Source organism: Chenopodium quinoa, unplaced genomic scaffold, assembly GCF_001683475.1.
Source record: "Chenopodium quinoa cultivar QQ74 unplaced genomic scaffold, ASM168347v1, whole genome shotgun sequence".
NCBI lineage: Eukaryota > Viridiplantae > Streptophyta > Magnoliopsida > Caryophyllales > Amaranthaceae > Chenopodium > Chenopodium quinoa.
Window position 1 is genome coordinate 5,570,263 of NW_018742418.1, and position 139,536 is coordinate 5,709,798.

The 139,536-nt window shown below is 38.8% G+C and overlaps 9 protein-coding genes across 14 annotated transcripts; 4 read left to right on the forward strand and 5 right to left on the reverse strand.

Moving 5' to 3' along the window:
• The first annotated feature begins 25,308 nt into the window (after positions 1-25,308).
• LOC110711019 (ranBP2-type zinc finger protein At1g67325-like) lies at positions 25,309-34,040 on the forward strand. Of its 3 annotated transcripts, none has more exons than XM_021889386.1 (10): positions 25,309-25,448; positions 25,728-25,773; positions 28,203-28,318; positions 29,803-30,082; positions 30,721-30,797; positions 31,067-31,112; positions 31,220-31,329; positions 31,515-31,539; positions 31,635-31,786; positions 33,732-34,040. In XM_021889386.1, exons 1-10 carry the CDS (start codon positions 25,440-25,442, stop codon positions 33,759-33,761), a joined length of 891 nt encoding a protein of 296 aa, XP_021745078.1. In that variant the 5' UTR covers positions 25,309-25,439; the 3' UTR covers positions 33,762-34,040. The 3 variants fall into 3 exon arrangements, with proteins under 3 accessions (XP_021745078.1, XP_021745087.1, XP_021745095.1); XM_021889395.1 differs by lacking the exon at positions 33,732-34,040 and adding an exon at positions 31,980-32,560; XM_021889403.1 differs by lacking the exon at positions 33,732-34,040 and adding an exon at positions 32,018-32,560.
• Positions 34,041-37,199: 3,159 nt separating this feature from the next.
• On the reverse strand, positions 37,200-42,582 carry LOC110711039 (squamosa promoter-binding-like protein 2). Of its 2 annotated transcripts, none has more exons than XM_021889412.1 (6): positions 42,163-42,582; positions 40,532-40,659; positions 39,536-40,330; positions 39,238-39,374; positions 38,324-38,575; positions 37,200-37,842 (listed from the first exon to the last, which is right to left on the reverse strand). In XM_021889412.1, the coding sequence occupies exons 3-6, from the start codon at positions 40,225-40,227 to the stop codon at positions 37,535-37,537; spliced, it is 1,389 nt and encodes a 462-aa protein (XP_021745104.1). In that variant the 5' UTR covers positions 40,228-40,330; positions 40,532-40,659; positions 42,163-42,582; the 3' UTR covers positions 37,200-37,534. The 2 variants fall into 2 exon arrangements, with proteins under 2 accessions (XP_021745104.1, XP_021745113.1); XM_021889421.1 differs by lacking the exon at positions 42,163-42,582 and adding an exon at positions 40,765-41,902.
• A 3,146-nt stretch (positions 42,583-45,728) lies between these two features.
• Positions 45,729-46,717, reverse strand: LOC110711052. Its single transcript, XM_021889428.1, has 3 exons — positions 46,494-46,717; positions 45,998-46,414; positions 45,729-45,913 (listed from the first exon to the last, which is right to left on the reverse strand). The coding sequence occupies exons 1-3, from the start codon at positions 46,506-46,508 to the stop codon at positions 45,773-45,775; spliced, it is 573 nt and encodes a 190-aa protein (XP_021745120.1). The 5' UTR covers positions 46,509-46,717; the 3' UTR covers positions 45,729-45,772.
• A 28,704-nt stretch (positions 46,718-75,421) lies between these two features.
• Positions 75,422-78,711, reverse strand: LOC110711057 (4-coumarate--CoA ligase-like 1). Its single transcript, XM_021889435.1, has 6 exons — positions 78,042-78,711; positions 76,693-77,283; positions 76,306-76,507; positions 76,065-76,210; positions 75,839-75,906; positions 75,422-75,749 (listed from the first exon to the last, which is right to left on the reverse strand). The coding sequence occupies exons 1-6, from the start codon at positions 78,465-78,467 to the stop codon at positions 75,518-75,520; spliced, it is 1,665 nt and encodes a 554-aa protein (XP_021745127.1). The 5' UTR covers positions 78,468-78,711; the 3' UTR covers positions 75,422-75,517.
• A 5,939-nt stretch (positions 78,712-84,650) lies between these two features.
• LOC110711068 (F-box only protein 6-like) lies at positions 84,651-90,283 on the forward strand. 3 transcript variants are annotated; one of them, XM_021889441.1, is made up of 2 exons: positions 84,651-85,275; positions 88,744-90,283. In XM_021889441.1, the coding sequence occupies exons 1-2, from the start codon at positions 85,136-85,138 to the stop codon at positions 90,005-90,007; spliced, it is 1,404 nt and encodes a 467-aa protein (XP_021745133.1). In that variant the 5' UTR covers positions 84,651-85,135; the 3' UTR covers positions 90,008-90,283. The 3 variants fall into 3 exon arrangements, with proteins under 3 accessions (XP_021745133.1, XP_021745138.1, XP_021745136.1); XM_021889446.1 differs by having other exon boundaries at positions 84,652-85,275; positions 88,762-90,283; XM_021889444.1 differs by having other exon boundaries at positions 84,656-85,275; positions 88,759-90,283.
• Positions 90,284-92,077: 1,794 nt separating this feature from the next.
• Positions 92,078-94,985, reverse strand: LOC110711084 (stress-associated endoplasmic reticulum protein 2-like). The gene is made up of 3 exons (XM_021889456.1): positions 94,790-94,985; positions 93,626-93,782; positions 92,078-92,259 (listed from the first exon to the last, which is right to left on the reverse strand). Exons 1-3 carry the CDS (start codon positions 94,790-94,792, stop codon positions 92,213-92,215), a joined length of 207 nt encoding a protein of 68 aa, XP_021745148.1. The 5' UTR covers positions 94,793-94,985; the 3' UTR covers positions 92,078-92,212.
• A 2,275-nt stretch (positions 94,986-97,260) lies between these two features.
• LOC110711095 lies at positions 97,261-100,954 on the reverse strand. Its single transcript, XM_021889463.1, has 2 exons — positions 100,369-100,954; positions 97,261-99,812 (listed from the first exon to the last, which is right to left on the reverse strand). The coding sequence occupies exon 2, from the start codon at positions 99,694-99,696 to the stop codon at positions 97,450-97,452; it is 2,247 nt and encodes a 748-aa protein (XP_021745155.1). The 5' UTR covers positions 99,697-99,812; positions 100,369-100,954; the 3' UTR covers positions 97,261-97,449.
• A 14,217-nt stretch (positions 100,955-115,171) lies between these two features.
• Positions 115,172-116,268, forward strand: LOC110713864. The gene is made up of 2 exons (XM_021892306.1): positions 115,172-115,939; positions 115,990-116,268. The coding sequence occupies exons 1-2, from the start codon at positions 115,172-115,174 to the stop codon at positions 116,266-116,268; spliced, it is 1,047 nt and encodes a 348-aa protein (XP_021747998.1).
• A 5,021-nt stretch (positions 116,269-121,289) lies between these two features.
• Positions 121,290-123,769, forward strand: LOC110713876 (protein gamma response 1-like). Its single transcript, XM_021892314.1, has 3 exons — positions 121,290-121,391; positions 121,525-122,656; positions 123,010-123,769. Exons 1-3 carry the CDS (start codon positions 121,290-121,292, stop codon positions 123,720-123,722), a joined length of 1,947 nt encoding a protein of 648 aa, XP_021748006.1. The 3' UTR covers positions 123,723-123,769.
• Positions 123,770-139,536: the final 15,767 nt, after the last annotated feature.

Consider the following 139,536-nt stretch of genomic DNA (forward strand, 5'->3'; position numbering starts at 1 on the left):
CATCCGGCCATGATCAAGTATTTACAGGCGGTCCGACAAGCAGTCGGCTCCCTTGAGGATTTCCATCTAATCCAAGTGCCGAGATCAGAAAACAACCAGGCAGATGCACTGTCAAAATTAGCATCATCCGCCTCCTCCGATACTCCTCGAACGGTTTTTTGGGAAGTAATGGAGAAGAGAAGCATCGAGGAAAACCCTATTGGAATCCTAGACAGAAGCTCAACCTGGATGGATTCAATCAGGGCATATCTGACAAACGGTACACTGCCGGATGATCCTCAACAGGCGGTAGCACTGAAAAAACGAGCCTCCTGTTTTGAAATGATACAGGGAGAACTTCACAAGAGGGGGTACCTTCAACCCTTCTTAAAGTGTGTTACTCCTGAAAAGGGACGAGAGATACTAGATGATCTTCACTCTGGTTTCTGTGCTTCCCATATAGGTGGTAGGATGCTTGCTCAAAGGGCAAGGCGGCAGGGCTACTTTTGGCCTACTTTGGAAGCAGATGCAATGGAGATGGTGAAAAAATGTGACAAGTGCCAAAGGTTTGGCAAATTAATTCACCGTCCGGCTACTGACCTCACTACCATTCACAGCCCACTACCGTTTGCTAAGTGGGGCATGGACATTCTGGGTCCATATACGTCTGCTACAGGCGGCAGAAGGTATATACTTGTTGCCGTTGACTACTTCACTAAATGGGTAGAGGCGGAGGCTGTAAAGGGAATCAAGACGAAAGATGTAATTTCATTCATTTGGAAAAACGTCATCACTCGGTTCGGGGTTCCCATGTCTATGGTTTTTGATAATGGTCCCCAATTTGAGACGCCTGTTCTCAAAAGCTGGTTGGGAGACCAAGGAATTGCCCACTACTTTGCATCTGTCGGCCGTCCACAAGCAAACGGCCAGGTAGAAGCCTTTAATAAAATCATCTCAGACGGTCTCAAGAAAAGATTGAACGAGCAGGCGGCCTATGGGCGGATGAACTACCACATGTTCTCTGGGCCATTAGGACGACTGAAAAAGGGGCGACTGGAGAAACTCCATTCCTCCTAACTTATGGTGCGGAAGCTGTTCTTCCAATAGAACACTACGAGCCGACTCTTCGAGTAATGCTATATGACGAAGAGGCAAACTGGGAAGCTATGCGCCTGGCATTAGACTCACTTCCTGAAAAGAGGGGCAATGCTGTTTTGCGCCATGAGATCTATCGCCTGAGAATGACTAGATCATACAACAAAAAAGTACACAGGCGTCCACTCAAAGTAGGGGACTTTGTACTTAGAAAAATGGAAGCAGTTGGTAGGGCTAATGAGTCTGGCAAACTAACTCCCAACTGGGAAGGACCCTACCGAATCTATGAGGAAGTCAGGGACGGTACCTACCGTCTGGAAACACCAGACGGACAACCGTTGCCTCGAACCTGGAATGTAGATAACCTTAAAAAGTATTTCTTCTGAATGATGTAAAGTAAAGAGCTACTTAATAAAGTTTGCACTTACTATTCAATTTTGTATTACGAGGGGCATGCCGTCTGTACCTTTACAGTCGGCTACTCTCCATTGAGTTTTTCACTCTATCTTCAGAGGGGCATGCCGTCTGTACCTTTACAGTCGGCTACTCTCCATTGAGTTTTTCACTCTATCTTCTGAGGGGCATGCCGTCTGTTCCTTTACAGTCGGCTACTCTCCATCGAGTATTTTACTCACAATACTTAGCTAAAAAGATTAGGGCCTAGCCGATCCTGTGCCTAACAGGCGGCCACCCTTCTTTTACTTAGCACCTACGTTCACCAAGAACTTACCAAGGCCACCGGCCGAATGATCAGACCAGGCGCCAAGCCAACTGATCAAATCTACAAAACTAATTCGACCTGTCCCAACATCATAGCAGGCGTCCGACGGCATCCCTCCGGATGAAATTCGTCGCAGAGAGCAGCTCCCTTTTGGGTGGAACATTGTTCTATAAACTAATTACACGGCACCTATACGACTGTCCCCAAGGGCAACCACGTAGCCGTTTTTGAGACAAGGATAACTCTATCACTAACCAAATCAGTGGTAGCAGTTGACATCTGAGTCAGATGACCGCCTGTATTACTTGGGATAGATGCAGGGGGTACCTATTGAGGTAATAGCCAACAAACATTGGCGAATCAAGGGGTCTAGCCGGCCTACGCCGCCTGGTACCTCTTCTTCTCAAACAAAAGTGACAGCGACTGAGTAACTCCAACGTTAACTCATAGTCACTCCTTCAAATTTGGTATGGAATCTAAAAGTTTGAGTCGTCCGCCTGTTTTAAACAAACAAGGGCACTCGAACCCCTATTCCTACTAAGTAACCTATTGAGTTAATAGCCAACAAACATTGGCGAATCAAGGGGTCTAGCCGGCCTACGCCGTCTGGTACCTCTACTACTCAATCTAGATTGCGACAAAGACTAAGTAACTCCTAAGTTAATAGTCACTCAAACTTAGTATGGAGCCTAAAAGGTATGAGTCGTCCACTTGTTTTTAATAAACAAAGGCTCTCAACCAATACTCTTGCTAGGTTAACAAATTACGAGTTAAAAGCCAACATTGGCAATAAAGGGAAACAACCGGTACCCGCCGCTTGTTCCTTGGCGACTAGGTAATTCTATTTACTTGGTCAGACAAATTGAATAAATAGTTCGAATACCGATTGAATAAATGGCCGACTGATCATCTATCCTGGAAACAGACCACCAGTCGTCCAGGGGCATAGGCGGCATACTTACTATTTGTACCTGTCTTAACGTTCGGCCATACACAACAGTCGGTCTAGTGAACAAATTAAAAATACTTAGACAAATTTGAATCAAAACAAAAATTTGATTAAAAATGAGCCGGCCATTAAAGACCAGCAGAATATTCAAAACCCCGGCCCCCTGGCCGGGTAATTACAAATCAAACGGCACGCAGGCCGTGAAAAAAAAAAATAATAATAATAATAATAATAATACTTAAAGCTTAAGAAGGGGGCAGTTCAGTATCAGCAGCTGCCGCCTGGTCAGCACTCTTCTTGCTGGACTCGGCCTTAGCTGCACCCTCTTTTGATGCCTTACCCCCAAGTGGCACAAGCGCCACAACCGGCTCTTCCTCCTCCAACGCACCGTCCAACGCCTCTTCTTCAGCAGCCGCCAGGATCTGTTGATTATATGTTTCCGAACACTGGCGGTACGTTCTTTCCCATGAGGCAAAGTCGGCACTGGGAACAGTCGTTCCCAGGTCATGCGTTGGATTTGAGCGGAGTCTTCCACCATCTCCCGGACGAGCTCTTGTTTCTCTTGCTCGGCCTTGTCCGAGAGCTCTTGGGTAAGACTCTTCTCTTGGTTCACCAGGCGTTCTTTTACGTTGGCCAAAGATTTCTCCATGGCTTCGTAAGAGTGCATTTTTTGGCGAAGAGGTTTCAGCTCGGCTTTAAGGTTGGTGACGGTCCCCTCCAGCTCGTCAACCTTCTTTTGGGCCGCCTCTAACTGAGCCCGAACAGCGGCGGTAGCCTGCGCCTGATAATAAAGAAGATCAATGGTCAGTACTTCATTTTGGGCAATTTGAAACATTGCCTTATCACAGCTAGAGGCGGCCATAGCCTTTGCGGCCTTTACCTCTTTGTTTTTCCGATCAATCGGCTTGCGAAGGCTGTTGACTCGGAGCAGGGCCTAAGTACAAAGAAAAACAGGCGTCAGTTTCCAAACAGAAAAGTTAACAGGCGTCAGTTTCCAAATAGAAAAGTTAACAGGCGTCCTGGAACTCAAAAGCTCAAAAATATGCTAAGTATACCTCAGCTAGGACCCCTGAAATCCCATCAAGGTCAAGGGTGCCGGCACCCCTGACCGCCTCCCTGTCAGATGGAGGAACTACTTTAACCATAGACTTGGCTACCTCAACCAAGTCAAGTCCCTGGGGGCCGGCTGCATTAAGCGAAAGAAAAAAAAAACAAGTTAGACCTAGTCAAGAAGGAAGCAAGGGTGAGTTTTTACAAGCAAGTGTCCATACATCTAGGCGGCCCCGCCTGGGTTTTTGAAGAAGTGGCCGGCTGCTTCTCAGCCGCCACTGTTTTCCTGGAAGACCCAGGAGAGCTTGCAACAGTCGTCCTCCGGGCCTTGGGGTCCGGCTGTTGCGAGGAAGAAGCCCTTGGAGTGCCAGACTGAAAACAAAAAGAGTTAGTATATGCATAAGACAACTAAAAGAGGAAGAGTTTTCAAATCTTACCAAGGGTGCCTCCTTGTTAGGGGAGTCGGCATACGACTGCTTCATGAGCGAGGCCCGCAACATGGCCGCCGCAGTCTTAGATGCTGATATTTTACTCATGGCGTCAGCTGCAAGAAATAAACAACAAAGTTAGTAAAAATCCCAAGTAAACAAGGCGTGAAAAAACAGAGTATTCGTCAGGCCGGCTACCTCTAGAGCACCAACTGCCGAGGCCACAGGCGGCCAAAAAGTACTCGTCATAGAGCCACTTGAAGCTCGGGACGCAGTTTAGGGGTACTTGCTCTCGTACCCCTGAAGTAGAGTTCACCCTAGTCTCTACTTTGAAGAGTCCTTTGTCTAGGATCTCTTTTTTAGCCTTTGGGGGAACAGGCGGCATGCTGCGGCCGCCTGCGAGAAGAGGCGGATCCCTATTCCACTTGTTAAAGCGTTTGTTCAGCTCCGTGTCTGAACCCTCGATAATAAGGAAGGTGTTCCGCCAATCCTTCCATTTGTTCGCCTTACCTCTCGTCATGAGGTAACCCCTATGGCTTGTTAGTTGGTACCAGCCGGTACCTCCCGACTTAGGGGTCTGGCTGAGATAGTTCATATGGGCGAAAGCCTCAAAGCTTGGCTCCACCCCGTACATTTCGCACCCGGCCACATAGCCGAGTACGTTTACCCAAGAGTTGGGGGCTAACTGCCATAACCCCAGATCATACCCATCTAAAATCCGCTGAACAGCCGGATGTAATGGGAAGCGCAGTCCAGCTTTGATGGCCGCCACATAGCAGCCAAAGCAGCCGTCACCATAGCTGGTACCAGCCGGCCAGACGACAGTGTCTTCTGGATCCGGCACGAACAGTAAAAATTCCGGGCCCATTTTGTGGTTAGAAATAAAGCTCGCCACGTTGTCTTGCATGGTTGCAATCCGGCCCCGGGGTACCCTGCAGTAGTAGGGGGCGTTTTCCTCTCTGTAAGAGGCGGACGGCTCTGCCCAATTATCCCCCTTCTCAACTGCATGAGAAAGTCTCGCCTCTTGTAGGCGGCTATGTTTTTCTTCTGAGCCTGGAGAACTGTGTCCAGAAGAGCTGGACTCAGACTCGTCCTCTGACGAGTCCGAGGAGGACGACTCCTCCCCTTTCCTAGAGGGGCCCGCCTCCTCTCCCTTAGAAGGAGCAGAAGGAAAATTAGACATGTCAACGGTAAGATGGGAAGGGAACACCTTGGCCCCTCTCTCAGAACTGTCGGCTTGACAGTCGCCTCGTTCTACATCTGGCGCCTGGTCAGATGTTTCACTAAGGAGCACCCTTTGGGAGGAGCCGTCTGAGTTTGATATCTTAGCAGTCTGTTTCGTTCTGGCCATCACGTTCTGCATAGACACAGATACAGTCGGACTTTGTATAAAGGGCAAAGATGGGTCCAGAAAAGGGCAGGCGGCACTCCTAGTCCTAGATTCAGCCGTCCCCGGTGACCGGCTGATCACTAACTTAGGTCGTGTCGTGTGCTTCCATGGTGCCATTTCACAAAATAAAAAGAAAATTAAGAGTAAGAGAACTGAGTTACCTGAACGAGTGTCGGTTGATGAAGTCCTGGAAGTTCGGGTCAGTCGGCTTGTCAGAACAGGCGGTAGGCAGAAAAGGTCCGAAATGTCAGAGCAAGTTCAGGGGTCCGAATGTTCTCGCAAAGTTCTCAAATGTGAAAATGACCGAAGTCAGCACTTCCTTATATAGGCGAAGTGAGAAGGCGAAGGGTCGCTTCCAAATTCAAAATTTGGGCGGGAAAATCTCTCGGCCGTTTGCAAGGTGACACCTGTAGCAGGCCGTCGCCTGTCACCGTGCGACACCTGTCACAGGCGACATGTGACCAGTCACGTGCCACCTGTGAGGGGCAAATGATTAGGGGATTTTTATCCACCAATCACCGTCTGACAAGTGGACCAACCAGGTTCCGCCACGTGTCCTTCACGAAGGCCAACAGGAGCCTGCCACGTGTCAATCACAGATACGTCCTCTACGGACCAATTTAGACACGCCACGTGTCCACCCATGCCAAATGGAAAACCGGCCATCAAGGCCCAATTCAGTCTAGAGGCCCGATCAGCCCTAGGTTTACCTTAAACCTAGAGAGTGACACGCTTCTCAAGGCTATAAATACTCAATTAATCCTCATTAGTTGGGTAATCGAATAATCAAGAAATCAAGCAGAGAAGAACAGAGTTATTAACAACCGGCTAATCTCGCTAACAACGCAGATTACCAACCCTAAGCACTCTCACCTAGAGAGATCTCATTACTTTAATTTCTGTATTAATTACTCCTTAATCAGGTACTAACTTGACCGTTGGAGGCGGAGCTCTCAGGAGTCTCCGTTATTTTGCAGGTACAGGCGTCCGGTTCCAGTCTCGGAATTGTAACTCTCCCGCAGGACATCAGAAAACCCCGAAACAGGTATCATTTTAAAATTAACGGTTACCCGATCCGTTTCGATAAGCAATTTTTTTTTTCCTATTTAAATCTATTTATCCAAAATCTAAACTCTTACTTTACTTCGTAATCACCTTCATAATTTAACTGATTTGTAATTATTAGTAATTTGGTCATGATCACGTAATATTATTGTTGATTAGTATTGAATGATATCATAATAACTATATTATAAAGTCTAAATTTTATTATTGGATATCATATTGGGTACCTGATAACCGAACCAAAAAATAGGGTACCCAAACTTATTGGTTCGGGTAATGGATATCAATTTTAGTGTTATTGGTTATTGGGCATCCGAACCGATAGTGTTAATGGTACGAGTACCCGTCCCATGCTCACCCCTAGTAAAAACAGAAGTAATACACTAACACAATTGTAGTAATTAATAAATTATATTGATTACAACACTAAAATTTACAACTATAAGTATATAAAAGATAATCAAGAAAAAAAAATATACAAGGATAACCCCAAAAAATTTGGGTATGAATTCCCAAAACTTTCTTTTCTAAAATTTGGGTTTGAATTCCGAAATAATGCAACTGCAACAGCAAAACATAAGGGGTGGGTACCAATAACCCCAAAAAAGTCATTCACAACAGTAGCAATAAAAACTTTATATGAATCCGGTTGAATCGGATTAATCAATGATGATTATGATGGTAATTTCATTATTTTTCACTCAAAAATTAAATTTGAGAGGAAAAGATGAGGAGAGATGAAGGAGAAAGAAGGAGGCGTGAAAGAGGGAGATGAAGGAGAGAGAATGAGGCGTGAATTCCGTGAAAGAGTGAAATAGGAATGAACATTAGGGTTTTTATATATATATATATGAAAAGGTATGGGCTTATTACTAATGGGCCAACATTTCGGTTTGGGATTTCGGTTTTTGATTTTTGGAAACCCAAAACCGAAACCAAACCGAAATCCAATTTTATTTTATTTTTCAAACCGAATCGAATCGAATAGGAAAAAAACCCAATCCATATTGTTAATTCGGTTTGGTTCAGTTCGGTTTTCGACTTTTATCCATATCACTTTCATCCCTAACTCTCGATATTAATTTTCTAGTCACATTGATATTGTAATTTGAACTATTCAAAATTCCACTACTAGTAATGCCATTTTTTTATTTTTTTTATTTTTTTTTATATTGTGTGTAATGTGTATCAGTATGTTTTTGTTGATTGAGATTTGAGACTTGTTTTAGAACATGTCCTTCATATGGGCCCCTGTCTAATGGTTATCAGTCCAACATAGAAGTAGTGACCAATTAATGAAAATCTTTGGCCCAAAGCCCCCCCCCCCCTTCTCAAGTTTAATTTTTATACAATTAAATACCAATTCTATAATTTTTATGATTGATATTGACAAATGGAATAAATTGTTTTAAAGGTAAAAAGGTTGTCAATTATCATTATCACAAATTCACAATTTATATTTGTCAATAACCTCTATTATGCATTCGGATATATTTAAAGTTAGGTGCAAATAAAAATATAATTTTCGGTTATTTCATGAAATGCCATTGAGCAATTGCAAAATTCACCAAATGCCATGAACCTTTTCAAAATTCACCAAATGCCACCGAGTTTTAAAAAAATTCAGCGAGTGCTATTAATGACTGACAGCCGTTAGTTGACCCTATCACTCTCCACGTGTCATATTCTGATTGGTCCGTTTTATAAAATAAAAAAATAAAAAAAAAGGAACTCAGAGTGGCCAGCCACCACCTCCTCCCTGCCGTCGAGCCCCCTGCCCACCCCAAAACCCTAGCCACCACCACCCCTTGCCGCCGGGGCTAGCACCGGAAGGCGCGCCGGCCGCCGGCGACCCCTCCCCTTCCCTTCCCCTATCCCGTAGCGACCCCCTAACCCACGAAACCCCACCCCCCTTTCTTATATTCAGATCAAATATAAAAAAAAAATTCAATTTGGATTCAAATCGGAATTTCCCCCAAAAAAAATATTTAGGTATTTGTTGTTCTCTTTGATCTGTGGGTGGTTGGTAGAATCAAGAAGAATATGAAATTAATAGCGAGCAACAATCATGCTCAAAAAATGGGTTCGATCTTGTTCGAAATTTGGTGATTTTAAGCGAGATATGGCTAGGTAGTTTCGTGGGTAGGGTGGCTGAGTTTCATGGGTAGGGTGGGTGGTTTTCATGGGTCAGATTCGTGGCTAGGTTAGGGTTTCGGTGGGGGTGGGGTTTCGAGGTGGTGGAGGAAGGGGGGTGGGGGTTTCGCGGGTTATGGGGTTGCGACGGGATAGGGGAGAGGTCGCCAGCGCGCCTTCCGGTGCTAGCGTCGGCGGCAGAGGGTGGTGGCGGCTAGGGTTTTGGGGTGGGCAGGGGGCTCGACGGCAGGGAGGAGGTGGTGGCTGGCCACCTCTGAGGCCCTTTTTTTAAATTTTTTTGTTGTTTTTTTAAATTTTTTTTTTACTTTTTTTTATTTTAAAAAAACGGACTAATCAGAAGATGACATGTGGCGAGTGATGAGGTTAACTAACGGTTGTCAGTCATTAATGGCACTCGGTGATTTTTTTAAAACTCGTTGGCACTTGGTGAATTTTGAAAAGGTTCATGGAATTTGGTGAATTTTACAATTGCTCAGTGGCATTTCATGAAATAACCGTATAATTTTTTCATTTGCACTTTTTTAAATGAGTGAAGAATACCAAATGGGCAAAAACTAGAGGTGATCAATGGACGGGCCGGGCCGGACCAAGGTTAAAAAAATTCCATTCAACGCGCTGGGCCAGGCCAAACTTCGGGCCGGGGAATATGTGCCCAAACCCACCCAAACTAGGCGAGCCATATGGGCTTTTTGGACTGGGCCAGAAAAATCAACTAAAATTGCATAAAATCGATTTTCCAAGCCTGCCCATAATTTTTTTTTAATCGGGTCGAGTCGAGCCTGGCCTGATTTCGGGCCAAAAAAACTGCCCAAAGCTCGCCCAAAATCGCGCGGACCAGCGAGCCAGACTCAACTTGATCAGGTCCAGCAAAAACATACTTTAGATATTTGGGGCACCTAACTTTAGGTGCACTTAAATGCATTTAAAAAATTTCAGTATAGTACTAGTCTTCCATAGTTACATAAAGAATTTTCAAAAGAATTATATTTATTTGTCTTACTTTTTCTTTTTAATGTATCTATAATTTTCTCTCTAGTAGATAATATGGTGAGATCTTAGCTTATTTGGCAACCTTCAATTGAGAATGATTACTTCTCCGTACATAATTTAATAAAAGACCGAATTTTATTAGTTAGTAGGTGACACCATTTTATGAGGATTGATGAAAATAACAGAATTTTGGCAATATCCTTCAAGAAAGAAAATTCGTTGTTTTGTGCTCGGGAATGTCTCAAGTTATTACATCGATCATAGTTATGATCTTATTTGTGGTGTTTATATATAATTTCTTCAATTGATAAGCCTCTTGAGTTAAAAAAACGAGAGCTCAATTTAGAATAACTTGTAATAGGTGAGAATACTATCTAATTTACAATTTCATCTAACAAAGAACTTAGTAAATATGCACAAAAAAAAAAACATTTAGTAAAAAATGCACTATATTTGAATAAAGTGTGGTGATCATTAGTGGTGGAGTCAGGATTTTCGATATAATAAGGCACCGGAAATTTTATCAGAAAAAAACTATTTATAACAACTTTTTTGTTGGAAAAAACCTTATAATTTTTTTTTGGCAACTAAAAACCAGATTGTAATTTTTTTTTTGTTGAGGACAACCTTAGATCTCTAATCACTCAATTAACCTCTAATTTCCCCTTAATTCTTCTAATTACTCATAACTCTCACTAAACTATTTAATAATAAAGTTAATTTATGAATTATAAAAAAAAAAACAAAAAACAAAAACCACCCTCACCACCACCAGACACCAACCAGCCACCCTCTCCTTCTCCTCCTCCCATGGTAGCAGCCCCCTCTCCCATCCCCAGCCGCCGCCTAGAACCCCCCACCCCCGCCGAACCAACCACCTCCCTTTTCCCTTTACCCTAGCCGCGACTACCCTCCTAAACCCTAGCCCAAAAATTCCACCTAACAGAGTGGCCACCGTCACCACCGCAATCAATGGCGACCCATTTCAGGAAACAGGGATTAGTCATCTGGGATTCTGGGCATTCACTAGAATTGCTTAAAGCTCTTCCGAAATTGAGATTCAAAGGGTTCGAAGTTTGAACGATTTGTTTTGATAATTTGCCGACGAAATTTGCGATTTGTTTGTGCGATTTCTTTTGGAAGGTGAAATTTGCCGGCAAACCGGGGTAGAGGCGGCATCGGCGCCGGCGTGGGGTAGGGTAAGGGGGAGGTTGACGGCAAGTGGTAGGGGCGGCCATTGCAGGGGAGAGGGAGAGGATTCTGGCCGCCGCAGCTGCTGCAGGTGAGGGGGTGGCTTGGGTGGGGGTTAGGGTGTTTTATTTATTTTTTAATTAGTATAATTAATTAATTGAGAGTTAAAGGGTAATTAGGGAAAATTAGAGGATGAATAGGGTAATTATAGTTTTTTGGTTTTCTTAAACAAAAAATTTTAGAATCGGGTTTTAATTTACCAAAAAAAATTTAAAAGGTTTTTTTCGACAAAAAAAATGCTTTAAATGGTTTTTTCTAACAAATTTTCCAAAGACACCACACAACAACAAACACCTAAAAATACCAAAGCCTTTATTTATATTTAAAAAAGTTACATTTAAAGTCATTAATAAATTAAATTTTAACCTAATAACTCATGTAAACCTTTTACTATTTATACCATATAATTTTCTTATACCCATACAAATCTAAATAAATATGTCTTCGCCTAGGTTGTTGAAACTGAAGTTAATATGATTTAGGCGCTATTTAGTTCACCTTATTTTTACTTATTTCAGAAAAAATAAGTTCAGATCAAATCAGAAAAAATAAGTTCAGATTAGATCAGATAAGGAAAAATAAGTTCAGATCAAATCAGAAAAAATAAGTTCAGATCAAATTATTATTATTATTATTATTATTATTATTATTATTATTATTATTATTATTATTATTATTATTATTATTATTATTATTATTATTATTATTATTATTATTATTATTATTATTATTATTATTATTATTATTATTATTATTATGTATCGTGATTAGGGGATTTTGCTCCTACCAATCGGAATGCGCCACGTGGGCCAATCAGGACCTGCCAAGTGTCCCCTAGTTGGAACTGTCAGGGCTTGCCACGTGGCACGCGCTTATTCGTCCACCTTGGACCTGTTATGTCACGACATGTGGCATACTCCATGCCTAATGGAGAAACCGGCCACCCAGGCCCAACTTCCGAGGGAAGCCCAATCGGCCCTAGGTTTACCTAAACCTAGGATGGGCACGTTTCCCAAGGTTATAAATACCTCCCTTAATCCTCATTAAGGGGGATAACAGGAACATTACGCGAAAAACATTACGGAACACACTAATAACCGGCTGATCTCGCTAACAAAGCAGATTACCTACATTAAACACTCTCACCTAGAGAGACCTTATTACTTTAATTTCCGCATTAATTACTCCTTAATCAGGTACTAACTTGACCGTTGGAGACGGAGCTCACAGGAGTCTCCGTTATTTTGCAGGTACAGGCGTCCGGTTCCAGTCTCGGAATTGTAACTCTCCCGCAGGACATCAGAAAACCCCGAAACATTTGGCGCCGTCTGTGGGGAGAGTACTTCAGAGATGGCATCCAAGTCTGTACCGACTCCAGAAGAGAGGCGTCCCCTAGACGACCCTCAAGTTCAGTCGGACCATGATACCGAAAGTGAATTTGAAGTTGAAACTCATACAGCTCCAGACGGGACCCTAAGGGCCCGACGTACCCGTCATACCGAAAGGAGGGAACGGGAGCATCTTCAAACAGGAAGCGAGCCAGCAGGCGCACCGCCTGTTCGGCAACAGCCGACTGATGGGTGTGCTCCCATCACAAGGAACGAACTCATGACCTTCATGAGGGACTTCAAGGGAGAGATTCAAGAGTTGATCAACAAGAAGCCGCCTGCTCCAGTCAAAGAGCAGTCGGCCAAGAAACCCTCCACTTCACTGAAGAGGAAGCCAGTTCAAGGGCGAGAGACGACTCCTCATCCTAAATCTAGGAAGCGGGAGCCACCTGCCCTTGATTTCACAAAATTCCGTTATCCTACAGGAAATAGGAAACCGGTTCGTCATATTCAGGCGGACGGGTCGAAGCAAACATTCACAGATGCTCGGCTCCTGCTAGAGCAGAAGAAGAGTGACCGATTGTCAGAGTCGGCTTCTACTTCAAACTTTCAAGACAGTTTGCGAAATGCCTCGATGAGGCATACTCAGTCGTACCATGAGAGTCAGTCAGGCGGCACCTCCCGTCAGTCCGGCTTTCATAGTGCCCAGGCGGTACCAAACTTACCATTTGTGCCGCAACAACAGTATTTTATGCAGACACCTCCATTTGGTGGACCTACAGCAAAAAACGTCCAACCTATGGACTGGCAGCTACGGTTGCTTAGACTTGGTGAACAGCCGTCGGCCTTCTCCAAGGAAATTACTGAAGCCGCTCAGCCGGCCAAAGTGAAAAATGTACTAGTAGGCGCCTATGACGGCACTACTAACCCAGAAGACCATCTGATGGCATTCACCAACCTGATGTACCTCCAAGGGTTGGATGATCCCACTTGGTGCAAGTGTTTCCCAGCGACTCTCAAAGGAATCGCACAGCAATGGTTCGGCAACCTGCCGACTGGTTGTGTAAATAGCTTCAGGACACTTGCTTACTTATTTGCCTCCAACTTCGCTATGAACATCCCTGCGAAGAAAACGACCCTTGATTTGGGAACAATTCAGCAGGGCGAGAAGGAGGGGCTTCGTTCTTACATCAGGCGGTTTAACCTGATGAGAATACAGATTCAAGGGTTACCGGATGAGGTAGCTTATACCGACTTTTTTAGAGGTCTCAAAGACGGGTCTACCTTCAAATTTGATTTGGTTCGAAAAAGGGTGGCGACTCTTCAAGAGGCCTTGATTGAAGCAGAAGCCTATATACAGGCGACTGATCTTTGTACGATAAAACAGTCGGACGGGAAAAGGTTCGACAAAAGAGAAGGACGACAGAAACAGTCGTCAAACAAAGATGAGAAAAGAAAAGAGGTCTGGGCGACTGATTCCTCTAAACAGCCGGCCCAGAAAAAGAAAAAAGAATTCAAACCATACTCCCCAAAGTATGCGTTTAACAAGGATAACCAGTTTATCCTAAAAGAAATCAAGGGACGGATCTCAATTGAGAAGCCGGTCCCCATGAAGGGTTCTGCAAACAACCGGAACCAAGATAAAATCTGTGCTTATCATGATGACGTTGGTCATCACACCAATGACTGCATCAGTCTTATGCGGTACCTAGACCGCCTGGCTGAGCAAGGTGATCTTGACACTTATGTCAAGAAATCTACGGGGAACACTTCCTCAAAAAAGCTGTCGGCCAAAAAGAATCAACAGGCCGACAGCTCCGATACAGATGATGCAGTTGTCTACACCATTGCAGGCGGCTTCTCAGGAGGCGGCCCCACTATTAGGGGCAACAAAGATAATATAAGGCGGTTAGATGTAAATTCCGTTCACCAAGAACGGCCGTCCAAATATACATTTCCTGAGATTGTCATCACTGAAGAGGATCTAGGAGGGGTAAGGGGGCCGCATGACGACCCTCTCGTTATTGAATGTAAAGTGGCCAACCAGAGAGTTGGCCGAATCCTCATAGATACCGGGAGCTCCTCAGATCTCATTAGCAGCAAATGTCTGTCGAAACTGAAATATCAGACTGACTGCATACATCCGGCCTCCCACCCTTTAGTAGGGTTTGGAGGAGGAGGAGTCCACCCACTGGGACGAGTAGATTTACCCATTCGCCTGGGCGAGAAAGGGGAAGGACGACACATGGTAGTCCGGTTCCTAGTAGTAGAGGAACTCTCGGCCTACAACATGATTCTGGGTCGACCAACCCTGAATAATTCCAAGGCTGTTATAATCCCGTCTCTTATGTTGCTCAAGTTTGAGAGGGATAATGGAACAGTCGGCTCCCTAAGGGGAGATCAGAGGATGGCCCGAGAGTGCTATCTCTCGGATGTCAAGCCCACTGTTATGGCCACTGGGTCAAGTGGTGAAAAAACAGACCTTGACAATGTCAAGGAGAGTGCGCCTGTTCAAGAAGCAGGCGGCAAAAAGAGAAAGGCGTCCCAGACAGAGTCCGCAAGAAAAGCAAGAAAATAGCAATCATTGGCAGAGGAGCGGCCGGATGAGTTCCGCCCTCAGCCGGCTGGTGAGCATGCGGACCTGATCTTAGACGACTCACAGTCAAAGTTGGGACGACTGCTCTGAGAAAGCTTGGTGACGACTTTCACAACCTATTGAAAGAATACAAGGACATCTTTGCATTTGAAGTCCATGAAATGCCAGGCATTAGTCCTGATCTGGCGGTACACAAACTTGCCGTGGATCCGAAAAAGAAGCCGGTACGGCAAAAGAAGTGGAACCATGGCGAAGAAAGAAGTCAGGCGGCAGCCGCCGAAGTTAAAAAATTACTTGATGCAGGGTTCATTCAGCAATGTTACTTCCCAGACTGGGTTGCAAATGTGGTGCTTGTTAAAAAGCCGAATGGCACCTGGCGAATGTGTGTAGACTACACAGACTTAAACAAGGCGTGCCCCAAAGACAGTTACCCTCTGCCTAAAATTGATAACCTGGTCGACTCAACAGCCGGCCATGCCTTGATGAGTTTCATGGACGCCTATTCTGGTTTCCATCAAATTCCCTTATGGAAGAAAGATCAGGAGAAGACAGCCTTCGTCACTGATCAGGGGTTATACTGTTACACGGTCATGCTGTTTGGTCTTAAGAATGCCCCGGCTACCTTCCAACGAATGATAAACACTGTGTTCTTTGATCAGATTGGGAGAAACGTCGAGGCATATATTGATGATATGATTGTCAAGACTAAACTTCAGAAAGATCATCTGTCGGACCTCCGAGAAACTTTCGCCACACTCAGGCGGCACCATGTCATGCTCAATCCCAAGAAATGTGTATTTGGAGTTGAGTCTGGGAAATTTCTCGGATTCCTTATCAATCAGAGAGGAATAGAAGCGAACCCTGAGAAGGTGCAGGCGGTCATTGACATGCAGTCGCCTCGTACCATCCGAGAGGTTCAGAAGTTAACAGGTTGTCTGGCGGCCTTGGGAAGATTTCTAAGCCGATCAGGCGACAAATGCCTATACTTTTTCCAGGAAATTAAGAAAAAGGCAAGGTTTGAATGGGGGCCGGATGCTGAGGCCGCCTTCCAGAAATTAAAAGTTCACTTGCATTCCTTGCCGAGGCTGGTCAGCCCTTTGCCCAAAGAGGTTCTCTACATGTACCTGGCCGTCTCTGATCATGCGTTAAGCGCTGTTCTCCTTGCTGAAAGGGACGGCTGTCAGCTCCCGGTCTACTTTGTCAGTCACGTACTGAAAAATGCCGAGTTGAGGTATCCCCTAGTGGAGAAATTTGGTCTTGCACTCTTCATGGCTGTTAAAAAAAATTGAAGCCCTACTTTTTGGCACACACAGTCGTCGTGTATACAGACCAACCTATCAAGCGGCCGCTGACCATCATGGAGTCGTCAGGCCGAATGATCAAATGGGCCATAGAAATACAGAGCCTCGAAGTTACTTTCGAGCCTAGAAAAGCAGTGAAGGGGCAAGCCTTTGCTGACTTTATTGTAGAGATGACTCGTCCTCCTGACTCTCAAGTTCCAGACCAAGTATGGAAGGTATATGTGGACGGAAGCTCTACTTCAAATGGTTGTGGAGCAGGCGTCATATGTCAGTCGCCAGAGGGCGACAGGTTCGAGTATGCTCTACGCTTCAGTTTTCAGGCTTCAAACAATGAGGCAGAATATGAAGCTTTACTAGCCGGGATCCGCATGTGCAAGGCGGCAGGGGCAAGAAAAATAGACGCCTGTTCCGATTCACAATTGATAGTGAGTCATTACAATGGCGAATACGAAGCAACCCATCCGGCCATGATCAAGTATTTACAGGCGGTCCGACAAGCAGTCGGCTCCCTTGAGGATTTCTATCTGATCCAAGTGCCGAGATCAGAAAACAACCAGGCGGATGCGCTGTCAAAATTAGCATCATCCGCCTCCTCTGATACTCCTCGAACTGTTTTTTGGGAAGTAATGGAGAAGAGAAGCATCGAGGAAAACCCTATTGGAATCCTAGACAGAAGCTCAACCTGGATGGATTCAATCAGGGCATATCTGACAAACGGTACACTGCAGGATGATCCTCAACAGGCGGCAGCACTGAAAAAACGAGCCTCCTGTTTTGAAATGATAAAGGGAGAACTTCACAAGAGGGGGTACCTTCAACCCTTCTTAAAGTGTGTTACTCCAGAAAAAGGACGAGAGATACTAGACGATCTTCACTCTGGTTACTGTGCTTCTCATATAGGCGGTAGGACGCTTGCTCAAAGGGCAAGGCGGCAGGGCTACTTTTGGCCTACTTTGGAAGCAGATGCAATGGAGATGGTGAAAAAATGTGACAAGTGCCAAAGGTTTGGCAAACTAATTCACCGTCCGGCTACTGACCTCACTACCATTCACAGCCCACTACCGTTTGCTAAGTGGGGCATGGACATTCTGGGTCCATATACGCCTGCTACAGGCGGCAGAAGGTACATACTTGTTGCCGTTGACTACTTCACTAAATGGGTAGAGGCGGAGGCGGTAAAGGGAATCAATACGAAAGATGTAATTTCATTCATTTGGAAAAATGTCATCACTCGGTTCGGGGTTCCCATGTCTATGGTTTTTGATAATGGTCCCCAATTTGAGACGCCTGTTCTCAAAAGCTGGTTGGGTGACCAAGGAATTGCAAACTACTTTGCATCTGTCGGCCGTCCACAAGCAAACGGCCAGGTAGAAGCCTTTAATAAAATCATCTCAGACGGTCTCAAGAAAAAGATTGAACGAGCAGGCGGCCTATGGGCGGATGAACTACCACATGTTCTCTGGGCCATTAGGACGACTGAAAAAGGGGCGACTGGAGAAACTCCATTCCTCCTAACTTACGGTGCGGAAGCTGTTCTTCCAATAGAACACTACGAGCCGACTCTTCGAGTGATGCTATATGACGAAGAGGCAAACTGGGAAGCCATGCGCCTGGCATTAGACTCACTTCCTGAAAAGAGGGGCAATGCTGTCTTGCGCCATGAGATCTATCGCCTGAGAATGACTAGATCATACAACAAAAAAGTACACAGGCGTCCACTCAAAGTAGGGGACTTTGTACTTAGAAAAATGGAAGCAGTTGGTAGGGCTAATGAGTCTGGAAAACTAACTCCCAACTGGGAAGGACCCTACCGAATCTATGAGGAAGTCAGGGACGGTACCTACCGTCTGGAAACACCAGACGGACAACCGTTGCCTCGAACTTGGAATGTAGATAATCTTAAGAAATATTTCTTTTGAATGATGTAAAGTAAAGAGCTACTTAATAAAAGTTTGCACTTACTATTCAATTTTGTACTACGAGGGGCATGCCGTCTGTACCTTTACAGTCGGCTACTCTCCATTGAGTTTTACACTCTATCTTCAGAGGGGCATGCCGTCTGTACCCTTACAGTCGGCTACTCTCCATTGAGTATTTCACTCACAATAGGGGCATGTCGCCTGGGCATATAGTCGGCTACTCTCCATAAGAAGATGGCCGACTGGTTCCAAACACATAGCCACCCCCCTAATACTTAGCTAAAAAGATTAGGGCCTGGCCGACCCTGTGCCTAACAGGCGGCTACCCTCCTTTTATTTAGCACCTACGTTCACCAAGAACTTACCAAGGCCACAGGCCGAATGATCAGACCAGGCGCCAAGCCAACTGATCAAATCTACAAAACTAATACGACCTGTCCCAACATCATAGCAGGCGTCCGACGGCATCCCTCCGGATGAAATTCGTCGCAGAGAGCAGCTCCCTTTTGGGTGGAACATTGTTCTATAAACTAATTACACGGCACCTATACGACTGTCCCCAAGGGCAACCACGTAGCCGTTTTTGATACAAGGATAACTCTATCACTAACCAAACCAGTGGTAGCAGTTGACATCTGAGTCAGATGACCGCCTGTATTACTGGGGATAAATGCAGGGGGTACCTATTGAGTTAATAGCCAACAAACATTGGCGAATCAAGGGGTTTAGCCGGCCTACGCCGCCTGGTACCTCTACTTCTCAAACAGGAGTGACGGCGACTGAGTAACTCCAAAGTTAACTCATAGTCACTCTCTCAAACTTAGTATGGAGCCTAAAAGGTATGAGTCGTCCGCCTGTAGCAAACAGGGGCTCTCAACTACTACTCCTGCTAGGTTAACAACCTATTGAGTTAATAGCCAACAAACATTGGCGAATCAAGGGGTCTAGCCGGCCTCCGCCGCCTGGTACCTCTACTACTCAATCTAGATTGTGACGAAGACTAAGTAACTCCTATGTTAACTTAATAGTCACTCAAACTTAGTATGGAGCCTAAAAGGTATGAGTCGTCCGCCTGTTTTAACAAGCAGAGGCCCTCAATCACTACTCTTGCTAGGTTAAAAAATTATGAGTTAAAAGCCAACAACATTGGCAATAAAGGGAAACAACCGGTGCCCGCCGCTTGTTTTCTCTACTACTCAATTCCTTGACGACTAGGTAATACGTTATTTACTTGGTCAGACCACTTTTCTACTTGGTTAAAATTACAAAAAGACAGGCCCGCCTGCCTAAAAAGGATCCAGACAAAATAGTTCGAATACCGATTGAATAAATGGCCGACTGATCGTCTATCCTGGAAACAGACAACCAGTCGTCCAGGGGCGTACTAACTATCCGTACCTGTCTGCAACGTTCGGCCATGTACAACAGTCGGTCTAGTAAACAATTGGATATTAGATATGGAATACTTGGACAAATTTGAAGCAAAACAAAAATTCATTAAAAATAAGCCGGTCATTAAAGACCAGCAAAATATTCAAAGCCCCGGCCCCCTGGCCGGGTAAATACAAAGCAAACGGCACGCAGGCCGTGGAAAGAATACATAAAGCTTAAGAAGGGGGCAGTTCAGTATTAGCAGCTGCCGCCTGGTCAGCACTCTTCTTGCTGGACTCGGCTTCAGCTGCATCCTTTTTTGATGCCTTACCCCCAAGTGGCACAAGCGCCACTACCGGCTCCTCCTCCTCCTCCAACGCTTCTCCCAACGCCTCTTCTTCAGCAGCCGCCAGGATCTCTTGATTATATGTTTCCGAACACTGGCGGTACGTTCTTTCCCAAGAGGCAAATTCGGCACTGGGGAAGAGGCGGCCCCAGGTCATGCGCTGGATTTGAGCGGAGTCTTCCATCATCTCCCGGACGAGCTCTTTCTTCTCTTGCTCGGCCTTTTCCGAGAGCTCTTGGGTAAGACTCTTCTCTTGGCTCACCAGGCGTTCTTTTACGCTGGCCAAGGATTTCTCCATGGCTTCGTAAGAGTACATTTTTAGGCGAAGAGGTTTCAGCTCGGCCTGGAGATTTGTGATGGTCGCCTCCAGCTCGTCATTCTTCTTCTGGGCCGCCTCTAACTGAGCCCGAACAGCGGCGGTAGCCTGCGCCTGATAATAAAGAATATCAATGGTCAGTACTTCATTTTGGGCAATTTGAAACATTGCCTTGTCACAGTCAGAGGCGGCCATAGCTTTTGCAGCCTTTACCTCTTTGTTTTTCCGATCAAGCGGCTTGCGAAGGCCGTTAACTCGGAGCAGGGCCTAAGTAAAAAACAAAAAAAAACAGGCGTCAGTTTCCAAACAAAAAAGAAAACAGGCGTCCAGAATATTCAAATACTCAAAAATATGCTAAGTATACCTCAGCAAGGACCCCTGCAATCCCGTCAAGGTCAAGGGTGCCGACACCCCTGACCGCCTCCCTTTCAGCCGGAGGAACTGCCCTGATCATAGACTTGGCCATCTCTACCAAGTCAGGCCCCTGGGGGCCGGCTGCATCAAGCATAAACAAACGGATTAGACTTAGTAAAAAAAAAAAAAAGAGCAAGTCTAAAATTTACAAGGATAACTTCATACCTCTAGGCGGCCCAGTTGGAGCTTTAGAAGAAGTGGCCGGCTGTTTCTCAGCCGCCACCTGTTTCCTGGCGGAACCAGGAGAGCTCCCAACAGTCGTCTTCCGGGCCTTGGGGTCCGGCTGTTGGGAAGATGAAGCTCTTGGAGCACCCGTCTAAAACAGAAGAAAAAAGTCAGTATATGCATAAACACTCCAAAAAGAGGGTGAAAGGTTCGGAGCTCACCAAGGGTGCCCCCTTTTTGGGGGAGTCGGTTGAAGCTTGTTGCATAATAGAGGCCCGCAACATGGCCGCCGCAGTCTTGGAGGCGGTGATTTTGCTCATGGCGTCAGCTGCAAAAACAAACGGCAAAGTTAATAAAAGATAAACAACAAATGTATGAAACAACAGAGTATTCGACAGGCCGACTACCTCTTGAGCACCGACTGCTGAGGCCACAGGCGGCCAAAAAGTACTCGTCATAGAGCCACTTGAAGCTCGGGACGCAGTGCAGGGGTACTTGCTCTCGTACCCCTGAAGTAGAGTCGACCCTCGACTCTACTTTAAAGAGTCCTTTGTCAAGGATCTCTTTCTTAGCCTTGGGGGGAACAGGCGGCATGCTACGGCCGCCTGCAAGAAGGGGCGGATTCCTGTTCCACCTATTGAAGCGCTTGTTCAGCTTAATGTCTGAACTCTCAATGATGAGGAAGGTGCTCCGCCAGTCCTTCCACTTGTTTGCTTTACCTCTCGTCATGAGGTAGCCCCTGTGGCTTGTTAATTGATACCAGCCGGTACCGCCTGTCTTAGGGGTCCGGCTGAGATAGTTCATATGGGCGAAAGCCTCGAAGCTCGGCTCCACCCCGTGCAGTTCGCACCCGGCCACACAGCCGAGTACGTTGACCCAGGAGTTTGGGGCTAACTGCCATAACCCCAACTCATACCCATCCAAAATCCGCTGAACAGCCGGATGTAATGGGAAGCGCAGCCCTGCCTTGATCGCCGCCTCGTAGCAGCCAAAGCAGGCGCTATCATAACTGGAACCGGCCGGCCAGACGACTGTGTCTTCTGGATCCGGCACAAACACTAGAAAGTCGGGGCCCATGGTGTGGTTTGCAATAAAGCTCTCCATTTTCTCTTGCATGGCTGTGATTCGGCCCCGAGGTACCGTGCAGTAGTAGGGGGTATTTAGCTCTCGGTAAGAGGCGGATGGTTCCGCCCAATTGTCCCCCTTCTCAACTGTGTGAGAAAGTCTCGCCTCTTGCAGGCGGCTGTTTTTCTCTTCTGTACCCAAAGAAGCATGGCCAGAAGAGCTTGACGAGGAATCGTCCTCGGACGAGTCTGAAGAGGACGACTCCTCCCCTCTCCCGGAGGGGCCCGCCTCCTCTCTTTGAAAAGGAGCAGATTTGTTAACTGTTAAATTGGAAGGGGTCACTATGACTCCCCCCACAGAATTGCCGGCATCCAGGCCGCCTTGTCTCACTTCAACATCTGGCGCCTGGTCAGATGTTTCACTAATCGGCACCCTGTGGGAGGAGCCGTCTGAATTTGAGATCCTAGCTGTCTTTTTTGTTCTGGCCATCCTGCTCTGCATAGACACAGATACAGTCGGACTTTGTATAAAGGGCAAAGATGGGTCCGGAAAAGGGCAGGCGGCACTCCTAGTCCTAGATTCAGCCGTCCCCGGTGACCGGCTGATCACTAACCTAGGTCGTGTCGTGTGCTTCCGTGGTGCCATTTCAGAAAATAAAAAGAAAATTAAGAGTAAGAGAACTGAGTTACCTGAACGAGTGACGGTTGATGAAGTTCTAGAAATCCGGTGCAGTCGGCTTGTCAGAACAGGCGGTAGGCAGAAAAAGTCCAAAATGTCAGAGCAAGTTCAGGGGTCCGAATGTTCTCAAATAGTTCTCAAAGTGTGAAAATGACTCAAGGCAACTCTCCCTTATATAGGCGAAGTGAGAAGGCGAAGGGTCACTTCCAGAATTCAAAATTTGGGCGGGAAAATCTCTCGTCCATTCGCCGACTGACACCTGTAGCAGGCCGTCGCCCGTTACAGTGCGACACCTGTCACAGGTAACACGTGACCAATCACGTGCCACCTGTGAGGGGCAAATGATTAGGGGATTTTGCTCCTACCAATCGGAATGCGCCACGTGGGCCAATCAGGACCTGCCAAGTGTCCCCTAGTTGGAACTGTCAGGGCTTGCCACGTGGCACGCGCTTATTCGTCCACCTTGGACCTGTTATGTCACGACATGTGGCATACTCCATGCCTAATGGAGAAACCGGCCACCCAGGCTCAACTTCCGAGGGAAGCCCAATCGGCCCTAGGTTTACCTAAACCTAGGATGGGCACGTTTCCCAAGGTTATAAATACCTTCCTTAATCCTCATTAAGGGGGATAACAGGAACATTACGCGAAAAACATTACGGAACACACTAATAACCGGCTGATCTCGCTAACAAAGCAGATTACCTACATTAAACACTCTCACCTAGAGAGACCTTATTACTTTAATTTCCGCATTAATTACTCCTTAATCAGGTACTAACTTGACCGTTGGAGGCGGAGCTCACAGGAGTCTCCGTTATTTTGCAGGTACAGGCGTCCGGTTCCAGTCTCGGAATTGTAACTCTCCCGCAGGACATCAGAAAACCCCGAAACATATCGGATTTGATTTTATCGTTTGTTTGAACTAGCAATATTGTCTATGTTATTAAATAGCACAAACAATAAACGATAATAATTAAAATTTCATTATAAGCTCCAAATCATAAATGTTTACAAATATAATTTTCATTACAAGAAGTTCCAAATTTCCTTCGCTATATTAAGTTGTACTTCTTTCATTACAACTATATTAATTCTCGTTAAACAAATCATAATCTGCTCTTGGTTCGATTTTTATACCACTATCAATGGGTATATCCAACTCATGTAATCGAATAAAATTGTGAAGTGTGAATGTAGTAACCATAATTGCCAATTGTGAAGTGTAAAGTGTGGGTCGGATTAATTCGGGTCGGCTCATTTCGGGTTGACTACATTAATGCACATGCACCTACAAAGTAGTAGTATTCGTAAATAGTAATTACTAAATTTGAATAAAGAATGCACATGCATCCAAAAAGTAGTGGTATTCATAAATTTTCATAGGTTTTTTTGAGACGTAAATTATAATACATTTGATAATAGAGAATTTTTTTGAAAATATTTGAATAAGCTTAAATAGGAAAATAACTCATAGAATTAGGGAAAGAAAAAAAATATGACGTAATCCTAGATTGCTAGTTAATTTCGGGTCAATAACAAGTCGGGTTGATTTCAGGTCGGGTTAATGATAGATCGGGTTGAATTCGGGTCGGGCTAGTAATAGGACGGGTTAAATTCGGGTCGGGTTAGTAATAGGTCAGGTTAAATTCGGGTCGGGTTAGGAATAGGTCGGGTTGAATTCAGGTCGGGTTAAATTCGGGTTTTGACGGGTTAAAACGGGTCAATGTGTCATTCCCACACAACCATACACGCATGAATAAAAAAAGGTTCAATAGAGGAACAAATGAATAAAAAAACACTTAAACGCCCTAAACAAGTTAAATATAAAAGCTTAAATAAAAAAAGGAAAATGAAATCTAATAATCACACCTTTGCTCCATCTTCCAGAAACAATCTCACCTTTTGAAATTCTAGAAATAATTCCATTAACAATAATGATATTATTATTATTTAATAATAATAATAATATAATATAATATAATACTAATAATAATAGTAATAATAATAACATAATATAATATAATATAATAATAATATAATACAATATAATATAATAATAATAATAATAATAATAATAATAATATAATATCATAGTAATATAATATCATATAATAATAATAATAATAATAATATAATATAAATTAAATGATCATAATAATAATAATAATAATAATAATAATAATAATAATAATGATAATAATAATAATGATAATAATAATAACAATAATAATTAAACATTAATATTGATTAACATTAAAAGTAGAATATTGAAATAATTAAAATAAGGTCAAATCAGAAAAAATAAGTTCAGATCAGATCAGATCAGAAAAAATAAGTTCAGATTAGATCAGATCAGAAAAAATAAGTTCAGATCAGATCAGATTAGCTAAAATCAGGTGAACTAAACAGCCTCTTACAAGGTAAAAGAATTGACTTGTTTACCATCTTATAGTCTTTCTCTTATCCATTATGAGTTCGTGACTCATAAGTGCACCATTCATACCACCACTATACACTTCCGATCGTTATACAACCTTCTTTTTTATTATTTGTAACGATTTGACATAAACTATGAGTGTAAAGTATCTAATCGTTGCAAATACTTGAAATATATAGCTCCATAACTTATTGCACGCCTCTCGTCAGCCTGGCCCAATCATCATCAATTATTTGGATTTATTGGTAACTCTTTTATTATTTGCAACGATTAGACGTAATGTACTAATATAATCCTTCCTTTTTTTTACCTCCTCGTTCTCAATCTGTACGACAACAAACCCTAGTTTGTTTAATCGAATTAATTCTCCTCCACTCTCACTCTTCCCCAATCCACCCTTCTCTTCGATCTCTCTCTCCTCGCTCGACATGTCTCAGGTAATCCTCACTCTCAGTTGCTCATCAATGTTGATTTTCGAAGCTTGTTTTTATTTATTTATTTATTTTGCTCGTTTCTTTTGTTAATTCTGAGCTTTTTTTTCGTTTTGATTCCTTTCGATTTTAAAATTTAGGGTTTTAGTTGCTATACAGTTTTAATTTTTGAGGTTGTAATTATTGATTCGCCCTCTGATTGGAGATTTTGTTAATTTAATTTAAGGATATGCTGTCATTGAATTGTTAGGGTTTTATTGAAATTTGGTTAATTGATGTTCTCAGGTGGATAACAGAAATCCTTCAAACGCCAAGCGTGCTCGAACAGATGGTAAGAATTCGAAGTTTTAGGGTTTTATTGATATATATTTTGTTTTTGTTGTTGTGGTGGTGGTCGTCTAAACAATCTAAGTGAGTGAAGTTATTCTAATTAGAATTCATTTGACATGAAAATTGTAGCTATGTACTATTTTTGATTTTTTTCATTCATGAGAAATTTGGAAAACATAATTAATTGGCGGATATGATGAAATTATTATATGATTTCTCCCTAGTTTTATATATCACTCATTAACTTACTAGGTTAGTCTTGTGTGATGCACGGTCTAATAATAAAAAGTAATAAAAATATTTTAAGCAAAACATAATAAATCGTGATCCCTCTCGTAAGATTAATTGTTCTAAAATGAAGAACATGATGTTAAATATTCATATTAATTTCATAGCTATAACAAAATTTTAATAATGTTAGCATTTGTTTTTGATTCATTCTAGAAATTTGAAGAATTAATAAAGAGTGGAAAATCCAAACTCTACAATCACTAATAAAATGTAGGAGATTGTTTTTATTTTTTTTTATTACGTAGGAGAAAAAAAATATTGTGAATGAGACCAAACATCAATTATTTTTACTCCATAGGAAATTGTGTAGTTAGTCAACTTAGTCATAAAAGCTTTTAGAAAAATGTATATATAATTAATCAATCATTTCCAAATATTAGCTTTACCTTGAAAAAGAAAAAAAAAAAGAATGATGTCAATAATAGTTTTGGAGGAAATTTTTTTTATAAGAAGACAACACATGGACAGTGATGATGTTAGCGGTAATTCCTTCAGTAATAGTTAGAGATATAGGCAAATCACAATAGAATTGCTGCTCCATATAAATACTTAATTTCCCTCTGCTGCCCAATGACATACATATTACATAGAATGTAGCTAGCGCTGTCTTCAACGTTAGTATTTGATCAATTGGTCATCTTAGTATAGCTGAAGGCTGAAGTTATCGATTTCCTAGTGCTGCAAAAAGTTCTACTATAATCTACTGTGGGGCACGTGGCACGTCCTCTGTTTTAGTACTTGAGGAGTTGAGGGACTATATATATATATATATATATATATATATATATATATATATATATATATATATATATATATATATATTCAACTGAAGTCAGGCAAGGTACAAATGTCCCTAGATCGGAAATTCGGAAGGGGAGGGGGAGCAGGAAGGATTATGAAGAACTATTTTAAGGGTTTAGTGCAGTATGAACTTGATTGTTAAGCTCATAGAACTGAGGAAGGAGTTTTTATACACACATGTCAAAATGTTTTCATAAATATATCTACAACAAAAATGAGACTGAAAGGGAAACTGTTAATCAATCTTGTATTTTCTTGGCATTCATCTTTTATTTTCTACAACTTAAGGTTAAGTGAATTAATTGATTATTTACCGAGTTCACTTAGTGTGCTATGACTGTTATCTGACAAGAGGAGATGGAAACTCTGTTAAGAAGTAAGAAGCTAATTTTGAAACTGTAAAGTGTAATTAGGCAGTTGTAGGGATTTAAGTTTGTTCAGCTAGAAGAGTAATCGTGGCCTATGGGCATGACTAAAAGACTTGTTTATGTAGTTTCCGGTGATTGATTTGATTTAAAACTTTTAAGTTTATGATCTATGTTCCATGGACTCGAGAACGGGTGTCGGACTCGGACACGGACATATGTCCAAGTGTCCGATCCGACAAGTTCCAAAATTTTAGGACACGGGGACTTTGTCCGGTATTTGGACACGAGTATGGGGACACGTCAATACGTCACTTAAATTTATATAAATAAATTATATGTTATAAAAGCTTTAAATTTTTCATTACGTCCACCCCTATTTTTTTATTTTAATTCTTTCCTCGGTGAATTCTCCTAATAAATGGTAATCTTCTTTTCTCCATCTTCTCTATATCAATGGTGGTCTTCGAACAAGATGTGTTTTTCTTTCATGTTTCTCCTCTTTTTTTTCCTCTTCACTCTTAATGGAAGTGTCTTCGAACAACATGTGTCCGTGTCCGTGTCGTGTCGACACGGCCACTTCGTGATTTTAGCCGTGTCTGATTAACATAGTTTTTGATCTTAGGAAGGGGCATTAGGCTGATGTATTGAAATAGAATGCACTAATAGTCTGTTTGGTACTTTGGTTAGACCTTGTAAAGGGTGGGTGAGGCTATGAGAGGAAAGTGAAGGGTTTAAAATAGGGAGAAGGAAGTGGGCTTGCACTTTTCTTTCATATATCTTTCCCACATTGGAAGAATTTTGTTTATTATAAGGAAACTGATAGTAGATTAGTAGGTTCCGACAACATAGTTCCTTTCCCTATTACATAGCAGGCTTGTGATATTATTACAAATTTGCAACAGTAAATTTATTTAAGTTTTGCTTCTTAAAAGTGTTATCCTTGTAATTTACATCTACATTGCATATACAGGTGGTCGTAGAGAAGATGACTGGACTTGCCCTGGTTGTGGCAATGTCAATTTCTCATTTAGAACAACCTGCAACATGCGTAATTGTACACAGCCCAGACCAGCTGATCACAATGCGGTAGGGTGTGCTATCAAATCTGTGTATCACTATATATTGGTGTTCTTTTTTTTAATTTTTTTTCCTGCCATCATTTACTGAACTATTTGGCCTCTATATAGGATTCTTCAAGTAGAGTACTAATTTTACCTTCACATTCTAGAATACCTGCTATATCCTTTTTCATAAAAGAAGTACTAGTTGCTATTTGCCCATCTCCCATGTCCCTATACAAAACCTTTTTTCTTTTTTCTCATAGAGCATTGTGTATGAGGGGAGCAGGGGTCTTTGAGCACTTCTAATGGAGGGCTCAATAGGGGCGCATGAAGAGAGAGTGTTGTCAAAAGAGAACCCCCCATCATATGAGGTAGCAGATATATATTTTTTTTTTGATAGATTTGTTCAGTAGATCTCATTATAGGGGAGAAACAAATTCTTACTTTCTGTATACCAAATTAGATGACACGTTTTTACTTTTGACACTATTCATTAACTTTGCTTTTACTAACATTTGTATAAAAAACCAGTCATGTGAAATCTTGTTAGATTCATTTCAATGTGTACTTTATTAAAATTCAATTTTTAATAATTTTTACAATAATATAATTAAAGATATTTTCGATTGAACTTTTACATTGGCAAACATGATGAAAGAAACATGTCTTCTAATTTGGAATGAAGGAAGTATTTATTAAAGAAATAATGAATTAGGGAGCATAGAAAAATTTAATGAGACTAATGGTCATTATAGGAGGGTTTCACTATTGGATAATGATGATTTGGACCATAAATTGTATATTAAAATAATGGTCGTTATAGAAAAATATCATGAGACTAATGGTCGTTATAGAAAAATTTCATGAGACTAATGGTCGGCATAGAAAAATTTCATGAGATTAATGGTCGTTATAGAAATATTTCATGAGACTAATGGTCTTATGGTCATTATAGGGGGGGGGGGGAGTAACCCGATTTGAATCTCACAATTGGAGATGATCTTGGAGGAGAGAGTGTTTTTAAAATATGTGCCTCCCGTTGGATGAATTTTCAAACTGTCTTCTTCAAATGATTGTTTACTGAGTATATTTTTCGAAATTAATGTCAAAAAATGGGTAAAGTTGTATTATGAAATGGTGGGACCGAGAATATTTCTCATTGTGGCAACTATAATGCAAGATAGCTGGGGATGTGCTTTGATTGGTTACTGCCCCCACCCCCCCTCCCCCCCCTCCTTCCCCCTCCTCTTTTCTTCTTTTTTACCCGATAGAAATTGAAATTCTGGATGCTTGGAATATCCCCCCTCTTCTTTTTTACCTGATAGAAACTGAAATTCTGGATGCTTGGAATGTAATATCAAGTGCCTGCAGTATTGTGATAGTCTGTACTCCAGCTATATATTGATTTTTTTTTTTCAATATATCATTTGCTGTTAATTTCATTGCTAATCAATTTTCTTCCACTTTGATCCCAGTTAACTTTTTTGTTATGATTTTTGCATGTTACAGAAACCTGCATTAAGGCCAATGCAGCCTCCCCAGGCTTACTCTTCTAATGCTCCATACGGAGGATCTGGACCTCCACCTTCTTCAATGTATATGGGAATGCCACCTTATGGTTCTTCTGTTTTTAATGGATCATCGATTCCCCCTTATGATGTTCCATATTCTGGGGGATCAGCATACCATTATAATTATGGAAATCGCATCTCTGGAGGCAGCCCCTACCGACCAATGCCTTTGTCTGGACCACCACCACCATATTCTGGTGGATCCATGATGGGAAATGGTATTTTCTTTTCCTGCCTCTCTTTTTTTCATTCTAGATTAATTCTATAATTGAGGAAAGATGTCTCTGCTTCTCATCAGTCTATGTTGTGAAATTATCATTTTCTATTTTCTTTTATTTATTTATTTATGTATCTTTTTTTGTTCGGACGGATTGTTATGAAAACCTGCACTTTGTACTGACTCTTTGATTTTTATTTTTTGTAGAGCAAGTTATTTTACATCCTAATGTATTTGTTTGGCTATTTATTACCGGCCTTTACTTGAGGTTGAGATATGTTTTGTTGGCTTGCAGCTCTGTCTACCTAGTTCTTTTATACTGCCAAGTTTTACCTGTTAACATGTAATTAAATTTAGGTGATTTGAGTTTAAAATCCTAATTGTCAAGATGCAGATTTACTGTTATGATTTCTGAACTATTGATTTGCTTGCCTTTTTATTTTTAAGTATTTTGATGGTTTATGGATCATGTTGGGTTGATAGTCTTTACACTACATTGTCGAAGGTTGGTTATCAGGATAAATTTAAAAACAGTACCAATCTTCTTGCTTTGGATAATTTTTTGCATTTATTCCTGATTGAGCATTTTGATGCATTTTTATTAGGTTAGTAGTAACTTCTCTAATCATTTTTTGATAGGTGGAATGTATGGTGTGCCTCCACCAATGATGGACCGTTATGGCATGGCCATGCCACCCATGCCTCCCCCTCCCATGGTATGTCTTTTCTAGAACTAATAATAGCATTGATGTTTTGTGTGGCACCAAGAAATGTTTTAATCTTGACTTCCAACTGTTGAGTTTCTTTCCACTCATTTTGTATCACACCTCCAAGTCACATGCTTTGCTGTTAAGATAACATGTGTGCAACATATACTAATTAGACGACACGTGAAAATATAATTTAATGATATTTAGCTTTGTCCATCGATGGGTGTCATCTTGCAACTTGCTAGTAGTTTATTGGATGCTACCTTTTTTTTCAGGGCCCAAGACCAGGATTTTTTCCAGATGACAAGTCTCAGAAAAAAGGTTTAATATATTTACTCTAGGGATGATCTTAATCTTAATTAAAAGTATGCATTATTATTAATCTTTCTGGCTATGGCTAACATAGTGTTTCCTGTTCTTTTATCAAGATGGCACACGAGACAATGACTGGACTTGCCCTAAATGTGGAAATGTGAATTTCTCGTTCAGAACAGTTTGCAATATGAGGAAGTGCAACACACCAAAGCCTGGTGCCCAGGTTATATTGGCTTCTCTAACATCTTTTGCATCTATTAGAGAATACATATGTTTGCACTCTTAATTGCCTCAATTCAACTCTTAATTGTATGTCAGTACTGTTTACTGTGTGTGTACAACTTAATTTGTAAGTTTGAGGATCCTGATTTTCTCTCTTTTCTCCTTTGCATTCGAAACAAATTGTAGGCTCCAAAACCAGAGAAAAGTTCAAGTAAGTCTTTGAATGTATAATACTTGTCAGTTTTATATTTTCTGTTGTCTGCATAAATGTTAACTGAACATTTTTTTGCCTCTTCAAATCAACAGAGCAAAAGATGCCCGAAGGAAGCTGGAAGTGTGAAAAATGTGGTAATATAAACTATCCATTTAGGACTAAGTGCAATAGGCAGAACTGTGGTGCTGATAAGCCATGTGAGGAAAATAAATCACCTTCTCCTGCAGCAGATGGCAACGATCAGGTCCGTAGTGCGATGCACATTCGTGTGCCAAATGGGTTAATTGTCTGTATTTCTTTTGCATTATCTGCAGATTTATATTGTCTTATTATTTGCATATATATGTTCATCTTGATTAGAATGAGGTTTCAAGTATGGCATTTTCACCAATATCTCTGTAGTTTGTCTTTACTTTTTTTCTTGGTATCTTGTGTAGCCATGCATTTATTGATTCGCAATTGTCTACTGTTCCAGTGAGTACTAGGACATGTCTGGTTATTGGGAAGGTTCAGAGTTGTCGTCCAGCATGCTCAATATCGGTGTCTGAAAGTCAGTCATGTCGTCTTCCTATTGCAGCGGTCACTCTACCTTGCTCATAATCTGTGTCAAGTTATTGTATTATCTGTTGTGATGTCTCTGTGGATCCCTTTTATTCTGTCCAGCTAAGTCTGGCACTCTGGCGAAGTTTTACCTGATTAGGTATTGTTACTATGAGATGAATTTATTCATTTAGAGGTTATGTCAGCATGCAACTGAGTTTTTTCAATTAGTGGAAAATTAGCTACTGCAGTCTGTATTTTCAGTAATTTTTTAGTTTAATAGTCTATGCAGCATACGGTCCTTGGGTGTCCAGGGTTTTCTTGGGTCACTTAATATTGGATTTTTTAATACAAGTGTTCTTGTAGTTGTCTAGTACCTAGATTAAAGTTATCCTTTTCCAGCGATCTTTGTTCACAGTTGTGGTACAGAGAGAACGACTCCTTATTTGTACCCCAGAATGCAATGTCTGCATTTTCACCTTGCTGATTCCAACTCAGCTGTTACTTTTGAGGTTTTTTGTCCTGCAACATAAATTTTCTGCTCATATTGTTTTTACCTCAGCTTTGATTCGAGTGTCTTGGAGGTTTATTAACTGGTAGGTCAATTTAGCTCAGGTCGCATAATTTTGAGTTTGGGTGAGTTGACACGTTTGGCCCAAAGTCTTGTTTGCAGCACATTTTGTGAGGAGTCTGTTAATAATTTAAGACCCTCATCATCTCGTCTCATGATATTCGTTATTTTTTGACGTATTGTTTTGTTGATTTATCATTGCACCCTACTTTTTGTCTACCTATTTTTAAAATGTCGAATCTAGGCTTGTTGATGCTTTTTCTTACAACAGATTGTTGTTGTGAAACCTCTCAAGTTTCTGGCAAGGCCTATGTTGATTTTCTACATGTCTAGTGTCTATTATCATTATGCTCATATCTATATTTTTGTCGACGACGTGACAAGCCATTATCTGCAGCAATTATTGGACTCTCTGGACCAATTTTTATGGGTCAGACTTTCTTAGCTACTGGACCCATAGTGGCCTCTGGTCCAATAGGTGCTGTTGTCCACTGTTTGTCCGCATTGTCAAATCAACTTGTGAAAATGTACCTTAAACGACAACGATTTTCTGAATGACTTTTAAATACATAGTGCTTTTGTAATGCCAAGTTTGCTTTTTTTTTTTTTTTTTAGGACTTTACTGTTAAATATTAACTTTTGAAAGCAGACGAATAATGTCAACATGGACCATATAACTCATGGGAAATGCTACTAGGGAGGGCGTGTAATAGAGTGCTAGATGAATCCATTTAGAGTCTCGAGTTTTAAGCAGTAGTGAGATCTACAACTGTTGTACCTATTGTTGGGTTTAAGACTTTAAGTTCGATTGGGGAGGGGCGAGGGCAGGACTTGGGTACGAGTTATGTCGTATGGAGTATTATCCTACCTTATTGACCATGGGGATACTTTAGTTCTGTTCTTAAGGATAAATTTTTAATTTACTTGAGGAAAACATTTCAATTCAGCGTTTTTTTTTTTTTGGGTTTTTGACCAGCAATTTATCATGATTATATACATTACTGGTAATATTTTACTTGTATTACTTATTAGTCCGGAGGGGAAAGGGTGGTTCTGTTATTGTATGCTTGATTTGCAGAAAGGAAAACAAGTGTGGCTACAATTGTAGACGAAGATGCATCAGACCTAATTTCAATGGGGAAAAAAAAAACAAAGCTGCACATCGGAGAAAGTGGCCTTGCCCCTAATTTTATTATTTTTTTTATTGATATTTTTTTTTTTAATTTTTTTTGCCACTTCGTATTAACTGGCAATAAATTGTGTATGCTGCTGTATAAAAACAACTGTTCTTGAATGAACCTTTCGTTTTATTTACTGCTTACTTCGGATTAGTTTCGCAAATGTGTACGTACCTATGAATCTCTAGAAAATGCTTTGAACCATGTAACTTCGTTAGGTAGCGTGTTGATAAATTTGATGGAGTTCTACCTTAAAATTAAATACTTTCTCTTTTTCTAAATAACGAGCTATATTTCCGGATTAAAATGTATGAAAAATTATAACTCCATTAAAATGAAATGCTACGTATATAAGCTTTTTTTTTTTTTTTTTTTTTTTTTTTTTGATATGAGCTTAAGTAGAAAGGTAAAACCACAACAAACTACACAACAAAATTAAGGAAAGTGGGCTCTCTCCACTGCTGCTCGATCCACCTAGTGGACGCTACACCAATCAAAACTGTTGCTAATGTGACATATACGAGCAACTGTCCAACAAACGGAAACTTCCAAATCCTGTGCATCCCGAAGGCACCGAACGAATGTAGTAGAATCTGTATGAATAGTAACCACATGTATCGACCTTGTGACCGCCCACTACAATCCTGCCAGACATACAGGCATTCATCTCTGTTTGTAGAGCCGATTGAGCAAGCCTAAAAGTAGCCCCACCTAGCCACCCCTATTCCCCGTACTCCCCAAATTCTAGACACTAACCCATCCCCTGATGTGTAAGTGTGTTTATTCCACGAGCCATCAACCGGAATAACCGTTGGCACCATTGAGTTCCCAAACTCTGGATCCCCTAACACAGCGCGTAACTGCGTAAGAAACCCGGTAGGTAATCATTAACCAGTTCAGGTGGGTGCAGTGCGCGAAGATCATCTTTCTTCTTAGCGACAATTAAATAGCCCTTGGCGTCGGAGACCTTCTGTAATAATTGTCGGTGTTGAAAAAATAACGGCGACGAGAGTTGCGATAAAAAAAAAAGGTCGTCCTGGGATCATCATAACCATCATGGCTTAGGAATAGCCGGATATAATACAGAATCCAATCGTCGAATGATTGGTATGCGTTAGCGTGTGAGTGGATATGTAAAATTCCACCCCTCCATGCATCTTATGCAGTCATGCAAAATCTAAACAATTGCTGTAAATCTTCTTCTGGTGTCACACAGAGGTCACAGTGTATACTTACAGCAAGGCCCCTTCTCCCCAAATTAGCCTTTGTAGCGATTACGTTCTGCGTGAGTTTCCACATAAACAGTTTCCATTTGGGCATAATGTTAAGGGACCATAAGATCTTATATAACCCCGATATGTCATCTGTGAAGGTTGAGAGATTAGATTGTTTGAGGAAGGCATAGTCTATCTTGAGTATATATTTACCCGACTTATGGGAGCGCCAGTGCATGTAAATCCATACTCGCAATTAACGAGGCATCATTGTGTACAAAAGCAGAATCAAGTCGAGCGAGGTTCCACTCACTTCCAGACGGATAAATGAAGTGACTCACCATCCAATTCTTAGCCTTCCAATTATATAACGAGTGCCTAAATATTATTCTTTGGTTACTTTGCGCCCGGATAAGCTCACTTTTAAGTTGCCGATGTATGTATGATAATAAACTCTTATAAAAGACTAATTGAAGCATGTTTTAAATGTACATTTATAAATTTAGTGGCAGAATATGGTATTTCAATCTCATGCATATCGTGGCATAATATGAGTATTTCAGTCTAATATAAAACGAGGTCTAGAATAAACGAATCAAAGAAGCCTTCTCTAAAGGATGAACCCAATATATCACAAAGTAGTAAAATTGCAAAAATGATTCAGACCGCGACGTCACAATAAATGTCATAATCAAGTATAAGCTGTATAACATCATAGTCCCTAGTTAAGAGCCAAGTTGGTTCGTGACAAATCGAAGATGGCACTTTCATAATTTGTAGTCGTAATACAACTACTTGGAACCTCGAGTTACTTGTCATGGACACTATTTTTATTGATGCCCTTAAAAATGTGTTTAAATATCTATTGTTAGTTTACTAATTGGTGGTAGTGATATTTTCTCACGATTAAATTTAGGTTTTTTTTTTTTTTTTTTTAGACTTTGTTTAGTCTATATATCAATTCCACTATCATTTATGACCTCGTGTTGATGTATAAACTTAGGTTGCTTTCCTTTTACGAGTACATTTTTTAAGCCGTATCATGTACACGTTTGAAGAGTAGCGACCTTTTACATGGTCTTCCTCGTGGGTCTCAAATATTAAGTGTCACAATATAGCTAGAACTAGAAATAGAACATGAAATTGTATCCGATAAAAGAAGCTAAAAGTAAAAATGTTGAATTAAATCGTATTTAAATTTAGCTTAAATTGGTCACGAATATCACAGCGTACAAACTCTACATCATCGAGCTCCCCAATTTATTTATGATGAAGAAAGGGCTTAAATACCATTTTACAAATTAGAATATTGTTGACAAGCTAAACAGCCACTTATGAAAAAGTAAAAAGGAATTCCAACGTCGTGTTCAATTTTATTTTTTTATTTTTTATTTTTTTATTTGACAATGGTCCAAAAAGGAGGCTAGCTCCTAAAAGACCCAAGACTACAAATAAAACAAGGAGGTAGTTTAGCTCTCTTAACCAAACTAACACAAGGACTATAACGGGGAATGGGAGTACAACTTTCATGACTTGCTATGGGATACAAATATGGGAGTTGACAATTATGGGGGTCAACAGATTTCACTTATGACATGTTCAATCTTGATGTCCACAAAAACAAGTCATAAGTGAAACATTTTTTCTTTATTATCCAAAAGAAGTAATAGGATTACTATGAAATGGTAGATAACTAGATAATTTATTCATCTACTTTGTATAAAGCTAGCATTAAGAATTTCACCTTACAAGCAGGATCTCCTGTTTTCTTACCTTTGACAGTATAAACATCTGTCGAATTAAGTTGATTACACTGTATATTCTTGAATTTTAGCAGACGCAAAAGCCAATAATAATTTGTCTCAAATACCTCTAATGATAGCAACTGAATTGTTTTTACAGAGAAAAATGCAAAAATCAAGCAATTCTAGAGTGTCTAGACAAGGGCTGGTAGACATATTTCTGAGAGATCATAGGTAGTTTTGGGTTTACTGATGAGCATTTTAAAGTTGTTTGGAACGCTTTCGGGAGAGAAATGTTGTGAGACTAGAACCGTACATGACAAATTATAGTTTTCAGACAACTTTACAGCAGGAAAAAAAACTGGTAAGCAGCACTACAAAATGAACTAAAGCAGGATATACAGACACTAGATTACAAAAGCATAACCTGTTCTTAGTTTCAAGGTGTTCCTAAAAAAGCTAATAGTTGGAAAACAAGTCTGACAAAGCCGGAAAAAAACCAATCGTCGGAAACCTCAACTACAATCATACAGGTACAAGCATCTTTTTACCAGTAGAAATCAGAGGATAGTCTGCTGCTAATCATAACTAAATTTTAGAATAGAAGTCGAGTTTAATAATCAGCTACAATAACCAAGCTCATACCATAACCACATAAAACTCCATATACTAGTCTAGGATGAGCAAGTACTTCACATCTGCAGCAATAACATAAACTACTGGACTACTCAGCATATCAGCTGCAATTTAGTAAAGATAGAAGCTGGACTCGTTTGGTGCTTTGAACAACTGGAAAGTCGAGGTGTGAGATCCAGGACCACCTAAGGCTGGTTGATCAGCTTGCCAGAACTCCGATGAAATGGGAGGGCCACCAAGAGGCACCGGATGCATGGTAGCTAAAGACGGAGCCAAGGAGGCATGATTTGTATGCATGGAATGGTTAAGTGCGGGAGGTTCTGGGTCGCATGAACCCCAAGAACTTGTTGACAGAAGAGAGAGAGCACGGAAATCTTGAGCTGCAGTCAAGTTGGATGGTGCCACAGAGACTGGTAAACCTACAATTTATTAGTCATTCACCAAGCACTTGGTTAGATATCTTCTTTAGGACAGCCACAAACAATGTCATCATATATACTACGCATAGAGTATGAAGTAAAAATTTATTATGCTTTGCAGTCAGTTGCTCTACAATGAAAAAAGAAAACAGAAATTTATTTAGTACTCGAAGATGTTAAGCCTCTATTTTTAATCATATTTTTGTCTTAGAAGGGGCTCTCCTGTATCCTTCAAACTTAAATATACATCTTGAAATGCAAATTCAGAGCTTTTTTTGTCCTTGCCCCCACTGAATGTTTACTCCTCTCCCATTAAAATCAGCAAAGAAAATGGGGGAACAGGGGAGGGTGATTAAGTTTGGATTTGCAACTTTTCGGCACAAAAAGATGAAAATCTCAGTCTTTTAAAGACATTACTTCTATGACAAATTCACATTGGAAATATCACTTCAAAAATTTAGGCTATGGAATCAGCATATACCTCGCTGGAAGACATCAGACGGCACACCCTTGGATGGCAATAGTTGGGTCGAAACAGGAGAGACTTTGGTTGTCGGGCTTGGCAGTCCACTGTGTGTTGAAAGCAGCTGATCAGTACCCCCCGTTTTCATGGTAGTAAAAAATCCCGGTTTCACCAGCGTAACCTTGGATTCTCTTGCACTATCCCAGGTACCATGCCCAGTCTGATGCATTGGTACCTGGTCAAAAGCAAAATTCAGCTGGTTCCTACCCTCTGCAATATCAAACATAAAAAACATCAACCATTGAGGCCTTACCGAAGTAGTTTAACTATTAACTTATTTTACTGATAGCAGCACATCATGGAATTGACTGAGCATATCTAAGGACGCAGAAACAAAGGTGAACCCATCAACCCCAACCAGGCCTGATCTTTTTGTTCAGTGAGGCTGGGTCTACAACGCTACAATGTGTACCAGAGCTAAGGAAAAAATTCTTACAAGTACCAATATCAAAGTAGCAAAATATGATTAATAAAAGATCAGAATCACTTGAGTTTGACGTTCCCCATACTAACTTCCAGGTTGAATTAATGGTATCTAAATACGTTAACTGCACAGAAGACCGAATGTTGTACATAAACCATTATCCCTTCTTAAGACTAACAAGAGGAGATACGTAGTACTTGTATGATACAATTATTGAACAAGCTAATGGGCAACTTCGTTCAATGATTTCAATTAATCATGGGAAGTAGGAACTCATCACACAGAAACGTAATGCAGACTAACAGCGGTCACTGCTGATCTCCAACAAGGAAATTACCCAAATGAAGAACTATTTATGAATTGGCAATCAAGAAATAAAGAACTATATGGATGAGCATGTGAAAAACAAAATCAAGGAAAAAAAGGCTGCAAATAATACTCAGAGTACCATATAAGGAGGATGTCAGCCTCATTGAGTTGAATTGGATGACCTCTGGCTTTGGCTTCCGGCGACGTGCATTGTGATCAGAAAGACGCCTGCGACAGCTTCTCTTCTTTTGGTCAAACTCCGAAAGGCTATGGAACCTACAATAATAGGGTCAGGTACTATCAGAGATTTAACCAATTACCGTACTCCCACAAATTTAAAATGAATGCAATCTCCTAGATATTAGATATCAATAAGCAGAAGAAAGCAGCGAGATTCCCCCAATATAATAATATTTCCAGTTGCCATAGAAGCTTACCGGCTACACTGTTGACAAAACCTTCGCTCGAGTCCGTTTATAACAACCTTTGGGCTTTTAGAATGATTTTCACAGACTCTATGCTTCCGGTGATAATCTTTAGCAGAGGAAAGATCAAGGTTGCATCCTTCAACTTGGCAACGCGGATTTTCTATACTGGGTGATGAAGATTTGGTCTTCTTAGCAACAGAATCAGGTGGAATAGAGCTCCGAGCAGTATTCTTCACATTGCTGGCCCCAGAAACATCTTCAAAGTATGTCCGCTTCCCAAGTTCCAAGGCAATCAAAGATTCACCAGAAGCCACAGAGCTTTCAATTGTTGGTGATGCTCTTGTTGTCCCTGAAGTATTAACCAAATCTCTCTGGCCTCTAAGATCCTGTTGGAAACAATCGGTTGCCTCCAATGAAATTTGGTTTCCTTTGAACTCTCTGTCTGCGGATGAATCAACAGAAGCTGATTTTGAGCTCTTCGACGAGGAAACATATCCCAGATCAGAACCCGTACCACCATCACTACGACCACCAGAAGAATAGAAAGACCCGACTTCAAATCCTTCTATTCCCTCGATTTCAGAGTCTGACTGCAATTTTTTTGGTGTTTCAGCTGCTTTTGTGTTAAACATGACTAAGTTCTCCCAGTCCCACAGGAAGGGACTTTTTGCATTCAATTCCATCATCGAAATCGCACTCATCAAAAAAATCTTTGAAAGCAGAATAACCCTGAAGCTTCAGAACAGACTAGATCTCTCCACTAATTAACCTGAATGGCTGAATATCATCGAATACTGATTGAAGCTGCAAAAACAATAGAACAGCAAGATCTTCAAATTTTTTGAAGCAGGCCTTAAAAACAACTATAGTGATTGGTGTTAAGAAACAAGAAACAAAATAAATGATCAAACATTCGATATTCAGACAGGAGTTAATTATTATAATCACAAATTCACGACAGATCAACACCATAACTTAACCTCACTATATAACAATAAGTCATACCTTTAATTGAGAAGAAAAAGAGGCAGAGTACAATCAGCAGTTGTGCAGCACAAATCCCTCATGGTCGTCGCCTCAATTCATACAGAAACTCCGATGCATCGTAGCACTTGGAAACAATTTAAAGGAACCTATTCTTGTGTAAACCAACAAATATTAGTTTACATTTTCACAACCCAAAAACAAAAGTAAATATAAGAACACAAAATCAAAGTCAATATAACAATGAACAGTACCAATCATTTTCTGCAACTTTTATTTTCTCAAAGTTTTTAAGCTGAAGTACAATAATAAGATGAATTTTATCCAATCCCCTACTAATAAAACCTAATCACCTTGCTCACAAATGCCAGCAATAATATAACCCACTTTCAAACTTGGGAAAGGTACTACTTAAATGCAAATTGCTAAGCTTTTTGTACTCTTATAACCCCATTTATAGAAATTTTACCATCCCCCCAATTAACCTATTTGGAAAGTAATTAATTTAACCTCATTTTATAGAATAGAGTTGCCATGCTCGTTTCATTTTTTCAGACCATCCAACCACCCATAACCTTCTCTTTTTCTCACTCCAATTATTTGTGGCAAGACTGGCAACTAGTCACCCTATAATGAATTGATAGTTTTTATCTTTACTCGACTTTTACTACTCTCGAAAACGAAAGCGAGCAGAATGTGGTCTATTAGAGTGAAACGTAACACTATATTTTTATCAACTGATACAATTTTAACCCAAAAACCCCTTTTAATACAGGATGCCCACCAAATCATTGCAGATCTAAAAATGACCCCATCTTCCCAAAAACCCTAATTGATTTGTAAAGCTTAATGACCCATCAAAATATTAATCAAACAATTTACCCTTTCTTGAAAAACCCAATTGACAGATTTAAAATATGAACAAAGTGGATTCCTATTTATTTTATATTTTTTTACAAGTATATACTAATAGAAATTATAATAATGAACATATTACAATGTGAGTATGATCTTTCCCATAATCCCAACATTTTATTAATTTTATTTCTTAAAAAATACTAGTCAAAAAGTCAAGTTCCCAGCTTTTGGAGAGAATAAAAACCCATCACACGTTCACGCAAATCATCGTCAATATAAAAGATTTACAAAAACCCAAATTCTGGGTTTTTGCCTCTTGCTCTACTTGAAGGGCTTAAATGTTTTTTTTTTTTTTTTAAAATAAATTATTAGCTCGAAATTATAAATAAAATAAAAAGAAGCAGCGAAACGACACCGTTTTCATGTTCACTAACCCAGAAAAATACAAGTAAAAAATAAAAAACCCAAATCACAGAAATCAATGAATCAAAAATTAAAACTTTTTTTCTGGGAAAAACATAACCATAACTGCAAAAAATACCCAGTACTAGAAATAAAATCATAAAATTATGTTTAGCCTAAAAAAGTAACTATGTCAATCTATCAATCTGCACTGAAAAAAAGACGAACTAGCAGAATAAACACAGGAGAATAATAAAAATAACCCAGAAATTACTCATAAATATTTACTTAAAATAGTACTGAATCAGAATCAAATAATATTTTATAAGTTTGATTTAGTAAAAGAGAAGGAGAACCCAAATTTAGTATAAAATAAATATGGAAGTTCATACCTTTTAGCCAACAATGATAATCTTTTCTTTCTCTATCTAGAAATCTCATCAATTTTAGGTAAGAAAAGCTCAAAGGAAGCTTACCCTTTTTCTAAAAAAAAAAAAAATCTGGGTTTATTTAATAATTAGTGTTCCACTTTTCACCAATTTCAATAAGACGCCATGAAAGGGTGAGAGAGAAAGGGAGTGAAGAGAGAGAAAGACAGGTGAAGGAGAATTATTGGTTGGAGGGATTATGTAAGGACAGCTAATAATATTCATACAAAATGTGTGGGATTTTTTATTTTTTTTTAAGAAGCCATTATCACTATAATTTTACTAGAAATAAGTTTTTTTTATTTTTTATTTTTAGACCCTACTTACTTTATCCTCAGTGAAATTATTTTTGCCGAACTTAAATTGATTTTACTGAATTAAAATTAATTTTAATGAATTGAAATTATTTTTGCTAAGCTGTATTTACTCTTTAAAGTTACTTATTTTTATTGAAATGAAATAATTTTTAATGAATTGAACTTATTATTAATAAACTGAAATTAATTATTTTGAATTGAAATTAATTTTACTAAATATTACAATTTTATTTTATTTTATTTTATTTTTTTAATTTTTTTTTTATGTGAAGTGAATAGGGCAAGTAAAAGACGATAAACCCTCATTTAATAAGATACCAGATATAAGTGTTATGAAGTTATGAGTAATATAGTATATGTATAAAATTACTACATAAGGGGTGTTAATTAAGACCCCTCCCCTTTTTTTTTGGGACTTGTTATTCATCGCCCGCAAATCTCTACATAAAGCCCACATTTTATAATTTTTTGACAAATTTGCCCTTTTTATAATTTTAACCGAAGATAAATTTTTCGCACTAAAAAAATGTGGAGCAGCACCGGATCGCCGAGGATCACCGGAGAATCGCCGTCGTCATCGGAAAACGAGGTTCGTAACGCATCGTAAGGACGAAATGGTGGCTGGCGCCTAGCCAAAAGGCCATGCCGTGGTTGTGGCGCCTAGCCAGGACGCCGCCACCGTGGTAACGGCGCCTGGTGGAGAAGCCTCGACCATAGTAGTGGCGCGTGGCCAGGACGCCGCAGCCACGGCCAAGGCGCCTGGCCAGGACGCCGCCACCATGGCGGAGGCGTCCTGACCAGGCGCCACTAGGGGAATATATTTTTTTTTTATTTTTTAATTTAATCCCCTTTTTTTTTTTTTTTTTGTTTGTTTTTGTTAATTTAATCTTAATGTAATTATATTTATACGTTATATGTTATTGTTACAGGATTATGGTGGAGAGGGAAATGATTACAGTGGGATTTTTGTACATGATGGCCTGTTCGAAGATGCTCAACAAGCGATTGATTGGGCAAAACAGGTTGCAATTAGATCAGGCTTTTGTTTAGTAGTAGCAACTCATAAATCTCAATGGGATGGTAGAATGGATCGCATTTTGAGATGCGACCGTTATCGCAAAAGAGAAGAACGAGATTTCAGTAAAGCGATTCGGTTTGACTCAAAGCGGAAAGGTTGTGGGTGTCAGTTCCGAGTTAAGGTTCGACAACATCAAAGGCGTGACGGTTGGGAAGTGAAGGGTTACGGCAAATGGGGATATCACAACCATGAGCTGATAGCATACAAAGTGGGGCATCGGCAGTTAAGCGGCCTAAGTCCAGCTGCGAAACTAGTTGTAAAAGAAATGAGTGATGCTCAAGTGAAGCCCGCTAAAATATTAGCGTCTGTGTTAGAGAAATTCCCCGAAGACCAGCCAAACCGAAGACACATCTACAACGTCAGACGGAAATTGAGGTTTGAACGGTCAGAGGGAAGGAACCCTATACAGCAGCTTCTGCACCAGGCACAAGCACGTGGTTACCTTTACTGGTTTGAATCTGACGAAGACACATCGGAGGTAACCCATTTGTTCCTTGTCCATCCTGATTGTGCTGATATGATTTCGTCTTGGCCATCTGTGATTTTGATCGATTCAACGTACAAGACAAACAAGTACAAGTTCCCACTGGTTGAGATGGTTGGGATGGCTCCAACGAACCAGAACTTTCTGATTGGTTATGCAGTCATGAAGGATGAGACGGCTGCGAGTTACCGTTGGGTGTTGGAAAAGTTGAGAAACTACATCGGCCCAAATGTACAGCCATCGGCCATCGTAAGTGATTGTGAGGGAGGTCTTTTTGCCCCTATAGCGGAGCTGTTTCCGGAGTCGAGCCATTTACTGTGCACATGGCACATCAACAACTGCGTGAAAGTCAAAGCCTACAATCTTTTCAACAAGAATTTAGTAACAGCAGAGACATTGGTAAATGGTAAGTGGCGGAAGATCATGCAAGCTACCACAGAGGCAGAGTACGATCGAGCCTTGGAAAACTTCAAGGATGCGTACAAGTGGTGCCCGCCAATCGTAGACTATGTGATGCATCAGTGGGTACCTCAGAGGGAAAAGTTTGTCAAATATTGGACGAACCAAGTTCTTCATTTTGGGAACACTACGACATGCAGAGTCGAGAGCGCTCATAGAGCTTTGAAGGACTGGATTGATTCTTCCACGGCTGCTCTGGATACACTGTTCGAGAGAATAAACAAGGCTATTGATACTCAGAGGAACGGCATCAAGAACTATCTCGAGGACTCCAGACGACGACATGGCATGTTGTATGGCCATTTCATATTTAAGATTCTCCACGGTCGTGTGTCACACCACTGTTTGGGGTTGATTCTGAGCGAGTATACCAGGATGAGGGAGTTGGGCGATGAAGTGGCTATTCGGTGCGGATGTGCTATATCAATGACTCATGGATTACCTTGTGCATGCACCATTCACCGCGTAATTACGCAAGACAGGGCGTCGTTACATGTCGATCAGGTTCATCCATTCTGGCGGATGTGTTTCAAATGGGTGAAGACAACTACGGTTTAGTGCGGCAGTTGATGTACAGTGAAATCGCATCAAACCGAGATGTGTATGGCCATGTGTACGGCGAGGACTTGGATAGGTCTCTGCAGCGTATCCGGTGGGGAGGGGGACCTTGCGGTCAAAATCATTGGTTCGATGCGCCACTTGATCTCTTTGCCGTTGCAAACATCTACAAGTGTGCAGTCATGCATTTCGGCCTTGGTTTACATAGTCGAGCCTATTATCCATGTACAACGGTTCTGCCCTGGTGTTCGCGCGAGACCGTCACCAGACCGGTAAGGGACGTTGCTATTGGATTTCTTGGGCCGTCATACAGACATTTTATCCGATTAGACATGTCACCCGATTTTCCGGTCCCACATATCATACCGAAGTGGTATGAAATTCGTAGAGCAAGCGTGGAGGGTTGGGATGCTTTGTACCATGCTCGCGTGCAACAGTGGAACAATTTAATTGCCATGTAGTTTTTGTTGATGTACACCTACCTTTTACTATGAGGCCTTGTATTGTCAATACTATGTCATTTCTATGTGTTCATTTTTAAAAGATAATGTTTCATTTTAAAAACTAACAACAATAATTTCAAATATTACAAACTAAAAAGATAATATGTCATTTTAAAAACTAAGAACAATAATTTCAAATATTACAAACTAAAAAGATAATGTCTAATTTCAAATATCAGTAATCCCTCTGTGACGCCCACTGCCACTGCTCAAGGGTCCGTTCCAGATCGTCATTAACAGCTCTGCCTGATGCACTCGTCATGCAGTCCCTTTCCTCAAAAAGTCGGTGTCCCAACTGCATAATCTTGCCCATCCACTACACAAAACAAAAAACATGAAACGACGTATTATACATATATATATTAAAATAAGAGAACAACAAATAAAAGATGAGACGTACCGCATAAGAGGCAGTGGCAGGTGGCACATCGTCATCATCTGCGTCGTCGATGTCTTTGATCAACCTCGGGTGCGAGTGCCGGATGTACCATTCCATGTAGTGCTGGTCACACATGGCAGTCACCCCACTTGGCGGCCGTTGCAGCTCCGCCGTCCATAGGCGGGCAACCATCGGAAACTGCTCCCACATGGATATCATGTTTGACGGCCATTGGACGACGTACTCCTTCGACGACGCAGATCGTACCGCCTTACTGGGCCATGCCGGTGGAGGTGGGACAACTTGGACAAATCCAAGCTGGCGAAGACAGCGCTGCGGCATGTACGCCTCTACGATCTCGCGATACTGAATCAGTCCAGTGTAGAGGGTCCTGGGTACCCTATTACTAGGGTTCTGGCCGAAAGGCATCCAGTTCACCTGCACATTATTTAAAATCAGTAACAGTCATAAAATAAAGCATCAGATTGTAAAAGTAGAAATAATTTAATCACTGTACCTCTAAGGGGGACATCCTGTCAAGCGATAACCGTATGGAGCGCAGGCGGTCAACGGACTTCTTCTCGACACGCGGACTCCACGCACAGGCACGTGGCTGGCCATCACCAATGGGAACCGGGTCGCGGTGTGGTCGAAACGCAGGAAAATACTCGTATATCCAGGTCTGTAACAACGTCAGACATCCAGTGATACCTGCTGCATCAGCCCGGCTCGAGAATCCTAACTGGCGATACAGATACGCCAGCGTAGCCGACCCCCAAGAAAACTGGCCTACTCTGTCGGGCTCACACGCGTCAACTATGTCGCGTGGCCTGAGCTTGTTCCCGCTCTTATCCGGAAACAAGGTACACCCGAGAAGAAGAAAAACATATGCAGCCAGCTGTGTGTCCTGCGTCCTACGTGCCGTAGGGTGCAAACATCGCTGCAAGACGGCTGCGATCTTAACGCCGCCGTGATCCCACACACCAAGTGCCGATGTGTACAGCGCAGCCCTATCCACCGCCAACAGCTCCGCTAGTAAATCTGCCTGATCCGCATCAGTGACGACAGATGCTCGGTTTCCCTCCACGGGAATCCCAAGGATGGCCTCGACGTCATGCAACATGATCGTCATCTCACCGAACGGAAGGTGGAACGAGTTCGTATCCGGCTGCCATCGCTCAACGAAAGCCGTGATCAACGTCCAGTCAATCCTGTCGTGCATGGTGGCAGGAAGGTGACTCACTCTAGTGGCCCTCAATCGCCCGACCATCTCGCTCTCCTCCGGCCAAGCATCAGCCCAGCTACACAAAAACCTACAAGTCTTTTCCCGGGTTTGGCATTTCAAAATGCCTGTATCCAAAGCCCTCTCCTGGTCCTCCCAAATACGGGTAGCGATGTGTCCTAAAAAGCTAGGAATCACACTCCCGTCTATAGGTCCCCCGGCCACCTCACCCCTCACCATCCAAGAATCATTAACGGCCCTCGACCGTTTTCTGCTACCCGCAGACACAGTGGACGCAGATGATGTGCCAGATCTACTAACAAACCTACCATCTCGACCCTTACGCACATCTACCCTATGCGTCTCATACGTATCATCAAGCCTCTGACTAAATGGACCGTAATCATCATATGGTCCACTCTGATCGTCGACATCCTCATCTGCATCATCCTCGTCCTCGACCTCCTCCTCCTCGACCTCCTCCTCCTCCTCCTCATCATCATCATCATCATCTTGATCGTCCGCAGAACAGTGCACCCGTTCTCTGCGGGCCGAGGCCGAAATACCACGGGATCTAACGTGTCTGGGCCCCGAGCTCTCCATTGAGTAGATCGTACTCCTCACGACGTCAATACTCTTCCCCGCACCAGGTCTAAATTGCGATGCCTAACTCCAAGTAAATAACGAAACATAATAACGAAAACAAATTAAAAAAAGTCGAAAATAAACACAAAAGCAAATAAACAAGTCACGGAAATAAAATTATAAACATAAAAAATATAAATATATACAAGACAATATACATATAAACATAAGAAATATAAACATAAACATATACCAAAAACAAAAAATATAAACTACAAACAAAAAAAAAAAAACAAACATAAACAAAAACAAAAACAAAAAATATTACCAAAAACAAAAAATATAAATACAAAAAAGGACGAAAATAAACACAAAAGCAAATAAACAAGTAACGGAAATAAAATTATAAACATAAAAAATAAAAATATAAACAACACAATATAAATAAAAACATAAAAAATATAAATATAAACATAAAAAAATATAAATATGAACAAAACAATATACCAAAAACAAAATATATAACCAAAAACAAAAAATATAAACAACAAACTAAAAAATGAAAAACATAAACAAAAACAAAAAATCAAAAATGCAAAGAAAAAACCAAAAACAAAAAACTAACAAAACTTAAAAAATTTAAAATTGCAAAAACTTAAAAAAAGAAGAACATCAAAATTTTAAAGAAAATTTATAAAAAAAAAAGGGAACTTATAATTTTTTTACATACAAAAATATAATTCAAAAAAAAAAAAATACATAGGAACATAAAATTAAAAATTAAAACCAGATACAATTTTTTTTTTTTTAAAAAAAATAGAACATAAAATTAAAACAAATAAAAAAACAAAATTTAAAAAAAAAAAGATAAAAAAAAAAGGGAACATACAATTTAAAAAAAAGAAAAACAAATTTTTAAAAAAAAAAAAAAAAAAAAATTCGAAAATAAAATTTAAAATTAAAAAAAAACAAAAAAATTTTTTTTTTAAAAAAAAAAGGAAGGAGGCGCCTAGGCAAGACGCCCGTACGGTGGTGGCGGCGCCTAGCCCAGACGCCAATACCACGGCCGTGGCGCCTAGCCTCTGCGCCGCCGCCGTGGTAGTGGCGTCTGGGCTAGGCGCCGCCACCACCGTACGGGCGTCTTGCCTAGGCGCTTCCTCCGTGGTGGTGGCGTCTCGCCTTGGCGCCCCACCGTCGCCGGAGGTTTTTTTTTTAAAAAAAAAATTACAAAAATTAAAAAAATTACCTTCTGGCCGGCAAACCGCCTTCCGCCCACCGCCGGTGCCGCCACTTCCTTGCCGGGCCGCCTCGACATAGCTCTGGAAATAATTTAGAGAGAGAAAGTGGAAGTAGAGAGTAGAGAGAGAAATTGTGTGTTTTTTAGTATGAGGGCAAAAGTGTCATTTCACTCTTATTTTGTGGGCTTTATGTAGGAATTTGCGGGCAATGTTTAACAGTTCACTTTTTTTTTTAGCCGAGTGGCCAAGTTTATAGGTGATTCGGGATTTCGGGCTTGGCTTGTAACACTTTATGGCCAAATCTTGAGTTTAAAAAAAAAAAAAGTTAAATTCATTAATAATCAAAGGTTTGCATTGAAAATTATAAGTAGGTGAAAATAACATGTCGAGACAAAAACTTTGATTAATTTGTGTGAAATTTATCTTATTACGCATTAGAGGAATTAGAGTTAGAGTTGGCAAAAACTGACACGATACGACAACACGACACGAATCGAATACGAAAAAAACGGGTTAGTGTCAAGGGTTTTCAACACATTTAATTAAACGAGTCAACACGACACAACGCGTTTAATTAAACGAGTGAACACAACACAACACGTTTAATTAACAGGTTGGGTTAGTGTTGTGATTCTCAACACGAAATTAACATGACCCAACCCGCCTAATATAAAACCCAATAATTTATGGAATTATTGATAAATATATTGAATAAGACTAATATTTTTCAATTCAACACGACAACACGACATGAACCGAACACGAAAAAAGCGGGTTAGTGTTAAGGATTTTCGACACGATTAATTAATTGGGTCAATACAACACGACATGTTTATTAAATGGGTCGAGTTAGTGTTGACCTTTCTCAACCCGTTTGATTTCCAATAAGAAAACGAACACGACACGATTGCCAGGTCTAATTAGAGCTCATACCGCTCAAAATTTTCTTTTTCTTTTTTTTTTTTGAAACCAATCGTTCAAAATTTTCTAAACTTGTAAGTATTTTTGAATTTGTCTTTTCATAACCAATTATATGAAACTAAATTTGTTTGAAATAAAAATATACTAGATGAAACCCGTGTGATGCACGGTTTTTTGTATTTTTTTTAAAATAAATATTTTCAGTATTTATGTGTTCGTTGTACGTAGTATATCAATTAATATTTTTATTTTAAAATAAATTGTGAATTTTCTCTCATTCTCTATATATTTTGATTAATTTCCTAATCACAAAAGAGAATGTTTTATATTTAATTAAGGAAAAATTGCCAGGAATAATCCCACATTTGGAGCGTCCGCTAAAAATAATCCCACCTTTAGTATATATATATATATATATATATATATATATATATATATATATATATATATATATATATATATATATATATATATATATATATATATATATATATATATATATATATATATATATATATATATATATATATAAGAAAACCAGAATAAGTCACCTTAGTAAATCAAGCCCTTTGGAGAGAGGAATCAAGTGATCTACGAGAGTTGTAACCCAAATTATCAATAATATAAAAACAAAAAAATTTGTATATTTTTCTCGGCTCTTTATTTGTATATTACAGGTTTGAATTTTTATGGTTTACAATTTGGCACGCTCGGCGGGACAATTTTCGCTCTTCATCTCCACTCTCCAAGTTTCAAAATTCGTGGAAACAATGTGGGCATGCCAAATTTGCTTTCAAATTCTACAAAAAAAAAAAAAAAAATTCGAGACCAAGTTGCATACAATGTCAAATCTCCACAACAGGTCTCAAGGGGGGCATTTATTGACACAGAAATTTTTAAATTTTTAGGTGTTAAATATATGTAATTAAGGAGATAATATAAAAAAAATATATAAGATATTATCTTTAGAATGTCATAGTAATTTATAACTATTTTGTTTACTACTCTATGACTCTCTATATAAAGACAATCGTTCCTAGGGTTTATCAAGGCTTAGATGGAATAAGTCATAAATATTAAATACCCCATCTCCTCCCTACTACCAAACATTATAGACATATAGACATATATTATAGAATAAGCCAACAAGGCCCGTACTATAAACACATATCAAAACTCTAACCCTTTGATAGAGGAATAAGAGATCTACGAGAGTGATAATCCACAACATATCAATGAAATGTTGTTTTTGTATATTTTCATTCATCTTCATTTGTATATTGCAGTATTAGAAGTCGGTTGATTTTATGTTAATATTGTATATTTGTTAAGTTTATCTTTTAGGAGTTCTAGGCAAGTTAGATCTTCTTGTATTGTACTATATATTTTGTCGTAAATATCAATACAAGGCCAAGTCATTTTCTCCAATCTCTCTTGAGTTTAATATGGTATCACAACCTCTCTAATTTCTAGATATTTTTTTTCGATCTTGGTGGGTTCTTCCGATTAATTTCTTTGTTTTTTCACACAGTTGTGAGATTGGGATTACGTTTTCATTTTTTTTTACCACAAATTTTTTTTGGGTTGGTCAAATTTAGGGTTATCTTAACCCTAATTTCTGGTTTGTTGTTTTTCAAGTGCGCTGCTTGTGCTTGACTGGTTTGGTGTGTTGCTTCTAGTGGTGCGATGTTGTGTGGTGCGTGCAGGTGTGTGTGCTGCTGTGTGTTGCGTGTGGTGTATGTTGTGCACTGGTGAGTGTGGTGAGTGCTGTGCGAGTCTTTGGTGTGCTGCGGTTTGCTGTGCGAGTGTGTGGCAGCGTGTGGTGTGTTGCGTAGTTGTTGTGCGTGCTGTGTTGTGCGCAAGTGTGTGTGGTGCTCTATTGGGTGTTGCCAAGATTGTGTGGGGTGCGTGTGTTGGTATTAGTTTGGTGTGTTGTGTGCTCGTGATTGGTTGTAATGGGTGAAGGCAATCCCCCTTCTCTACCTCATATGCATGAGCCGTTCACAGACTAATTATCTTCATCCGAGTGAAGGTTTTCAGTTGGTGATTTGTCCCATGTTGCTTACCGTCGACAACTACGAAGAGTGGTCGAGATCAACTCGCAACAATCTTCGTTCCAAGAGCAAGCTCGGGTTTGTTGATGGTTCTATTGTCAAGCCCGATTCTAAGCAAGCGGATTACCGATAGTGGGGTATTGTTAATTCTACTATTGTTGCTTGGATTTATAATACTCTTGATGCTAGTATTCGTTCTACTGTTATTATTCCTGATGATGCTAAAACATTGTGGGATGATTTACGTGATCGTTATTCTCTTGGTAGCGGTCCTCGTATTTTTAAGCTTAAGCATGATATTCCTGATTGTAAGCAAAGAGATCATTCTGTTGCAGTCTATTATGGTGAATTGAATAAATTGCAGAATTTGTTGTCTGGTTATGTGAAACTGCCTGCTTGTACTTGTTCCGCTGCGAAAGAATATGCTAAGTTGCATGAAAATGAGTTGTTACATCAGTTTGTCTTGGTTTGGATCCTAAGAAGTTTGGTTTTGTTGTCTCTACTTTGTTGATGAGTGATCCTTTGCCTACTATGAATGTTGCTTATGCTAAAGTTGTTGCTGATGAGAGTAAGCAATCTGTGTCTGAGGCACATGAGACCTCTTCTTCTTCTACGACTGTCGATTTTAATGCAACAGATACGGCTTCCGGTCGAACATCAGAACAGAAGGAGTGTACTTATTGTAAGAAGTTTGGTTATGATAAGGACCGTTGTTATGAGTTGCACGGATTTCCCGGTAGAGGTCGTGGTGGTCGGCCGTTTGGTAAGGCCAGGGGTGAGTTTGCTGGTGCTGCTGGTAGCTCTAGAGGTTCAAATGAGCAGGTTTCTAAATTCTGATCGTGGGAGTGTTTTGACGATCTCTGATGCTCAATGGAAGGAAATCATGGTTGCGGTAAAGGGTGCTAAGTCTGGCTCCTCGTCAGATGGTAACAAACTTGGTACGTATAATTCTATTAAGTGGCTCGTTGACACTGGAGCTTCCAATCATATGTCTGGTAACATCATCTTTTCACTGATTTGTATGATGTTTCCTCGCCTGTTGGTTTGCCCAATGGGAAGAGCACGACAACTACGAAACAAGGCAGAGTTGTTTTGTCTGATGGTTTAACTCTTTGTTTCGGGGTTTTCTGATGTCCTGCGGGAGAGTTACAATTTCGAGACTGGAACCGGACGCCTGTACCTGCAAAACAAACGGATGCTCCGGATGATTGGAGATCCGCCTCCGACGGTCAAGTTAGTACTTGATTAAGGAGTAATTAATGCGGAAATTAAAGTGATTGGGTCTCTCTAGGTGAGAGTGTTTAATGTGTGTAATTTGCGTTATCTCCCTTAATGAGGATTAAGGGAGGTATTTATAACCTCGGGAAACGTGCCAATCTAGGTTTAGGTTAACCTTGGGCTGATTGGGCTTCCCTCGGAAGTTGGGCCTAGGTGACCGGCTTCTCCATTAGGCATGGAGTATGCCACGTGTCATGACATAATAAGTCCAGGGTGGACAAAAAAGCGTGTGCCACGTGGCAAGCCCCTGAGAGGTCCAACTTGGGGACACTTGGCAGGACCTGATTGGCCCACGTGGCGCATTCCGATTGGTGGGAGCAAAATCCCCTAATCATTTGCCCCTCACAGGTGGCACGTGACTGGTCACGTGTTACCTGTGACAGGTGTCGCCCTGTAACAGGCGACGGCCTGCTACAGGTGTCACTCGGCGAGAGGCCGAGAGATTCTCCCGCCAAAATTTTGAATTCTGGAAGTGACCCTTCGCCTTCTCACTTCGCCTATATAAAGGAGTGTTGACTTCGGTCATTTTCACACTTGAAAACTTTGTGAGAGAACATTCGGACCCCTGAACTTGCTCTGACATTTTGGACCCTTTTTGCATACCGCCTGCTCTGACAAGCCAACTGCAAAGGATTTTCAGAACTTCATCAATCGTCACTCGTTCAGGTAACCGTCGGTTCTCTTACTCTTAATTTTCTCTTTACTTTATTCTTTTTTGAAATGGCACCACGGAAGCACACGAAACGACCTAGGTTAGTGATCAGCCGGTCACCGGGGACGGCTGAATCTAGGACTAGGAGTGCCGCCTGCCCTTTTCTGGACCCATCTTTGCCCTTTATACAAAGTCCGACTGTATCTGTGTCTATGCAGAGCATGATGGCCAGAACAAAAAAGACTGCCAGGATCTCAAACTCAGACGGCTCCTCCCACAGGGTGCCGATTAGTGAAACATCTGACCAGGCGCCAGATGTGGAAGTGAAACAAAGCGGCTTGAAAGCCGGCAATTCTGAGGGAGGAGTCAAAGTGACCCCTTCCCATTTTACAGTTGACAATTCTACATTCTCTCATGCTCCTTTGAAAGGAGAGGAGGCGGGACCCTCCGGGAGAGGGGAGGAGTCGTCCTCTTCGGACTCGTCAGAGGACGAATCCGAGTCTAGCTCTTCTGGCCATGCTTCTCTGGACACAGAAGAGAAAAACAGTCGCCTACAAGAGGCGAGGCTTTCTCACGTAGTTGAGAAGGGGGACGATTGGGCGGAGCCATCCGCCTCTCACCGAGAGCAAAATACCCCCTACTACTGCACGATACCTCGGGGCCGGATCACGGCCATGCAAGAGAAAGTGGGGAGCTTTATCGCAAACCACACAATGAGCCCCGGCTTCTTAGTGTTCGTGCCGGATCCAGAAGACACAGTCGTCTGGCCGGCTGGTACCAGTTATGATGGCGCCTGCTTTGGCTGCTACGAGGCGGCCATCAAGGCTGGGCTGCGCTTCCCACTACATCCGGCTGTTCAACGGATCTTGGATGGGTATGAGTTGGGGTTATGGCAGTTAGCCCCGAACTCTTGGGTCAACGTACTCGGCTATGTGGCCGGGTGCGAATTGCACGGGGTGGAGCCGAACTTCGAGGCTTTCGCCCACATGAACTACCTCAGCCGGACCCCTAAGGCAAGCGGTATCGGTTGGTATCAATTGACGAGCCACAGGGGCTACCTCATGACGAGAGGTAAAGCAAACAAATGGAAGGACTGGCGGAGCACCTTCCTTATCATTGAGAGTTCAGACACAGAGCTGAACAAGCGCTTCAACAGGTGGAACAGGAATCCGCCCCTTCTTGCAGGCGGCCGCAGCATGCCGCCTGTTCCCCCCAAGGCTAAGAAAGAGATCCTAGATAAAGGACTCTTCAAAGTAGAGTCGAAGGTGAACTCTACTTCAGGGGTACGAGAGCAAGTACCCCTGCACTGCGTCCCGAGCTTCAAATGGCTCTACGACGAGTACTTTTTGGCCGCCTGTGGCCTCAGCAGTCGGTGCTCAAGAGGTAGCCGGCCTGTCGAATACTCTGTTGTTCCGTGCATTTCTTGTTATGACTTTTATTAACTTTGCTATTTATTTTTGCAGCGGACGCCATGAGCAAAATTACCGCCTCCAAGACTGCGGCGGCCATGTTGCGGGCCTCCATCATGCAACAGTCTTCAACCGACTCCCCCAACAAGGGGGCACCCTTGGTGGGCTTCGAACCTTTCACCCTCTTTTTGGAGCTGTGTTTATGCATATACTGACTCTTTTCTTCTTTTTTAGACGGGCGCTCCAAGAGCTTCTTCTTCCCAACAGCCGGACCCCAAGGCCCGGAGGACGACTGTTGCGAGCTCTCCTGGTTCTGCCAGGAAACATGCTGCGGCTAAGAAACAGCCGACCACTTCTTCTAAAACTCCAGCTGGGCCACCTAGAAGTATGAAATTGCCCTTGTAAATTTTAGACTTTCTCCCTCCTTTACTAGGTCTAATCCGTTTGTTTATGCTTGATGCAGCCGGCCCTCAGGAGCCTGACTTGGTCGAAGTGGCCAAGTCTATGATCAAGGCCGTACCTCCAGCTGAAAGGGAGGCGGTCAGGGGTGTCGGCACCCTTGACCTAGACGGGATTGCAGGGGTCCTTGCTGAGGTATACTTAGCATATTTTTGAGTATTTGAATTCCAGGACGTCTGTTTTCTTTTTTGTTTGGAAACTGACGCCTGTTCCCCTTTTTACTTTGGCCCTGCTCCGAGTGAACGGCCTTCGCAAGCCGCTTGACCGGAAGAACAAAGAGGTAAAGGCTGCAAAAGCTATGGCCGCCTCTGACTGTGATAAGGCAATGTTTCAAATTGCCCAAAATGAAGTTCTGACAATTGATATTCTTTATTATCAGGCGCAGGCTACCGCCGCTATCCGGGCTCAGTTAGAGGCGGCCCAGAAGAGGAATAGCGAGCTGGAGGCGACCATCAACAACCTCAAGACCGAGCTGAGACCTCTTCGCCAAAAGATGTCCTCATACGAAACCTTGGAGAAATCCTTGGCGAGCGTAAAGGAACGCCTGATGACCCAGGAGAAGAGTCTTACTCAGGAGCTCTCGGAAAAGGCCGAGCAAGAAAAGAAAGAGCTGGTCCGGGATATGATGGAAGACTCTGCTCAAATCCAGCGCATGACTTGGGGCCGCCTCTTCCCCAATGCCGACTTTGCCTCCTGGGAAAAAACGTACCGCCAGTGTTCTGATAGATATAATCAAGAGATCCTGGCGGCTGCTGAGGAAGAGGCGTTGGAGGAGGAGGAGCAGCCGGTAGTGGCGCTTGTGCCGCTTGGGGGTAATGCATCGAAGAAGGATGCAGCTGAAGCCGAGTCCAGCAAAAAGAGTGCTGACCAGGCGGCAACTGCTAATATTGAAGATCTGCCCCCTTCATAAGCTTAATGTCTTCTTTCCCCGGCCTGCGTGCCGTTTGTTTGTATTTACCCGGCCAGGGGGCCGGGGCTTTGAATATTTTGCCGGTCTTTAATGACCGGCTTCCTTTTAATGAATATTTTTGTTTTGCTTCAAATTTGTTCAAGTATTGAATATTCTGATATCCAATTGTACACTATACCGACTGTTTTACATGGCCGATAGTTGCAGACAGGTACGGATAGTTAGTCACGCCGCCTATGCCCCTGGACGACTGGTTGTTTGTTTCCAGGCTAGACGATCAGTCGGCCATTTATCCAATCGGTATTCGAACCATTTTAAAGGCTGGATCCCCTTTAGGCAGGCGGTCCTGTCATTTGTAAAATTAACCAAGTAGGAAAGTGGTTTCCTACTTGTCATGTTTTTAGGCTAGAGACTTTAGGCCGTCTAGGCCGACTGTTCCCCGCCATATTTAATCTAGTGTGAACAGGTGCTGTATGAACACCTTTTTAGTTTCATACTAAATTTTTAAGGAGTGACCAAGTAAACATGATTGTTACCTAGTCGCCAAGTAACTGAGTAGTAGAGGTATCAAGCGGTGGGTACCGGTTGTTCCCCTTTATTCGCCAATGTTTGTTGGCTTTTAACTCATAGGTTGTTAACCTAGCAGGGGAGTAGTGGTTGAGAGCCCCTGTTTGCTAAAAACAGGCGGACGACTCATACCTTTTAGGCTCCATACTAAGTTTGAGAGAGTGACTATGAGTTAACTTTGGTGTTACTCAGTCGCCGTCACTCCTGCTTGAGTAGTAAAGGTACCAGGCGGCGGAGGCCGGCTGAACCTTTTGATTCGCCAATGTTTGTTGGCTATTAACTCAAGAGGTACCCCCTGCATTTATCCCAAGTAATACAGGCGGTCATCCGACTCAGATGTCAACTGCTACCACTGGTTTGGTTAGTGATAGAGTTATCCTTGTCTCAAAAACGGCTACGTGGTTGCCCTTGGGGATAGTCGTATAGGTGCCGTGTAATTAGTTTATAGAGCAATGTTCCACCCAAAAGGGAGCTGCTCTCTGCGACGAATTTCATCCAGAGGGATGCCGCCGGACGCCTGCTATGATGTTGGGACATGTCGTATTAGTTTTGAAGATTGGATCAGTTGGCTTGGCGCCTGGTCTGATCATTCGGCCTGTGGCCTTGGTTAGTCCTTTGGTGGACGCAAATGCTAAGTAAGAGGAGGGCAGCTGCCTATTTAGGCACAGGGTCGGCCAGGCCACCATCATTTTTTAGCTAAGTATAGGAGGGTGGTCGTCTGTCTTGGAATCGACTGTATGTCCAGACGACATGCCCCTATGGTGATAAGAGTAAAATATTCAATGGAGAGTAGCCGACTGTAAAGGTACAGGCGGCATGCCCCTCTGAAGATAGAGTAAAATACTCAATGGAGAGTAGCCGACTGTAAAGGTACAGACGGCATGCCCCTCTGAAGATAGAGTAAAATACTCAATGGAGAGTAGCCGACTGTAAAGGTACAGACGGCATGCCCCTCTGATGATAAAGTGAAATACTCAATGGAGAGTAGGCGACTGTAAATGTATAGGCGGCCTGCCCCCCTAAGTAAGAATAAAAATTAAACATGGAGAGTAGCCGACTGTTTGTCAGTAGGCATGCCCCTCTTAGTACAAAATTGAATATTAAGTATGCAAACTTTTATTAAGTAGCCCTTGACTATTTATATCATTCAAAAGAAATATTTCTTAAGATTATCTACATTCCAAGTTTGAGTTAACGGTTGGCCGTCTGGTGTTTCCAGACGGTAGGTACCGTCCCTGACCTCTTCACAGATTCGGTAGGGTCCTTCCCAGTTGGGAGTTAGTTTGCCAGACTCATTAGCCCTTCCAACTGCTTCCATTTTTCTAAGTACAAAGTCCCCCACTTTGAGTGGACGCCTGTGTACTTTTTTGTTGTATGATCTAGTCATTCTCAGGCGGTAAATTTCATGGCGCAAGACAGCATTGCCCCTCCTTTCAGGAAGTGAGTCTAATGCCAGGCGCATGGCTTCCCAGTTTGCCTCTTCGTCATATAGCATTAATCGAAGAGTCGGCTCGTAGTGTTCTATTGGAAGAACAACTTCCGCACCATAAGTTAGGAGGAATGGAGTTTCTCCAGTCGCCCCTTTTTCAGTCGTCCTAATGGCCCAGAGAACATGTGGTAATTCATCCGCCCATAGGCCGCCTGCTCGTTCAATCTTTTTCTTGAGACCGTCTGAGATGATTTTATTAAAGGCTTCTACCTGGCCGTTTGCTTGTGGACGGCCGACAGATGCAAAGTAGTGTGCAATTCCTTGGTCACCCAACCAGCTTTTGAGAACAGGCGTCTCAAATTGGGGACCATTATAAAAAACCATAGACATGGGAACCCCGAACCGAGTGATGACATTTTTCCAAATGAATGAAATTACATCCTTCGTCTTGATTCCCTTTACAGCCTCCGCCTCTACCCATTTAGTGAAGTAGTCGACGGCAACAAGAATGTCCATGCCCCACTTAGTAAACGGTAGTGGGCTGTGAATGGTAGTGAGGTCAGTAGCCGGACAGTGAATTAAATTGCCAAACCTTTGGCACTTGTCACATTTTTTCACCATCTCCATCGCATCTGCTTCTAAAGTAGGCCAAAAGTAGCCCTGCCGCCTTGCCCGTTGAGCAAGCATCCTACCGCCTATATGGGAAGCACAGTAACCAGAGTGAATATCATCTAGTATCTCTCGCCCCTTTTCTGGAGTAACACACTTTAAGAAGCGTCGAAGGTACCCCCTTTTGTGAAGTTCTCCCTTTATTATTTCAAAACTGGTTGCTCGTTTTTTCAGTGCTGCCGCCTGTTGATGATCATCCGGCAGGGTACCATTTGTCAGATATGCCCTGATTGGATCCATCCAGGTTGAGCTTCTGTCTAAGATTCCAATAGGGTCTTCCTCAATGCTTATCCTCTCCATTACTTCCCAAAAAACAGTTCGAAGAGTATCACAGGAGGCGGATGATGCTAATTTTGAAAGTGCATCCGCCTGGTTGTTTTCTGATCTCGGCACTTGGGTCAGATGGAAATCCTCAAGGGAGCCGACTGCTTGTCGGACCGCCTGTAAATACTTGATCATGGCCGGATGGGTTGCTTCGTATTCTCCATTGTACTGACTCACTATCAATTGTGAATCGGAACAGGCGTCTATTTTTCTTGCCCCTGCCGCCTTGCACATGCGGATTCCGGCTAGTAAAGCTTCATATTCTGCCTCATTGTTTGAGGCCTGAAAACTGAAGCGTAGAGCATACTCGTACCTGTCGCCCTCTGGCGACTGACATATGACGCCTGCTCCACAACCATTTGAAGTAGAGCTTCCATCCACATATACCTTCCAGACTTGGTCTGGAACTTGAGAGTCAGGAGGACGAGTCATCTCAACAATAAAGTCAGCAAAGGCTTGCCCCTTCACTGCTTTTCTAGGCTCGAAGGTAACTTCGAGGCTCTGTATTTCTATGGCCCATTTGATCATTCGGCCTGACGACTCCATGATGGTCAGTGGCCGCTTGATAGGTTGGTCTGTATACACGACGAATGCATGTGCCAAAAAGTAGGGCTTCAATTTTTTAACAGCCATGAAGAGTGCAAGACCAAATTTCTCCACTAAGGGATACCTCAACTCGGCATTTTTCAGTACGTGACTGACAAAGTAGACCGGGAGCTGACAACCGTCTCTTTCAGCAAGGAGAACAGCGCTTAACGCATGATCAGAGACGGCCAGGTACATGTAGAGTACTTCTTTGGGCAAAGGGCTGACCAGCCTCGGCAAGGAATGCAAGTGAACTTTCAATTTCTGGAAGGCCGCCTCAGCATCCGGCCCCCATTCAAACCTTGCCTTTTTCTTAATTGCCTGGAAAAAGTATAGGCATTTGTCGCCTGATTGGCTTAGAAATCATCCCAAGGCCACCAGAAAACCTGTTAACTTCTGAACCTCTCGGATGGTACGAGGCGACTGCATGTCGATGACCGCCTGCACCTTCTCAGGGTTCGCCTTTATTCCTCTCTGATTGATAAGGAATCCGAGAAATTTCCCAGACTCAACTCCAAAGAAACATTTCCTGGGATTGAGCATGACATGGTGCCGCCTGAGTGTGGCGAAAGTTTCTCGGAGGTCCGACAGATGATCTTTCTGAAGTTTAGACTTGACAATCATATCATCAATATATGCCTCGACATTTCTCCCAATCTGATCAAAGAACACAGTGTTTATCATTCGCTGGAAAGTGGCCGGGGCATTCTTAAGACCAAACGGCATGACCGTGTAACAGTATAACCCCTGATCAGTGACGAAGGCCGTCTTCTCCTAATCTTTCTTCCATAAAGGAATTTGATGGAAACCAGAGTAGGCGTCCATAAAGCTCATCAAAGCATGGCCGGCTGTTGAGTCGACCAGGTTATCAATTTTAGGCAGAGGGTAACTGTCTTTGGGGCATGCCTTGTTTAAGTCTGTGTAGTCTACACACATTTGCCAGGTGCCATTCGGCTTTTTAACAAGCACCACATTTGCAACCCAGTCTGGGAAGTAACATTGCCGAATGAACCCTGCATCAAGTAATTTTTTAACTTCGGCGGCTGCCGCCTGACTTCTTTCTTCGCCATGGTTCCGCTTCTTCTGCCGTACCGGCTTATTTTTCGGATCCACAACCAGTTTATGTACCGCCATATCAGGACTAATGCCTGGCATTTCATGGACTTCGAATGCAAAGATGTCCTTGTATTCTTTCAATAGTTTGTGAAAGTCGTCACCCAGGTCCCTTAGAGCAGTCGTCCCAACCTTGATTGTTCTGTCAGGACGCGAGTCATCTAAGATCAGGTCCGTATGCTCACCGGCTGGCTGAGGGCGGAATTCATCCGACCGCTCCTCTGCCAATGATTGCTATTTTCTGTCTTTTCTTGCGGCCCCTGTCTGGGATGCCTTTCTCTTCTTGCCGCCTGCTTCTTGAACAGGCGCACTCTCCTTGACATTGTCAAGGTCTATTTTTCCACCGCTCGACATAGTGGCCATAATAGTGGGCTTGACATCCGAGAGATAGCACTCTCGGGCCATCCTCTGATCTCCCCTTAGGGACTCGACTGTTCCATTATCCCTCTCAAACTTGAGCAACATAAGAGATGGGATTACAACAGCCTTGGAATTATTCAGGGTTGGTCGTCCCAGAATCATGTTGTAGGCCGAGAGTTCTTCTACTACCAGGAACCGGACTACCATGTGTCGTCCTTCCCCTTTTTCGCCCAGGCGGATGGGTAAATCCACTCGTCCCACTGGGTGGACGACTCCTCCTCCAAACCCTACTAAAGGGTGGGATGCCGGATGTATGCAATCAGTCTGATATTTTAGTTTCGACAGACATTTGCTACTGATGAGATCTGAGGAGCTTCCGGTATCTATGAGGATTCGGCCAACTCTCTGGTTGGCCACTTTACATTCAATAACGATAGGGTCGTCATGCGGCCCTCTTACCCCTCCTAGATCTTCTTCAGTGATGACAATCTCAGGAAATGAATATTAGGAGGGCCGTTCTTGGTGAACGGAATTTACATCTAACCGTCTGATATTGTCTTTGTTGCCCCTAATAGTGGGGCCGCCTCCTGAGAAGCCGCCTGCAATGGTGTAGACGACTGCATCATCTGTATCGGAGTTGTCGGCCTGTTGATTCTTTTTGGTCGACTGCTTTTTCGAGGAAGTGTTCCCCGTAGATTTCTTGACATAAGTGTCAAGGTCACCTTGCTCAGCCAGGCGGTCCAGATACCGCATGAGAGTGATGCATTCATTGGTGTGATGACCAACATCTTCATGATAATCACAAAATTTTTCTTGGTACCGATTGTTTGCAGAACCCTTCATGGGGACCGGCTTCTCAATTGAGATCCGTCCCTTGATTTCCTTTAGGATAAATTGGCTATCCTTGTTAAACACATACTTTGGGGAGTATGGTTTGAATTCTTTTTTCTTCTTCTGGGACGGCTGTTTAGAGGAATCAGTTGCCCAGACCTCTTTTCTCTTCTCGTCTTTGTTTGACGACTGCTTCTGTCGTCCTTCTCTTTTGTCGGACCTTTTCCCGTCTGACTGTTTTACCGTACTACAAAGATCAGTCGCCTGTATATAGGCTTCCGCTTCAATCAAGGCCTCTTGAAGAGTCGCCACCCTCTTTCGGACCAAATCAAATTTGAAGGTCGACCCGTCTTTGAGACCTCTGAAAAAGTCAGTATAGGCTACTTCATCCGGTAACCCTTGAATCTGTATTCTCATCAGGTTAAATCGCCTGATGTAAGAACGAAGCCCCTCCTTCTCGCCCTGCTAAATTGTTCCTAAATCAAGGGTCGTCTTCTTCGCAGGGATGTTCATGGCGAAGTTGGAGGTGAATAAGTAAGCAAGCGTCTTGAAGTTATTTACACAACCAGTCGGCAGGTTGTCGAACCATTGTTGTGCGATTCCTTTGAGAGTCGCTGGGAAACACTTGCACCAAGTGGGATCATCCAACCCTTGAAGGTACATCAGGTTGGTGAATGCCATCAGATGGTCTTCTGGGTTAGTAGTGCCGTCATAGGCGCCTACTAATACATTTTTCACTTTGGCCGGCTGAGCGGCTTCAGTAATTTCCTTGGAGAAGGCCGACGGCTGTTCACCAAGTCTAAGCAACCGTAGCTGCCAGTCCATAGGTTGGACATTTTTTGCTGCATGTCCACCAAACGGAGGTGGCTGTAAAAAATACTGTTGTTGCGGTACAAACGGTAAGTTTGGTACCGCCTGGTCGCTATGAAAGCCGGACTGACGGGAGGTGCCGCCTGACTGACCCTCATGATACGACTGAGTATGCCTCATCGAGGTATTTCGCAGACTGTCTTGGAAGTTTGAAGTAGAGGCCGACTCTGACAATCGATCACTCTTCTTCTGCTCTAGCAGTAGCCGAGCGTCTGTGTATGTTTTCCTCGACCCGTCTGCCTGAATATGACGAAAAGGTTTCCTATTTCCTGGAGTAGGAAAACGGTATTTTGTGAAATCAAGGGCAGGTGGCTCCCACTTCCTAGATTTAGGATGAGGGGTCGCCTCTCGCCCTTGAACTGGCTTCCTCTTCCGTGAAGTGGAGGGTTTCTTAGCCGACTGCTCCTTGTCCAGAGCAGGCGGCTTCTTGTTGATCAACTCTTGAATTTCTCCCTTGAAGTCCCTCATGAAGGTCATGAGTTCGTTCCAGTTTGAAGATGTTCCCGTTCCCTCCTTTCGGTATGACGGGTACGTCGGGCCCTTAGGGTCCCGTCTGAAGCTGTGTGAGCTTCAACTTCAAATTCATTCTCAGTATCGTGGTCCGACTGAACTAGAGGATCGTCCAGGGGACGTCTCTCTTCAGGAGCCGGTACAAACGTGGGTGCCATCTCAGAAGTACTCTCCCCACAGACGGCGCCAAAATGTTTCGGGGTTTTCTGATGTCCTACGGGAGAGTTACAATTCCGAGACTGGAACCGGACGCCTGTACCTGCAAAACAAACGGATGCTCCGGATGATTGGAGATCCGCCTCCGACGGTCAAGTTAGTACTTGATTAAGGAGTAATTAATGCGGAAATTAAAGTGATTGGGTCTCTCTAGGTGAGAGTGTTTAATGTGTGTAATCTGCGTTATCTCCCTTAATGAGGATTAAGGGAGGTATTTATAACCTCGGGAAACGTGTCAATCTAGGTTTAGGTTAACCTTGGGCTGATTGGGCTTCCTTCGGAAGTTGGGCCTAGGTGACCGGCTTCTCCATTAGGCATGGAGTATGCCACGTGTCATGACATAATAAGTCCAGGGTGGACGAATAAGCGTGTGCCACGTGGCAAGCCCTGAGAGGTCCAACTGGGGGACACTTGGCAGTACCTGATTGGCCCACGTGGCGCATTCCGATTGGTGGGAGCAAAATCCCCTAATCACTCTTGATAATGTTTTATATGCTCCTGCTCTTAAATGTAACTTGTTATCTGTGTCTCAATTGTTAGAAAAACAATGCTATTTTATTATGTTCACTGACAAGCTATGCATTATTCAGCACCGCAGTTTGAAGAACCTGATTAGAGTGGGAGAGCAGTACTATGATTGGGTCTATATTTTTCGTCTAGTTCGTGCTCGGAATCTTCAAGTGGTTATTTCAGATGCAAGTGTGTTATGGCATAGGCGTCTCGGGCATCCGTCAATGCAAGTTGTGAGCTATTTTCTGGGAGTTTCTAGTAGTCGTAGTACTCATAGTAGTAACTCTAGTTGTTCTTTTGATTGTGACATTTGTTTTATGGGGAAGCAACCCCGAAGCTCATTTCCATTAAGTTTGAATAAAGCATCAAAAATTTTTGATTTAGTTCATTGTTATATTTGGGGTCCAAATAAGATTGCTTCTAGTTGTGATGCTCGCTACTTCCTAACCATTGTTGACCATTTTTCTCGTGCCACTTGGCTATTTTTGATGGTTGGTAAATATGAGGCTTCACAGTTGATTCGTGAATTTTGTGCTATGGCTAAGACTCAATTTGGCCGGAAAGTGAAGGTGGTTCGTAGTGATAATGGCCAAGAGTTTCTCAGTTTGGGGTCTTTCTTTGCAAAGAAAGGTACTTTACATCAGACATCGTGTGTTGACACGGCTCAGCAGAATGGTCGGGTTGATCGCAAACATCGGCATATTTTAAATGTGGCTCGTGCTCTTCGATTTCAGGCTAAGTTGCCCAAGTATTTTTGGGGTGAATGTGTTATGACTATTGTGCATCTTATTAATCGCACCCCTACCCCTGTTCTTAACTGAAAAACCCCACAGGAGTACTTGTTTGGTCAAACTCCTTCTTATGATGGTTTGCGAGTTTTTGGTTGTCTTGCTTATGCTGCGCATCGTCCTCGGATTAAAGACAAGTTTGATTCTCGTTCCCGAAAGTGCATCTTTGTTGGTTACCCCCATGGGAAGAAAGGGTGGCGTCTTTATGATTTGGCTACCAATGAGTTTATTATTTTTCGTGATGTTCAGTTTTTCGAATATAAGTTTCCGTATCTTGATTCTTTTTCCGATGAACAAAGATTATTGTGGGAAAAATACTTTTCCAACCCACCGGTGTAGGATGACGATGCTGATTTTTTGATGAATGGTGTGCGAATGAGGGGTGCAACGTCTGAACCAGCAAGCTCCGCAGCCAGGCTGCAGGAGCGAATGCCCAGCCGCAGCTAGGCCACGGACCAGACTGCCCAAATTCCCAACTTGTGCCGGTTGCTGATCACCCGATCATTGTTTTGATGAGTTATGGTCAGCTAGATGACAATGGTCTTGCTCTAGTGTGGTTAGTGAGCAGGCCATTTTTGATGAAAATATAAGTTTTGCACCCTTAACTTTGAGGGGGAGTTCAACGAAAACGGAAAGTCTTGGTCGCGGACAACGTGAAAAACGTCCTTCGTGGCATCGACACTATGTTACGAACACTGTTATCACTGAAAATGTAGACCCCGCTCCATTAACTGTCGTCCCTCCTCAATTTCGTTCTTCAGGTAAACCTTTCCCTATAACTTGTCATGTTGAATATAATAGTTTTTCTATGAGACACGAGTGTTTTTTTAGAGGCAATCACTAAGGGAAAAGAACCATCTTCATTAAAAGAGGCGATCAAAGATGTTGGTTGGTGTAAGGTGATGCAAGATGAGATTGATGCTTTAGAGTGTAATGACACATTGATCGTTGAGGATTTTCCTCCCACAAGAAGGCGATTGGCAGTGGTTGGGTGTATAAAATCAAGTATTCTGACAAGTCGAAGGTGGAACGTCTCAAGGCTCATTTGGTTGTTCATGGCAATCGATAGGTTGCCAGTGTTGATTATAATGATATGTTTGCTCCTGTTGTAAAGATGGGTACGGTACGTCTTTTTCTAGCTGTTGTTGTGTCTTTAAATTGGGAGTTACATAAGATGGATGTTCATAATGCTTTTCTTCATGGTGATTTGAATGAAGAACTGTATATGCAGTTTCCTCCAGGGTATGGTACTCCGACACCTGACAAAGTTTGCAGGTTGCGAAAGTCTTTATATGGCTTAAAACAAGCCCCAAAACAGTGGATTTCAAAACTGTCTAGAACTTTGCAAGATTTTAGGTTTAAAAACTCATATGTTGATTACTCTCTATTTAGCTATGTACAAGGCAGTGTATCTTTGCATGTTCTTGTCTATGTCGATGATCTGATTATTGCAGGGTCCTTTCATGATGCAATTGTTTCGTTTAAGGCTTATTTGTGCAAATTCTTCTATACGAAGGATTTGGGTGTGCTTAAGTATTTTTTAGGCATTGAGGTTGCTCGTAGTCAAGAGGGTATCTTTCATTCTCAACGAAAGTACTCTTTGGATATCTTGACTGAGGCAGGTATATTGGGTTGTAAACCCATTGATAATCTGATGGAGCAGAATCATCGACTTTCACATGCTTCGGGTGAGCCATTTGCTCAACTGGATCGGTATCGTCGGTTGGTTGGACGATTGGTTTATTTGTCAGTTACTCGGACAAAGTTGCGTTATTCGGTGCATGTTTTGGCTCAGTTTTTGAGTGATCCGCAGGTTTCTTATTGGGATGCAACTATTCGTGTCTTGCGCTACCTTATAGGTAGTCCGGGACAAGGCATCTTGTTACGCCCTATGAAAGATTTACGGTTGACAGCATTTTGTGATAGTGATTGGGCAGCGTGTCCTTTGACTCGGCGTTCTTTGATAGGTTATCTTGTTTTCTTAGGCCATTCGCCTGTTTCTTGGAAGACTAAGAAACAACCTACCGTTTCTCGCTCTTCGGCGAAAGCCGAATATCATTCTATGGCAGTTGCTACTTAGGAGTTGAAGTGGTTGAAAGCATTGTTGCTCTCTCTTGGAGTTATTCATTCCAAGTCTATGCAGTTGTTTTATGATAGTTAGTCGGCCTTGCATATTGCTAAAAATCCGGTGTTTCATGATCGTACGAAGCATATTGAGATAGATTGTCATTTTGTTCGTGATAAGTTGTTAAAGGGTAATATTTCTACCTCCTATGTTTCGACTACTCATCAGTTAGCGAATATTCTTACGAAGGCTCTTGAACGACAACAGTTTGGGTTTTTGTTGCGCAATTTGTGCATTCGTGATGTACATGCTCCAACTTGAGGGAGGGTATTAATTAAAAGCCGGTTGGTTTTATGTTAATATTGTATATTTATTAAGTTTATCTTTTAATAGTTTTAGGCAAGTTAGGTCTTCTTGTATTGTACTATATATTTTGTCGTAAATATCAATACAAGGCTAAGCCATTTTCTCCAATCTCTCTTGAGTTTAATATGCAGGTTTGAATTGTTATGATTTACACCTATAACCCAAGACAAAAAAATTAATATCTCGTCACATGTAGTCACATCCTCTCTAGCAAGTGCTCAACTCAAATCAGTCAAATGATCTCCTCACATTAGACGTAACAATACGAAGTATATATTTCATCAAATAACTTGAGCCTACAACATCAACAGTTGAAAAGCAAACATATTACTCTGTATCATTTTATCTACTGTATGCAGTTTAATTGGTTAGTCTATTATACAAACATACAATATTTTCTTATCTTAAAGAGAAATGGAAAATACAATCCATTTGATAATTTATGTAAATACTACTAATTATTTTTATTACATTGAAAAGATTCTAAACAAAATTTATACATGATCGGTTTGTTTAATTGGAGGGAATAGCATAATTAACTACTTGTTAACTTGTATATGCCACATTAACAATGGAATGAATGATTATTCAATATTTATATATATACTTAATCCGTTCTAGTAATATTGCAACAAGGATGAAATTACGCATCCCAAATCACATTGTATATGTTAAATATCTATAATTATATAAGAGTAAAAATTATAAAAAGTTGATATTGTGAAAGTATTTTACGAGACAAATTTAACAAGACTCCACATGACTATTTTTTACTTTACGTATTAATTATAATTTGTGGTCAAACAAGCATGATGAATAGTGCAAAAGTCTAGTTGTTGTAATAAGTATAAAATAATTATTATATTATTATTTATTAATTTGGACTATTTATTGAAGTTCTTAGCAAGATAAGTTAAATTTATAAATAAATCCATGAGAATGTTTATTTATACAAAGACGTATGCTACATGGTACAGATAGGGGACTATCCCTATTAGTTTCCCAAATGTCTACCATCACTTTCTAATTTAAAAAATTGATTCAAATGCATAACTAGCAAAAATTTAGAGGATGATATTACTGACATAAAATTATTTATGTTTTTGCTTAGTACATTAGCATTATATTTCCCAAATTTTTCATTTTAAATAACCAAAGATTCTTATATATGGCAAATCCAGTTTATCACAAGCGAAGCCAGTATAACAACGGATAAATCCTTCTTAACACTTATTTCATGTCTGATCTTATAAGTTTAGATAATATAAGCTAAGTTAAGGAAAAAATAATTTATGATGAGGGTTATCCAATCTCAAATTATAATAATTAAAACAAGTTTAAGACTCCTTTCGTTTTATTACAGTGTACTATTCACCTAATCCACTTTGACTAATGATAATGATTTATACATAAGAAAAAATGTTTTGTGGGTGCTTGTTGAAATCGGTTCAATGAATACTTTATTAATATTCAATTGTTATAATTTTAATTTATTTTAATTATTAAAGATATCATTGGTCAAAGTTTTGTATTCACATACGTACCCATTACGTTAAAATGTTCACTTAAAATAAACGGAGGGAATAAGGTGTAATAATTTTTTATTTATTTTTTATTATTATTATTTTTTGTAAAAGGCGAATGCTTTGTACTTTCACATACTACTTCATTTGCTGGAGGTTACATTTGTTATTTACAAAAATGCATGCAAATTTATGTTTAAGAATTATTACTATGTTTGGATTATAATGGGTTTATCTCTTTTCCTTTTGAGGGAAAAAGGGTGTAATCAGGTGGAGGGGCCTACACAGTAAAATCAAAGGGTTGCAAAAGCCAAAAGTTGAGTGATTGAGAGATGGAAAAAGGTTAACTAAAGAAAAAAAAAATCATGCAATTTGTGATGCATTTTTTTTTAGATGGGGACATGTGGAAGAATCATGTGTGGCTGACTCATTTTGTCAGTGACTGTGAGTCACAGCTTTTTTTTTATTGAATTTTTATGGATCAATTATTTTATTTATATTGAACCTTATTATCAACAATTTAATTTAGTTGTGAACCCTACTCCATTTATTTTCTTTATCATCACTCTATTTCAATTGGCTTCTACCTATTGTCTCATCCACAATTGCACTTGATGCACACAAGATTGGCTTATCTTCATTGTTCATTTATAATCTTGGGTGCATTCAAATCCTTGTAGAAAATTGGTGGTACCACTACCTAACCTCTTGATTTTTAGTTAGAATTTTTAGGCCTTGTAGGTCTTAAATTAATTAGAGTTTCATCGATCACTTTTTCAATAGATTTCATGTTATGATAGATTACTTTTCATTTGTCCAATCGAATGAAATTAAAGATAATAATTGTGTGGATTATTTTTTTTATTATGCTATTATGCTTTGTTATTAATAATAATACTCGTATTGATGATTTGATGTTATAGGCTTGATAATAGGCCGGCTTTACAAGCATAGTTAAGATGATTTGATGTTTCAATGACTCTAAATTAATCAAATATTATTAATAAATGACATTTTAATACAGATTTCGAACTAGAAAAACATTGATCACTTCTTATACAACATAAAGCAAACATGATAATTTTTTTTAAATATAATTTAATACCTGGAAAAAAAAATTGGATGAGTCCAATATATCCGACAATAATAATCTAATATCAGACAATAATATTCTAATATATGACATTAATATTCTAATACTAACATTAATAATCTAATATTTGACATAAATAATCTAATAACTGACATTAGATTATAAATTATTAATGTCAGACATTAGATTATTAATGTCAGATATTAGATTTCTCATGCTAGATAGTGGATTGCTAAACATCGCCCGCAAATCTCCACATAAAGCCCACAAATCTATATTGAATTTACCTTATTGCCCTAAACCTAAAATAAAAAAATCTAACCCATACCCACACTCTAATCACCCGAAAATACGGCAATGTTGAGGCGGCAAGGCAAGGACTTGGCAGCCACAGTGGCGGAGGGAAGGACGGCTCACGATGGCAGGGTTTTTTTTTTAAAAAAAAAATTAAAAAAAAACCAGAAGAGGTGGGGCGCCTGGCCAGGACGCCCAGCCCCTGGTGGTGGCGTCTGCTCCGGCCGCCGGAACCAGGGGGCTGGCGTCTGACCTGGACGCCTAGCCACGGTTGTGGCGTTTTCTAGAGGTGCCACCGCCGTGGCTGGGCGTCCAGGTCAGACGCCAGCCCCCTGGTCCCGGCGGCCGGAGCAGACGCCACCACCAGGGGCTGGGCGTCCTGGCCAGGCGCCCTACCACTTTTTTTTTTTTTTTTGTCTAATATTTTTTTTTTGGAAAATCAGAATTCTTTTGTTAATGTTTAATATTTTTGTTTTATGTTTTAATATTTTTATTTCTAATGTATATATATTTTTTTAAATCAGAATTTTTTGTGTTAATGTTTAATTTTTTGTGTTAATGTTTAATTAAAAAAAACAAAAACTCTATATAAAATTTAAAAAAAATTACAAAAAGTTTAAATAAAATTACAAAAAAAAAGAAAAAAAATAAATAAAAAAATAACAAATTACAAAAAAAAAAAAAAAAATTACAAAAAGTAGGGGTGGCGTCTGGCCAGGACGCCACAGCCATGGTGGCGGCGTCCTGACCAGACGCCACCCCTACTTTTCGTAATTTTTCCCCCGGATTATCTCGCTTTCCGGCGACGATGACGACTCTTCGGTGTCCCTCGGCGATCCACTCCAGCTCCACATTCTTCGTGAGAGTGAATTACGGTTTCGGTAAAAATTAGAAAAAGGGCAAAAGAGTCAAAGTAAAAATATTTGTGGGCTTTATGTGGAGATTTGCGAGCGACGTTTAACAAATTCCATTATATATTATTTATTAGATAATGAATGTCAAATATTAGATTATTAATGTCAGATATTAGAATATTAATGTCATATATTAGAATATTATTGTCAGATATTAAAATATTATTGTCGAAAATATTGAACTCACGGTGAGTCCGGTCTCACGCAAAAGCTTCTCTTAAATACCACAAGCAAATGGTAGCAATGATATAGATGAAGTTCAATTTCAAATTTTGGATATCACTCTCCAAGACTAAACCAACATAGCTAGTAATAACCATCCACATATTCTAGCTAACCCATGACAAGTCAAAGTTCATATCGGGTTTTTAATCAGCCTACTCTCTTTTAAATCATATTGTGATATTTGTATTTTTTTTCGAGGAGATATTTACAGTACCTATATATATATATATATATATATATATAGTTAAAATGCATTAATATTGTCTCTTTCTTAATTAGAAACTAATAAAGTTTAGTTAAGCTATCCAAATGGGCAATATTTTCTCTTTAAGAAAAAAGTAGGGCAAAAATATATAGTGATTTGACTACAAGTTATTATTATCCAAAAACAAATAATTTCAGGTAATGTTTTATACCACAAATATACGACCAAGAAAAATTAACCTTGTTTGTTGTGGCTTGGAAGATTTGAATGCGACAACAAGAAGTGAATGAAATTGGTAAAGGGGGTCCGATTGCTAGGCATTTATTAATCACGTGCTATTTCTATTAACATCCTTTGAATTTTGTTTCCATTTTATTAAAAACGAAATTTACTAGTATAATAATTTTCACTACTTGTGTGCTATAAGAAAACATAGAAAAGTACTACACCTAATCAAAATAATCAATCATAACATTTCTAATCTAAAATGAAAACACTAAATCAATCTATTGAGTTATGTATGTTGTGCTACATCTTTGACTTATGGTCTATGTATTATCTTCAACTTATTTAATTTATTAGAGCCTTTTTAAATTATTGGAAAACTATCAAAATAAACTTCTATTTGTCCTTGTAATTATGTGTGATTTTATTGTACCTTAATTATTTTGTCTGAAGCTATGTTATAATGTCACTCCGTACATCCAAACCATTTAAGGTTAATTTTGCCTAAATTTATCTTACAAAATTAACATATAAACTTACTTATTCTAAAACACATTTTCAACACAATTGGAATCCTTCATGTTACATGAAAATTTGAACAAAACATTGGTTTCATTTTTTATTCTTGATTTGAGTGATTTGATATGAAATACTAAAAGAAAAAATGAAATATTTATAACTTTCATAATATATAAGTAGTAATTGCAAATTAGGTGCAATATTGGTAGGTCTTTAACGAATAAGTTGACCATATTGATTGGGGTGGACTGCTTGCTGTAACAATTTCAACAGTTTAGATTTTAAGACATATTTATTCATTATAATCAATGGACTTGATCTTTTTATATTTAATATGTGGTTAGGCTACAAATTACAATGAAATTAGGGATGCTTGTATTTTACCTAATGAAGTAACAGGAAGATATCATATACAGTATATAGATATGTTGTTAAGTATTTTGACCTGAATAATTCCAAGTTCCACTGATCCTTTTTAAATTATATCCTTTAATTTATTTGATATAAATTTAGAAATGAGTGTAAAATACTACTCCCTCTATCCCTTTGTTAGAAGTCTATTTCTAATATTTATTATTCATATAATAAAGAGAAATAGGCTTCTAATTTAGGGAAGGAGGGAGTACTAATAAATTATAGAACTCCATTTTTATTATTTCAAGAGCATAAAAGTCTAATCCAAAATCTGAATATATGATGATCACTATTTTAAGTGGAATTTGCCCATATTTTAAAAATGCTATACTTTTCGAAATTATTATCAATTTATCATCCTCTTTTGAGAATTGACTTTAGATATCTCAAATTTATTTATAATCGCACTTACTTTTCTCTGTGAAGAAAGCAATTAGAAGAACTATTTTTCTTTTAAAGAGAATGGGGTATCATATACTACATACGTATGTAGTTCAAAGTTCACTTGTCCTTAATCAATTACAGTAAGTTAATTATCACACTGTTTTAATTCGTGAAAATAAAAATATGTGACACAATTTAATTTTAAGAGATGACACTTTGTAACGAACAGTAATCAGCAATAAATCTAATATACGTGTGACACAAATATTGAGAAGTTTGATAAATTAACATGAATGAGCGTGAGGCCATTAATCATATATGACATATATATACTGATATATGTGTAACGAATAGTAATCAGCTATAAGTCTAATCATATGTGCGTGACTACTAATTCTAGACCAATACTTGTATACGACATATATATAATATATGTAGCTCTTTTGCTTTCCCTCACCCCATCTTCCAAAGGCCAAAATACAATGAGAAACTAATATAGATGATTCAATTTGCATGTAGTGCATGTGAAAAGGTATATATGTGCTTTCATCACTCTAGGATGGAGGAAATGTTATCCTAGGTAAGTACACTTTGCTGATGATATGTTATCTTTTAAGCAACTTGTATTTGTTCACATTGTTCGCCCAGGTTATTGGAATTAATAAAATGCTATTGGTGGGATTAAATTATAATTAAGCCCACTATAGATTTGACTAACCACGTATTGTCAGGTGTATTAGCTCTTAATTAGCCCACTGTTTTATGGGCAGTATTACTCTTTTAGCTCATTCAATTAGTCTCCTGATTAAGATACGTTTATGGTTATTTCATTATTATATTAAGCAACTTGTATTATTATTAATCGTTACCACTTTTTAATTTTTAAAATATATATGTTAGATAACGTTAATGATTCCCTTCAATAATGCAAGCTAGAATAGCTTTAAGAAATTCTACCAATTTATTTATTTTTTATTTTTTTTGAAAGAAGTCCCAAACGACACTAATTTTTATTGATTAAAATCATACAACATCTAAAATTGACAATTAACGACAAACAAAATAGATTTAACAAAATTAAACAAAAATTAACTGGGAAAAGACTAAGAATCTAAATACATAAATATAACAATTCGCAACATTCTCGATTCGTTGTTTCATACAACTTTTTGAGTGAATTCGTCGTCTCATAAATATTTATTGGTTTTATATCAACTCGACTCATTAAAAATGACGTTCGATCAAATGTGTGTGGCTGTGAATAGGAGACAGTCGAGAGTTAAACTCCCAAATGATGCTGATGATGATGATTAGGTTAGTCCTTAATCACGTGGACACAGTTCTAAGTACATTCTTTTCTTCTTTGGGATAATAATGTCAACAACTTAGCAATTGAGGTAAATGATCCAACTGGATCCCTCCCTTTTCGCTTCCTTAATGTTGTTTATTTATTGATTAATTAGCTAATTAAATAAATTTATTGATTAATGTTTAATTAAGATGCCTCTTCCTAGTGTTGAAAGGTTGAGATTCATTCCCCAAATTGGAAATTGATCCCCTATAAGCCATCATTTGTCAATTGGCTTTCTAATAGAGAAATTTTACTTAAAAAGTTAAAAGAGATAGATTTTGTTTAATTACCCACGAAAACATAGTATTTAGTAAGTGAAACAAATTTTAGATAATTCTCGTAGTAAATATCTATAATAACGCAAACATTTAAATTCTTTATCGCCAATTTTCATTAGCACGGATACAGACCAGTACAACTTCAAATTGAAAAATAAAAAGAGTAACGATACTAATATCTAAACTTATTTGGTATTAGCCTTGATCTTTTCGGCGATTTTCTCCTTGAGAATCCTTCTCATGATTTTACCAGATGGAGATTTTGGGATTGTTTCCATAAAATGAACTGATCTCACTCTTTTATAACTTGCAACATTTGATGCAACATATTTCATTATGTCCTCTTCACTTTCTTTGGCATTTCGATTGATTACTACACAAGCAGCTGGAACCTCCCCTGCATCTTCATCTGGCACCCTGCATTAAAATTCGACAAGGTTTTATAACGCTTACAAACAATAGTCCTAATCGTGTTAAGAAACCTCACGACAATAACAAATACATACGGGATAACGGCTGCATCTTCAATTGAAGGGTGAGAGAGAAGAATAGCCTCCAATTCAGCAGGAGCAACCTACAAAACCAAGATTACTCGTATCTGGTAACATAATATGGTTGCGCATATGTACTACATACATTGGCGCATGTAATTCACACGTTACTTAATGCACCTTATACAATTACTGTATGTACATTCGATATGTTAAGGCAATCAAGTTAATTAAAACTTACTTGGAAGCCTTTGACTTTAATTAATTCTTTGATACGATCAACTATAAAGATATCTCCATCATCATCTATGTATCCAATATCTCCAGTATGAAGCCACCCATCTTTATCCACAGTTTGTTGAGTCGCCTCGTCGTTCTTGTAATAACCTTGTTACATTTTATTTATTTATTTCTAAGTACTATATAGTACTTATTGATCGATATTCATTAACATAACTTGCTACAAGTAATTCTGTACATACCTTGCATAACACATTGGCTCCTTGCACAAATTTCACCAGGTGTGTTCTTAGGGAGTGATCGACCTGTCTCAGGATCGACGAATTTAACCTCAATATTTGGTAGGATGAACCCTACTGAATTTCTCTTAGCAATGCCACCATGTTCTTGACTTGGTTCAGCATGAGTTAAAGTTATGCAACTATGTTCCGTCAGTCCATATGCCTAGCAAGTTCAAACATAAAGACCGATTAATCATATAATTCGTGCATGATAGAGTATATAAACAAATCTTGGGGTTCAACCATCAGCTTAAGCTTTTGGTTGAGCTGGTCTTTTAACAGTATATATAATAGTATGTACATATACACGTTCATCATGATAAGTTCGAGCTTAATAAAATAACATACCTCTTGTACTTGTACACCAGGAAATTTCTTCTCAAATGCATTGAGAATTTCGGGTGCTAGAGGAGCAGCAGCGGTCATGATAGCTTTAAGCTTAATCTTAGTTAGATCGAATTCATCAACAATAGGATTTTTAACCAAGGCCAATATAATGGGTGGTACAATTGGTGCAAAATTAACCTCATAAGTTATCAAAGCATGTAAAAATGTGCGAAGCTCATACCGCCCCATAACAACTACCTTACCCTTATTTCTAAGGGTAGCACAACATATTCCTGTGATACCATATATGTGAAAGAAGGGCATTAGGCCAAGGATGGTAATTTTGCCTATTGCTTCTTTAGGGACACTAAAGAGGGTAGAGCAAAGGTTTGCGACGATGTTACGATGAGTTAACATAACTCCCTTAGACATTCCTGTTGTTCCTGATGAAAATGGAAGTGCACAAAGATCAGTTTCTTGAATTGGCTCCGAGATGTGGCTCATGTTCGTCTTATCGGCTGCTTGGAGGAGTTCTTCCCAGTAGATTGCTCCTGAATTTCCCCCAATTCTTTCTTCTCCTAGGATGATTTTTGGTAGGTTCAATTCCTTTACCTGTTACGCATTTTTAGTACTTATTAATGTTAGTATATATATATATATATTATACATTCTATACTCAAAATCAAAATATGGCCTAATACGGGCATGTTGAGTCGTATGTATACTAGCTTGCTTTGAACTAGTTATGTCGAGTTAGTTCAATAGCGAAATTAACTCTTCTTTCTTTTAATTGCAACATTATAACCTTTAATTTTTATTGTACGTGTTATAAGAATGAAAGGAAAAAAAAAAGATGATGATAATGGATTGGGCTATCCCAGGCCATAACCCACCATTTGGGCCAATATTTTGTTTTCCCAAGCCCTACAAACTTGGGCTGATTGAGCCAGACTAAGTTAGTCAAAATTGCATTATTCAAAATGGTTTGCACACTTGACCCTTATATATAGCCGGCCTGATTATTCGGCCTGCTAATAGGCAGAACAGATCAGGCCGGGCTTAGAGGTAATAATTCCATGGAAAGTTGGTGTTGGTCAATGGTACACAATGTAATGTAACTTACAATAAACATACAAAGAAAGATTTTACCATCTAATTTTTGTTATGGAATGTCATATTGTTTTATGTTTTCTGACTCATCTTAGTCTAATTATTAACTGCCTCATATTTTAACAGCGTGCCTACTTGAAATTTAACCCTTTGGCCTTTTTTTTTTTTTTTTTTTTTGACCTTATACTGTAATTCAAATGACGTACTTATGATAGTTATGTATCAATTAATGCAAGTATAATACTTTAGGTATCACTAACCTTTTCATATATGGTACCATTGGTAACAATAAGCTTAGCATCAGCGGCCTCAACTTGCTTGCTAATCTCCGAGGCGTGTGCAGCCGGATTTACACCGGAAAAAACACCACCAGCAGCCATAATACCTAAAGCAACAATCGCATATTCTGCCATATTTGGAAGGACAACAATAACAACGTGCCCTTTCCTTAGGCCAAGTGACCTTAAGGCCCTAGCAAACCTTTTTGTGTCCCTTGTTACTTGACCATAAGTATACTCCTTTCCTGTCATTGCATCAACAAATGCCACATGATCGGAGTATAACTCCGCGTCTTGGAGCACAAAATCTGGTAAGCTAATGTTTTCTGGCACCGGAACTGACTTGAACTTACTTCGGAAAATTATCTCTTCTTCTAAGGGGACTTGGTTTAACAATTGTGTTCCCATATTTTTTTTTTGTTAGTGTTTAAATTGCTTAATTTTGGAGAGGAGGAAAATTGGATTTAAAGGGAAGAATTTTAGATAGTAGAAATTAATGGGTAATAATTAGATTGAAAAGATCATACGCATGGTATGAATGAATTATTAAGCTAACAACTATATTGACAAGTATGGTATCGTTGGGTCACATTCTTTTTCTATACTTGGTTTGGGTTAAGATCAACTTTCAACCTTATCTCAAGTACAAACTTCCTTCAATTGAATGAATAATTGTACTTGTACTCTATAAGGCACTATGAATAGCTTGGACTTGTTATATGATTAGGGCCTTTTATAAATAGGTTGTTATGTTTTGTATTGTAGATCTATATGGATCAAGGTGCTTCAAAACGGATTTGGAACTTAAAATTTGTTTAGGGTTTTATAAAGTGATCTTGATGTGTTTATTTAACACTTGTCCTCGTCCATTTTAACATTCAATGAATTTTACTTCCGATGTCTCATAATAGTCGTCACACTTGGAGAATAATGCTTGTAAAAGAAAAGGAAACATCAGTGTAAACATATAAAGTACTACCTCTGTTTCCACATTTTTTTTTTATTTTAAATTGCAGATTAGAGAGGGTGTTGAAGTGGGGTAATATGTAGCAAAAATAAGTAAATGAACCAAAAAAAAGTCCTTTTGTGTAGAGTAAAGCGGGTAAAAGTGTAATAATTTATAGCAAAAACAAAGACGAATGAACAAAGGTGAAAAGTGTAAACAACATTATGGAACGACAGTAGAGTTGCTTTAATCCTAACTATTTTTTGGTAGTTTAAACTTTCAAGTTGGTAAGGTTCATTAGTTGGGCACTTGGGCCTATCTTTTTGTCAATGATTTTATGAAGTGGGCTTAATGTGTAAATTGGACACATTTCCAAAGCCCACTACACTCACTATAAGATTACCGTACAGCCGTACAGGAGTACAGTTGCTGAAAAATGAGGTGAACTAATGAAAACACATTTTTCAGTAGTTTACCCAAAAAGATGTGTTGATCACTCTTTTCTTTTGACAGGGTCTTGATCATTCATAATATATGCTTTTTTGACCAAATAATTGTACGTAATTATGCCACCCACTTAAATTAGCCATTATGTCTAGTCTTTGATGACTCTTAAGTCTTCAATGCTTTCTTTTCAATTTGATCCTTGAATTGTCTTACAAATTTTGATCTTCGTTAACTTTTCTATAGGATCTTGACCAAACATAATCGCATTCTCACTAATGAGATCACAATAGAGGTGTGGACGTGTGGTATAGTATTATGTGGATTGATCATTCTCCCTTAATACTCGTACTCTATATATCCTTAATACATTGATTCTCATATTTTGATGATTTTTAACTGGACTTTTAAATTTTGAGATGCGCTATGAAACGTCATTGTATTTTGAGATTCTTAGATTTTGACAGTTTTTACCTCACCCTTTAACTTAACATGTTTGTGAGTTATGCTTCAAGCCAAGCTTGTGTGGCTTGAGCCTGGTTAGGCCTAGCCCAATAGTTAAATGATGTACAATGTCAAAATTCAAAAAAGCAACTTGAGAACAGGCCATTACCCACCCTAATGTCTCGACGTGCTAGGCTAAATTTTGATTTTTTTTTTATGTGTTTCGTGTTTGTGCGGTATTACGACCCAAATCTGACATGTAAATTTATGTGTCACTATATGCTTACCCAGTGCCCATATCATGTTGTGCCTCTTCAATATATAACAACCTTAACAGGTCATACCACCAAATACCATCTTTAGTTGCAACAAACCATAAAACAACATAATACATAACTTGAAGCAATTTTCAATAATTTTCAATAAAGTTGGGCATGGACCGTTTGGCTTAAAAATAGCCAAAACTAGCATGAATCCTGCACAAGCTCAACTCATGAATACAAGTATACAACATATATAAGAAGCACACCAATGGGCCATGGGCTAAGAATGAACATAAATTTCAAACTTTAGCTCTAGCATAATTTGATGAGCCAACCTGATTCTTTGTTTGTTTGTTTTTACTCGCATTACTTTTTTTTTTTTTTTTTTTTTTTGGAACCGATTTTTTTACATGTGGATTAGGTCGTGCATGAGCTTCGTTTATAATAAATTGACACAAATTCGACATGCTATCACTTTTCTCAACCCATCTGGCATGGTTTCACTTGAAGACAAGACACACTATTATGTTACGGGCTTACGGTCCACCCCGTGTCCAACTCTAATTTTCATGCTCGGAAAAAAAAGGAGAGAAGAAGGTACGTAAAAAAAGGAGTTGAGGGGAGGGAGTTGTGAATGATTTGTAGCAGAAACTTTTGGTATTAACCATCATATTATTGATTACTTAAAAGACTAAAACAGTGGTAATTTGGGGGTTAGTAAACTAATAAAGTGATTGTGATTGATAAAGAAGCTAAAGATAAATCAAGGCACACGTAAATGAAGGGGAACAATCATGATGATGATCATAATGAGCAATTATACTTACCCACTCCACCCAAATTTCTCTCCTCCAAAACATTCATGTTATCATTACATTTACATAATACTAGCTTGCTACTTCATTATATATTTTTGGGTTTTTCCCAATTAATTTCTTGTAATCATTAACATAATAACCTCCCCATCTTTATTACCTCCACTTATCTATTTTCTATCATCATTAGCATGACTTTCTTTTGTCACGAATAATCACCCATTTTTTTCTTTTATTCACATGTAACGCATTTGCACTTATTTCTCATTGTATGTGATCAATTATAAATTCCAATAATAGATCCATTTTTATTTTTATTTTTTTGACGGGACAATAATAGATTTATTAACGATATATTTTTCAATATTAATTGTAGTATTTTATAAGCTTATATAGTTACACATGGAAATAAATCTAACAAGATACTTTAATTATTTTAACTTTAATTTTTTTTATACTTTAAGTGAGTTCAATCATGATTAATAGATAAAAGTAATTATAAAAACGAAGGTAAATCTATAAACTAATTATAAACAAATTTCCATGCATCGAAGACCTTAGGTTATCGAATGAGCGAGGGTCTTGATTATGCATGTGTTCTTCAATAGCGTGTTGAACACTTTTAGATAGTGTCGCCTCATTGGTCTTAATCTCTTAATTTCACAGGTATAGGCAACACCGCAACATTATAAGCTTTCACTTCTTTCGAACTCTTATCTATATACTTTTTAATGATACTAAATTAATAAATAAAAAGTCAAACTTAAGTACGTAGAGAAGTTTGGTTGGTTTAAGTTAATTAATACTTTAAATCTTTATTAATTTGCCTTTCACATGTATACCTGATCTGTTTGATGCACCTCTGTAACTGTATTAAGTTGTAAGGGTGTCTTTTAAAAGATCTCATACATTATAAGTATTACACATGTAGTGTAATGAGTAGACAAGTGAGACAAATTATAGTAGATGAGATGGATCGAAGATTATGTATAATTCTTACTTTTAGAATAAATATTGAAACTTTTAAAATGCAACCAACTTACAAATCACCTAACATTTTAGGCTAGAGAGTTTATTAAATTACTTTATTGAAAGAGGTAATAAATAATGTATACACTAATCGTACAAGGAACATATATTATACTAGAATAATATTGTGAATAAAGATGATGGCTTGAAGGAACAATTACTAACCGCAATGTGAATTATGTGACGAGGGAGAGGGTTGGCGGTTGTGGCATCATTTGGGTTTTGCCCATTTTTCTCATTTAGGTATGTTTCGTACACTTTTTTGGTGGAAGTTTAGGTTGGAATTACTGTACATTATAAGACTATATGAGTATACAAATTTAAAGAGTTAAATCTTTTGGTTAATGGAAGGTGACAATATATACATCCATTACTCTTTGTTGCCACGTGACGACACTTTTATGGAGGTTGTATATTAGCATGTACCAAATGCATCTAGCATCTGGTTTAAAAAAAAAACAAGGAAAATTCCTTTGTAAGTAGGGGGAAAGAGGGGATTCCACATGTTTGGGGTGAGAATTGAACCTTTCTTACATGAGTGGAAGAAGGGCGTCCAACCAACTAAACCAACCTTATTCTCAATATAATATTAGTTTGAATTGGTAAGAATGCTAGCTTGATATTAACCATTAAGGAATATATCAACTCAAAAGTAAATTAGATGGCAAAGCAAATCTAATATGATAATTAGCTCACTTGCCATTAAAGATTTAATTGAAGTGTTACTAGTCTAAATTGGCAACAAAATGTACAAATATTATCGAATTTATTTTTACTAAACTCATTCTTCTAAAATTAACACCTTATCTTGTCCATATTTTCACTCATTTCAGGAAAAATAAACTTTAATATACGCTCCACAAGGGTTGATAAGGACTATTCAAATTCAATTTATGATTATAAAGTAATTAACTTTAATAAGTTTTAGTAACTTCAAATAAGTATAGACAAGAGTTCAAATACGTTTATACAAATAAAAATCAATAAAATAGAATGCGCAATAACTTATCTTTATTAATTAAGTTGGTGATAATAGAGCCTTGCTTCATGTAATTTTTGTAATTTAAGTTGATTAACTGTATGAGAAGTACTATGTCATTGACAAGACTTGATGATGACTAACAAAGGTTTAATAACTTTTTTGAAAGAAAAAACCCCATCATAAAGCACTTGGATTGGACCTTACTTTGTTAATGGAAAGACATATATAAACCTAAGGTAAAAACCAAAATTACGTTCAAAGAGAACTAATAATAATTGACAAAACATGAAAAGTTCGAAGAAATTTAGCAGATACTTCCTTTAATATAAGAAAATCATGATGTAAAGGCAAATTTGTGGTGGGCCAAAAGAATAAATACGGCACAAAAATCCATCAAAAATGTAATTAATTAAAGAAACTTTGGTTGCAAAATTATGAAATTATTTTTGTTTGTAAGGAAAAAAATTCAAAGGTGCATGATGTTAAGTGTTAACGCGGTCCGAAGAATATGCAGCTTGTGAATTTATGCAACCAAAATTCCAACCCCATCACTTTTCAAGAAGGAATCCAATACAGAAAGCCTACACCTTTTATTATTTCTTTGAATCCTTTTATAATTTTTATTTTACATCTCATGGTTTCGAGGACATAATTGTTTTTCGTGAGATTTCAAGGATGTGGATCCTACTTTTGGTAATTTTTGCTGTCAAAATAAACCTGGACAAAATTTATTTGAACTTAATGTATAGAGAAACAAATTGCTACGAGTAATTATACTTTGATTTCAATTTGAATAGCATCAACTTTTATATGTAATCAACCATCATGGGGTTACTTCGTTGGTGTTATAGGGGTTACTAGGTTTGTGTTATAGGGGTTATTCGGTTAGTGTTATAGGGGTTACTTGGTTAGTGTTACAGGGGTTATTTTTTTCTTTTACAAGTGGTCACATAGTGTGGTTAGGCGCACACAAAACGCACATCTTTAATAGAAGTATGGAGTAATATTTTGAGTGGTAAATATGTTGGTAATCATCTAAAGCGTTTATCAAATTTAACATAGTGGCATCATTAACATATTTAGGGTTTTTCTGTTCACCTTATTTTCACTTATTTTAGGTGTAATAAGTTCAAATAAGTTCAGTTCAGGAAAAATAGGTTCTGATAAGGGTTACCCAAGTACAAATTTCAACTAAAATAAGTTTTAATAAGGTCAGATAAGTTCAGGTAAGTTCAGATAAGTTTAGATAAGTGAAAATCAGGTGAATAGAAAGGTATATTGCTATAACTAGACTTGAGAAAACTGAATCATATTAGATAAATTGAACTATATTGCTTGACTCGATACCAAAAACTGTCATACCCTATTTTGACATAAATGATGGTTTAATCAACTTGAAAAATCAAAAACCAACATTAATTGGGTTTTCATCAAAAATTTCCTACATCAATTGCTAAAAAGATTACTCCATTTTAACTTTTATAAATTTTTTCCAATAATGACTTAAACAGTTTTATTCTCGTATGAATAAATTACTCAACCTAAAAGTTTATGTACTAAAAATATAAAGTTAAACTGTCAATAAAGATTCCATTTATATGACTCCGTGTTTAAATAAGCTAAAATTATATGATTGTAAAACAAAGTATCACATTACGTAAACATAATAAAATCCGAACAAACTCAAGACGAACGACCAATCGGCCGTAACCACCTCTCCTTAAAACTCATTCAACAAACAAAACCCCCGGAAGGTGGTTTGCGTACGGGTCAATACAAAGCAATGATATCGCAAATCGCACGGTTGATATATTTGACGTTGCAAAATTACGAGTAAGGTAGTCTAGTGTACTTACATTACAAATAATCTAAAGATTACATTTTTACTTAACAACAAACAAAAACAAAGCAATAATTATATAATTAGAACAACAAACAAAAAAAAAGGCAGATAAATAAAGCCACAAAAATCACAGGTGAGAAAGTGAAAGAAAAGAAAAACAATGGAAAAGAAGAAGAAGGGTAGTAGTGGTTTTGGTTTGTTCATCTTCTTCTTCTCCAGAATCCTTCTTCTTCTTTGAGAAGGAGGAAAATTTCCCAGAAATTGCAGAAGAAAGAGAAGATTAATTAATAATTTCCAAGGTTTTGGTTTTATGGAACAAGAGCTTGCCATGCTTAGGCAGCTTCTTTCTCACTTTCATGAACTCTCTCAACTTTACGGCTATAATACGACATCGTTTCATCCTCATCCTCTTCTTCACTCTTACTCTTATTCGTCTTCTTCCTCCCCCAGGTATAATTTCTCATCTGATCCGGATTTTTGGGTTGATTTTGTTTGTGGGTCTGTTTTATTTTTGATTTTTATGGTTTTTTCTTTTTGGGTTTTTATTGTTGCATTTTATTCAATTTTTTGTGGGTAATTTATTGATTTTATTTGTGAAAGATGAGGATTTTTTGGTTTGTGATTAATTTTGATTTTTTTCATGTTATTGTGATTAATTTATCAATTTATTCAAACCCTTTGATTGGGTAGCTGTGAGTTTTCTGGGATTTAGCTAATATGCAATTTTGATTGTAAGTAATTGAAATTTGTCCATGTGTTTGTTTGAGCTTTGAATTGAGGAAATAGTGATGAATAACAGTGATTGTAATGATTCCCTTTTTACCATGGCGAGGCCTGTCATGTCATGTCGTGTAATACCTACGATTGGAAGGGAGTAGAAAGCAGGGAGATAACCTCTTGGCTTAATTGTAGACACTCTTGAGATCCCTTTTCGAACTTGCTCTGGTTTCGAGTTAAGTGATGGACTCAATCACTCAACAACCTGGTGTTAATTTGTTGGGTGGAAAGTGGCTGGTTAGGTAGATTGTATTGACACACGGTTGTAAGGTTTTCGATGAGGTAGCTTGGATTTGGTGCTTATGTGTGAAAATTATTGTATAGTTGGTGGTATTAGTGTTTTGGCCTTTTAGGTAAGTAACAGTATGCTTTTGCTCCTCTAGGGTTTAATTGGCATTTTTTGATGAAGTGAATTAGGAATAAAGTTTTCCATTCAAGGTAATGATTGGAATTACTTCTACATTAGAAAAAAGTTTCCATTAAAGGCAATGAAGCCTTTAAAAAATCACAGTATGAGGGAGAACTATCTATGTAGGGTAGCCAATCATGCAAACATGGTGAGACTTGCTCCAAATCACTGTCAAGGGGGAGAAGGGGGGGGGGGTGAGTTGGGGGCGGAGGGTAGGGAGAGGAGGGGATGATGATGTAATATTCCTCGAGAAAGGATGTTATCCCTAATTGAACACATCTTTATTAGTTTTCTTTTTCCTTGAGATTTTATGCATGTCAAGGTGAGAATGTGATTATGAGATCATGCTGTCTCTGATATGAAGTATAATTTCTCTTTTAAACATACGCCTAAATTTTGTCTTCCCATTAAAAGTAGTAATGCTCATCTGCAACCTTAAAATGGACTATGTTTTAAGTGTCATCTTATTACCAAATTTCAAAATGAGTGATGATATACACAGTAAGCATAAATACAGTGAGGAATAATGATTAAATGACTACACTAATCACTAAAGTGAAGCTTCAATGAATTACTACTTGGTACGTATGTAGCGAAATGCAGAGCTATCTTAGATGATATTTTTCTTTTAATTGCTAGATTATTGCATATATTATAAGGTGTATGTGTGATATTATGGATAATATACCACATGATTTTATGCCATTAAGGTTGATTATGCTTTGGAAAGAGTTGTAGATCATATCTTGCTTCTTTCTTTTTTTTTTTTTTTTTTTTTTTTTTTTTTTTTTTTTTTTAAGGCTAGATTATTGCGTATGTCATGTAGCTGTGTCTGCGTGATATTATGGAAAGTAATTCGAGGCCTTTGTCAAATTTACAATGTGCTATTGTTGGATCGTATTTTGAGCATGAATTCACTTTAGAAAGAAACATCAAACCATTTCGTAAGCAGCGCAATTGCACTTGGCTCTTGCTGAAGCAGGATATGGGAAGGATGTGGATTGGTCTTCCCTAAGTTAGTACATGATTTTTTTATATTGTTCCAAGGCCAACTCTCTACCTCAGAAACTGATTTCTAATTTTAGGTTGAGTTGATATGAGGTTGACCTTAAGGAGTTGCTAAAAGGATAAATGTGTAGCAGATGTTGATGAGAGATAAACTACTTAAATATAGTAGTAGTAGGGTTTTTTTTTTTTTTTTTTTTTTTTTTTGGTGACAGAAACTAAATATAGTAGTTTCTGGGAAGTCGCAAACCACTGAAGAGCTGGTGTTGGATGGCCTTTGAGATTAGTGTTACTAGGGTTATTTATAAAGGAAGGGAACTGGAAGGAACAGGAGGGTAAAAGGCAGAGATGTTTATGGCTATGGTTGAGCTTTCTATTCTGATTGTCCTGCCATCATACCAATGGGAGTGGTATGGCAGTTGTTTCATTCAGAAAGATGTTTAGTTGTTTTAAAGTCATTGTATTTAGATAAAGAGAAGTACAAAATTCATCCAAATCTTTTTTGGGTTAATAGTTTGCTCATCTCTCTTAACTCATTGACTGTGAACCACATTTTTTGTTTCTTTATAGAAAAATTTGTTAAGGCATGTTTGGAGCGTTACCTCATGAAAATTAGCAGTTTGAAGGGGTGTTTAGACTGTTTACCCCTTCTAATTGGAGTGGGGGGCAGAGCAGTGGTGGTTTAGGATTTAGAGTTAGGGATTTGAGTCATGAAGTCTGTTCTTGATTTAAAAAAAACAGAATGACACATTGGTTTCTCCTATGAGTTGCATCTGCTTCACCAAAGTAATGGCCTAAAGGGCAACAGTCAAAACTGTTGCTTACTGTTCATTTGTTCAGTGTTGAACATCGTGACTTGTATTGTGTGATTAATGAAGGTTGAGGTGAGGCCTACTGCTGGTGTTATAGAAGTAAAATTGGAAGTGATTTTGAATAAATATTTGCTAGAATTAATTGTATTTTAAAGCATTGAAGCTAACTATATATAGACAATGTGGTCGACCTTCAAAACAGTATTACCTTTTGCTTCCCCTTTCTATATTAAAATTAGGGAAGATAATCCCTCACTGTCCCTCCCTTTTTCTTCTGGATTTTTCATCCAAACCCTATTCATCTTGCTACATTTATCTTTGTGGTTCAAAGCTTTTAGAGCATCAGGTGGATGAATATACAATTTCTAATTACTATGTTATATGAAGATGCTATTTATCAAGCTTTAGGAGGATTAAACATCAGCACCTGTTACCCTGTTAGTGATCTCTGTCGTTGTTCTGAGATTTAGTTAGGTTACTGTTTAATGAATTATACTTGGAAGTGATGGGACAATGACCTAATTGGATTTTAGGGTTACATTCTTGACTTGATGAACCTATACATCAAATGTATTTATTTGGATGTCCTCGATTTAAGGACAATGCCATTTACATGCTGTATTGCACAGTCTACAGAGACAATCACTCCTAATTCAATCCCAGGGGTTTTATGTGGATATTTGCATTCCACATATTAGCTGTTGCACTCCCTCTCTTAATCTTGTTATTTGAGAGGGTGGGAATGTTCTGAAAATTTGGGAGTGAAAGCAATTTCCTTGTATCTAATGTTAAAAATCCTTGCTGTATTTGCAGACCTTAAACTATTTATACTGATCCTCATGATGATTTGAAGATTTTGTTTATTGTTTTTACATGCTAAAAAGGCATATTTGCTTATAATTATTTGATTTATAGTTGCTGTTTTTACAGTAGCTGTTTCCTCAATCTTGATGACAATCTTGTGGAAGAAAACTGCAATAGCGTCATCATGCCAGCTGAAAAACCTGGGAGTTTAAAAATGGTCGATCATTATAAGCCACCTCCCACCAAGAGATCTCGGAAAGAACGAAATCGTGGAAAGCATTCTGGATCCTCAAACTCATCTGAAAACATGAGTCAGGAGCTCTGGAAGGAATTTCCTGAGGACCTTTTGGAGGCAGTCATTGCTAGGCTTCCCATCGCTACGTTTTTCCGCTTCCGTTCAGTGTGTCGGAAATGGAATGGCATGCTTACCTCGAGGAGCTTTACAGAACACTGTGCCCAAGTGTCTCTATCACAACCTTGGTTCTATACCATAACTCATGAAAATGTGAACACAGGGGCTATTTATGATCCTTCTGCAAAGAAATGGCGCCATCCTACCATCCCTCCACTTCCTCCTAAGGTTATCCTGTTGCCAGTTGCTTCTGTAGGGGGTCTCGTCTGCTTCCTTGATATAGGTCATCGGTTGTTTTACATATGTAACCCTCTGACCCAGGTTTGGAAAGAGCTCCCTCCAAGATCTGTCAAGGTCTGGTCCCGTGTTGCTGTTGGTATGATTCAATATGGAAATTCAACTACACATGGCTACAAGATATTATGGTTCGGTCGTGATGGGGAGTATGAAATCTATGACTCTCTAAAAAACACTTGGGCACGCCCGGGAAATTTGCCCTCAGGAATCAAGCTCCCACTTTCACTGAATTTTAGATCAAATACGGTGTCTGTCGATGCCACGATCTACTTCATGAGGTCAGAACCTGATGGGATTGTGTCCTGTGACATGGTGAGCGGGATTTGGAAGCAACACCTCATCCCAACCCCACCAAACTCGACCGACCACAACCTTGCGGAGTGTGGGGGCCGAATCTTCTTGGTGGGATTGCTGACAAAGAATGCTGCCACTTGTGTGTGTGTATGGGAGCTTCAGAAAATGACGCTCTTGTGGAAGGAGGTTGACAGAATGCCAAATGTATGGTGCTTAGAGTTTTACGGAAAGCACGTGCGGATGACTTGCTTGGGCAACAAGAGTTTGCTCATGCTGTCACTGCGGTCACGACAGATGAACCGGATCGTCACCTATGATGTGGCGAAACGGGAGTGGTTGAAGGTTCCTGGTTGTGTTCTTCCACGTGGGAGGAAACGGCAATGGATTGCTTGTGGAACTGCTTTTAACCCTTGCCTTACCGCGGTTCCTTAATAGTTCTATTCTTTTATTAATTGCCAAGTACTTTCCATGTTTTCAGATGCTGCAACATTCAGGCTTCAGTACCCTGCAAGAATACTTTGATTGTAAGAATACAATGGCTGTTATCCTTACCCAAGTGTTTGAATACACGAAAGTTTGTTGTTTTTATTTTGATTATTACAAAATTAAGAACCTGCTGAGCAGTGTATTTTAGAACTTGCAAAACTTAACATCCGAGACGGTGTCATGTAAAATTGATATACTACGGAGTACTTATTATTTGTGTCATCTTTGGCAGTGTTTTGTTTTTGTTCTAATGTTGTGGGTTGAACATTATATCACAGCTTTTGAGAGACAGCATGCAAAACGCGATTTTGGCCATAGGTGATGAGCTAGCTACAAACGATAGAATTTCTGTTGATTCGTGTCATTTGAAAACGCAATTCTAAGCATAAACCACCTTTTTTTTTTTTTTTTTTTTTTTTTTGTGACATAAGCTTCATCAACAGCTATTACAAACTAACAGAATTCAACGAAGGACTATATTGAGCTAAACTAGCTCTTACAACTACACAAAAACAAACACAAGCCCTTGAAACCTTATTTCCTGCTGCATCTTCGCGGCTTGAAATAGAAAATTGTCTCTGAAAATGCTTCCTGGAATAACAAATTTTACCTTTGATCCCATCTTCGACTGAGCTTGAATAACAATCATGTGAACAGAGTAATTATGAAGGTCAAAATAATAAACTATGAAGGTCACAAGCTGTGAAAGCAACCAGAGCCAAATATCTAAGTGTTTCCTTAATTACTCGGGGAAAATTTGAAACAGCATTATATATGGAAAAACATCTATAGTCTACTTAACCTCTGTGAAAGGATCTCCGTCGCCAGTTTTACTTCGTATGTAACAAATTGCTGTAAATCCCACAGGATCAGTTCTTAGGATCTTTGCAAACTTCCTGAACTGTCAAGAGTTCATGTCAGAGCTAGATATCACAACAGTTCTTTTTGTCGACGAGCTTGAGTACACCATACAGGGGTCTTTGGCTCCTTGTGCAATCTTCCTGCACAATCTGAACTGCCTGTAATTGCCACGAAATCAATCTTGATACACTTCAAACTTGTTGAGAAGAGCACCGTAAACAGAAAAAGACTGCACGGTGCTCATATCATCTGTTCCACAGCACACACAGGTTGCAGTCACACAATGCCTCTTGACTCTTGAGCATGTAGCATACTTAGTTGAGCACCAGACTTTACCAAAGACTTATAAATGGATTTCCGATAAGAAGAAAGAGGAAGTAATATCTCCAAAGGTGCCCTTGTATACAAAAATAGGTTGATAGTTGATACTGCGGGGACTAGGGAATATTATCATTAAAATGTGCTATATTCAACATATTGCAAATAGTTTAGATTGTTTGAAGACAAATGACCATTTCCAAACCTACTTGGATCCGAAAAGAAAGACAAATGAAGGTCTAACCATCTTAGAATTTATCTAATTATGTGGCCAATTCGCTACATATTTTGCGCTTTTTTACTTTCTATAAGCATGGTAAAAATGGAAATTTTGAGCAATGCTCCATAAGAGTATGAACATCGCCAATTACAATATGCAACGTCCAAGGACATGAAGGGTTCCCTTCTAAACAAGTAAACATTCATCCGTTGAAAACTACTACTAAAGCAATTGCCTTTGCTATTAAAAAGGTAGTGTTTTTTCTATGTTGAGTCTTCGTGATGCTAAAAGGATCTGTTATGTCTCTCCTGATAGCTGAGGATGACCCATCCCAGCCGAAATTTTTATGTAGCGAACTACACGTAACAATCTACAAACTTTAACTCTCTTGTCAACTTGAGGGGGAAAGGAGCGAATAACTACTTGGACGACCATTCCATAACAATATACGTATTATTGCCGCACAAGGATTTCAGTACTCTGTAACTTACATTCTGTTTTAAGCCACCATCTTTTCCATTGAAAAGTGCAGGCACTTAGTGAAGGAACTGACCCAGACTGTAAGTGTATCATCAAAGCAATAGCAGTAAGTAAAGGGAGCATGTTAAACAAGCGAGTAGAGAATGTGCATCACTGCATCTTATTATTTATTCAAATTTGCATTCGAACAACACGGTTGGTACATTCATCTCGATTACTACTATTTCTGTGGACTAAACATATGAAAAAAAGCTAAACATCACATTGTGCATTTAAGCCATTCCTCCACTTGTGGCTGTCCTGATAATCTGGAAGAGAGCTGAAAAGGAGGAAATAAACAATTTTAGTAAAAGAGCTTACACAACCACATGACAAATTTATAAACTTTCGTCAACAATTCAAAAGATGGGTTGATTCTAACAACCAGATAAGATGTATGGTTTTTCCTCCCAAGTTCCTCTTGAAAAATAGTTTCAAGAATTGTGGATTTTATTTTCCACAGATTTTATAACTTCAGACTATCAGGAATCATGTGTAGAAAAGGTCAAGTGCGTCCTCAGCGAACAAAAATGAAGAGAGTAATATGACCAAAGAAGGATGCAGATAGAGAATAAAGAATCCAGATGAAAATGCAACCAGAATATGTCTTTTCTATTTCAAACAAAAAAGGTAGAGTCAATCCTCAAAAGGAATATACTGCAAATCTTGAAGCCACATGTAGAAATGAAACTCAGTTTCCACCATCAAACCCACACCCTGCCCTTAAAAAAATAGATAAATAAATAAATTGTCCATACGCTTAGTCTTGTTCATGCATAACTAGCATAGTCAAACCTGAAGCCCTCGAAACTCACAATTAGTCAGGACTCAGGACTCAGGGGGAAGGGTTTCTAGACTTTCTACAGCTTGAAGCTGCCAACTGAAAATAAAGTAATAAGCCTTAGAGCATGTTTGGTAAGGGATTTTTTTTGCTTGAAATTCAATTAAACCATTACCCTTACCAAGTGTTTGATTAGAAGGTTTGAGTAACAATTACCATTATCTAGAGGTAATGGTTTCCACCTATTTGTTACCTCTCTAAAACCTAAGGTAACAATTACCCTTACCCTCCTTAAACAAATAGAAAGGAAGTTGGGTTAAGTGATTTCATTCCATGGTTAAACCAAATAAATGAAAAGGTAATGGTTAAATGATTTCTTTCCTCCCTTTATTTGTTTCCTGTCCATTCCGTTTCCAATATTCATACCAAACAGCCCCCTTAATGTTTACAGCAATGATGTGCAAAACTTCAGCCTTCAGGTAGGGCAGTTTCGAAAATACCAAAGAAATCAAACGATGTTCTACTTTGTATATGTTGTGCAGCTGTTAATGTGGCCAGTCTACAGGAAACTCTCATATAAGCAATTGCAGAAATCAAAGCCATCTTTCTAAGCTTAAATGCAAATCACACCCTAAATATCCTCAAGGCCCTCAACTATTCCCAAATCTCCGTGAACAACCTATAGTCACTACACTAGGACAGAGGTATTGAAGTATTGTAGTATATGGCTTCAAGAAGTCTTGTGTCATACCAGACAATAAAACATGTAAAAAAAACTAGGTAAAATTCTTCCTACAAAACAAGGATGGCTTTGAAAAATAACAACCAACAATTAATGACAAAGTAAAGCAAAACAGAAGCTTACATGAGCCAATGACAACGAATACAAAGAAACCCAACAAAATAGGCCCAACGGGATAATCAGAACCCTTCTTGACAGTAGTCTCGGGAACAAAGCCTCTCTTTGTGACATTCTTCTGGAACTTTTCGTTCTTCCTGTCAGCAACACGTCTTGAGGTCGTCTACATAAAAGACACACATCACACAATGAGCTAATATGTAGCAGTCATACATTACAAAAGGGTCATTTAGATGCCAAATCCTCAAAGGGTGTTCTACATTCTATACATACGTATATTCCACCAACAATTCAATAGCCAATATAAAATCCATTATGCTAATCTCAATGAATGCACATTCATTACAAAGCGTTCGACGAATCTTCAATCATAACTTTACAACTGCACATAAAACTTGATGAGTGCATAGAATTGAACCTTATATACACCATAAACTAACTATTAACATTTAACACAAATGCACAATCACCAAACACATATACAGAACAACTCACCCACAAATATAAAAACTAGCAACAACCATATATTATATCAACCATGTATCATTTTCATACACCCCGCCAATAACCATTCTTCTTAAATTTTCTCAAAATATTGCTTCTGCCATCAAAATATTTCACACATATCAAACCCCAATTACTCAATTTTTATTTCAATTAACCTTAAAGAACCATTAAATCATCCTCCAAATAATCTAAGAAGAATTTTACAATCTAATTAATACACCAAACACAAGTGGTTTACCAAATCAACAAATTCCAACGTTATATTATAAAATATAACAATTAAATATTAAGATTTGGGTTTTGTTGTTAAAATTTAAGCCATCAGTTCATGCATTGCAATTCGCATCTGCATGCAGAAAATGACAGATCTCATTCACACTTTATCAACAAAAAAATCAAACCCATTTCAAAATTCAATCATAATTTAATCAAACAAGATCCAAATTCATGAATAAACCAAAAAAAAAAAAAAAAAAAAAATTAATTGCATGAATGTAATTAACATTCAGTCAAACATATCAAAAAATTGAAAATTCAACAATAAGATCACAAATTTACCAGCCAAAAGAGAAAATCATAATAAACATAAAATTAGTTAAAATTTACAACATTATAAAAAGCGAAATCAAATTATAAAAAAAGGGGGATTTAAGAGAAAAATACCATGATTACTGGGTGTTTGAAAAAAAGAAAAACAAGAGAATTTCACGGAATTATCCGAAGAATGTGAAAAAAGAAAAAAGTTTTTCTCTTTACTCCGGAAAAAACATGAATTCCTCTGTCTAACACTTTCTCTCTCTCTTCAAAGCGGCTTTTTTGTCGGTCTGAAGAAATTTGTTGATGGTTTTAGAGCTAATTTATGAGAAATTGAGAAGAGAGAGAAATCAAGACTCCCATTAGACAGCCTCAGTCTTAAACGTCAACGCTATGACATGGCATGTTGTTATTGGTGTATTTTGTCTACGTGGATGCCACGTTTACATGTGTCTCACTAACGTTGTAAGAAGTACTACGAGTACTACTTGTATTAGATTGATTTTTTTATTGGTTAATTTTAATTATGAACTATATTGATTCAAAAAAACGATTACAGATTACGAATTGCGGTGAAATTTTTTTTCATACTTTATAGGGCATGTTACTCTATTCATCTTATTTTCATTTATTTCAGGTTTTATTAGTTTGTATTAGTTCACTTAAGTTTAGATAAGTCCAGGTTTTCTGATAAGGGTTATCCAAGTACAAATTATAACTAAAATGAGTAGATAAGTGAAAATCTGGTGAATAGAATGCATCCATAGTGTTGTTTTAATATAAAATCAAGTGTTCACTTTACGTGTCTAAAAATTCTTCTTGTTTAGACGTTGATTATCTTATGAAAAACTGGAAAAAAAAACAAACATATAATATGATGATTGAAGGAAGTATTTGGTATCATTGGAATAATTTCATTCTCCTAATGTCTTGAATTTGATATTCAAGGTACACCAGCAACAGAACTCTTATCGAGAACCGTGGGACTGAGGTCCTTAGAATGATGCCTTTGAGTCTTTGGCATCCTTTTACCTTACCTTCAACTCAAAGGTATAATTGTACGTACAGTGACTCAAGTTAATATTGAATTCTTAAAAATTTTGTGACAAATTGATGATACATATATACTTCATCGTCTTGATTATATCTATAGACTATATTAAAAAGAAGGATTTTTTTGACAATTACCACCTACAATTGTTGCTGTTTTTGCAATTACTACCTACAATTTTATTTTATTTTTTTTAATTTTACCACCTACTATTTTTTAAAACATCAAAACTTCCTACCTATTTGGCTCTGAACTGAAGTGTGATGTCATGTGAAGACCACTAACTACCTTCTCACCTTATTTCCCTCCTTTTCTTTCGTTCTCTCTCAACTTCTCATCCCTATATTGTACTCCTCTCAAAATTGGGGAAAAACTTCAAATTAAATTACATATTCATGTTAATTATTTCACAAATTGAAGTTTTTTTCCCAATTTTGAGAGGAATACATTACAGGGGAATGAGAAATCGAGTGAGAAAGAAAAAATGGGAGGGAAAAGGTAGTTAGTGGGCCCCACATGACATCACATTTGAGTTGAGAACTAAGTAGGTGGAAAGTTTTGATGTTTTAAAAAATAGTAGGTGGTAAAAAAAATTTTAAAAAAAAAAAAAAAAAACTATAGATGATAATTGCTAAAACAACGACAATTATAGGTAGTAATTGTCAAATTATCTTAAAAAGAACAGCAATATTCGATATGATCTAATCATGACTTAATTAATATTTGTCAAAATTGCTTCATACTTGGTGTAAATTTATTGTCATTAAATTGGTTGTTAGAAGTTAAGAGAAGAATGCATACTGCATACCCAAAGGAGTACGCAACCCACTTTACTTAGCAACTCATCATAAACCGTTGGGCTCTTGTGCGGTTTCAAGTGGTGTGTGAACGTACAGTTAGAGTTTCCCGCAAAAAGTAGTTAAGCAACTCTTTTTTTTTTTTGTTTAAATTATTTATTTTGCTTTCACAATGTTGTCATTAACAAACTTAAGCCAAAATCTTTTGAATTAGGAATTACATTATAAATTTATTTATAATTTACTCGTAATTTTTTAGGTTTGAAAACTAAATTTTATTCATGCCGAAAGCTCTTGTAGAAGCACAAGCATCAGTGTTCATCATAACCGAACCAAAGTGTTTATGAATAAGAACCAGGGGTAGACATGAGATCACATTGTAAAGTTCGTTTTGCTTCAGCAGATCTTTATAAATCCACTTCAGTATAAACCAAGAAAACTAACTAGTGTCTACAAAAAAATTAAAAATTCCTACGTTACAACAATTTTATCGTAAAATTGTGGTGAGAACAACTGTGGCTAAATGAGGTGTGACTCACTTGTATATCTACAGGCCTTGTAGTGTATATTACATGAACTCAAGGAGCCCCCAATTCACTTGTTGCCAAATAAAGTCGGCATATGAGCCAAGTTGTCTGTCTTTGGGCTGAAACCTGTGAATATACATCAGTCCTCGTTGTTTCTGTTTCAAGTTGCTACCTAGTAGCAGTTCTTCACTTACTCGCTGAAGTACAGGGATGCAATATTTTGCATGATGCCAAGGCTCAACAAGATAGTATTATTGATCGGTCCGGAACAAATTTCCTGGAATGAGTTCAAATTCCGTTCACTTTCCACATGCAGGAAAGTCAACAAATTGAATTGTCTTGAATGTTCTTCACTGTCATACTTCAGTTGAGTAACTATGGTTTCTTCTACAGTGCTGGCTTCCTAACGCGCTTTCATACTGCTGGAACATGATCCTTTGTTTCTGCAGTACTTCGCATGCCTCTATCACGTGGTTTTTCATCATCATCTACAATGTCCACTCTCTCAGTCGCCTGATTTTCCGCTATATCTATATCCTTCACATCAGCTATCACTTGAAGAAATTCAGGTGGAAGAGCTGCCGGGTCCAACTCCCGGCAACCCTTTGGAGCATTAGGAGATTCATGACCTGAAAGCAAGTGAGAAGGAAGCTGATAAGAAAACCGGAAGATCTCCTCCTTAGGGATTCTCCTCACTTGTTTTGAGTCCAAGTGATGATGAAAAACAGCCTTGAAGCCAGCAACTTTGACAAGTGGTATTACAACAACTCCAAGCTCCTCATCATAATCTTCTAGTACTTCCACCATGTCATACTTGTGTATCACCTCATCATCAGTGAGTTCATTCCAGTCTGGAGACCAATTCCTATACAGTGCCCACACATCTCCCTTCCTTGGAAAGATACGAATAGCTCCACGTGAACCTTTTGTCCATCTAACTTTATGTGAAAAGCAATTCAGACCATCATGTTTCTCATGCCGGCCTACTCGGAAGTCTCCACATGTTTTTGAGAAACCTGAACCAACCCAATTTAAAGGACGAAGTTCTGTATTTGTTGTTGAATTTAACCAACTGATCCGTATCCTGAATGGATCCCGAGATATTACGCTTTGAATCATAGCATAAAATCTGGGCATGCCATCATCATTGTCATATAAAGCCCATACTTGATTCTCCCTAAAGTTCCTATCAGTCCTATCCTTGTCAAAATCATAGAATTCTGGATCAGGAACAGGAATTGATAGTCGATCTTGAGTCGCACTTAACAGGGACTTATCCTCAGAAACTAAGCCAGAGTCTGCTGCTTTACTAGACTCCATTCCCAAGTTGCCATTTATCGCCGCATTTTCCTGCCTATTGTCCTTGTCATGAGATTTCTTAGTTCCTTTCTCCTTTTGAGCAGCATTGTTTAACATACTAGCAGAATTCCATTCAGTTATTTTTGTAAGAATTTCTTTCCTAGCCTTATGCATCAATATGCTGCGCAATTCGCTCTGGGATAGCTCCCTAGTACGGTTGAGTTCACCGATTCTACTTGCATAAACTGACCCAGACCACCGAGTACCACTGTGCCTGGGTGGTGGGATTGTGCTTGATATGCCAACTCCAGCACCTCCAAGGCCCATATGATTATTGTTCATATTGCCATCATCACTCACTCTCTTCTTTTTTTCGCTAGAGGAACCGATCATTTCTCCAGAAGCATCGTTTTTCCTTTTAGCCTTTTCTCGTTTTCTGGCAGCTTGTGCTTCCTCGTGCACTCTTCTAACCTTCTCATATGTCTGTTGAACCACATTTGCAGCTTGAGAAACAGATGAAACACCAGTTGCTCCTGAGAATGGAGTCCACTGTAAGTTATCTGTGTTATGCCTAGCATTATGACTACTTTTGTTTCTCGCTTCCTGTTGAGAGTTTTGCCAGTGTTGGAAATCTTCCCGTGGTTTTGACGATTCAGAACCATTTGAAACGGGTGGGGGTGTCTCTATGGCGAAAAATGGCTTGCGGCAATTAGGGCAGCGCAAATTGTGATTAAGATAACATCTAAGGTATTCATACTGCATCTTGCATCTATGGCAAACAGTCCAAAAAGAGTTCTGATTTGCCTTCTTAGATGAACCAGGAACAGAAGAGCCATTTGATGGGGAGGTATTTTTATTAACTTTGGGATTAGACATGGTAGCTTTAGCAAAGTTGTAAAAACCAGTAGCACCAGGCGGCACAGATGAACTCTGTGAAGGAGGTTTAGTCTTCTGCGAAAAACCCCTAATGTTCCTTCTTGAATCATAGGCAGCTCTCCTGTTTCTGTCAGATAACAAGCTCCAGGCTTCTGAAATTAGCTTAAAAGCCCCTTCTGCTCCAATAGACTTGTTCTTGTCAGGATGGAGCATAAGAGCAAGCTTTCTATATTGCTTCCTTATCGTATCATCATCTGATTTAGGGGTCACACCAAGCACACCATAAAAATCTGCCTCCCCGAGCACTGGATCTTCTGCAGCGGCATACACATCAAGAGTTGCCAACATCTGCGAAATCCCCTCAAGACCAGGATACAAATTCTGTGCCTTGAGCGCAAATTTCTTGGCCCCCGGTAAGTCCTTGGCATCAAACTTCCTCTCCGCAATCTCTCTTGCCTTGATTGCATCATCTTTATTGCACTCCATGCCAATTCTTTTCACCCTTATCAATGCACACTCAATGAATATGCAAAAGTATCATCCAAATCCAGCAGCTTGCCGCAGAGGTCTAAACTTCCGAATCTCAATTAAACAGCATAACCCTTAAGCATAACAAAAAAATTGAATTAAATCTCCAAATACACAAACAAACTGAAGGGACTAAGTAATTTTTATAAAACACCAGATTAAAATTAAGAACAATCCCCAAAACAATATCCAACAACAATCAATTCCCTCTTTTATGAATTCCAAATGAAGGGTATAGTATACCCTCTGCAATCAAACATTATTATTCAGCATAGTAACAAACATTACAAAATAACCATCAAAATTCAATGATTTACCAAAATGCAAAATACCAAACAAAATTGCATACTGAATTCAACAATATAAAACCCATGTTCAAATTCCAAAACCCAGCAAAATATCAAATTCAGCAACAAAAAAACAGAATCACCAAAATGAACAGTAATTTATTAGTAAAATGGAATCAAATTGATCCAAAATACAGTTTCAACTAACTCAAACGAACAATACTAACCCGCAAAAACCCTAACATTTTTCAAACTAAAATCAGAACCCTAGAATCAACGCTTAATCAGTATGTTCGTAAAATTGAGAGAAATTAAAGTGAAAGCAATTGAATTGAAGAATTACCTGGCGAAAAAGAAGTAAACTATACTTTGTATACGAGTATATTTGAATCAAAATACACCATGAACATGGATATGGAGGACCGCCATTAACGTTGGTTTAAGGTTTTCCAATGTTTGCCGCTATTTTCTTCCTCAACTCCAAAAATTCCCCAAATGTTTAAGGGATAATTATTCTAATCTAATTTTATCTCAAAAGAAAAAAAAATATGAAAAGTTTCAAAGAAAAATTCAATGGAAAATAAAAAGGTCTTAGAAAAATGTGGAGAGTATGGGTTTTGCTTGTCTTTTGGAAGATTTTTATGCCTCTTCGAATCCATGATGAATAAAAATAAATGGTTTTTTTTTCTAATTGGTTGAGATTTTAACCATGGTTAAATTTTAACTCGACTTAGATGACTGTTGGGTTTGTCTGTGATAAGGTTGTACTTCGGTTTATGGCCCTAAGTTGTCTATTTCATGAACTACTTGCTATCGCGCATGATGGTTGATGTATTTTTCCATAGTTCTTTTCTCACCACCCCCCCCCCTCTCCCTCCTCCTCCTTCCTTTTCCTCTATCCCCTCCTTCCTCGTAGGCACCCTTACTCCCAACATCAAACAACATCCGTCCAATGGCCACCATTACAACAAACACACAGTAGACAAACCAAATTTTTATTAGAAGTTGTCACTTAAAAGCATCTGTTAAGGATGTTGATATCGAGGTGGCCTAGACGTGTGATCCTCGATTGTCATCGTTGTTGGGCAATTGAAAAAATTAGGTAGTTATGAATCTTATGATGCGTTGGTTAATGGAGGTGACACTGGAGGGTGTTTGATGGGTGGTGGTAGTTATAGAAAGAAGGACTAGGGCAATGCATTAAAAGTCATGGTAATGCCTAGATTTAAATGAAATATTGTACATATTTTGTAAATTTATCTTCTTACACATGTTATGATTGTGCATGTGAGCAATATACCATCTTAAAAATGGCTACAAACCCAAACATAAGTTTTGTTTTGTAGGAATGAGATATATTTTTGAACATAAGCTAAAGATAAAAACACTAGGAACAAATATTATGTAAATATTTTATTTATTTTTTTACAAAAAAGTAAGGTAACAAAAACATAGTCACGATGAAATTAGAATCTTCCTTGTTAATACACCACATAAATATTTATCTACTTTTCTTTCATATGCTTTAAACATTTTTTTTTATATTGGTACCCTCGGGAACTTTAAATTAACTCATTATTTGTCGTACGACTTCTATTAAAGACTTCATTATTTAATATAAAGTGTAAAGTTCAACTTCTTGAAGTAGAAAGAAAATCTATTACATATCAATAACTATGCACTAAAAGCGAAACCAGGAATGACACATGTCATCTCCTGATTTAAATTTTTCCCGCCCATTTTACTTTTTTTTTTTTCGCAGATTCTTTAAGGATTGTTTTTTATAATAATCCAAAATATCTTCTTTCCAATTAACATTCTTAACAATAATATTTTTCCATATACACTCAACTACATATACGTAGTATTTTATATTAGGTATTTTTTTGTAAAAAAAAAATGAACATGTATATTATTATTTTTGCAATTATTAATTCAATTTAATTAACATCATTTGGTTAACATATATGTTATATACTTTAATTTTTCTACTTTTAAAAGTCGTATCAATAATAACGTAGCACGTACGGGTACTACCTTAGATTTTATTTTATTTTATTTTAAATAAAGCCTCATAAATCTTTTTTTTTTTTTTAATCAAGTCTAAGTGTCAATAATCTTGACATTGTAGGTGTAAAATTCAAGTTATATGTATTATTGAATTAGTATTACGAGTATAATTTTATAAAATTCAATAACAACCCTATATAAAATTTCATAACAACCGTACAGGTGCATGGGACTTAAGCTAGTTACTAATAAAGGCAAATAAGAGTTACACTTGGCAGCGTCATATTAAAAAAATTTCCTCTAAAAGTATTTGCTTAAGAGTTACCATAATGGAGGACTGTATCTAAATAATGAAATTTGATTTACATAAAATCTAAAAAATAAATTAAAGAAATAAATTGCAAAAGCCTAAAACTACTAATAACTTGTTAATTAACACTCAATCCTATTTTCCAACCAAATATAGCCCCAAAACAACATGAGACGTTAATATCTATTAACCTATACTAAAAGCAAATCCTTCCATGACACTTGTCATTACCTTGTGAAAAATTTTCGCGCCTTTTTCGCTTTTCTCTTTTTTTTTTTGGCAAAATCTTTACGTAAACTATTAATACCTTATATATTTTCTTTCCAGTTTGACAATCATATTCCATATATACCCAAATGAAATATTTCTAAATATCATTTTTTTTTTTTGAAAAATAGCCTCGAAGGCGACTAGCTTTCATTCATAGGGAAATCACGAGCAACAAAAGAAACAATACAATCCGGAAAATCCGAAGTCCAAACCTTCTTAGTAGTACCCCATGGCAAGCAATGAGCAAGCCCATGAGCTACTTTATTATAATCCCTACGAACAAAACTCCAAGAAACAAAATCCAACAAACTACACACATGATAGATATCATCTAGAATTAAATGGAGGCTACTACAACCCTTTTCTTGCGACTTGATCACGGTCATCAACCCCTGACAATCAGTCTCCACCACCAGCCTAGTGAACCCCCCATCAACAGCCATTTGCAGCCCCATCAAGACCGCTTTAGCTTCCGCAATCATCGGTTCCCCGCGGTCCTTGAACCTCCACGCAGCAGCTAGCTGAACCTCTCCCCCACTATCGTGCACTACAGCCCCAGCAGATTCCCTACACCCCTCCACAGCTCCCCCATCAACATTCAAGTTATGCAACCCCACACTCGGAGGTTGCCACTTTTGACAAGCTGAAACCCCTCCTCCTCGCACTTCCTCTTCATCCTTTTGCAGCTCCTTCACTCTCTCCATAGCATACTCCATAGATTGAGTAGGATTGCACACCTCACCTTCGAACAACCGTCGATTTCTCGCTGTCCAGATTACCCAACTCACCGTGAAGAACAAGCCATAATCAGCTCCTTTAAGACGAGCTAAACAAGCCTGTGCCCAGTCTGCAAACACCGAGAAAAAACCATTCTCCTCCAGTTTAATCTCACAGCAATCCCAAATCAACCTAGCTATTACACAATCCCGGAGACAATGCAATTCGGACTCATCCTCCACCCCACAACATTGCCTGCCTACTTTGGATGCGTTTACTCAACCCCAACGAAGTTGATAGCGCATTGCAACAAGCTCTCCAAAAAAAAGATTTTAATTCTAGGCAAAGTGTTAGCATTCCATACCTTATTCCATAGAGAAGAAGTATTAGAAGCCGAAACCCCATCCTCACCATCACACCCACCAAAGATAGTCCAGTTTGCCGATCGAACCGAGAACTCTCCATTTTTCTCCAAATCCCAACTAAGCTCATCATCAGGAAGCCTCAAGCTCAAGGGAATAGCAGGAATTTTATCCACTCAAAAGGAATAAAAACCTCCTTAATAAGCGAAATATTCCACGTAGCTGTGGGGAGGTGAATAAGATCACACACTTGCATGTCCCTCTTCTCTACAGCACAAGAGGAGATCACCATACGAGACTGAGTGTTGTGGATCCATGGACATCCCCACACTGGGATGTTTAATCCATCACCAACTCTCCATCTAATCCCACGCTTCACAACCCATTTCACCCCCCCAAAAAAAAATTCCCCTCTAAGTATAGCTTGGGTTCACTCCCAACTCCGAACTTAGATAATCCCCATTATGAAAATAACGAGCCCTCAAAATTCAAGCAATAAGGTTGTCCGGGTACTTCATTAATCTCCACGCCTGCTTGGCAAGGAGGGCAACATTGAATATTTTGTAGTCCCTAAATCCCAAGCCCCCCACCGCCTTCGGTTTACACAATTTGCGCCATGCTAGCCAATGAATCTTCCTCTCACCTTTCTTTTGGCCCCACCAAAAATTCGATACCAATGATCGTATCCCATCACAAAAAGAAGAAGGAAATTTGAACACACTCATGGCGTAGGTTGGAATAGATTGGGCAACTGCCTTAATCAAGACCTCCCAACCCGCCTTAGATAACATTCCCCCCTTCTACCCTTGTAGTCTCTTCCACAACTTCTCCCGCACACCCTTAGTAAGCACCCTATTAGAACTTCCAAAAACCGTAGGAAGCCCAAGGTACTTATCATGAATGTCAACCTGTTGAACACCAAGCAAGTTCGCCAATTCTCCTCTCCACTCCTCCGAAACACCCTTACTAAAAAGACACCGTCATCTTATTAAAATTCAGCATTTGACCTAACGCTGCCTCATAAGTATGTAAAACCTGCCGAATAGATTCTACTTCATTCACATTTGCCTTTGAAAAAAATAATACTATAATTCGCAAACAATAAATGTGAGATTGTAGGAGCTTGTGGCGCCACTCTAATCCCATGCAAACTGCCATTCTCAATCGCTCTATTCAACAGACCAGACAAAGCCTCAACACACAATATAAATAAATATGGGGAAAAAAGATCACCTTGTCGCAAGCCCCTAGATGGGACAAACTCCCCCGAAGGTGCTCCATTTATAAGAACCCTAAAAGAAACAGTAGAAATGCAATGCATAACTCTATCAATAAAGATCTCAACAAATCCCATTCTCATCATTTCGGCTCTCAGAAAACCCCACTCTACTCTATCATATGCTTTCGTCATATCCAACTTCAGGGCCAACAAACCTCCAAAACTAGTCGAATTCTTCATATGATGAAACACCTCAAAAGCCACCAAAATATTATTTGTAATTAATCTCCCCGGAGTAAAAGCACTTTGGTTCAGAGAAGTTTTGCGGTGGAAAAAAGACAAATTGCGATCACCTGAAGCAAGCCACAAGGCTCTTGATCTTTGACGCTAGTAGACTTCTTCAATATGAAGAAGGTGACTAATTTCTTTTACCACTTTCTTCCTTTCACGCACATGACGTTCCTCCCTGCCACCCTTATTGAGAATGTTATTTCTCTTTTTTCGGATCTCTCTAGACACCTTCCCAAACTCTCTATCACTCCAACACTTCAACTCCGCAGCACAAGCAGCAATTTTCCTCTCCACCGTCCCACCCCCTAGCTACCAAGCATCCTCCACCACCCCCTCACACTTCTCATGTTTGGTCCACACCTGCTCGAACCTAAACAACTTCTCCTTCTTCTTCACAACACTACCCCCCTCCACCAAGTCCAAGCGAATAGGTGTGTGGTCAGACCACTTACGGTCTAGATTATGTAGCTTTGCATTCGGGAACGACTCCTGCCAGCTTAATGTCACAAGTGCTCGGTCCTATCGACATTGCACATTATCAAGTCCACTTTGACCATTGTCAAACGTGAACTCATATCCCACACAAGGAACATCTCGCAAATTGCACACATCAAGGGCTTCTTTAAAGTTCTCCATTTGCCACAAAGCTCTGTCCCTTCCCCCTTTCTTTTCCAACTCAAGGAGAATCTCATTGAAATCACCAATGCACACCTACGGTTCTTCTTTTTGACAAGCCAACTCTGACAAAAGCTTCCAAGAAAGATCTCTATTTTGAACCTCAAGCTATCCGTAAAAACCCGTAAACCGCCATGAAACCTCCTCCGCAACATACTAAACAAGAACGTCAATATGATGTATAGACATAGAAAGGCGGAGATCCACCGTGACTTCCTCTAAGCAAAATAAATCCACACCACCCGAACGACCACAACTATCCACCGCTAACCCCTCATAGTTCGGAAATTTAGCACGAATTCTAACCATCTCACTCATTTCGTCTCCATAATAAAGATAATAGACGGGGCTTCCCTCCGAATCAAGTTTCGGAGGTTATCAACTACAGAGGTATTGCCCAACCCTCTACAGTTGATGCTTAAAAGACTAATTGAGCTTTGCGGGGCTGCTCATATGCAGCCTCCGCCACCCGCAATCCAGAATAAACATTGTCAAGCACCATCTTCTTATTCGAAGTTTCCTCTCCCTCCATCCCCTTATCCACTTCCCTCACACGTTTTCCTAGAACATCTTGCTCCACAATACTCATATGAACATCGAAATTATCATTTTGTCTCACAATTTTCTTCCATCCCTTACCCCCAACAGATCCCTTTCCCTTATTAAGCCCCCTACCTCACTTACTTTCACCCTCCCTTCTTCTATTGTACTCCGAGCATCAAACCCCCCTTCGAAGCTCCCCTTCCCCACACTAACAACATAATTTTTAACACCCCCATCCCCTGTTACTATAGCAGTAGAAGAAGGAGAGTCACGCCCAGCTGCTTTCTCCCTTTCCAAAATCAACAGCACCTCCCCCTCTTCCTCACTCTCCACCTCCTCCCTTACCACCTGCTCACCAACCTCCTTCGTAACAAAAAGTTGTCGTCTAGAGGACAAAACAGCAGACAACTCCTCATCCTCTTTCTCTTTCCCCTTTCTTGGTGAAGCGCGCAGCCAACGCCCCCACCCTAAATTCGCTTTTTTACTCTCCACAGACACCATACAACAGTCCTTCTCCGAATGCCCAATTACTCCAAAAGCAAAGCAAAAGAATGGCAATCTTTCGTAGGCAAATTCAACACACACTGTCCTTCCTCCTTTGTCCAGAATACGCTGAAAATGACGGAGCGGTTTAGTGATATTAATCATAACTTAAATTCAGTGGAAATGATCTAGGCCAAGGAATTCTTCCTCAAGTTCAATCAGCTCCCCCAAATTCGAAACAATCTCCTTAATAACCTCATCAAATCTACAATTAAAAGGGAGATTCTTTACCGAACCCAGAACGGAGAGTGATAGAGGGACACCTTGTCGGGTTGCTCATCTTCCTCCACCTCTTTCAAGACCAGCAATTTATTGTCAAAGCACCAAGGGCGCCCATTAAGCACCCTTTCCTTGTCCATCTAATGAAAAAATTGAAACGCGTATAAATTAGGGCCAAGAACCCTAATAATCAATTTGTTATTTAATCCCCAAACCTTCGTCATAGTACTTTTAAAGGCTTCGGAATTATACGGACGTTCAGTCACCAATCGTCCAATGAGAAGTAAATGGAATTTCTCCAGCACAGGTAATGAGTCAACAGTTCCCAATTCAACAACACCACCGTCCTCATCATCAAGCTTCAATTTCACATAACAATCCAGTAAACCCATCAGCTATGGTTACGCAAACAAACGAGAACAAAAGAGCGAAGTCGACACACCGGCTGCTAAACCCTACTTCCTAGAGAGAAAACCCTTTCTTTCGAGGGAGTTCCTTAAAAGGTATGTTCTTGAATATCTTTTATATATTTTATATTTTGTAATATTATTGTCAAATATATTTAACAATCGTGCATTGCACGGGATTTTAACCTAGTATTGTTAAATGAGATAATGTCTCACGTTATTTTGGGGTTAATTTGGATGAAAAATAATAATAGTTAAGGCCTACACCCTACTGTATGTAGAGTTACCTACTCCCCCACTCTTATAATCTAACCCATTTCCTAATTAAAGCAATTTTTGTTTAAAAAAAAACAAATTATACCCATCACCATTGTTATGTACTAATAAGCTTTCATTTTCTCTTTCTAAAAACCTTCATCACTTTCATTTTCTCTCTCCAAAAACTTTCAACCTCCATTTTCTCTCTCCAAAAATCTTCATATTTTCCCTCATAGGAGTTTTCTCATCATCTATTTATGTCACCCCTTACCGGAGCTTTATCGTCGACACAAATTTATTGATGAGGTATTAATTTCTCTCTCCTTTACCATTTCAACAATTTGATATAATTGTTAATTGACGATTTTATTTACCCTAATTTTTTCCCCAATTTGATAATCAAATCATAGAGAAGGAAATCTCAAAATAGGTTGAATAATAAACCATATTAATGTTTAATATACTCTAGTATTTTCTAATAGATCTAAATAAATATTAGTAGGGTTTGTGATTTTTTTTTTTTTTTTTTTTTTTTTTTGTGGATAGACTTTGGAATTTTCTAGTTTTGTGTTGAATTTATTATAAAATGTATTGGACAAAAAAAAGTTGAAAACAATGCATGTACATTTGCTATAATTTTCTAGATTAATTAAGTTATTTTGTATGATTACTAAGAATTTTCGTTTTTAATAAAATAATCATTCTTGTTTTGATGGATGTCCATTCTTGTTTTGATATAGATGTTCATTCTCGTTTTAATATATGTTCATTCACATATTAGAAAATGTTCAAAATAAATCACATAATGTTCATTCATCGTAGACCTTTGATGATTCTACTTTAAAATATAATATAATCTTATGGTATTTCATTCCCATATAATATCAATACATATTAAGTTGTATTTTGACACATTGGATTATTACTTAATGGTCATTTACACATTAATACATGTTCATTTAGATTTTTTTATACCTTTTCATTCTCATACCGAAAGATTTTTATTACTTTATGATGTGTTCATTTTTGAATTCGTAATTGTTATTCATGCTTAAATGTTCAATTTTAATTTGAATCCTTAGATTTCACGTATTTTTGTTTGGAATGTGTTCATAGTTGTTATTATTATTTTTATTTTATTTTTTAAAAAAAAACATGATCTCTTATTGTATAGGATAATCAAGTAAGGAAGTTGAAGGCGACATATAAATTGTGCTTAGATTATATTTTTCGTGGAAAACACACAAATATCATATGATTAGAGGTGCAACAACCATCGAGGATATATGATCTGTAGACACTTTATTATATTATACCAAATGTAACAAAGAATGTTCATTTAACAAGACACATGGGGATTTAATATATGGTTCACTTTCATGATTATGAAACAATTACATATAATAGTATAGAAATGTGTTATTATTGTAATTAAATTAAATTTATTTTTATATTGAAAATTATTTTTTAACAACATTTTATTTAAATAAATAGAAATCTAAGATGTTTGTATTTGCATAAATTTTACTATATTACTTACACATAGCTCTTGAAATGAACATTTGATGATACAAAAAATGAACATTTGTTGATGAAACATGAATAATAAAAAATGAGCGTTTGATGATGCAATACTTCTTACAATAAAAATGATTTGGATGCAACAATTCTATAAATAAAATTGCTCTCATTTTTATTTATAGAAATTCTAAAAATACAATTCAGAAAATATATTAATTTGAACAAAAGCTTCTTGCTACAAAAACGAACATCTAATGAAATATAAATGAACAGTTACTAAAACAAAAATAAGCATGTTATAAAAATTTAGAGGAAATTCATAAATGAAAAGAGGAGGGGGCAAGGCACGCGCGGAGGGTGGGCCGGTGGGCTGGGGTGGGGTGGAGGGGTGCAGGTAGTGTTCTCTGTCCCAGGGTGTAGGTAAAAATTTGTAGGAAAATAAGATTGAGTGTCAATTAATGAGTTAGTAGTATTTTTGGGCTACAATTTGCAATTTTTTTTTAAATGACTGCAATTGGCAAAATATGTATTTTTTTTTTGAACAATTGGTAAAATATGTACATTGTGTTGTTTTCGGATAGTATGAATGAGGCACTTACCCAGGAGCCTGATATGGAGGAGGTTCGCAGAGCCCTTTTTGACATGCACCCGAACAAAGCTCCGGGAATAGATGGTATGCATGCTTTCTTTTATCAGAAATTCTGGCATATTTTGTGTAATGACATTGTTAGCTTTATAACTAGTTGGTGGAATGGTCAAACTGATATTTCGGATATAAGTAATACTTGCATTGTTCTTATTCCGAAATGTTCTGTGCCCCGCAAGATAACTGAATTTCGTCCAATTAGTTTATGCAATGTTATATACAAAATTATCACGAAGATGCTTGCAAACCGTCTAAAACCTTTCCTCACCAATATTATATCCCTAGAACAAAGTGCTTTCATCCCTGGTAGACTGATAACAGATAATCCATTGATTGCTTTTGAGGTTTTCCATGCAATGAAGAGGAGGGGGGAAGGGAGATATGGCTCTGTGGCGTTAAAGTTAGATATGATGAAATCATATGACCGTGTTGAGTGGAACTTTGTGGTTAGGGTGATGGAAAAAATGGGTTTCAGTAGTATGTGGTGTGGAAAAATTTTGGAGTGCTTATCTGGCTTTAATTTTAAAGTCAGAGCGAATGGGGGGACTTTTGGAAACATCATTCCCCAACGTGGGCTTCGACAGGGTGATCCTATTTCACCCTATTTATTTCTTTTGGTGGCCGATGCTTTTTCAGGGCTTATGCGGAAAGCTGTCTGTGATAATGTCATTCATGGAATCAAAATTTGTAATGGGGGTCCCCGCATTTCTCATCTCTTTTTTGAAGACGACAGTATGTTATTTGCCCGGGCAAATATGGTGGAATGCTCGAAAATTGTTGAGATTCTTAAAACGTACGAGGAGGCTTCAGGACAAAAATTAATTTATGTAAATCTGAAGCTACTTTTAGTAGAAGAGTGTCTGTAAAAGTGAAGAATAACATTTGTAATCTACTGGGGGTGAAGGAAGTTGATAAACATGAGAAGTATTTGGGAATGCCGACGGTGGTTGGGAGGTCGAAAAAAGCCATTTTTGGATGCCTGAAGGAACGTATCTGGAAAAAATTGCAGGGGTGGAAAGAAAAATTTATGTCGAAGCCGGGCAAAGAAATCTTGATTAAAGCCGTAGCACAAGCGATCCCTACTTATCTGATGAGTATTTTTAAAATTCCGGATTGCATTATTGATGAAATTCATACTATTATTGCCCGATTTTGGTGGGGAAATGGGGATGATCGAAAGCTTCATTGGAAGAGTTGGGCCTCCCTTTGTATGCCAAAAAATAAGGGGGGGATGGGCTTTCGGGATCTAAAATTTTTTAACCTGGATCTTCTTGCAAAACAAGGTTGGCGTCTTATGAAGGGGGGTGATACTTTATTGTTCTGGGTCTTAAAGGAAAAGTATTTCAAGCACTCTTCTTTTGTGGAGGTGAGGCGGGGTTTTGATCCGAGCTACACGTGGCGGAGTATATGGGGAGCAAAGGCTTTGTTGCTTGAGGGTTTGAGATGGCGGGTTGGTGATGGCAGAAATATTCGGGTATGGAAGGAAAGTTGGATGCCTGATGGTCACAGTTGTACTTCTCCGTCCCCCCCTCCGAATGGCCTCCATGATCCAGAGATAATGTTGGGTGACTTGGTTAATCATGAGGCGGGACAGTGGGATAAAGAGAGCTTAAATTTTCATATGCGTGCGGAGGACATCCCAAAAATCCTCACAATTCCTTTGTCTCCTCATACTCCTGCTGATACTCAGTTTTGGGGCTTGACCAAGGATGGGAATTACACCGTTCGAACGGCCTACTGGCTGGGCATATATGGCAGCTTGGAGGATTGTGTGGTCTGTGAAGGGGCCTCCAAAACTCCAGCATTTTCTCTGGAGGGCCCTCGCTAATTCCTTGGTTGTGAAGGTGGAATTGCATACACGTCACATTGTTACGGACGTTGGTTGCCAGCAATGCTCTTTAGAGGAGGAGACCATCTCTCATGTGTTGTTTCGATGTACTGCTGCCAGGAAGATATGGTGTAATAGTCAATTTTGGGAGTTGATACGTGACAAAGGGGATGGCAAGTTTCGCGAGGTGCTTTTATATGTGGCTGAAAAGTTGGATGGCAATGAACTTTCGGTGTTTGCAGCGCTGGCTTGGGCTATTTGGACTAGTAGAAATAAAATCATCTATGCACATACTCCTTGCAATGCTGAAGCGCTTGCTGCCAGCTTCGTTAAATACTTGCATGATTATAATGAGTATGCTTTGAAGGTCTTTTGTGGAAAGGCTGACAGCGTGGGGCCTTCTGTTTCAGCGTGGATGAAACCACCTCCTGGTGTGCTGAAGATCAATACGGATGCTGCTGTTTTCAGGTCAGGCGAGATGGGATTGGGTGTGGTAGGCAGGAATGATCAGGGTGAGGTAGTCTTCACTACTTCAAGAAGATTACTGGGCTGTTGGGAGCCATTTGTGATTGAGGCAGCAGCTGTTTGCTTTGGGTTGGAGATGGCAGTGCAGCAAGGCTTCTCCAATGTTTGGATGGAATGTGATGCGTTGAGTGTGATACAAAAAATCAAAGGCAATTGCAAGGGCTACAGTTATGATTTTATTTTTATTGATCGTATTATGTCTTTATCTTCTGTTCTGTGTTCTTGTCTTTTTAGTCATGTTAAAAGGGGGGGGGAACACGGTGGCACATTTGCTTGCTAGATCGTGTCAGACTGGAACTGTTGAGAATGTTTGTTTTGGACCATTCCCGGAAGGCGTGATTAGGCTTGCGGAAATGGATATTGAGTAATATATTTTCCCCTCTTTGCCTCAAAAAAAAAAAAAAAAAAAAAAAAACCCTATTTCACTTTTGCTACCCATCTAAAATTTTATTTTATTTTGCTACCACCAAAAAGCTAAAAACATATGTTTTGCTACCACTTAACAGAATTGGTTACTATTTTCGTTAGTGGGGCCCAGCCACCTTCTAGCCACTGCTCCCTCCTTCCAGCCACCCCTGCTCCCTGTTCACACCAACAACCATCGAATCACACGCACAACCACCAACAACCTCCCTCCACTGTCACTTCCATCACCACCGGCAATCAACTCCTATTTCCGCCAACAACAACACCCATGCAGCAGCAGCCCACAATCGACCACCATCCCTACCGATAACACCACTGCACAACCACCCGGTACTCCCACCACCGCTCACCCCACGCACCAGCAATTAACCGCAGCGGCAGCGACATCAAGCAACCAATCGCAACCAAGCAACACCATTCGGCCCCACCCTCCTTGAAACCCCCCTAAACGGATAAAAACAAAACCCTAATATCCGTTTAGGGTGATTTTAAGGGTGGTGTTTAGGGTTAGTGGTGCCGGTTTTGGGTGGGGGAAACAGGGTCGCAGGCGCTGGGAAATCGCCAGTGGAGGCGAAAGGAGGGGGAGGGCATAATGTGAAATTGAGGGGAAGAGAGAGAGCGAGTGAGAAGATGGGTTGAGAGGAAGGAGGCATTTGAGGAGGGAGGTGGGCAGCGTGGGTGGGGGAAGGGGTCGCCGGCAGCCCCACGAGGAGGGGGAAGGGGTGGCTGATGGGCTGGAGTGGCTAAGATTTTTTTTTAAGTTTTTATTTGTTTTTTAATAAATTAAATTATTATTTAATAAAATAATGGACTCCATTTAACGGAACCCAAACAGTTTACGTTAAGTGGTGGCAAAATAAGGGTGTTTGAGTGGTAGCAAAATTAAAAAACATTGAATTGCAATAAGTGTTAGAAGATAAGTCTAATAAGTGAATGCCAATTATTGATTTGATTACACAATGCTCATATAGGTCCAAACACTTGTGAACTCATATGGCTCTATGTGAGTAATTATTGTATTATTAGTGTAACTCATGGCTATAAATACAATGCCATAGAAGTAAGAATACAATGATAACACTACAACAATTTCACCCATCTTCTTTCACTCTTTTACTCCTTTTATTAATCAAAACTTTTCTATCGGTAAATTCTTTAACACGTTATCAGCACCAGTTTTCAGTCAGGTATATTTATACCTACTTCTAAAAATTTATAACAAATAATACTATCTACTTCTAAATGTTTCGAGGAGTATGCTCTATAGTTGCCCATATTTGGGATCCTCTATAACAGAAACTCAAACATTTACTATATATACCTCAAAAACAACGGTGAAAGTTCTCTTACTTGTGAATTTACTACTATCATCTTTTGTTTACTCATGTTGATGTTTCTTTGTTTGATCCATGTTGATATTACATACTCATTTTACGTAAATTTTTATCTTAGTTATTATAATTGCTAAGTAGTAGCTTTTCATGCATATTATTATTAACTAGATTAACAAAAAGATGCAGCCTTTTATACTTATTATTTTTCTTACTTTTACATACTTTTTGTGTTTCTTTCCGTTTTTGAACCCATGATCTTTTATAGATATTAGGGCTCTCGGACCACTATGGCTTGCATTCCCAGTGTGATAACCTTTTACAATTATAAATATATATATATGGACCATAATTTTATGCCAGTACGTTAGACTATTATATGATATTTTTACAGTTGTACAGAACAGTAACGGATAAACCTACCTCTATAAAAGACGGATTTTTCCCCCAATCTCACCACAAATCCCTTATCCCTTCCCACTTTTTATCCAAAAATCACCTAAAAAAAAAATTTCACCCCCTTCTTCTCCGATATGTTCCCCGACGACGGCAACCAAAACACCCACAACTTCACTTTTGAGGAAGATTTAATGAAGATAAAACAATATTTCCTTCTAATTACGGCGCTTGTAATTTTATTAGTAGCAATATTAATTTTTGTCATTATGTATAAGTAAAACTCACTTATTTTGTCGTTTTAGTATATTAAAAGCTTGTTTTTGTTTTATTATGTATGTTTGTTGTTATTAATCATCATTGTATAATATTACCGTTATCATTATAATTATTGTTACTACTGTCACTGTTGTCGTTTTGCTGTTTTTTTTTTCAACTAACATGATTAATTTTTGTCTAATCATATAATTACTCACAATAATAAACCAAGGGGGGAGAAAAAGACTATATTATTTATGGTTTATTATTATTAAATTTAATTATCACGTGTCTTATTAACTTAATTATATATATGGAAAAACTAAACATGTGAGTTGTACATATAATTTGTTATTATAAACTAATTATCACGAAATTTGTTGTAGCTAAAATGGGAGACCTTATGAAAAGACAGTTCAGCATCTTAGATTTATCTGGAAAGAAATTTCTGGAATGGAAAGTGGACGCAATGATGAATTTGAAAGCTCAAGGCTTGGAGCACACTGTTAAAGAAAACAAAAGTCCCTCTGGTCAAACAACTGATACTACCACTTCTGCAATGACTGTTGCAAAACCTGTTACTGAACAAGATAAGGCAAAAGCCTTAGTGTTGTTAAGGCATCATTTACATGAAGGCCTTAAAACTGAGTACATGATGGTTGAAGATCCCAAAGAATTATGGGATTGCCTTAATGAAAGATTTGGACACCACAAAAGGGTGCTCCTTCCTAAGGCATTATTTGACTGGACAAATTTACGGTTCCAGGATTTCAAATCTGTAATTGATTATAATTCAACCATACATGAGATAGTGTCTATATTGAGATACTGTGATCATCCAGTTTCGGATGAACAGATGATTGAAAAAACACTCACTACCTTTCATGCAAGTAACATACTGTTGCAAGAACAGTATCGTGAAAGAGGTTTTAAAAAGTTCAATGAATTAATGAGTGTATTGCTTGTTGCGGAACAAAATAGTGAACTTTTGTTGAAAAATCATAACCTGAGACCAACTGGGTCTTTGGCCACTCATCATGAGGCAAATGCAACAAATTCCTATCCACCCGAGTCAAATGCTACAAGAGAGGTGGACGTGGAAATTACAATGGCCGTGGAAAAGGCCGTGGAAATTATCGCGGACGAGGCCGAGGACGTGGTAGAAACAATTTTTAAAGAAACAGTAATTTCAAAAATTTTGAAAAACAGAAGGGACAGTCATCTGGAAGCCACAAACAAACTCTTTCAAAAGGAAAAGACACATGTTACAGATGTGGCATGACAGGACATTGGGGACGTACTTGTCGTACGACCAAACATTTGGTAGACCTTTACCAAGCTTCTGTAAAAGGCAAAGAGAAAAATGCAGAAGCAAATTATGTTAATGAAGAAAATGCTCCATGTCCTACCCTTGATGTGTCCGATTTCTTCATGGACAATGCTGAAACTGGGAATGATTTCATTCTTGGAGAAAACAACAATGCTTAGGTTCCCCATCTACTAATGTAACATATGCTATGTTTTAATGTATTTTCTTAGTTCCCTGTATTTTAAATTTCTAGTCATGTACTTTAAATCTTTATCATCAATAAAAGTTTGTATGATATTATTCTAAACTAATCTTAAATTTATTTTATGAAGATATGGATCTACCTGAAGTTAGTTCCGAATATCAATGCCTTTTGGACAGTGGAACAACACATACTATCTTAAAAGATAGAAAATATTTTTCACAACTAAAGTTGTTTCAAGCAAATGTAAACACCATTTCCGGGTCAGCTAAATTAATTGAAGGATCTGGAAAGGCTTGTATAATGCTTCCAAATGGAACAAAATTAATAATCAATAATGCTTTATATTCGAGTAAATCTCGAAGAAATCTCATAAGCTTTAAAGATGTACGCCAAAATGGCTATCATCTAGAAACAATGACGATAGATCAAAAAGAGTATATATGCCTCACGGCAGAAAAACATGGCAAGAAACATATATATGAGAAATTGCCAGCATACTCTTCGGGGTTATACCGTATAAACATACGACCCGTGGAAATCAATATGATATCTAACCAGAAGTTAGATGACAAACATTTGATTATTTTATGGCATGATCGTTTGGGACATCCAGCAACTGGGATGATGCAAAGAATAATAGCACATTCAGTTGGACATTCAATAAGAAATGTCAAAATTCCCCGATCAGATGAATTAACATGCTCTGCATGTTCACTTGGCAAATTAATAATAAGGCCATCTATGAACAAAATTGCTACTGAATCTCCAAAATTCTTGGAAAGAATTCAGGGAGATATATGTGGGCCAATTAATCCAGCATGTGGACCATTTCGATATTTCATGGTTTTAATTGATGTCTCTACACGATGGTCAGATGTTAGTCTACTTTCAAGTAGAAATGTTGCCTTAGAAAAATTACTTGCCCAAATCATCAAATTAAGAGCACAATTCCCAGATCATACAATAAAGAAAATAAGACTTGACAATGCTGGGGAATTTACATCCCAAACATTTAATGATTATTGTATGTCAATTGGAATTGATGTTGAACACCCAGTAGCTCATGTTCATACACAAAATGGTCTAGCTGAATCACTAATTAAGAGATTACAATTGATTGCAAGACCATTATAAATGAGGTCAAGATTGCCATCATCTGCTTGGGGACATGCTATAATACATGCAGCAGCGCTAATTAGATTGAGACCTACAACTTATCGTAAATTCTCACCACTACAACTTGTTTGTGGTCGAGAACCAAGTATCTCACATCTAAAAATCTTTGGTTGTGCTGTATATGTTCCCATTGCTCCACCCCAACGAACAAAAATGGGTCCACAAAGAAGGCTGGGAATTTATGTCGGGTTTGAATCCCCCTCTATAATTAAATACCTTGAACCATTGACTGGTGACTTATTTACGGCTAGATTTGCGGACTGTCATTTTAATGAAACAGTATTCCCAGCCTTAGGGGGAGAGAAAGTGGACCCACATAAGAAAGAAATTGAACTCATTTGGAATGCAACACAACTGTTGATGTTAGACCCACGAACAAATATGTGTGAACAAGAAGTTAAGAAAATTGTTCATTTACAAAGTGTTGCAAATCAATTGCCCGATGCATTTGTAGACACAAAGAAGGTGACAAAATCACATATACCAGCAGAAAATGCCCCTGCACGTATTGAAATCCCAACTGGTAATAAGGCCATAGAAAATGAATCTCAGGCACACAGAAAGCGTGGAAGACCACTTAGTTCAAAAGATTCTAAGCCAAGGAAACTAAAAAGATTGGATGGAATAGAAAATGAGACTAATAATGTTCCCCCGTCAGAAGGTCAAGAAAGACCAAATGTGGATGAAAGTAAAGAAAATGATGATAATCCAAAAGGGGACGAACAAGAAGACAACCCTACGGGGAATGAACAAGATGTTCAAAACATCGATAACAATGAAATTTCAATGAATTACGTCTCTACAAAGACTCAGTGGAATAGGAAAGATGTTATCGTTAATGAAACATTTGCAAATTCCATCGCAATTGACATCGTGTCTGATGAAAATGATGTTGAACCAAGAACTGTAGAAGAATGTCGACGTAGGAGTGATTGGCCAAAGTGGAAGGAGGCAATGCTGGCTGAGTTAAAGTCACTTGAAAAACGAGAAGTTTTTGGGAAAATAACCCTTACACCAGCAGGTGTAAAACCCGTTGGATACAAATGGGTATTTGTAAGAAAACGTAATGAGAAAAATGAAATAGTTAGATACAAGGCAAGACTTGTAGCCCAAGGATTTTCTCAAATTCCAGGGATTGATTATGAAGAAACATATTCTCCAGTGGTTGATGCAACTACATTAAGATTTCTGGTAAGTTTGACAGTCACAAAAGGACTGCAAATGCGATTAATGGATGTAGTGACTGCGTATTTGTATGGGTCACTCGATACGGACATTTACATGAAAGTCCCCGAAGGACTAAAACTACCAGAAAACCACAAGCCTAGACAACTGCTTTCCATAAAACTAAAAAGGTCACTTTATGGATTGAAACAATCTGGAAGGATGTGGTACAACCGTCTGAGTGAATACCTTATGAGAGAAGGATTCAAAAACAACCAAGTTAGTCCCTGTGTTTTCATAAAGCGATCACAATCAGGATTCGCTATCATTGCAGTTTATGTTGATGATTTAAATATCATCGGAACCCCAAATGAACTCGAGAAAACTGCAAAATACTTGATGAAAGAATTTGAGATGAAAGACCTTGGGAAAACTAAATTTTGCCTTGGACTACAAATTGAGCACTTGAGTCATGGCATTTTTGTCCATCAATCAAACTATACAGAAAGAGTTTTGAAACGTTTCTTCATGGACAAAGCAACCCCAACCAACTTCCCAATGGTTGTTCGTTCTTTGAATATGAAAAATGATCCATTCAGACCCCGAGAAGAAAATGAAGAGATTCTGGGTCCAGAAGTACCATACTTAAGTGCAATTGGAGCCTTAATGTACTTAGCTAACAATACTAGACCCGACATAGCTTTCTCTGTGAATTTGTTAGCCAGGCACAACAATGCACCAACATATAGGCATTGGAAGGGAGTTCGACACTTACTCCGGTACCTACGAGGGACACAAGACCTTGGTTTATATTACCAACCAAAACAAGATGCTGCTCTCATTGGGTATGCAGACGCTGGATACTTATCAGATCCTCAAAATGCCAAGTCACAAAATGGATATGTATTCACTTATGGCGGCACTACAATATCATGGAAATCAACAAAGCAGACATTGACCGCGACATCATCAAATCATGCAGAGTTGATAGCCCTCTATGAAGCAGGACGGGAATGTGTGTGGCTGAGGTCGATGATCAGTAATATCCAAAAGGAGTGTGGAATGAACGCAATAACAGAAGACCCAACCATCATCTTTGAAGACAATACAACATGTATCGCTCAAGTAACTGAAGGATATATTAAAGGAGATAAAACGAAACATATTGCCCCAAAACTGTTCTTCACACATGATCTGCAAAAGGACGAGGAAATAAATATCCAGCAAATTCAGTCTTGTGAAAATCTTGCCGACCTTTTCACCAAATCACTTCCTTCGAAGAAATTTGAACAGTTAGTTCACAAAATCGGAATGCGACATCTTCGTGAACTATGCTGAGATCAGGGGAGTATTATATGTACTGCACTCTTTTTCCCTTCGATCAGGTTTTTATCCCACCGGGTTTTTCCTGACAAGGTTTTTAACGAGGCAGTATACCAAAGCATATAATACAATAATATTGGTGTACTCTTTTGGCTATGGGTCTTATCCCATAAAGTTTTACCTAACAAGATTTTTAGTGGCATTTAAGGGGGAGTGTTAGAAGATAAGTCTAATAAGTGAATGCCAATTATTGATTTGATAACACAATGCTCATATAGGTCCAAACACTTGTGAACTCATATGGCTCTATGTGAGTAATTATTGTATTATTAGTGTAACTCATGGCTATAAATACAATGTCATAGAAGTAAGAATACAATGATAACACTACAACAATTTCACCCATCTTCTTTCACTCTTTTACTCTTTTTATTAATCAAAACTTTTCTATCGGTAAATTCTTTAACAATAAGCAAATTTTCCGACTTTTTACTATCGAGTAATTGATGAATTGATATGCAACGTATAGTGTACAACTCTATTGTTTACCGTAGATGTAACTGTTGACATTATATGCGTGTTAATTCACTACCCTCCTATGTTTTCATTAGTACTCCTTTGGCGCTTTTTTTTTACGCTGAAAATCTCTTTCTCTTTCCTCCATTGAAGCGCACTTTGAGTTCTCCACTGAAGCGGCTTCTGAGCTTTCTCTCCTCCATTAAAGCAGCTTCTAAGGTACGATGTTTTTCTCTTTTGTAATCATCGAATATCAATTTCCCAATCTAGGGCTTAATTTTCACAGTCGTTGATTTGATTGTCAGTCTATACTCAATTTAGGATTCTTCTAATTTGGATTTTTGAACTAGTATTGGTTATAATTAGTGAAATCATGAAAGAATATATCGAGCCGTTTTGTTTCTAGAATTTTCCTTGGTGCAATTGATGATGATATGAATAATATCTTAAGTGAGAAGAAATTAATGTGATTTTTCGAGCCTAATTTGATAATTTAGTTAAAATTGTTGCTAATTTGTTACATTTTTCGATCCTGTTTGATCCCACGAGATGAATTGGAAAATTTGAGGCTATTGGAGCACAATCCGATCTTGGATTTAAGGCTAGTCGAACTTTGAGCTCGAACTAAGCCCGCCTAAGTCCCATCGAACTTGAACCGAGGCTGCTATATTCGAGCTCGGCTCGAGTCGAACCCCTGTTACTGAAATCCTTGTTATGTTAGTAATCTATTTTATGGAATTACTCCTAATGGAACTAGGAAATATTATTGATACTTAAAGTAACCCAAGGCAATGGCATTTGAATCGTTTATAAACGATGAAAACTTGTTGGTTGCAACTTGCAAGTATTAATTCGTATCCCCATTTTCAAAATCTTGGATCACCAAACATTGTAGAGTTGTTGATGTTGTTAGGATTGGTGAGTACGAGCTGTTTATATACTTGTCGTTGTGGTTGTTAGGCAAATTGATTATTCTTCTGTTAGTGTGAAAACGTGAATGATCACTTCAATTTCTTTCTTAATTACTGCAGAATGCACATTACCCAATTAGATAGAGAAGTCTCCACAAGTAAGTCATCAGGTAGAGAGCCATGATACAAAGTATGTCTCAGGGCTTAGCACTATACTGGTCGCTACAATTCAGGAAGCCAAGGATAGAATTTCTCAGATTGAATACATCTTTTGCAGTCAGCTTTACCCCAATATTCAAATGAGTGCAAAATCTGTCCAAAAGATATATTTGGAAGCCAGAAACGCTGCTGAAAATGAGTGGAAAGAGAGGCAAAGTAAACTCGAGCTTCAAATGAAACAGCTAATTCTTGAAAAGGAACTAGTCCTTGATGAATGTAAAGCTTTCATGGTAGAGAAGTCAAGACTAGTAGCAAGGGTAGCTGAATTGGAGGATAAGTTGCAGCAGAAGACAAAAGAAGTTGAAGATGCTATGGAATCACATGCTAAATTACATGATATCATTGAGGCGAAATCCACTACTCTCAGAGATAGAGACCTGCAGATGAAAGAGCATGAAGAAAGAATGAAGCTTCTTGTTACCAAATCCCAAGTACTTGAGAGAAAGATTGATGCACTTGACAAAGAGCTTCAGGAGAAGAATGAAGATGTAACCAATGGAAAAGAATTAGCGAAGGATTTGCAGAGGCAAATTGATTCACAAGAGCTGAAGATAAGGAATACTGAACAGATGCTGAGCAAAAGTGAAAAAGAAAACAAACAACTCTCAACAAAGCTGGAAAATGTGGAAACCAGTTTAGATAGTCTCAGAAATGGATATAGGAGAAAAATTGCTGAAGCAGATGAGGGAAAGCAGTTGCATGAGCAATTAGTACACGAGCTGACAAAGAAGAATCAACTGCTGTCTGCACTTGAGAGAGAGAAAAAAATGCTTGGTGAGAAGCTTCAAGAGAGTCTTGGAAATAGGGATGATGGAGTAATTAACACAAGAGTACCTCATAATGATTTGGCCAAGCAAATTGAACTAAAAACTACAGAGTTAGCCACCGAGAAGCTGAGACGAAGAGATCTTCATGCAGCTTTTAAAAGACTTAAGTCTCAGCAGAGCTATCTGCTCAACAAGTTTGGTCTCACCAATGAAGAACTGTTGCTTCAAATGAAAGAAGAAGAAGGTGAACCATTGAACGATGATGAAACAAATTTTACATTATCTGGTGAGGATCGTTGAAAAGGACTAGCTCTAAAAAATTATTGCGCAACATATTTTTCCTGTCTCTAAGTATATACCTTTACAAACTCTAATCGTATGATTTGTTACTTAATACTATCCTTGATTCTTTCATCTTCTGTTGAGTAATGATAGTTTATGTAAATTCTTTATCATGAGTGTTATTCCAGTGGTGTCAATCTGTTTGTTGTTGGAAAGAAGGGTTTCACTTCCTTACAACTGTTTTTGGCTCTTTTGTTTGCATCCATCATTCCATTCATTCCCAATTAGTCATTACGAGTAAGAAGTTACAGTTAGAATTTTACTTTGCGTAAATAACTAAGCATGTGTATTCTGCAGAAGTCAAGAAGAGAAATTTAGCAAGTAGTGTGGTGGCATGTGAGTTGAACAAAGTGAAGCAAGAAATCAACACTATGGAGAGCTCGGATGATGAGAAAATTGTCGGATTAAATCAGAAGTTAAGCTCCAAATCTTCATCTGGTTCTGACTCTCCTACTGGAAACCATTGGACCACTAGTAGGAAGACCAGAAACTTGGGCTCATTAACTGGTGGAAAGCGCCCTGTATCTGGTTGGAGGGAGACTCGATCTCGTCAAAGTCCCGGTGGTCCTGATCCGCATGATGATTTTCTCGATACACCATATGAAGACATTAGGGGAAATTTGCACAAGAGCGTGAAGGATAGCTTACGTGATGTTCCAGCTGAAATTCCAAAAGACATGGATTCAGATGACGAGACACAGGACATCAGAGCTGAATCTGCGCCCAAAAGACAGCAGTTGCAAGCTCCTAGGTCTGGTGATGGTTCAAAAGGTTTTAAATATGTGGAACCTGTTCGGAAAAAAGCTGAGCGGGAAAATTTGAATGGAATAGAATGCAAGCAGTGCAAGAAATTTTATGATGCTGTCCTTTCCAATGCTAAAGATGGAGAAGTTGATGGACAGAAGTTTCGATGTGAACATCATGACGGTGTTTCAAGGCATAGGTACAGGTATGCACCTCCACTGACCCCTGAAGGATTTTGGAATATTGGATTTGATACTGAAACTTAGTTTAATGTAATGTTTATGGAGATTTCGAAATATTGCATTTCAAAATTTGAAGATTTGATGCAATTTAGTAATTCATAATCTAGCATGTAGAGAACCAGTCTCATTCTCAATTATATGATAAAACTTAATGAAAGCCTTTGACATGCCTGTGCTCAGTTTAGAGAAGGCAAAGTCTTTAAGGATGAAGCTAATCCACTAGACCTGCTGGCCCTGTTTCTAATCATTATCGCAAAGTCTTTAGAGAAGGCAAAGTCTTTAAGTAGGGTATTCAATTAGTGTTTCTTATGTGTTAGGCTACTTGTTTCAAATACTCTTAAAATCTTCATTATTTGCATTCTTCTAATGGATAGGATCTCCTATTCGTGGATTGATATATTAAATCTTCATTTTTTTTGCATTCTTCAAATGGATAAGATCTCCGATTTTGGATTGATAATTAGCCTAAGAGCCTAAGATTATAATATGTTATGGTACTCCGTAATCTTTATTGAGCCTAACATAAGCTCATTCTACTCTTAAAACCAAATGATAATAGGTAGAGACAAACTAGTGCATCGAACTTATATTTTATTCATCCCCTCATCTCCTTCAATGTAGGATAATTAGTCTCAACTCACTTGCGAGGGATATTCAGTTAATCTCTCAATTTCATGATAGTTTTCAGTCTTCCCAATAAAAAATAATTAAAAAGTCACCCGAGTCTTATCATACACCCGTCTCATAAAATAATATCAATTTTTAAGCTTCTTTAAACCCTCCTTCATGGCGGTGATGATAGTTTATGGAACGTGTGGGGCCTGAATAATTAAGTTGGAATTAGTTCTGGAGGCTAATCAATCCCAAAATATTTTTGACAAGCAAAGTAAGTAAGTGGGTCGCAACTCGAAAGCCCATCACCTCATAATTTTGAGGAGAGGTTTGTTTTCCATGGCCCATGTTAGAAAAGTATTGCAATCTAATGCTATTCTAATGATTGGACTGCTTAGCTGGATTACTACATAATTTGCTCTCTTTCTTTCTTTCTTTCTTTCTTTCTTTCTTTCATTGTTTACAGTTTACACCACATCGATACTTGTATGAAGTTATAAATAATATGACCCCATCTATCACCCACCTCCTTAAGTTTATAGTACTTTTGTATTTCGAGGATAAGTACTTCGTACTGTCAAGCAAGTTTGGTGGAAATGAAGGAAAACTCACTAGTCACAAGTTTGAGCCTTACTCTGAAGCGTTAACCCATATAACTGGTCTAACTAATTTGTAAGAGGTGACTTGTTATAGTTTTTTTTAATTTCCTTACCAAAACAATATATGATATTAATATACAATAATTTATATTATTATAGTTATATGATATAGTTTACCATCAAATTGACTACACTACGAGTTTAAAGCTCTTAGGTGTTGAGTCCTTGTACATCTTCGATAGTGGGTCATAATTCCTAGCTTTTACACATGTTTCTTGTACATACATCCTACCCAAAATTTGCTTTCCTGTAGTGGCTCTCTCTTTTTTTTTTTTGGATGGTTTTATATAATTGATCAAAAAGAAAGAAATAAAAATAAATTAAAGTAATTAGTAGTACTCTTAAAACTCTCATGTTTATGGGATAGGGGGATAAAGTGTGGTAGTGTTTATGGTGTTTTAAAAGCAAGAATGGAGGTAATGGTACTATCGATATCATATTAAGATATATCGGGTGTATATGGCTCAAAGAACGGAAGAAGTAATAAAGATTGGTATACTAAAGTGATTAGATTGAATAGTATAAGATGACATTTTAATTTTATTTCCGAAATTAAAAATACACCATTTTAGAGATGATCGGATCAACCTATCAAACCTCACCACAAGTCCACAACGAAACGTTGGTACAACATCGATACATAATTGTTGTTATACGGCCAATACCCCAGTTGGTCAGCTCCACGAAGAAATAGAGTACTTGGTGGCCTATCTAAACATCATGAGACATTAGCCAAATTAGTCAAGATCCATACTAAACTTTGCGTGAGCAATTTATTGGATAAACCTTATTATACGTATGTTAAGTGGAATATCATTACTTGATTTATTTTAACTTGTTTGAATGTCATAGTAAATTCCACCATCCAATCAAAGACACATGTTAATTATTATATTAGGTTATATTTAAATAAAAAGTAGACTTTAGTCATCATTAAATTTGCTTATTCCATACTTATATGCAAAAGGAGGCTTTGAATTTGATGCTCTAATTAAAAAAATAATAATTGAAATTTGCTTTTATACCCAACTTATATGAATTTTCAATATTAGTATCAAATAATTTATTAATGCAACTCTTGGTTGCCACTCATGACTTAACAAAGCACCTAATTGCTAATGTCATATGTAATGTACTTAATTTTTTTAATTATGTTTGGATTAATCAAATAAATGTGATCTAATAAGTTTAAAACTTTTCAAAAGTGGGTATTGGAGTATGACTCAACTAAGAGAATGATGAGTTACTCAAGTATACAAGACATTTTTTATGTCCCCATCATCTACTATGGCATGCGGTGCTTAATCGGGTTAGGCAATGTCCAAAGGAGGGCCATCGTTGTCTTTTAACACTTATTTCCCTTTCTAGCTTGGATAAATCCATAAGTTATTCGTAAATTATATGACAACCTTGTTGATATGGTGTTACCTTAAATTAGCGATCATTATGTAGAAGCCTCCTTTTTATGCCTAAGCCTTAACAAAAGCAGATAAGAAAATCAAACTAGACACTACTTCTACCTCGATATCAATTCTCTGGTCTATGAGTGGAACAATTAAAGACATCAATATTACTTCAATACGTAGGTTAAAAAAAACATCAAAGTGTCTAATTGGATTCACTTAGATTAAGTACAATTTCGTATATTGTATTTCTAATAACCACAGACAAACCGTAAAATTAGTCAAATTAGAACACCTCAAGGTTTCGCTTTCCTAACCTCCCTTTCTAATGTACCATATACAAAGTATTATATATTTAAATTTTTAAACATTAATAAACATTAATACTATATGCTTTTATATGTGAGGTACTTGCTAACGTATATGGTATGATAATTTGATATAATAATCTATGGAGTAAGTCTAAGGTTTATTTGTTTAATGCAATAAAACAATTTTTACTATTTTAGGCCAAAAACACTTATATTTTGAACATGCAAACATATAGTAAGAGTTAAGGAAGTTGTTCTTGAGCCGCAATATTAGAAAATGAGTTAAAATAAATATATACAAAGTATTAAAAAAAATATTTAAAAAAAAAAAAAAAAAAGAAAAGGAATGAAATTTGAATACATCAATGAAGGCGAAGTTCCACCAAATATCACGTGGATGAATGTCTTTCACTCTTAATGGGTATGAACCTACATATACATTATCTATGACCCCACTTATTAATGCATTAATTTAAGCTTAATCATCAAACTAATCCTTACTTATACATTGCTTGCATTTTACATTTTGCATGTTCTACTTTTTATTTTTTGTTTGTTTAACTTCCTCATTAGATCTTTACACATATAAATCCCATCCAACGGATTGTACTATAGATGGGCCATCGGTTTTTGTTGGGTTAGTCAGATTTATTTATGCCTATTTTAACTTTTTGAGAGTTTATTTCTCTGTTTTGACATAGGTCATGTTTAATTCACCTTATTTTTACTTATTTAAAAAATAAAAAAAATTCGTATCAGAAAAAATAAGTTCAGATCAAATCATCGTTTTATGTACGGTTTTATATCGCTAAATACCTTTAATTTCATGATGAAAAAATTATGAAAATTACATATTACTCCGTTATAAAACACACATTCATGCGAATCTCACACAATCTCACTAGATATATTTCTTTTTTTTATAGATTATCGTACACATAGGGTCAAAGTTAGGTCAAATCAGACAATCATATCTGATCATACCAAATCAGATCAGATTAGATAAACAAAAACAAGGTGAACTAATATTTCATACAAAAACACTCAAATTATATACCTCATCACTTATATTTTTTTAATGTCCTATTTGAAAAATCTCTTGATATTCAAAAGGAAATAGAATTATACTCAATCTGCTTCAAAATATACTACATGTGTCCTGTGTTAACTGGATAAATATATCAATACAGAACATAATCTAATTTGACGACCAATGTTAATAATTTATACATATAAAAAATAAATTATAATCATGTTAATACTTGTTAAAATCGTTTCAATGTATAACCTCACGCACACAAAGTGAAATTATGCCAAATTTCGTCGGCATCCAAATTATATAGTGAAAGTATTGGGTGCAGACTGTCGCACGAAATTTCGTGCAGTAGGCTTGGCTGATATATTTCACTTGTTGGCTGATACGTGTCATGTGTTGGCTGATATGTTTCATTTGTTAGCTGATATGGTTTTTGTGTTGGCTAATACATTTCTTTGGTTAGCTAATATGTTTTTTTTTTTTTTTTTTTATAAATTTTTTAATTTTTGATATGTTCCTTTTGTTGGCAGCTATCAAACATCAGTTGACTGATATATTTCTTTAGTTGGCTGATATTTTTATTTTGTTGGCTGATATGTATATTGTAATTGTTGGCTTATATATATGTTTCATTTTTTTTGGCTGATATGTTTATTTTGTTGGCTTACTTGTTGCTTTTGTTTGCTGATTTCATCCTTTTGTTGGCTGATATGTTTCATTTGTTGAATGATATGTTCCTTGTGTTGGCTGATAAATACCTTTTGTTGGCTGATATATTTCTCTGTTGGCTAATAAATACCTTTTGTTGGCTGATACATTTTTATTAATGTCTGATATGTCTACATTTTCATTTCTTTCCCTCTCCTCTTTCCCCCTCTTCCTCTCCGTTTCAAATGAGTGTGGAGTTTCCAATTATCTCCATATCCCCAAATAAACGAAGTATGTGGAATTCCTTCAACTGTCGCCCAATAGCCACCAACAAACCACCATCGTTGCTCCCCAATTTCCGCCCAACTCGCCACCATCACACCACCACCGCTGCTCCCCAATTGCCGCTCCATAACCACCATCACGCCACCACCGCTGCCGCCCAATTGCACCCCCAAAATTGCACCACCTCCAACCAAAATCGATGCCCATAGTCGCACCACCTCCAACCAAAATCGCAGCCCAAACCCCACCTCCACCCTAAAATCGCACCACCTAAAATCGCAAGCCAAGCGAACTGAAATCGCATCCCAAGTGAATTGAAATCGCATCCCAAGTGAACTGAAATCGCATCGCAAATTGTTCATCATCATCTTCGTCCATCGTCCATCGCAATTCATCATCTTTGTTTTGAGTGGTTTTCGATTTAATCAGAAAATGCTCTTCGATTTGGTTGCCTGATTCAAGCATAATGATCTTTGTTTTGTGAATTGTGAGTCCTAAAATCTCAATTTTCTTTGTGAATTGCCGCACGAACTATTGAGTGCGGACTTCCGCACCCAATAGTTTGTGAAATACATAGCTTCCCACAGAATAATATTGAATACACGTAGGAGAGCATATTCCTTTCTAGACGGAACAAATCAAAATAAAGCATGTTATGATTTGTCCTTAATTCCACTCTAATATGAATTAGTGTATTATACTATCGCATGTTTCTTGCATAATGCTCTTAAGATCGATCATTTGACATTTGTACTTCATTCCTAATTTGTAATTAAGATATAGAAAAAGTTCAAGCTAACCACTTTCATTTCAAAACTTTGTTAACTAATCCTTTATCATGCATGTACTTAAATAGATACGACATACGACATACGAGTAGTCTTCTTAGCTTGAATACTACGTGTATAACGTATGTATACTCTCTTTATCCTTTTTTTTTGTTGTCTTATTTGAAAATTGGAAATTCTAATACAAATGGAATATAATATTTTTAACGCACATAGATACGATACACCATATAGATGAGAACTTTCTTGATTCGATCATCTCATCCTTTTATTTCCTAGAATTTTTATGAGTTTTATACTACTTAATTATAGGTATGTTAACCATACAAACTCTCACCACTAATATTAAATACACTATGGTTGTTTTATTAATAAAAAAAGTCCCTGTGTTATAAACGGTTTATTTTATTTTTTTTATGAAAATTTTAATATACTGGTCAATGTGAATAATAAAAATCACTATATTACAATTAGGGTCACTATATTCAATATAACGTCGTACTTCATATTCACAATAATATTAAAGGTCACACGAGATTAATAAAGGTTATTATGTTAAAATTAAGATTACTATGTTAAAATTAAGGGCACTATGCTCAAAATACAATTAGTTGCGCGCATATAGATCTCTGGTCCACAATAATATTATTGTGAAATAGGTCTACACAAGATTTTTTGTGTTAACCAAGCATATTTGGTGGAAATGTAGAATTGATGGAAACAATTACCTTGTGAATTTGAGATCGACCTTTCATAAATTCAAGCCCCGCCAACTACATTTACTTGAGCGTAGGGAGATTCCCTTATCTCCCCCTTTTAATCTCAAACGTGAACTGCGGAGCTGAATTGGCTTAACCTGTGAGAGAAAGACAAAAGGACTACTTGATGGATTATATTTATATATGATTTATAGGCACGTTTATGCTAGTTTTATAGTTGCTTTCTAGGTCTTTTTGTCGCTTTTTAGGTCGCAAATGCATAAATTTTCCATTTTGTGCTCTATTACGCTTCATTTGTGTTTTCTTAATATTTCAGGTAGTGTTTATAACTATTTGGACGCTTTCGGAGTAGTTTTGGATGAATCGGACAATAATGAAAGGATGAAACGTCGATGAATCGAGGTCGCTCAATGAAAGATATGTGTTTGTGGAAGCTTAGGTTAAGATGAATATGCATGAGGAATGAAAATAGCATTCACAAGGTCGCTTGCATTTTTCGAAAATGAATTTGAGTTAGAAATGAAGAAAAACGATGGTTTGCAAAGTGTCAAAACTAACCCTTGTCCACTCTTTTGATCATAACTTAAGTTGTACAAATCGGATTGAAATGATTCAAGTTGCGTTGGAAACTAGACTTGAAGAGCTTTCCAATTATAGGTCACATGCCCCAATAAACTTTCTAGAACATAAGTTATATTCATTTCAATCCAAGCGATGCAGTCAGCCACCCGCGACCAGCCTTGCGAGTTTGTCTCGCGCCCACTCAAATATCCCAACGCCATTGCCAGCCCGCAGCCTAGCCTGCGCCCGCAGGTTTTGGCGAGGGATCTTGATGCCACAAGCAAACTTAGCAACTCCCAAGCAGCGTTAAGTCACCTTCATCTTTCGTCTTCGCATGCCACATCATCGTCTATCGTCCAATAATATTGCAACTTGTGTAATTTATATTTTCTTATTTCATTTATTTAATTATTTTAAGATTAGTTTTAAGATAATATAAATACTCCAAGGGATTTTATTTTTCCCTTATGTTGTTTTATGCCTTTTATGCCGTTTTTACGTTCGTTGTAGTTTTCTCGCTAGCCCTAGTTTTTAATGGACAACTCTATGGATTCCTCCATGGATTTATTCTTGAGTTTGTTACTTTGATATTATTTGTACTATAATTCTTGATTGATAACTCTATGGATTCCTCCATGTTTGTACTATAATTCTTGATTGATATTATTGATATTTTTATTATTGATTCCTCTAATTGATAGTGTTTTATTGTTAATCTTGCACCTTATCAATTGTTTGATTGATTATTGTTAATAAGAGTTTGAATCGAAAGATCGTACTTTTAGAGGCTTACCTACAATCAGCAATTCTGACTATGTTAGCGACCGAACTACATATGTTGAATTGAGAGCATTAAGACCCGATCATAAGCTTAGCAATTTCTCTAGATACTTGATTGATTGAATTATTATTGATACTTGATAAGTTTAGAACTATAAACATGGTGAACCATAACCCTAGGTCTTTTTATTAATTGTTTTATTCCTATTTTAATTTAGACTACTTTTCTATCCCAACTCATGACATAGTTTAGTTTCTCCATACCTTGAAAGCTAGATTAAATAGCCATCTCTCTGTGGATTCGACCCTACTTACCCTACTACATTGTTAGCTGAAATTGTTAGGAATTTATTTTTGACAAGTGTACGACAACCTATCACTACTTAATCTGCAATATTTTATCAGTTTTTGAGATTAATTATACTATTATAGAAATGGATTCTAGTCATCTTATTGAGGGTCTGCTATTCAAAACTAGTTGCAATTGTTGCCTATTAGCTTTTGAGTAGTTGTTAGCTGTAGAGGTAGTTGGGAGATATCAAGTAGTAACTGTTAGAGGTCGGCTGTCAAGGTAGCAGTTCATATTATGAGTGTTTGGTAAAAGTAGCAGTTGAAACTATAAATGAAAGCTATATAGAATTCTATTAAGCAATCAATTTATAAAATGAGATAGAAAAAAAAAAAAAAAACAAATGCTCCTCATAATGAAAGAATATAGAATGGAGATTATATAGAGGGGATAGTAAACTTTTAAAAAAAATACGGAGTAGAAAACTTGATATTATGGTTGACTTAAAAACTTAAAAAAAAAATACATTTATTAGAAAAAAAAATTAAAATAAAATATATAAAATTAAAAAATAAGGTTGAACGCTACTTTATAATTTTGAAAGCTATCTTTTTTAGCTTTTAACAACAGGTACCTAAAAGCTAACTTTACCCTAATAGCTACTTAAAACACTACCTCACCAAACACTGATATTATTATAAGATTTAAGGTATGTAGTGCTTTGACTAGATCTAAAAGCTAACGTCGAACACACCCTAAATATCCGCAATTTAACATTTACTCTGCATTTCACATCTATGCATACCGTTTTTTAAATAAGGAAAAAAAAGAGTTTGCTCATCTTTTGTCTTTTTTGCATGATGACACTAAGGTTTAAGACTAAGTCAATTTGTTGATTATTAAATTAATAAACAAGTTTGTAAGTTTGTAACTATGCATGACATCATATTTAAAGTCTTGTACGGTGTACCTATAATTAAAAGATTGATTAAAACAGTATCCAATTAAAAATTACGGTGTATCTATAATAAAAATAAATCTATAATCTATACTACGAAGTATATATTGAAAAGCGTCCTAAAGAAAATCTACGCGATACATGACACCTTCCTCCATATGTTTATTACTTTATACCATCAACTCATAATAACAATAATAAAATAAAAAAGTAATTCATCGTAAAATTAAAGATTCAAACATGTAACCTTCAATTCTAACACAAAATTTCTTACCACCAAGATATGTCGATCGTCATACTTTATGCTCTCTTTTGAAACAAAATATTCCAATGTAGTGAATGATTATATATATATATATATATATATATATATATATATATATATATATAACAAATTTAAATATGAGAATATTTAGTCATAAATTAAATGTATACTAAATTACTAGTACTCCCTTTATTTTATAATTAGAAGTTTATTTCTCTTTATTATGTGAGTAATAAATGTTAGAAATAGGTTTCTAATTATGAAACGAAGGGAGTAACCTTATGTAGTAACTAGAGGAATTGTTTGGGCCCAAATACTAGTAATTAATACAAGTGTTTGGGTCCAATTTACTCCAATTGGGCCGGTCCACAAATGATTCAATTACAAAATCCAAAAGAAGGTTCAACTCTCCTAATACATGTAAAGTCAGTAAAAGGCCCGGTCAACATGGCAAGCCCATTCGACCTCAAGGCATAAATTCCTTGACCTCTCTCTCTCTCTCTCTCTTTCTCATTTTCATTCACTTCAAGCCTCAAGCATTAACTCTCTTGCATAACTTTTTATCTCTAAACAATGTACTGACTTCGGCATCGGAAGGGCCTTCCTCGGCACAACCCCCGAGGCTAGTTTACGTGTATTTGCTGTGCAGGAAACCTTCGTCCAAGTCATCACTTGGGCTGAGTCCAGTCTTCAGCCCGCAAGTAAGGTCAAGACAAAGGATCTATTGTTTTCACCCGAAACAATTTGGCGCTGTCTGTGGGGAAGACATTTAAAAACAAGCCAAAAGTCCACCATCTTAGCAACATGACTAAGAGCGAAAAGAGTGCCAAGAGCACCAAAAAGAATGGTCCTTCTTCCTCGAAGAAAGTCCCAGCTCCATCTTCACCCTCGAAGAAGGGACCACCTTCTTCATCATCATCCGAGGCCACCTCGTCAGGGAACGCTGCCTCGGATGGGTTATCTCGCAATACGGGTCAGCCGTCCAACTCTTGGCGGCCGAGCCGGTCAAATGCAAGGAGTCCAACTCCTAGCCGCCATTCCCAATCTCGCCCAATGGGGATGCCCCAAACAGGCCCCACTTCGGAGGAAATGGCAAGAGCCCTCGCTACCTTCATGGACTTCATGAAGGCTTAAGCGAATCAGCATCTCCCACCTCTTGCTCCCTCGGTGCACGCTGGCTCCATAGAGCAGCCAAGGTACCTAAGGAGGAGAAAAGGGCAAGAGGAGGGAAAGCCAATTTCATCTTTCAAGGAACTTAAGCATTGGGACGAAGATACTTGGAGAACTGAATGGGAAAGAAAAAGAAACCCACATTTCTTCGAGGGGTCCGAACCCCGAAGCTTCAAAAGTAGCAACACCGCATCCACGCGGCAAGAGTCTGCTCGCCGAAACATTCACGAACGTATCGGCCCCAGGGAGGAGAGCGTGCACAGTCTCCTTACCTACCCCAAAGGTACCGCACCTTACCCCACACCGTCCCAGCCGAGGACGAAAACCACTTCTACCTCTCTGAGAGGGGGAAGTGAGGTCCCAATGACTGGGAACAAGGGGAAGGTAGTAATGGTTCCCTCCAGTTCCCCATCCAAAAGCTGGATTCTAGAAGAACATGTGCCGACGATTAAAATTCCGGCACACATCATATATGATAGTACTTCGGACCCGAAGGACCACATTGCCTCCTACGAGGGGCACATGTACCTAAATCCTAGGTCCGAATCGACTTGGTGCAAATACTTCCCGACCACTCTGAAGGGTGTTGCACAAGCGTGGATCACCAAAGGAGTAAAGGAGGGTTCGATAACTGGTTGGAATGATCTTTCCAACAAGTTCAAGACCAAGTATTCTACGGCAAACCGCTGAGAGAAAACAACTACAGAGCTGATGAGTCTGCAACAAGGGGAGGACGAAAGCCTCCAAGACCCTCTGACTCGCTTCAGCAACGAGTCATCTAGAATCACAAATCTAGATCAAGGCCTAGCCGTTTTCGCACTGCGGAATGGGCTACAGGCTAGAAAGTTCCTCGACTTCATGGTCATGCATACCCCACAGACCCTGGAGGAAGCTCTTGATGCTTCGAATAAGTACATTCGAGCTGAAGTGTGGAATAAAACCAAGTCCCAATCTCAAACTGGAACTAGTTAGGCAAAAGGACAACAGTCCGAGGGCCAGGGCTAAAGGAAAGGGAAGGCGAAAGCCTCAGAACCGTCCTCGGCGACCGAGCCGAAAAAAGAATAAACCCCATTCGTAGGGAAATACGAATCCTACAGTCCTCTCGCTCTTCCGCGTGCTGAAATTTACAGCATAACGAAGAACGAGGAGAAGTAGAAGAAGCCGAGGCCACTTCCATCGTTGCATCAAAATAAAAATAAAGACCGATGGTGTGAGTTCCATGAGTCTCCTGGACATCACACCGAGGACTATATCCAGCTGAGAGATCAGATCGAGGATATGGTCCAAAAGGGTTACCTGAAAAAATATCTCGCAGATCGCCACGAAGAGAAAAAAGCCGAGCAAGACTCTCGGCTGCAACTGGATTTCAACCGGAAAAAAGACAAGCCGCAGGATAAAGCGCATCTTGACATCCTTGTCATTTCTGGGGGGATGAGCTCCCAAAACGCTTGAAAGCGCCACTTGAGGGGTCTGACCCATCAAGTCAACCATGCCTCCATCCGAGGTCCATAGTCTCTGGTGCCGAACATTACGTTCACAGCCGAAGACTGCCAGGGGGTGGCATACCCCCATGATGATTCGCTTGTAATCATCACGGGGATTGCTAACCACAACGTCCGGGGAACCCTCGTCGACGGTGGTAGTGGAGCAAATATCCTGTTTTGGGATGCTTTCGACTAGCTGAAGCTGGAGTCTAAGGACCTAAGTCTAATACCCTACCCAGTATCTAGATTTAACGGTTCTGCGACATATTCGGATGGGAAAATCAAGCTTCCCGTCACCATCGGCAAAGATCAAGCAGCTAAGAACGTGATGGCCGAATTTTTAGTCATGGATGTTCCATATGTTTTACAATGTGATCATGGGGAGACCTATGATCCATCATATTCAAGGAGTGGTCTCCACGTACCATCAAATGATGATATATGTTTCTGACAAAGGCCACTCCGAAAGAATTCAGGGAAGCCAAGAGGTTGCACGAAAATGCAACTACCTCAAGCCATCCAAAGAGCATCATGAAGACAAGGATGATGAAGAAAAAAAAACGAAAAAGACCGAAGCACCAAGAAGCATAAAGGCTTAAGTGCTTCGGCCCAAGGGACCCCTGCTCAAGAAAAATTTAAGGGGAAAGGAAAGGCTGGCTCCTTATAAGAACCAAAGGATTCGGAAAGCCAGCCGAAGTCTGGGACGCTTGCTGACATCAACAACAAGCCATATTGTGAAGAGTCTGGTTCCAAATAAATGAAGTTGGACCAGCAGACTGAGTCAATTGAGTTGACTGAAGGAGACCCAGAAAAATGCGTCAGCATCGGGCTCGGACTCCATCCAAACATCCAAGTTGAACTTATTCAACTCCTTCGGGACAACAGAGATGTGTTCACTTTCTCGGCAGCCGACATGCCTGGGATTGATCTGAACCTCATCTCCCACAAGCTGAACGTCGACCCCACCTGTCGACCGGTTAAGAAAAAGAAGCGGAATTACTCCGCCAATAAGAACCGAGACATCGCAGCCGAAGTCAAAAAACTTCTGGATGGAGGCTTCATCGAACCCTGTCAATATCCGGAATGGATGGCCAATGTGGTGATGGTTCAGAAGGCAAATGGCTCTTGGAGGATGTGCGTTGACTTTATAGACCTAAATAGGGCTTGTCCGAAGGACTTCTATCCCTTGCCGAGGATCGATCAATCAGTCGACTCGACAAGTGGCCATGCTCTGCTTAGTTTCATGGACGCATTCTCAAGGTATCATCAGATCTTCATGCACCCCGACGAATGAGCAAAAACGGCATTCGTTACGAGCGTCGGGGTGTACAACTACAAAATGATGCCCTTCAGATTGAAAAATGCCAGGGCAACATATCAAAGGCTGGTTGATCAGGTCTCCGCAAAGCAAAAAGGTCACAACATGGAAATCTATGTTGACGATTCCATCATCAAAAGCAAAGAGGACAAGGATCATGTCGCGGACCTGGCCAAAACCTTCACCACCTTTTAAAAACACCAAATGAAGCCGAATCCGAAGAAGTGTGTCTTCGGCGTGAAGTCAAGCAAGTTCCTAAGCTTCATGGTCAGCAAAAGGGGGATTGATGTCAATCTTGCCAAGGTACAAGCAGCACTCGATCTTCCCGAGCCAAAAATAAGGGGTTGCCCTTCTTCAAAGCGTCGAAACTCCCAAAAAGAAGCCTTCAAGCAGCTGCGTGAGCACTTGACTCAACTCCCAATGCTGGCTCGCCCAGCCAAAGGAGAAACTTTATACTTATACGTGGCAGTTAGCCCTACCACCATAAGCGCGATTCTGCTGAAGGAAGAAGGCAATTCAGAAGTCGATCTACTTCGTCAGCCACTCCCTGACGGATGCCGAGACCCGCTACCCCCTACTTGAAAAAGTTGCCTATGCAGTAGTGGTAGCCTCTCAGAAGCTGAGGCCCTATTTTGATTGTTATCAAATAGTGGTATTAACTGATCAGCCGCTGCAAAAAGTTCTCGGCAAAGTGGAAAAATCTGGTATGCTGGCAAAGTGGGCCTTTGAGCTCACTGAGTTTAGCATCAGTTACCAGCCGAGGATCGCCATCAAGGCACAAGCTATAGCGGACTTTCTGGCCGAATGTTCGTACCAGGAAACGCTAGACAAAGGAAAGAAGACTTGGACCATTTTTACGGATGGATCCTCCACCGTAAATGGTTCGGGGGCGGGGATAGTACTACCTCACCTGAAGGCAAGTCGTTCGAGTATGCACTCAAATTTTCCATCAAGTTGGCCTACTCTGCGATTTGCCATCTGTAAAGTAACGGTCAAGCCGAGGCAGCAAACAAGCAGATTCTGAACGCACTCAAGAAAAAAGTTAAGGGTCAAAAGTCCAAGTGGATAAAGGAACTCCCAGGAACCCTCTGGTCACTTCGGACAACCGAAAAGGACGCTACAGGAAATTCGCCATTTGAGCTAGCGTATGGATCTGAAGCCGTTCTTCCAGTTGAAATCGGCATAGAAAGTTTGCGGGTGCACCACTTCTCAGCCGAAGAAAATGAACAACTCATGAAAGAATCCCTCGATTTCCTGGATGAGGTCAGAGAATCGGCCCGAGAAAGAATGGTTGCATACAAACAAAGAATCAGCAAGTTCTATAACCGAAGAGTCAATGCAAGACCACTCAATATTGGGGACTTGGTTCTTCGGAATTCTGCAGCAGCGCAAAAAAGCCGCATTCATGGGAAGCTCTCAACCACTTAGGAGGGACCTTATGAGAATTACGACGAACTTCAACCTGGAATCTACCGACTTCGTCAGTTGGATGGAACCGAGCTGAAGAACCATTGGAACACTGATGTACTGAAAAAAAATATCATGTGTAATCCCTATGGGGAAGAACTATCTATGTAAATAAATCTTTTGAAATTAATGAAGGCCACCAAGCCACCATTCTTATCAATTTTGCAAGTTTCTATTTTCTGTCTTCCATGTTTTTTTGAAAAAAGGTTTTCCTTCGGCACTGTCTGAAGTATAGCCCAACAGTGGCACTGTACTTCCAATAGCCGCCAAACCTGCCCAACAGGGAACAATGATTTGACAACCGAAGTATAGCCGTATGAAGGCACGGTACTTCGGACAATTCAGTTCCTTGGGCCAAAGAGGCCGTGGAAAAATCTGAAGCATAGCCAATCATTGGCATTGTGCTTCAGAGGAGTGACAAAATAAAGTCGTATCTCCTAATCAAAAGAATTACCTAAGTCCTCTAACTAAAGCATATAAGGAAGTAGGGTCGAATCTACAAGGAAACAAGTCTTTCTATTTCTAATTAATTAATATAATCTAAACTATAAAGTGGAATTAAATTAAAGGACTAATTAAATTAACACGATTAAGAAATATTAGAATAATAATAAAACAAAGCCTAGGGTATAGGTTCACCAATAAATAATATTCCAGGGTAAAACATAGTAATCAATCATCAATGCATCAATTAATTAGATCATAAAGGTCTTTCGCTACGTATTATAATCACAGAATTAATCTACCGGTATTAAAACGCATCTCTCGAATCTTGACTTAACCATTTATAAATTAACCTGCCTATTGAAATTAAGCCTAAACATTAATTCTCATATCTCAAATCTCGAATCAATATTGCAAAACTCATACAATTAAACCAGGCCTAATTTAATTGCATAACATTAAATCAATCAATAGGAAATCAATCAAAGCATTGACAATCAACAATAATAATTCACCCCTTCATATTATTTATGGATCCCCACAACCGTAGAAATAAATCTACTCACTCATATTAAAATCTAAACTAAGCAGAGCAAATAAACAAGACATGATTAAGCAAAGCAATTAAATTACTGAAAATA

Bases quoted from the DNA above. Each gene is read 5' to 3' on its own strand.
- LOC110711019 (XM_021889386.1), top strand. The intron at 31,113-31,219 runs GTTTAATATATT...TCTTTTATCAAG, and splicing joins TGACAAGTCTCAGAAAAAAG to ATGGCACACGAGACAATGAC. The intron at 31,787-33,731 runs GTCCGTAGTGCG...CTTGATTTGCAG, and splicing joins CAGCAGATGGCAACGATCAG to AAAGGAAAACAAGTGTGGCT.
- LOC110711039 (XM_021889412.1), bottom strand. From the start codon at position 40,227: ATGAGTGCGATTTCGATGATGGAATTGAATGCAAAAAGTCCCTTCCTG. The intron at 39,375-39,535 runs GTAAGCTTCTAT...CTATTATTGTAG, and splicing joins TTTTGTCAACAGTGTAGCCG to GTTCCATAGCCTTTCGGAGT. The intron at 37,843-38,323 runs GTATATGCTGAT...AATAAATTGTAG, and splicing joins GTCTGATGTCTTCCAGCGAG to GTTTACCAGTCTCTGTGGCA.
- LOC110711052 (XM_021889428.1), bottom strand. The intron at 45,914-45,997 runs GTACGTCTCATC...TGTTTTGTGTAG, and splicing joins CTGCCACTGCCTCTTATGCG to TGGATGGGCAAGATTATGCA.
- LOC110711057 (XM_021889435.1), bottom strand. From the start codon at position 78,467: ATGGGAACACAATTGTTAAACCAAGTCCCCTTAGAAGAAGAGATAATT. The intron at 76,508-76,692 runs GTATGTTATTTT...TGAACTTGCTAG, and splicing joins CTGGTGTACAAGTACAAGAG to GCATATGGACTGACGGAACA. The intron at 75,750-75,838 runs GTATGTATTTGT...ATTTTAATGCAG, and splicing joins GAAGATGCAGCCGTTATCCC to GGTGCCAGATGAAGATGCAG.
- LOC110711068 (XM_021889441.1), top strand. From the start codon at position 85,136: ATGGAACAAGAGCTTGCCATGCTTAGGCAGCTTCTTTCTCACTTTCAT. The intron at 85,276-88,743 runs GTATAATTTCTC...TTTGATTTATAG, and splicing joins TCGTCTTCTTCCTCCCCCAG to TTGCTGTTTTTACAGTAGCT.
- LOC110711084 (XM_021889456.1), bottom strand. The intron at 92,260-93,625 runs GTAAGCTTCTGT...CCTCCTTTTCAG, and splicing joins ATTCGTTGTCATTGGCTCAT to CTCTCTTCCAGATTATCAGG.
- LOC110711095 (XM_021889463.1), bottom strand. From the start codon at position 99,696: ATGGAGTGCAATAAAGATGATGCAATCAAGGCAAGAGAGATTGCGGAG.
- LOC110713864 (XM_021892306.1), top strand. From the start codon at position 115,172: ATGGGAGACCTTATGAAAAGACAGTTCAGCATCTTAGATTTATCTGGA. The intron at 115,940-115,989 runs GTAGAAACAATT...TTTGAAAAACAG, and splicing joins CGGACGAGGCCGAGGACGTG to AAGGGACAGTCATCTGGAAG.
- LOC110713876 (XM_021892314.1), top strand. From the start codon at position 121,290: ATGAAAACTTGTTGGTTGCAACTTGCAAGTATTAATTCGTATCCCCAT. The intron at 121,392-121,524 runs GTGAGTACGAGC...TTACCCAATTAG, and splicing joins TGTTGATGTTGTTAGGATTG to ATAGAGAAGTCTCCACAAGT. The intron at 122,657-123,009 runs GTGAGGATCGTT...TGTATTCTGCAG, and splicing joins AACAAATTTTACATTATCTG to AAGTCAAGAAGAGAAATTTA.